The sequence below is a fragment of the Rhipicephalus sanguineus genome, chromosome 1 (genome assembly GCF_013339695.2).
Source record: "Rhipicephalus sanguineus isolate Rsan-2018 chromosome 1, BIME_Rsan_1.4, whole genome shotgun sequence".
Classification (NCBI taxonomy): domain Eukaryota; kingdom Metazoa; phylum Arthropoda; class Arachnida; order Ixodida; family Ixodidae; genus Rhipicephalus; species Rhipicephalus sanguineus.
The window spans coordinates 75,706,891-75,834,308 of record NC_051176.1 but is presented as its reverse complement, the minus strand read 5'-3'; the positions used below and the strand labels follow the sequence as shown (position 1 = coordinate 75,834,308).

At 46.0% G+C, this 127,418-nt stretch overlaps 2 protein-coding genes across 2 annotated transcripts in view; one reads left to right on the top strand and one right to left on the bottom strand.

The window, feature by feature from the left end:
* Positions 1-12,624, top strand: part of LOC125759838 (uncharacterized) — a gene marked incomplete at its 3' end in the record, with an annotated part of 37,639 nt that extends 25,015 nt beyond the window's left edge. The window contains exons 2-4 of the mRNA XM_049419252.1: positions 4,997-5,133; positions 8,814-9,053; positions 11,603-12,624. Of these exons, the coding sequence (XP_049275209.1) occupies positions 4,997-5,133; positions 8,814-9,053; positions 11,603-12,624 (1,399 nt within the window). The remainder of the gene's footprint in view (positions 1-4,996; positions 5,134-8,813; positions 9,054-11,602) is intronic.
* Positions 12,625-40,507: 27,883 nt separating this feature from the next.
* On the bottom strand, positions 40,508-121,434 carry LOC119393045 (adhesion G-protein coupled receptor G6). Its single transcript, XM_037659894.2, has 18 exons — positions 121,251-121,434; positions 117,170-117,427; positions 116,159-116,440; positions 107,977-108,163; positions 100,485-100,669; positions 99,322-99,432; positions 97,810-97,941; positions 97,217-97,359; positions 92,159-92,250; positions 83,802-84,234; positions 79,347-79,502; positions 78,696-78,820; positions 60,777-61,048; positions 53,367-53,436; positions 52,948-53,147; positions 46,170-46,294; positions 45,615-45,767; positions 40,508-41,028 (listed from the first exon to the last, which is right to left on the bottom strand). The coding sequence occupies exons 2-17, from the start codon at positions 117,234-117,236 to the stop codon at positions 45,624-45,626; spliced, it is 2,724 nt and encodes a 907-aa protein (XP_037515822.2). The 5' UTR covers positions 117,237-117,427; positions 121,251-121,434; the 3' UTR covers positions 40,508-41,028; positions 45,615-45,623.
* Positions 121,435-127,418: the final 5,984 nt, after the last annotated feature.

Genomic DNA, 127,418 nt, shown 5'->3' with positions numbered 1-127,418 from the left:
GGAAAAATTTTCATGTGAACTATTTTCATTTTGTGGCTTTTCAGATATATACATACATATACATATACATAAAAAACTCGTCGAGAGAGTCCATGTAATGTTTATCGCAATAACAATAATATATGGCATAATAGCATACATAAATGGTGCATCACATGGCGCATGGAGCTGAACATTAATAAATGTAAATCAATGCGCAATTCTCGTAATAACGCAACCTCCCCTACCTATGTCCTATGTAAGTGCTCCCTTATACGTTACTGTACTTAGATTTAGTTGCACGTTAAAGAACCCCAGGTGGTCGAAATTTCCGGAGCCCTCCACTACTGCGTCTCTCATAATTATATCGTGGTTTTGGGACGTTAGACCCCAGATATTATTATTCAATACGCTAGAAGCTACCGCTATCTAGGCGTTCACATTGCCAACGACCTTTCTTGGGAGCAGCATATAGGGTACCTAATATTAGGGGCGTGCGAATATTCCAGTTTCGAATTCGTGGGTCTTGCCGACCGAGCTCCGCGCTCACTCATCTTCGTGGCGTTCGCATGCTATATAGTGGACGGTAATATAGCCACACCGGAAGGCTTTCGCCTTCGCGTCGCCCTGGCGAATGTATAAGGGACCATGTGAAGCTTTACTTCTAGTTTGCGTCTAATTATTACCACTTCCGTTTTCTCGCACTTTACGATGAAGCGATGTATTGTTACGGGGTGAAGAATATATTTACACTACGTATACAATAACTTCAGCGGCTCACAAGGTGGTGCCCAGGTCGCAAATTCCAAAGACTTCTTCTTTTGCTGTCCTCTTCGTCGTCCTTTGCAGCCCGTTACGGTATTTATTGGCCACTAGAGCCCCGACCCGGTGCTAATTAGCAGGCACTCGAACGATGGTTTGAGACGCGTGACATGCGCACATGAGTACGAGGCTGAACGACAGTGGTCTCGCTATAGGGCGATTGCGTATGTGACGTCGGTCACTTGACGTAAGATACGGTCAGGGCCGGAATAGCGTTCAAGTAGCTTATTCAAAAGTCGGACGTGGCCTGAGAGGGTCCGTAGGAGAAGCAGGCTAAAATCACGATGGCGCGCGTTATACATGCACTCTCTGATTGTCCTGCGAGTCCGAAAGTCGTCGCCAGGAAATACGGCGCGCCCCCTGGCAGCTTCGCTGTGGCTTCCCGAGCGCACTCCGACGTGTAATTTACTCTGGTCGGCGGGGGTTTGCCGAAAGGTAACGTGGGCTTGCGGCCGAACAAAATAAAAAAATGGAGAGCCCAGCGGTATCGTGGCTATATAGGAATTGAAGGCAAAAATGACAAGTAGTAAATTAGTGTATACGTTTGCTAGGAGGAGGGCGCCATCGTGACAGCCGCTGAAGTTATTGCATATATAGTGTACATATATTCTTCCTCCCGTAACAATATGGTATGACCACCAAGCCTAATGCTGCAACTCTGTTCTCCCTGAGGGAGAAAACAGCGGCGCCACTCACGCGCGCACGAGGATTACTTGTGAGTAAGCGGAAAAGAAACAGTACTTCGTCGTTGTTCTGATTTCTAAGGTAATGTTAAACTTAACATCACAAATTGTGCTCACCTGCAGTGAATAGGTGCTGGGATATAGCAAAATGGTGTCTTGATGCGGTGTGTTGCTTTGTTCAAGCAACTGAACGTATACGATTTTAATTTGTACTTTTACAAATTATCGTGGAGTATTAAGAAATAGTATGTAGTATCTCTAGTCGAAATCAGTCTGACTGCGAAGGGCACAATAATTGAAGTTTTTTTTTTCATAGGCCTTCTTTCATTATTTTTATTCATGGCGTATTCTGTAATTTAAAAATGTTCAGATGACCAATTTACGGTCAATCCCCCAGATTGGCTATGTGCTACCTTGATGGAAGAACAAACAAACAAACAAACAAACAAACAAACAAACAAACAAACAAACAAACAAACAAACAAACAAACAAACAAACAAACAAACAAACAAACAAACAAACAAACAAAGAAACAAACAAACAAACAAACAAACAATATTTGTTCCATGTTGTGCGAGACGCCCTATCCGGTCAATAGTTATAACTTATTCAGCTGCTCCGGAAGACTCAACGGGCTCTGAGATCACTAGATTTAACCCAAGGCGCGATCGGCGGATTTTGGTCACCCAGCAATCTTCACCATTCTTCGTGCGACATTTTCTTGAAAAAGGAGCAACGCAGCAGGGATCTACCGGCCATCTTTTCCTCTGGTTCTCTGGGCGCCACAAGGGCCGCAGCAGGTCTCGCCACTTCTAGCGCAGCTGTCACCATAACGTCATGTCCAGATGCTCTCTTGAATCAGCAGTAGCCAGCGTATACTACTTCTACCACCACCACCACCACCACCACCACCACCACCACCACCACCACCACTACTACTACTACTACTACTACTACTACTACTACTTCTACTACTACTACTATTACTACTACTAATAATAATAACAATAATAATAATAATACTAATAATAATAATAAAACTCGTGGGGTTTTCCGTACCCAAACCACGATATGATTACGGGTGATGCCGTAGGGGGGAAGGTGTCTCCAGATTATTTTTGACCACACCTGTATCTCAACACAATATTACTGGCGTTCAAAAATATTATTTTTCTTTTTACCTGGTGATGTTTGGTAGACAACGTTCCGTACGCCATCGTGTTTTAAGTTGATTGCGCCGCTCTTCACGGATTGAACCGATGGAAGTTACTTATAATTATTACAGCTGTTAATCCTCGCGCTGATACGAGATCCTGATGTTAAGAGACAGCGGGTCATAGCTGCATAACTATTAGCTAACCAGCGTGAAGAAAGGGGAATGCCACCAAATTATACGAAATCGGTTATTTCTTTGTGTGGTTGGCAGACTCATTGTGGGCGAAGCGCAAAAAACGTAGACGGTAAAGAAGAGAACGACACAGGACAGGCGCTACTGTGGCACTATCGTGTAATGAAATACACTTGTTGGAAAAGGGGTAGGGATGCGCGTGGGGCAGCGAGGCTGTTTGCAAAGGGTCACGTGACCCTGGTGGTGCACGTTCCTCTCATATTCAGATAGTTGAATGTGTTGCTCGTTCTTTTGTTATCAGGCAGGGTATTGCCGTGGTTGCTGTGTTTGTTAGTTTTCTTGCGTGTAATTTCTTCGATTAAAAACCAGTTGAAGTAGCGCTTGTCCTGTGTCGTTCTCTTCTTTTCCGTCTACGTTTTTTGCGCTTCGCCCACAATGAATCCTCACCATCTAGGCCAATTTGCAGTTCTGTTGGCAGACTGTCTAAATATATGCAGGCCTACTTTCATTTTCCAATGTACAAGGTGCTCTTTAGCAAAGAGCAGCGTTCAGAAACGTGTGGATAAAATGGGAATAAATGTGGAGCAATAATGGGTAAGCCTCAAGGGTAAGAAAAAAAAAACGCCAAGCCTGCGCCGAACACGTAGCACAGTCACAGTGAAGGCTGGAACAGCGGCCTTTCTAGAGCTTGTTGTAAACTCTCTTCGGACAACTAATACAAGTACACTAGTAAGCTACCCACTACGCCACAAATCGTAATTTTTGTGAAGTAGAGAAGCACCCACTATACCATTATTCTTCATTCTGCAGAGAAGCGTGGTGTCCGCTACACATCTGTAAGGCATTAGCGTGCACTTTGTGCTGGGGCTGATAACGAAGAATTACGGCTGAGCCCTTTTTAATGAATTGGACCCATTAAACGACCAACTAGTTGCGCAATTCACATTGTATGACGACTGGTTGTTATTTTACTCTTCTACCACGCTATATTACATATGTTAACGCGATTCCTTGCCCGGAATGAAGCCTGTATACGGACACCGGCGCCGACGGACAACTACGGCGCCAAAATCGGCCCTTGTGATCTCATAACAGCTTTCGCTGTAATGAAAGTCGCAGTTTCGCCGCAAGGGCGAAGCAATGAGTGCGATAGCAACAAATTAGAATGCTGTACGAAGTAAGGCTAGCAGATAATTCCTTTAGGACCGGATCTCGCGTAATGTTACAAAACGCCGGTGCAAGGGAATACGGCCGCTCCAAAAAGAACAACGAAACACAGGCGCAATGCTAGACAGTGACAGGTACAGAAAAGGCTGATTAGATCCAGAGTAAAAAAAATACTATTTCCTTTCTTGAAAGCACCTCTCGTAATTCAAGCAGAGGTAGCTCGCGCAATGACACCGAAGAATACAGCGGTGCCATCTGTTTCTGTCCTTGCTCTCGGGTATCGCATTGGGTCACTGACATTTACAGATTTCTCAATGGGCTTGTCTGTATTTCAGTACAACGTTTCGCCACTGGTAACAATAAAAAACTCTGAATAGATCATTCTCGCTAGGTGAACATGTAAAATGCAGTATAAACATCCCGAAGTACGTAATTCACGCCCAGTAAACTCTTCCGTCGACCGCAAATGTAGCCTGACGCGTTACCTTTCCTTCGTAGATAGCCGTGCAATGAAAAATAAAATTGACGTAGCCCTCTTTAAATCCTTGGTATCTCTCAGGAATATCTGAGTTTTCACAACTTCTTTTGCACGCGTTTGTATTGCACCCCACTTCCCCGTCTTTTGTGTAGTGCCTTCGGGCCTTCCACGTGATAATCAATAAAGTTAAAATTATACCTGAATAGGTGCCATACTATAGCTGTAATCTGCAGTAAAAAATTGGAAACTACTGCCTCCGAGCAGCATATTCTGAGGTTAAGATGGTGAACTGCAGAAATATCATATTTCACAAGGAAATTGTTGCGAACTGTGTTCGATGTACCTGGTTAAGGAACACCAAGCGCGGCTGGTGTGTGTGCGGAATATCCGTCAAAAGGCAGGTAATATTTTTAGATCAGTGACCGCTCATCGGCCGGTCATTCATTTAGCGCGAAGTTCATCTAATCAATTTGACTTTGTCAGGTTGACTGTTTATCTGATTTTTCTTTCCCCCACAGCGCCCCTCCATTTCATCACGCTGGCCATCTGCAACGTTGCGGTGGCTGCGGGGCGCTGAAGAATCACACGCAGCACCACTACCCCGAACAGCGCCAGCGTCGCCAAGAGCCTAGCCTGGTGTTGCAGCAACTTCAACGTTGGCCCATCAGCAGCGCACGCGTGGTCGCACTGGCCATTCTGCCATCATAGAGTGTGCGCTCAGGGACACTGTCTATTATTTTAGCGTTCTTATTTTCCTTTTCTGGTTTTCGTGACTCTCCCCAACACGATTATTAACGATATCTTTTATGTGAAAGAAATACGTTTACGCGTTATTAAATCTCTCCTCAACACGATTCTTTACGATATCTTTTATGTGCAAGAAATATGTTTATGCGTTATTAAATAAGTTAGTAGTGTATTGTTGTACTCTATGTCGGAACCCAACAACTGTGCGGCCCGAGGTGATTGCAAGCTGTGCTGATGGGTCTCTGATACAGCATTTATGATTTCTTCAAAAGTGAGGTCAGCTATTCCATGCAATTTCTTCACTAGGTCGAAGCCATTTTGATGCAGCAGCCAGCCAATTACAGTGCCTTCAGAGGTTTTATCACACGCTGGTACGAGTAGCCGGAGTCGGCTACGTGATACGAGACGCCCAAGTCTGCGACCGGCGTTACACGAGACGCGCCGAGTGACGTCAGCAGGAGCGTTTGCAGCAAGCGAGCTCCAGCACTTGCGCGGCAGACTCGTTCTGGCTACCAACAGCAACGCACCTGCACGGCGTCGAGTTGCTACTGAATAAATGCTACACGTACCATCAGCCTATTGTTGGCCCGGCTAGTGAGGCAGGATCGATACCGTGTTCCGTTACGTATACGTCGAGCGAGTTGTGCCAGCGCATGTGGACCTGAAAAATGTTTCCACTCTCCAGAAGCACATCTGTGGCTCTTGTGGAAGTATTGGAAAGCTCCGCATTTATCCGCAGGGCTCGCGTCGGACGAGCGAAACTGTCAGCTGACAAGAAGACCGTGCTAATCGGACAAAGGTATCTCGGCGTGCTATTGTGCATGCTATTGTGGATAAATTCGACGTGAGTGAGTCGAGTGTGCACCGTGCACGTCGGCGTGTTCTTGACTTCCTAACTGCCTCAGTGCGAAAGAGATCAATTGGCCGAATAGCAACGACATCGCACGAAGCAAGCGTTCATTTCGCGCGCCAAGCCGGCCTTCCGGACGTCCCGTTGACGGCTGTCACAGTCGCATATCGCGACCATTAGAATCCGGAGAGAGATACTACAACCGAAAGAATCTTCGGCGCTGCACGACGGCACGAATTCAACGTAAGCAACATGAAAATTCCTCGCACGACAGTGAAATGTCTTACCTTCGGTCACATACAAGGGATTACCACCGTGCAGCCCAAGGCATCTGTTCTTCAAGAGAAGGCGCACTTCTGCCTGCACCTCGTTTAAAACTTCGTGGCGTTAGGACAGACGTTATACATAGTAAGGCCACAACTGAAATGCGCGTCCAACCACTGTGAAAGGCGCGAATCGAAAAAAATTGGCCGCGTACCTGCGTGCTTCGCTGCAAATGTCGTCTAAAGACGATAGAAGAGGCGCTGCGTGAGATATGGACGCCATCTGGCAATACGTCGGGAAACACGAGTGCTGTGTTGCGGGCTGGTAGTCCCGGCGCAGCGGCAGGCGAAGACCGGCGGTGACCAACGCGACCGGTGGGGACGCCGGCCAGCCCGAACACGCTGTTTGGCGCGATGCGCCGAAGGAGAAGAAACGTCCGCACTCAACGAGTACTCTCCACAAACTCTCTTACTTACACGTCGCCTGGGTAAAACAGGAATGCCAGAGCGGCGCCCCCTGTCATTCGTACAATGCAATACTGAACCGAAACCGAAACACAAAATGAGCTTGTGCAGAGGGCACGGAGGAAGACAAGTTTCAGCGCAGTCGCATTTTCAGCGCACCTTAAGAAACTAGGGTTGTAACATTGTAGGGCGAGTAGGGCCAGAAGGACCGTCACGACGAAAACCTGCCTCCTCAATCGTATTCGCCTGGAACGTTGGTGTGGCTTCGCGTTCCCTCCTCCGCTCCTGGCCTTTCCACAAAGCTACTGCCTAAGTACGAAGGCCCCTACCTCGTCCTACGTCAAGCATCCCCAGTTAACTATATGATTGAGCCTGTTCAATCATCTACGAACCGCCGCCGTCGCGGCCGCGAGACTGTTCACGTCGATCGACTGAAGCCGCATTATGACCCACCAGTTGTACCTGTTCCTTAGGTCGCCAGGATGGCTCCTTTTCCGCGGGGGAGTGATTTGTAACATGGTAGGGCGCAGACAAGAACGCCTGCGAAAGAAGAAGACGAAGACGGTTGTTGTTGGCGCTCGCGCTTGCTCGGCTTGGACCGCTGATCGCTTCAGCTGTGGCAATCTTTTAAGTCTCAACGTTAAACGCATACCATCAAGGTCTTTAAAATTGCGTATCTATGTATTTTCTGTTAAAGGAACACACCGTCTAATACTTACCTAGTGATGCTGCGCCTCAGATATGCGTAATGTTTGCTTTTTGATCAACAATGTACACAAGTATGAACCTAGTCAGCCGTTCACGATGGCTGGCCCTTGGGCAAGTGGTTCAACATTGGCCGAGTGGCTGAATCGAGGGACGTGCCGACAAACAGAAAGACAGACAGTGCGCTCTTGTTGACGTCCCTGCGTGTTCCACGTCAGGGACGTCTTCACCATCAAGCCATGACGCCTTCAACGTCATGGACACCTTCGAAGGCCCAAGCTTTCGACGTCGTTGTTCCTGCGGGAACTAGTCCGGAGACCGTCGTCGACGCGACGGCCTCAATAGTTGGTCTGCCAGAAGTACATTGTGTTCAGCATATGGGAGGCATGAACTTCCAAGTCACCGTCAAGAGCATGGCTTCCATGACTCTAATCGTCGACGCTGGCTACCTGACCATCGGTGGCGAGCGCATTCCTGTCGTTCCTGTTGGCCCGCAGGTAACTAACGTCGCCTGTTTATTCCTACCGTCCTTCGTCCCCAACGAAGTCCTCGTCCAGGCTTTGTCCCCATACGGCAAGGTGTTATCTGTAAACGCTGGCTTCATGAGCGCACGACGCGGAGTCCTCACAGGCACGCGTTTTGTTCGGATGGAAATGAGCACCACACATCCCGTCCCCAACTACCTTAGAGTTTCTGGCCATCGAGTCACGCTCGACTACCGTGGTCTGCAGCGTGTTTGCCGTCGGTGTGGCTCCAGTGGCCATTATCGTGCACAGTGCACAGCACCGTTCTGTGGTCGCTGTGGTGTCCATGGGCACGAAAGCGAAGGGTGCGACCGCCCCTGCCGACGTTGTGGAGATGGTCACCCCACTACCGTCTGTCCAGTGCGGCGTTCGTATTCGGATGCTGCTGCGGGGACCTTTTCGCCTCTACCGACCGTGTCACCTGCGGTAATGCCTGAGCGAGAAACCGGAGCTGCAGAAGAAATCAAGAATGCACCTTCGGAAGCTACGTTAAAAGGAAACGAAGAAGTGTACAGCTTGGCCAATCACGAGGCGCCATGACCGCCAGCCTCGCCGGCAAGAAAAGACACCATGGTTGACGTGGCGTCCATTCCAGACAAGCAAGACGTTTCACGTTTGGTTGCGTCTCCTGCCGAGAAGCAAGCGCATGGAGAGACCGACACGCCGGCCGCATCCTTAGCTGAATGTGCCGTAGTCTCCGACGCTTTGAAGTGTACGGACGCGAGCGTTTCGTCCAGCGCAGCGTTTGAACCGAATGAGCCAAACACATTGGTTCCTTCAGAAAGCCAGGCTCGCGACTTCCTTGAACAAGTTGCAAGACGCCATGGGAACTCTTTACTGACTCGCCTCGACAAGCAGCTAGCGGTCAAGGTCGTTGGTGGCGACAACATTGACTCTGCAGCCCTACCGTTACCTGAGTCGTCTGAAAGCAGCTTCAGCCTCGGAGTGGACAGTAGCATTGAGCTCTCGCCTAGCCTAGACGAATGTGATGTGGAGATGCTTGCCCCGCGAGAAGTTAAGCGTGCGCATACGAGTGGCACCAGCTCGGACGGTGCCCAGGATAGCCGCTCCGAGTCTCAGCAGCCGAAGAAACCTCGACCCTCTTCTAGAGGGCCGAAGTGTGTTGTGTAGCGTGAGCACTGCGTGTCCCCCGGACCCCGGGGTGCCGAATTGAAGAACACGACCAGGTCAGTAAGGTCACTCATTAGTATTTCAATATGGCTGATACCCTAAAAATAATTTCTTTAAACGTTCAAGGGTTCCGTAATCCTGTAAAACAAGCCGAGGTTATCAGCGTAGCTCACGCAGAACATTGTGATGTTCTGTGTTTACAAGAAACAAATTTTTTTACCATTGGCCACGTTCGTGCGTTCAAGCGCGCATTCAACCTGGACTGTTACTTTTCTTTCGCGACATCTCGCTTCAGTGGAGTTGGAATCATTATTTTTAACCGAACTCTTTTGCGAGATCACCACGTTTTCTATGATGGGCTAGGTCGCGTACTGGCTTTTGACTGCAACCTATCGTCATTCAGGCTACGCATTCTGTGTATTTATGGGCCAGCCCAAGCAGCCAAATCTAATGATTTTTTCCGTGACCTGGACGTGTATTTTCTCGACGGTCGGCATGTAATACTCACCGGAGATTTTAACTGTGTCTTAGATACGCGAGCTGATGTCCAGGGCCCGGGATGGGGTCGACCTGACTGGAACGCGCGAGAGCTGTGTCGCCTTGTCCAGCACTTCTCTTTGATAGATACGTACAGACTAGTACACGGATCCCAATATGCCTGGACTTGGCGGCGTGGCTCATCGTCAAGTAGGTTGGATCGCTTCTACGTGTCAAGTGCGCTAGCTTCTTACGTGTCGCGATCCGATGTGATACCATTACCGTCATCCCCTGTTTATGTCTCCGATCATCGACCAGTAGCGCTCGAGGCTTCCTTTCCTTTTACTTCGTCAGTGAGACCATGGCGCCTTGACATTCGCGTTTTGCATGACACGCGTTCGCGCTCCAGTTTATCTAGAGTCTTGCGCGCCTCCCTTTTTGGATACGGTCCGGACTCGTGGGACGCGCTCAAGGTACAGTGACGTCTACACTGCTCAGTTGAAGGGCGTGCTTTGAGACGGCGTATGTCGGAGGAACTAGCAGACACTGCCACAAAGCTACGCATTGCTCTTCGGGTCGACCGACTTACTCCTTTGATGCGCGCATGGCAGCGAGAGCTAAGGGGCCGTTTCCAACGCCTTATTGCAGCATCGTCGTTGTCAGCCGCTGCCTGGCGTTGCAGACGTAATCCATGTGCTCACCCCGAAGTACTGCGCTTTGCGAGAAGCTCGCTCCTCAGACAGTCAAATCCGCTGATTGCCCAAGCCGCCAGAGCCGTTCCCGTTGCGTTGCCACCTGCGCGTGATCGATCACATTTCTTAACTCATTTCGAGAACATGGCTCGAACGGCTATGTCAACGCATCATGGTACCGCTGAGACATTCACAATGCTTGGTGGTCTGCCTCAGGTTCCACCAGATGTAGCTGCACAACTTTGTGCAAGTCCATCAGCTGATGAGGTCAAAGAAGCATTGTCTTCTATGAAGCGTGGTTCGGCTCCTGGCCCGGACGGGTTGCCCGTTGAGTTTTATTTAACATTTTGGGATGACATTGGTTCCACTTTCACCTCTGTTATTTGCCGTTGCTTTAAGCACTTTGATTTCCCAGATAGCTTTCACGATGGCCGCATTGTGTTGATACCTAAACATGACCCATCTTCAGTTCGCCCGGAGGATTGGAGACCAATTACGCTTCTCAACGTTGATTACAAAACTTTTGCAGCAGTTGTCACTCGGCGCTTGAGAAGCCTGATGCCTTCCTTAATAGGACATCATCAGACGTGCTCGATCCCTGGACGAGAAATTCATAGTGTCTCCTTTGTTACGCGTGACATCATCGCGTATACGGTAGCGAGATCAGCACGTGGGCTCTTGGTTTCACTTGATCAAGAAAAGGCATTCGATCGCCTTGAACATAGCTACATATTTAGCGTTATGGAGGCGTTTGGCTTCTCGCAAAACTTTGTTGAGCTTCTCAGAAACGCATACAGAAACATACACAGCACGTTGTTTCTTGATGGTTATGAAAGTGCGCCATTTCCTGTTAGCCGCGGAGTTCGCCAAGGGTGTCCTCTATCTCCAGTACTTTTTGTGCTTAGTCTCGAACCGTTCCTGCGCTCACTACTTAACGATCCATACATTCGAGGCCTCCCACTACCTGGAAGTGATACTGTGAAGGTGACAGCTTTCGCCGATGACATCACATTGTATCTAAAGAACGAGGACAGCCTATCCCGTAGCCTACGGCTTTTCGATGAATATGGGAATATCTCCGGTGCTGCGTTAAATTTTTCAAAATGTCGATATTTGTTTATTGGTTCCCCAGACATCTGCCTAAGTCCCTTCTTCCGCCTTCAAAAAAGCGGCTGTCTACGTATTTTGGGGCTTGATTATACCTACCACGGCATATCATCCTCCGTGTGGGTTTCAGTACTCGAAGATGTAAAACGACGCGTCCGGGAAGCGCAAGAGTACGATTTACCGCTGTTGGAAAGACGGTACTTAGCACAGACAGTATTTTGCGGTCGTGCATGGTACATTTCTCATGTTGTGCAGCCCCCCTTGCGAATAACTAGGTCGTTGCAATCCCTTCTTGGCTCGTTTTTCTGGTCAGGTGGAACAGAGCTGGTTTGCCGCGCTGCGCTTGGGCAACCACGCAACAGAGGTGGATTCGCGTTCCCGTCTGTGTCTGTTCGCTGCCGGCTGCTTGCTCTGCGATTCTTGCTTCGGTTGCTAAACGGTGACCAGTGTCCAGCGCTTGATCTTGCCTGCTATTTCTTAGGCACAAAGTTACGCTATTTGTTACCGGGAGCAAGGCTTAACTCCGCGCCGCAAGCACTTAACGTGCCTGCATTTTACTCCACGGCAGTAGCATTTTATCGGCATGCACAGCAGGTTTGCCCTGATGTGGACATTCTAGAAAACCGGGTTGTAGATACAACGGCAGCCCTGCTGCTCCCTCTGGTTCCTCCAGCCCGTCTAGCACGTTCGAGTCGTGTCTCGTGGAGCGCGATAACGGCATCCTTTCTACCTGGTCATCTCCGTGACTTCATGTGGCGTCTGGGATGGAGAGTACTCCCAACACGAGACAGGCTGGAGAGGTGGGGCATGGTCCCATCTTCCATTTGTCCTAACTGTCCACTACAAGAGTCCAACCAGCATGTGCTGCAGCAGTGTGTAATTGCAAGGGTATTTTGGCGAGCCGTTAACACTGGTTTCCGTGGCCTAGGAGTTAATCGTTTCGTCACATCTGGCCGCTGCTCGCGTAGTCGCTTTGCACACCTTCTAATTGCTGCGGGGGCTTTTTGTTTGTGGCGTAACAGGTGTGAGGCTGTTGCAGCAGGTCACCGTCGCCGAACTCTGTTTCCGATTCTGGAACGGTTGTACTCCGAACTTATGTCCTTTTTGTCGGAGGAATTGTTCTTCCTTGGGGAAGAGGAATTCCTACGGCAATGGTCATGCCGTTTCCTGTCGGTGGTTGATGGGCGTGTGCGGCTGGATTTCCATCTAGCCTGGTTCTTGTAGCCAGGTCATCAAACAGAGCTTGATGAATGTATGTAATATGTATGTATTTATTATTTCTGTGTGTGCATGTTCCCGTATTCGCGTGGGTTCTTGTATATATACATTTCATGCTACCATTATTCAATCTGTACATTGCCAACACCATAACATCTGCTGTACATATGTGCTTGTATGTTCACGAACTCATGTATAGCATGTGAAAATAAGATTGTTGTAAGTGTCTGTTAGCCCACAGTAGCATGTGTTGAAGACGTCCTGTGGACTTGGACTTCTGTGTAGAAATGTTTCACGTATATAGACCTTACACACTTGTATATGTTACTGTCTTTGATTACGACACTATACCGAACTGTTAGTAGCGTGCTGTGATGAAATAAACTTTTTCTAAACGGACAGACAGAAAGACAGGCCAAAATTTCTGCGTTTAAGTTCCCCAAGAAAGACTATCGTCTTTAAAAACGCCAGGCCTGCGCGGAAAGCGCAGCACAGTCACAGCGAAAGCTGGAAGAGCGGCATCTCTAGAGCCCGTTATAAACTCTCTTGTGGCTACTGATACAAGTACACTAGCAACGTACCCACTACGCCACAAATCATAATTTTTGTGAAGTTGGGAAGCACCCACCACGAGATTATTCGTCGTTCTGCGGAGACGCGAGGCACGATCGTAAGGCATTATGTGCACTTTCTTGATGCGACGGCTGATGAGGATGAAGAATTATGGCTGAGCCTTTTGTAATGGGTTGGAAGCTTTAAAGGACCCAGTAGTTACATAATTCGCATTGTGTTACGCCCGGTTGTTATTTAACTAGCCAACCACGCTTTATAACATACGTTAACGTGAGAAACAGAGAGAGAGAGGGAATTAACTTTATTGAGACCCTGAGGAAATGGATCATGGCAGCCTGATTGCCTTCCTTGGCAACCAATAGAAGTGCCCTTTCGAGGAACACACTACGCCATAAATCATAATTTTTGTGAAGGAGAGAAGCAGCCCCTATGCAATTTTTCGTCATTCGGCGGAGAACCGTGGTACCCGCTAAACACTTGTAAGGCATTATGTGCATTTTGTTGATGCTGTGGCTGATGACGATGAAGAATTATGGCAGAGCCCTTTGTAATGGATTTGAAGCATTCAGCAGCCCACTCGTTGCGCAATTCGCATTGTATGACGCCTGGTTACAGAATTGGCGTTGTGTGATGCTTGTTTGTTATTTTACTCTTCTACCACGCTACATTACAAATGTTAATGTGGGTCTTTGGCGACATGAAGCCTGTATAGGGTCTTTTTGCAAAACACTTTCAAGCACTGGCATGGCTCTGAGGTAGAATACTGGGCTCTCACGCAGAGGGACCAGGTTCCACCCTGTAAGTCTTTTCTTATTTCGTTTTTTTTTTCTTATTTCGAGCGATAGTGGTTACGGACACCGGCGACGGCGGCGGACAACTGCGGCGCCGAAAACGGCTGTTGTTGTGATCTCATAACAGCTTTCGCTGTAAAAGACCTTCAAGCCGTGCGCGGAACTTCTGCTTCAAGAATTAACGACCAGATAACGCGACGACAAAACAAAAACAAAAAGGAAAAACAAACAAACAAACATGCAAAAGAGCGTGTCGTCTTCTCCATTCCTCAATGGTCTGCTCGTTGCCAGCGCAAAATCGTTCCGGCAAGAGAGCGAGTCCGCGGGCAGCCAGCGGGCTGCCGGATAAGGAAAAACGAACGCGCTTACGGCAGCATTCCGGCAGGTTGGCGAAGCTTCGGCGCTGCCCGAGAGCTGCTTGAGAAAAAATTCAGCAGATCCCACGCCTTGTGGGAATCTGTACAGTCTGCACAATTCAGTCCCAGCAAATGATGTGGCGAAACACCGATCATACTATGTTTAAAGTGAACGAAAAGATTTATGCGATATCAGGAGCGGACCAAGATGGCTCAATGTAACTATATTGCGGCGTACGCACCAGGGTCGCATGAGGTCCAGGAGCAGACACCCAACGGACCTTGTACATAGAGGCGACACAAAGACTATTTGTTTCGAATCCCTGCCAGAACGACGGCGTCCCTAATTGCGGTGGATGATGATGATGAAATAAACTTTTAATTTGCTGGAGGAGACAGGAAACTGTCATCCAGGTTTTGCAGATCATCCGCCAGCAGCAGCCGCTGTCTGTGAAAATATAGCAGCAAACATGGTCAGTGGGAACAGCCGTACGAGGCGATACCTTCAACGAATCAGGAAGCCACCCGACAGATGCCAAGTGTTGGACCTCTAAGCCTTCCAACTGCGGCGGGGTTAACATCGAGCCAAAAACACGTCTTGCAAGATGAACCGCTTTAATGGAACTAGAAAAAAAAGAAAAGAAGAGGGCGAGCCAGCGCTGCCACGTGAGCACGCGTCAGCTCGTGAGGAGCATCCATAATGATGATGTTTGGTCATCTGTACGAATGACGAAGACAAGGAAGTCACAACAGTCTCCCGCGCCGACAGATGACGTTAGTTGGCTTCCAACGGGTAAAGTAGCTGTACGGGCCGCTTCACAACAGAGCCGTCGGGCAAGCATAAAGAGCAGGTCCTGACAATGCTGTCGCGTCCGCTGATCAGTTCCTCTATGCGGGCCAAACTCCACAGTTGCCTTGAGCTTTCCGTTTTCGATGTCAATCCTTCCCCCGTACACGGGCCAGCACGTATCAGACATTGCAAGCCATGTCGGTCCAAACCACCACAACTGCGACTGCCTAAGTTTGAGTGCAGACAAGCCTCGAGTGAGCAAATCGGCGGGGTTTTCTTTTCCAGGACAATATCGCCATCTGGTATATTCAGTCAAATTTCTGATTTCTTGCGTCCGGTTCCGCACAAACTCCTTCCAGGTAACGGGATCCTTGTTAATCCAGCAAAGTGTAATCTGGGAATCGGACCAAAAAGTTGCTTCACCAATACCAAGGTCGCAATTCTTCTCGATGTAGGCGTACATTCGGGCTGCAAGCAATGCTGCCATCAATTCCAGCCTCGCTAGAGTGACCGTTTTTAACGGCGCAACTCTGGTCTTAGCCATCAGTAGCATAGTCCGGACGGTGCCACTGTAGTCGACCGTACGAAGGTAGGCTGCAGCCCCGTATGCCGACTCGCTTGCATCAGAAAAGATGTGGAGTGCTGCCTTTTGGTACGGGCCTTCTCCGCCGGCTGCTAGGAACCTTGGAATACTGAGGTCACTAAGCATGGTTACCTCCTTGCTCCAATTTAGCCAGACAGCAGACAATTTGGGTGGCAATGTCTCATCCCAGTCGAGGTTTTCCTTCCATAGATCTTGTAAGAAGATTTTCGCCCGTACTAAGAAAGGTGAAAGAAACCCCAAAGGGTCGTAGATCCTTGCAACAGCCTGAAGCACAAAGCGTTTTGTAATCCGATGCTCCTGTATGAACTGGAGGATATCCTGGGGCTTGAACGAAAAGGTATCCGTCTTCTTGTTCCAATGAAGTCCCAGTACTTTCAGAGGTCCAGAAGGTGAGCAAAGAGATTTTTCTTGTGAAGTGATTCCTTGTTCGAAGGCGGCAGATACTAGAGGATCGTTGCTGGCCCACTTGCGAATGTTCATGGAAGCTTGCCTGAAGATCTCAATAATTTCTTTGTGCATCTGGATAGCTTCTTCAGCTGTGTCGGCTCCAATCAGAAGATCGTCCATATATATGGAGCTTTGCAATCGTCGAGCTGTCACAGGATAGAGGGTTTCTACGGACCTGAAGTGGTGTTTCAAAGTAGCAGTCAGTAGGAAAGGACTTGAAGTAGCTCCGAAGGGCACTCTAGTCATTCTCCAAACTTCTATTTCCGGCATTGGACTGCCCACTTGTGGGGAAGTTTTGAACCACAAAAAGCGGAGCGCATCTCTGTCTGGTTCTCTCAGGCCAATCTGTAGGAACGCCTTCTCGACATCGGCATTCATCGCTACCTTGTAGCGTCGGAAACGAAGCAGTAGGGTCACTACGTCAGGATTTAGATTTGGGCCAGCTTCCAGGTTATCATTCAAGGACTTTGAACCAGATTCGTGAGAGGATGCGTCGAATACGATGCGTACCTTCGTAGTAGATCGGTCCTCTCGTATTACAGCTCGATGTGGCATATAATACAGGGGTCCAAGTGGATGCTCTTCTGTTTCCGGTACTCTTTCAGCAGATCCTTCATCGAGGTACAGTCTAATAGTCTCATCGTATCTTTTCAAGAGCTCGCTGTCCTTGTTAAGTTTCTTCATCAAACTATGCAGACGTTTGGTTGCAACTGCATAGTTATCTGCCAGGTCAACCCTTTCCTTCCACGGTAGCGCGACTTCGTACCGATTGTCTTTCTTCTTGATGTTGTTCTCGAAGTTTTCCAGCACTGAATCGGCGACCTTCGTTTCTTCGTGTTCGGCCTTGATCCCGATACTTTCAAGATCCCAAAACCGAGTCAGAAGTTTCGAGATGTCTTGCTCTGTCACCGTGGCTCGAAGGACTACGACACTGGCACTCTGTATTACGTTGGTTGTAGCAGACAACGGCCCGTGAACAGTCCATCCCAGTCTTGTCTCGACAGCTTTCAGCTTTTCGTGCACAGGCTTCACGGTACCAGTTACTAGATCCCAATAATAGTCTGAACCAATGAGGACCGCAATCTGTTTGTCTTCAACTCCTTGCAGAGAGAGAGCTTGCGTATCCAACTGCATCTTGTTCATTTCTCTCAAAACGTTTTCTTCTGGTACTGGAATGCATTCACTGCATATTGTGTCCACCACCAGCGCATCGATTGAAATCGGAATTTCCTCTTTCGCAGGGAGAATCGATACTCGCACCCTCTGCATGGTTTTCCGCGCGTTTTCACCACCGAACACGCCTACGGTCAACGTCTCCTCTTCTATTACTTCGCAGCCAAGTCTTTGGGAAGCTTTCGCCGTAATGAAGCTCCGCTGACTTCCGCCATCGAAAAGGACTCGGTAGCGACCAGATGTTTTGGTTCCTGATATGGTGGCCGTCAGAGTCTGCAGCATTACGACTGAGCTTGGCTGCTTGGAGATTAGATTGACCGATGCAGATAGCACCTTCTCCTTGTCGCTTCTGATCTCTTCCGATGCGCAAACGGATGTTGCGTGCCTTCTCGCACACTTTCCACATTTCAGCCGGCTTCTGCAATCTTTCGCCAAATGGCCCTGCTTTAGACAACGGAAGCATCTTCCGGCTTTGGTAAGCATCTCCTTTTTGAGCGAGAGGCTGATCTCCTTTTTATCACAAACTTCAGCAGAATGCTTTTCGGAACGGCAGAACAGGCACTTCTGCGGACTACTAGCTGAGCTTTGTAGAGCAGCTGTCGTGGAAACGTCTCGTGGATGGCTGGGCTTTAATCCTCCTTTCTCTGGTGTGCGACGACTTCTGTGTATCTCTTGTTCGGCCACAGCTTCCCGACAAGTCAGTTGAAGGTCGAAGAATTCCAAAAGCATTTGAAGCTCGTTATCTTCTGTATTCGAAGAAGCTGCAGCTGATGATGATGCCTTGCGCGCCTCGTGAAACCGAAGTACCATGTCAGTCGGGAGAACTCTTAACAGGATTTCTCGCAGCATGGTGCAATAAGTTGTCGAGTTCGTGCCGAGCGCCTTGAGGCTTCGAATATGAACCTGTACTTTGTCGTACAGTTTCCTCAGCTGATGGACGTCTGCTGATGATGACACCGGTTTGAGATCCAGCAAACCTTGTAGATGATCTTGAACGATGATCTGTTCATCTCCAAAACGTTTCTTTAAAATTTCAATGGCGTCTGCATAGCACTCTTCCGTAGCTTGCAATCCCGATATAGCTGAGGCGGCTGCTCCGGTCACCAGACTGCTCAAGTAGTTGAACTTGTCAGCTGTGCTCAGCTCGCTGTTGTCGTGAACTGCTGATGTAAACTGGGTCCAAAATCGCGGCCACTGTCTGCGGTTCCCGTCAAATTTTAGGAGTTCTAGCTGCGGAAGCTTGCTCTTGCTGGTAGGTAACGGGTGAACGTTAGTAGGGCGTGGGGTTGGAGGCGACAGACATTCATTCAGTTTGACGCGTAGGTTCGCTGTCAGGGTAACAACCTTGTCACGGTATTTTCCAGCGTCTAACGTCTCGCTGTCTAACAGGTCGTCTGGCGTCTCTTCAAAAATCGCCTCATCAACTTTCTCTATCTGTCCGTAAAAGGAGCTGATTCGATCGAGGAGTACACTTACAGTAGCTTTCGTGACCTCTCGATTCTCTCGCAAGTTGCCTTCCGCCTCGGCCAACAGGACATCGAGTTGAGACCGCAGGCTGTTGCGTCGTCTAAGCTGTCGTTCCATTCTGTCGCACGCAGTCGGGGAATCTCGCCGAGGTCGCAGGCGCCGCGTCTTCTTAGCTGTCGCGGCTCCGTGCGTCGATGATGTCAGCGGTGTCTAAAGGTCCCGGGTTTTCGGCACCATGTGTTGGACCTCTAAGCCTTCCAACTGCGGCGGGGTTAACATCGAGCCAAAAACACGTCTTGCAAGATGAACCGCTTTAATGGAACTAGAAAAAAAAGAAAAGAAGAGGGCGAGCCAGCGCTGCCACGTGAGCACGCGTCAGCTCGTGAGGAGCATCCATAATGATGATGTTTGGTCATCTGTACGAATGACGAAGACAAGGAAGTCACAACACCAAGTATCCTGACTCTTGAATTGCGGTGAAGAAGTGATACCGGCGTTACACGAGACCCGCCGAGTGACGTCGACGGGAGCATTTGCAGCAAGCGAGCTCCTGCACTTGCGCGGCTGTCTCGCGTTGTTTACCGACAGCAACTCAGCTGGACGGCGTCTATCTGCTACCCAATAAACGCTACGCGAATCTTACTAGCGTGTCTTGTTTACTGTGACCCGCGAACATCCCACAGATTAAGCCGATAGTCACTACCGCAGTTTGCTAGAGTATGTATTCTGGAAGACAATTTCGGGCTTCTATAGCATCGCTGCCAAGGTCACGCAAACTGCAGAAGACTATTCACAAAACGACCCACAACCGTTCGTAACTCCGTGACTAAATATTCTTGCCAACCTTCACGCTCACATTGGAAAAGGTAAATGACCAACTGTAAAAAGCACTTATGAAAGCATTGCACTTTGTGAAGGAAGATCACCAGTGAAGTAGAACCTCGTCTCCATGATTATCACCATGTAATGAGCGCGATGCGCAGGCAACGCCGTCATAACGGGGTATCCGTACTTCGCACGCTGCATTCAGGGCTCAACACGCTCAGTTCACAGATAAAGTAAGCGTGCTGCGCAGTTGACGTGTATGAATTGGTTGTGTGAGACCCGTACTGGTGAGCCTATCTGTGGTACGGAATACTACATAAGCGTAAAAGTTTCAGCGAAGGCTAGCTGCTCGTTGTTTTGCTATAGCTGGTGGCTGTAAACAAGAGTTTCTGATGATTGAGAGACTTCGACGTCTTCGAAGGTGTGCGCTTGTGTGTGTCTCGTGTGTCTGCCATGCAGTGGTAGCATACCCGCAATGTTCGTGCTTACGTACTGCTATTGCAAGCTATTGCAAAAGCAACCCTGTCAGCATAAAACATCGGGCAGATCCCACGCATTGTAGGAATAAATTTCATACGAAGCAGTCAGCTAGTAGCATCATAGGCCGGATTTTTCGCTTTCATACAGGCGTTACGAAGTGGCAATACTGATAGTTGGGCGAGTTGGTAGATCGACGTCTTCGTGTAAACTGAGTCTAGTTGTGCGCATATTGTGGGCTTACCAGGCACTCCATGTGCACTGGCGTGTAAAAGGTAGCTCGCAGTCCGACGTCACCTTGGCACTCACGCTTGAGTAGAGGGGTCAGTTTCGTCGCCACGATGTGCTCGCTGCAGTGCGATGGTGTTCATATCATAACTAGCGGTCGTATATTCGCGCAACTCTTGACTATAGCTTGAGGAATCATAGATATGTGATGTTTTTTTACATTGATACAAAAGCGGATAGCTGACACTGCCACCACTATTGGCGTTCTCCTGACATGACGTTTGCATAAAGTCTTTTTCGTAAGAAGTTAAGAGCACTGGCGTGGCTCTGTGGCAGAGTGCTTGCCTGCCATGCAGAATGCCCGGGTTTGATTCAGGCCAAGCCGTGATTTTATTCTTTTCATCCATCAGAATATTTCATACATCGACAACACCGCTGACGCAGGCACACCATTTACTGTGACACGGACTTCACATTGTCCCGTTAAGATTTCCAAAGTATGGTTTGATATAGGCAGTGAATCAGCTGTGGCGCATACCCGCACACCATGGGGTCGGTACGCGGTTATGTGGCGCACGTTACTGGTGGAAAGAATTTCATGACCCGCACGACAGAGAAGTCACGTTATTCATGTCATGACCAGCGAATCGTGTTCGCCATACATTCACTCCCTGCTATGTCAATTTTGGTACATACCAAGCGAAGAAGACGACCATGAGGGTGCCGAGACGAAGGCGTCTAGATAGATGGAAACGGTCAAAGTGTCTGAGTCGGCAAGAAATGCTTCGCATTTAAAATCAGGCAGATTCATAGCACGAAAGTCGTTGCAGCCATGTGAGGAGGACTAAGACGAAATAGACGGCTGTTAAAAAAAAGAGCCTTGATCCCATATGAAACCTGGGGTACGAAGAATGTTTGTGAGCACTCTATGCATTTTTGTGACACGTTATAAGTACATATTCTGGAAAAATGACCCGCAGGGGGGGTAGACACAACGGCGCAAACAAGGAGAAAGCTTAAAATTTGGTCGCCGTCCTACCTTTCACATGGCAGACTGCCCTAAAATCGAGGTGTTTCAACTTATAGGCAAGCTCTTTTCCAAGACCACAACGTAATATTCGCAACGATTAATAATTTTTATTAGTTCCAAGAAAGGTGATTTTAAACTTGTCAAACGAAACGGAAATCGCATAATAGAATGTTCATGTACGTGCAAAAATTGAAAAATCTCATAGTGCTTATCTTGGCTGTCGGCAGCACCAACACCCCAATAGAGTGCGACTTGGAGGGCGGCGGAGAAGACGAGGCCACAGTTCTCTCTTTCCCCAACAGGCGTAAGCAGGACCGCAGAATAGCCCCGAACGCCATCGAAGCAACTCTTATCGGCTTCAGCGAAGATCCCGATGGTGTGATGGTGAGCACAGCTCGCCGATCTTCGCAGCCACAATCCTTTGACCGCGTTCGCACGTGACACCTCCAAGCTCATTGTTCGATGACGTCGTCGTGGTCGCTGGAACGAATTCGCAATCGATGACCGTTATCTCGTGAATCCCATCGTCAGCACGAAGCCGAACCGCAAGATACACACGTGCAACCAGCTGTGGCTCCTGTAGGCGTCTTGTTGAAGGGTGATCTGCTAACAAGTGGCTGTGTCCAGGCTTGCGAAGGAGAACGGCTGCTTGCACCAGTAGTCCGCCCCGGAAATCGAGAAGGTACCGGCGTGCATTCTTTGCGCTCCTCACACGTGGTTGCTTAAAGCGTCGGGCGCGTTGACTGCACAGCATTGAGATGTGCCCTGAGTGAAGCAGTGGCAGGACAATGACCTTATATGCCGCAGCGTTTCTCGACATCACGCAGTCGAATTTTCACCGTGCAGCGATCTGTTCGTTCTCGTCGTCTTCTAGGTTCTTGCACCCGAAGCACGAGGGCCAATAGTGAAGACTGGGCTGTGAACAGCGAAAATGCCTAGACGTTTTATAAATTACCTTCCGATGATGTTATCCAACGTAATACTATTACGTCTGCTGCCGCAACATAATAACACATACTGATTTATATTACGCTCTTCACAAATTAGCCCTACAAAAATTGAAATAAAAAAAAAAACCCGCATTTCCCCGAAGGGGATTATGGGGAAGTGCGAAGCACGGGGTGATGCTATGAGGGGGCGCGCGCAACTAAACTGCAGATCCGAGCGAAGGAGACGGCAGCGAGAGAGCACGCGCCAGCCGACCCACGGAGGTCTGGCCGTTTTTAAGTGCAAAGCACTTTTACTGATGATGATGATCTGTCTTCCGAACTCGTTCCAAAGAACCCGCAACGCGTTCAACTTGTTGGCGGCGTTGCGCACGCCCGAGATGGGGCTCAGGTTGTTGTCGAACCACAGTCGATCGCACACCGCGCAGCTATATCCGAAGCTGCGGTCCAGGAAGTCTCGCTTGAAGCGCGCGTCCGGCCGATCGAATTCGAGGGCCCGCGCTCGCTCACGCATCGCGCGTCCCCGGGCCAGATCGGCTTCGGGGTGCTCGGCTCGCTTCGCACGCTTTCGTTCGGTGTCTCGCCGCCGGCCTTCATCACCACAGGCAATGCGCGGGGCGCGCGCAGCCACGGAGCGGAGGGCGGAGCGCGCGCAGTCACGTGGGGCGTGACGTCGCTGCGCCGTTGCTACAGACGCTCCTCGCCGCTCCTCGCGCCGTTGCTATGGGACGGCGGATTCAGGGTCGCTTATAAAGTGCATTCGCACTTAAAAAACATATTCCTTGTCTGTTTTGGATAAGTATAAAAAGTGATGCAGGATTTTGCTACATGCCACGAGATGCGAGCATTGTCATCGGAGCCGACAATGCTCGCAGTCATGGCCGAATGTGATGACTAAGAGCGGCATCGGGGTTCTAGCGCGCGGGGAGCTGATCGGAGCAAAGGAAGGAGAGGCAGACAATCCCCCAGAGTGGGTGTGAGCCATTTATAAAGGTCATCATCATCATCATCAATAGAACAGCTGGCCCTGGATCGGGCGTTGTCTCTGTCCTTGTTCCTGACACTTCATGTGTCAATGTATTGCATATCGTCGTGGTCGATATCGAAAGCTCCCATGTGCACACTCCGCGTGGGCCTACAATGCCCAGGATAGATTCTATTTCCTGGTGTGTGTGCTCAATGAAGAGTTGATATCTATGCTCAGTGCACGACATCACGTATTTTATAACTTTTTCCACGTCTGGGTACCGCGAGTGTGGTTGAGCGCTAGAGAATGCAGGTTTTATTGCACGTAGAGAGATCTGCACTATCCAGTAGTTTGTCAACACGTTTGCTGTAGTCGTTCGTTATTTTGGCTGTTCAGAAATCAGACTTTCCTCCTTGTGTAAAGTGAATTAACTGTTCGCACTCATTGTTACGAGTGTTGGAGTAAAGGACGCAAACAAAAAATAAAGATTACTACCACTCCAAGCTCCTCTTTTATCAATGCCCCCTCCATTGAAGATTAAGACATAGCCCCCTCGTCCCGTCCCCCGAAAATTTCGATTCCAGGGAGAACGCTTGGCAGTGCGCCATTCGTAAGCTATTGCAGTAAGCATTCCAGAAAGCGTCAAATCAGGGCAGATGCACAGTAGGAAAGCCCTTGAGAGAGAGAGAGAGAGAGAGTGATTCGTGAAAGAAATGAAAAGGGGCGCTATTTTCTGCCTCCCGTCGCGGGGGCACGGCTCAGCGCCCTTAGGAATGGGGAAGGGGAAGTAAAGATGATAGAAGAAAGGAAGATAGAAGGAGTGATTAGCGTGGCAAGTGTGTCTTGTCCACGAAGGCGGGAGCACGAAGCCAAAGGGCTCGTCTATAAGGTGGCGAGGTCCGCAGAAGCCGCAAACTCGAGGAAGGCTCGCAGGGCTTGCAGCTTTGAACGTGCAGGAAAGAGAAAGTCCTCCACCGTTGTGGCAGGGAGCCCGAGCAGGCGATAGCGGCGCACCATCAAGCGTCGTTCAGCGGCCAGGGCAGGGCAGGCGCAAATTATATGGTCCAAAGTTTCGTCGTCACCGCATCTGCGGCACGCAGGCGATGAGCAGCGACCCTTGGAAAACATGCGTGCCGCAGGCCAAGCACTGCCGGTCCGCAGGCGAAGCAGTAGCCGCCGCTCGCGTCTCTCCAGGCCGGTCTCTGGTAGGGGTGGCGGTGGTTTGCCGCTTGCCACGCGCGTGTCAGGGTGGGCCGCTGGAAGCAGCTGCCGCAGTCGTTGCCGGGAGTAGTCCGACAGGGCTATCGCCTTGGTGACTGGGGTGTCGCCGTGGTGTGCTGCCTTAGCGGCGGCGTCCCTTGCAGCAATGTCAGCAGGACTAAGAATATATGTGATGGTTGTTGAAAGAAGAGTCTTATCGGGTATTAGCCCTGGGTAATAAGAATGTAAGCATCCTATGCCCAATCGGGTCACATCATAAATACATATTCTGGACAAACATTACTCGCAGTGGGCGCGTACCCAAAGCGCAAACAGTAAGGTAGTCCAAAATTATGTAACCGTTCTTCCTTCCCCAAGTAAAACTGCCCTGAAGTCGAGATGTTTGAACTTACAGCCATTTCGAAGATCAAAACACAATATTCGCAATGAATAGTAGTTTTTATTAGCTCCAAGAAATATGACTTGAAACTTGTCGAAGAAAACAAATATGAAGTAATAAAATGTTCATGTAGCTGTAAAAATTCAAAAAGCTCGGCGTGCTCATGCTGCATGTAGGCAGCAACAACATCCCAGTGAAGGGGTACTTAAGAATAGACGGAGCACACGAGGACACAATTCGCCGTTTCTGCAACAGGCGCACGCAGTGTCGCAGAATGGGCCCCCACGCCATCAAAGCAGCTCGTCATCGGCTTCAGCGAAGGTCCCGAACGTGTGATGGAGAGCATAATTTGCCGATTTTCGCAGCCACAGTTCGCTGACCGCGTTCACACGCGACACCACCCAACACATTGTTTGGTGACGTCGTCGTGGTCGCTGGAACCAATTCGTAATGGACGACCGTCACCTCGTGAATCCCACCGTCAGCACGAAGCCGAACCGCAAGATGCACATGTGCAACCAGCTGTGGCTCCTGTAGGCGTCTCGTTGACGGGTGATCTGCTCCCGAGTGGCTGTGTCCAGGCTTGCGAAGGAGAACGGCTGCTTGCACCAGTGGTCCGCCCCTGAAGAGGCGAAGATACCGGCGTGCATTCATTGTGCTGCTAACCCGTAGTCGCGTAAAGCTTAGGGCGCGTTGACTGCGCAGCATTGAGCTGTGCTTGGAGTGAAGATGTGGCAGAACAATGACCCTAGATGCGGCAGCGTTTCTCGAAATCAGGCAATAGAATCTTCATCGTTTGTTTGTTTGTTTCCTGAAAAATATGGCACTTACCCACTCTGGGGGTTTGGCCAAGACTGCATGTCGTAACTTCGTTCTGATACCTTCAAGAATGCGTACTACTAAGAATAATTAAAAAAAAACTAAAGAAGGAAAGAAAGAAATAGAAAAAATGTAAAAAGAAATTAATGGAAATGACGTCTAATGTACTAAAAAACCTTCCAATTTTGAGCAGACCAGACAGCCGCATTGCTATGACCCGAGCAAATTAGAATTGATTTCAGTTTAGACTGTTAGATTTCAACATATTTTTATTTACTGTGAGGATATTTATTAAAGTAGAGATTAAAAGGGGATAGGTTTGCAGCTTGAATAAAATTACACACGGCATCGAACACATCCCTGCGGCGATGTCCCGAAACTGAGGCGCCGAAGCTTAGTACTATTTCTACAGATAAAGTTAAATATATTTTCGAAAATGAAATAAGTAGAAGTCGTTTTCTAAATAATGAATACCTGCGACATGACAAAAAATAATGTTCAATGGTTTCTATTTCTTGACAGAAATAACACAGAGGCAATATCGCCAAGCCAGCCCTGTGTAAATATAAGTTTAATGGGGGGACACGGCATCTAAATCTGGTTATCATAACTTCCGATCGTCGAGATTGACTCCACTGAGGTTTCCATGAAAATTTTAAATGCTGATAGTCCGTCGATTTCGTTATTGTTTCCATTGTATCTGTACAAATTGTAAATTTTCTATATCTGATCGCTGTTAGAATTTCCACTACTGGTAGTACAGACATTATTGGGCCATCCAGTGATGCTCGCGCTAAGCAATCGGCCATTTCATTTATTCTAATCCACATTGAAATGGCACCCACAACAATTTTAGGAACATTAGCTGTGGCGGTGCTAATGCGCGGAATGTCATGAGGGCTCGAGATTTATCTGAGGCTTTAATAGCGGTACATACCGAAAGAGAGAGTGGTATTATGATGGCTCTGATTTCATTCAAAGGGAGTTTACGAAACGCCGGAATAATAGCCACTAGCTCAGCTTCAAAAACTGGAGTAAAATCTGGGATCCTCGCAGAAAATGACCAGCCAAACGAATGGGAGGCAATTCCAACGCCTGCCCTTTCGTCATGCACTGACGCATCTGTGGCTATTATGTTATTTGTTGGTGCATGTACCAGGTAATCTTGTAACCTGTTATTTAAGAATCTGAGAGATTGGAATTTAAATTTTGGTGGGAAAATCTCATCATACTCTGTCCTTAGATTCTAATTTCAGCCACTAGTTCTATAACCTCTCCAATGTCCACATTTATACTTTCCAGTTTCTTTTGGACAAAAATTATCTGGGGATTGTGAAACCGTGGCCAGTGAGCAAGAAAGAAGGAGTTTGCGTGACTGATAAAGGCATATTCAGAACTTCTTGCCGGTAAGCAATAAAATTTTAAAAATGTTTCTATCGTTAAGATGCGGAATCGACAAAGCAATGTTGGCAGTCGCGCTTCCAGATAAATTAATTGTTGGCCACAAACCTGGAAAGTCCCAGACACATGCGCAGCGCTTCTCATTCCAAGAGAACCAGCGGCTTTGTTTTATAAACAGGGCCTCCCGAGAATAATATGCACCCAAATTCCAATATTGGTGATGGGAAACTTTGTGCGCAAAAACCAGACAATTCACAAGACGAGATAGACAGGATGGTTCTTGCGCACGAAGTTTCCCATCAGCTATGCACCATCTCGCCGAATTTCAAGTTTTGTTATTCCAATATTGTGCGCATGTATGTACATTTTGTACAACATTATCATGGGGTCCCTACATAACCCATATTTTCGATTACTTAGCCTGCGCAATAAGCCTGAAGCCCGTTGTGCTTGCCGCGATCTGTTCGTTCTCGTCATCTTCGAGATTTTCGCACCCGGAGCACGAGGGCCGATAGTGGAGAGTGAGCTGTGAACAGCGTAAATGCTTAGATGTTTTATAGATTACGTTGCGATGGTGTTATCTCACGTAATACAATTGCTTCTGCTGCCGCAACATAATAACAGAAGCTCTGATATATTACAGCGGAGCAGTTAAAGCCGAGCTCAAACGGGGAAATAGTATCCGCAGCCTAACAAAGGTGGGTTAGGAGGAGGGCAGATAGTTTAGCGTTACATAATCATGTATGGAGACTTTTGCCTTTTTTTCTGCGAAAAAGCCAAATGTAGAAACCGAAACTGGGCTAAATTTCATGGAAGCGTAAGTATCTAAGTATCTTTCACTTTTAAAACAATTGTAGTCAAAATGGGGCAATTCCTGAATCTAACGTGAAATCAAAAAGACAGTTTCGAATCCAAAATGAGCCAAATCATGTACTTGTTTGAATCAAACTGAGCCAGATCTATTAAACCAGCGCTGCGTCAACAATTCTGACCAAAACAAACCAACATGTCCACATCCATTCTGTTTCATTTGTGTCCTAGTAGCTTTGCTATCGTGTTTTAGTTCCAGAATTCGGTTTTCTTGGGCGAGTAGGTATTTACTGAAGGACACGATGTTGTAGGGCAATACTCGAATATAAAGAGTAAGAGGCCGACTTTGCTACTTTTTTCTGCCTCTTAGCGTTTCTTTTCGAGTTTTGCGCTACAATATCATGTCCTTCTTTCGCTCCGAGACGGTATATTTGAAATAGAAGACAACTGAAATTAAGATATCGAGCACCGATCTGTTCCTTGAAGAAGAAATGATACGAAACGGTGCGGCATAAAAGGAGCTAAAAAGAAGAAGAAGAGCTGAAGCATATTTGAAGCCCTTCAATACATTCTAAGAACAAGGAAACGCTGCCTACAGTTCAGAGTGGTGCGCCTTTTGCCAGGAAGGACCACTTGGTCTTCAAGTCTAGTCAGCGCCATTACGTCCATGCTACAATGGACGGCACCGACGGAAGCACAATGAAAGTGTTCATACTATCGCAGAATATTGTTGTATTGTTCATTCGCTGCGATTTAGACTTCTTTTACGAGCTAATTCAAGTCTAAATAAATGTTTCAATCATAAGAGCCAAATCCAAATTTTATTTTGAATACCGACGATAGTGCGCTATATAGATTATAGCCGCAATGGGAAGGGAAAGAGGGTGTGAGGGTCAGGAGGAGGAAATTATAGGAAGCGGTTGGAAAGGGTAATGAAGACGACGACGAGTGACGTTAGTATGTGGAGGAGGGGAGAGAGTAAATGTTTAGCATGTGTATAGTATGCAGCAAGGTGGGGGATGGGAGCTGAGAGTCAGGCGAAGTGATGTGAAGGTGAAGGGTTGGAAAGAAGGAGAGCGAGAGGGTACAACATAGCATAGACATGTATAGCATAGCAAGGCGGTGCGAAAGGGAGGTGAGAGTGAGGACAAGGAGGAGGGGAGAGGGTAAAGCATAGCATAGCGATTTACAGTATTGCATAGCAAGGGGTGGGAAAGGGAAGTGAGCTTGAGGAGGAATGATGTGAGGATGAGGAGGAGGGAAAGTGGGAAGGAATGCGCAGGATAGTATAGCGGTGGCGGTGGTAGAGGCAGGCGAGTTGGAGACCTGCGATTGGACAAGCGGAGAAGACGTTCCTTTAGCGCCAAACCATGCCCATCTTCGCCTAGCTTTACAGAACTTTGCATTTCACCTCTGAGGCTTCTCCTGAGCTCCGCTCTGTATTAGACTCAGATCGATCGATTGGGGTAAACTTGTGTGACTCTGAATTCGAGTGAGCCCGGTTGAGCAAATTTTTAGGAGTCTAAGAGAGAAATAAGCGAAAATTTTATTTTTTGAGTGAGTGTGAGTGAGCTCCGTTTATCTTGCCGACCAATTCGAACTGTTGTGTAGTTTCTCGACACGTTTTACGCAGTCGTTCTTCTTTAACCTTGTTCAAAAATCATACTTTCGTAATTTGCGTAAAGTGAAGTACCTATTCGAAATCTGTCACGAGCGTTGGAGTCAATAAGGCCACTAAAAAATTAGGCGTGGCTCACATATCGCAAACATCATTGAACAGCAGAGCGGCAGAGGCTTAGCAAACCATTGCAAAGTTAAGCAAGCAAAGATTTTTTTAGGTAAGCCACACCTACCTTTTAGCATCAAACTGTTAGTGTGCGACATTTCTTAGTGCTCGCCGTCGGACCGTGAATAGCCGGGTTAAATTGCCAGCATGCCAAGAAGATTAATTTTTTTCCTCGTTTCTTCCTTTCTTTATATTTCTTCCTTTCTGTCGCTGTTTCTTTTTTCTATGCTTCTATGTCTCTCTTTCTTTCTCTAGTTCTTCCTCTCTCTTTCTATCGACATCTTTCTCTCTCTCTTTGTTTCTCTATCTCTGCGTCTCTCTGTTTCTTTCTCACTTTCTAGCGCTCGCATTTTCTTTTTCTCTCGCCCATAGCAAGTACCACATAGAACCCAGACATCAGCGCAATCATATGCTTCCTCTAAATACACGTTGTCCAAGCGTGGGTGCATAGCGTATAGGTTATGACGCTAGCCTTCGAACCCTGGGTATTCGAGTTCGAATCCCACCACGCCAAGAAACTTTACTTTGAATTTTCTTTGTGTCTTTCTCTCTGTGTCTCTCTTTATCCTCTCCTTCCTCTTCTCCACTTCGCCGAACGGAGTTTTCTGCTAACGTTCGGCACTGCGAGAGATCAAGCTTAAACTGCTCCGTTGTTAATAATAAAGATGACTACCACTCCAGCTCTTATATTCTCAAAGCCCCCCCCCCTCCTGAAAATTAGAGGCCCCTCCCCAAATTCAAATTCCTGGGGTAACGACTGGCAGTGTGCCATTCGTAAGCTATTGCCGAAAGCCTCCCTAAGAGGATCAAATGAGGCAGATGCACAGCAGGAAATAGAGCACTGCACGGGCCCGGCCCAGCCCGCGGGCCGGGCCACCCGAAGCGTTTTCCGGCGGGCCCGGGCTGGGCTCGGGCCTGAAAGTGCGGTCCCGGGCCGGGCCCGGGCTTGAGGTTGCGGGCCGGGCCGGACTCGGGCCCGCTCATTAAAAGGCGTAAGTCGGGCCTTCGAGCACACGCGAATGTTATGCATTCCATGGTCTAAGGTATACTGTGCCAAGCTGAAGTGACACGTATATATATATATATATATATATATATATATATATATATATATATATATATATATATATATATATATATATATATAATAACAGCACTAACAATGGGCCAGATCACGGCTGTTCCCATGGGAGGCATAAAGATTTCGGTCTGTTATTCGAGGTTGACACATACGGTACATTTCATTTATATTCCTTGGTATTACGTGCCAAAACTACGATATGATTACGAGGCACGCCGTAGTGGCACCGGATCAATTTCGACCACCTGGAGTTCTCTAACGTGCACCTAAAGATGAGTATATACGCGGGTGTTCTTGCATTTCGCCCCCACCAAACTGCGGCCGCCGTGGCCGCGGGAATCGCACCCGCGTCCTAGGACTTAACAGCGAAACAGCTTAACCGCTGAGCTACCACCGTGGGCAAAGCAACATTTCGATGCATGTACAAACCGGATTTTCCGTCCGATCGCCCGCTGCAAAGCGCACGGCATCATTAATAATCATCAACAACTAATATCCTCTAGCGGGCCCGGGTCGGGCCTGGTCATGGACAAGCGCGCCCTGGATTAGTTTAGTAATGAACGCCAAGGCCCGGGCCGGGCCCGGGCTTGGAACGACGGGCCCGGGCTGGGCTCGGGCTTCATAAAGCGGGCCCGGGCCGGGCCCGGGCCGTAAAATCTGGCCCGTGCAGTGTTCTAGTAGGAAAGTCCTTTCAGTAGTGTTAGCAGGACTAAGAACATATATGAGTGTTGTTGAAACAAGAGTCTTGATCAGTTATTAACCCTAGGTAATAAGAATGTAAGCATCCTATGCCCTATTGAGCCACGTCATAAATACATATTCAGGAAAAAAATTACTCGCAGTGCACGCGTACCCAGATCGCAAGCAGTAAGGTAGTCCAAAATTATGTAACCGTTCTTCCTTTCCCAATAAAACTGCCCTAAAGTGGAGCTGTTTCAGCTTACAGCTCTTTTCCAAGATCAGAACACAGTCTTCGCAACGAATAGTACTTTTTATTAGTTCCAAAAATATGACTTGAAACTTGTCGAAGAAAATGAACATGCAATAATAAGATGTTCAATGTATGCAAAAATTCAAAAAGGTCGGCGTGTTCGTGCTGCGAAGCCGAACCGCAAAATACGCACGTGCAACCAGCTGTGGCTCCTGTAGGCATAGGCGTGCGCACAGGGGGGGGGGGGGGGGTCGGCGCAAAATCCGTCCATTACATTGACCCTTCTAGTCACCTAAGAGGGGGGGCGCAAATTCTGTGCCATACATTGCCTTAGTAGGGTGGGGGGGGGGGGCGCTGCGATGAACCTTCGCCCCCCTGATGGGGAACCCTGCGCACGCCTATGCCTGTAGGCGTCTTGTCGAAGGGTTTTCTGCTGCCGAGTGGCCATGTCCAGGTTTGCGAAAGAGAACGGCTGCTTGCACCAGTGGTTCAACCCGGAAGACGCAAATATACCGGAGTGCATTCATTGTGCTCGTGACCCTAGTTGCATACAGCGTCGGGGGCGTTGACTGCGCGGCATTACGCTGTGCCCGGAGTGAAACAGTGGCAGGTCAATGACCCTCGAAGCGGCAGTGTTTGTCGACATAAGGCTGTCGAATGTTCACCATGCAGTGATCTGCTCGTTCTGGTCGGCTTCCATATTCTCGCGCCCGGAGCACGAGAGCCGATAGCAGAAATTGAGGTGCGAACAGCGTATAGAGGTTTTTGTTAGATGCTATTGCGTCGGCTACTGCACATAATAACAAAGGCTCTGATTAATAATACGCGCATAACAATATAGCCCCACCTAAATTACGGTGGAGCAAACGTTGACATTGTGCGCTTCGGTTATGTATAGAAAGTAGTGATGCAGAACTATCGATGGTACTATCGATACTATCGATAGCTGACTCACTATCGTACTATCGATGGTAAAAGATACTATCGATAGCGCTATCGATAGTAAATACGATGGTACTATCGATGGTATAAAATCAACAGCGCGAACTCATTGCAGCATAAACTTGGTTCCCCGCGCGCGTGGTCCACAGGTGAGCCGTAGGAGCAAGCTGAAGGGCAAGGAAGTTGATGTGCTTTTGTTTTTAACCAAAGTGCTTTGCTGACAAATGATCATAAAGCCAAACTGTTCAGCTGTAGTCGAAAGGAAGCCGTTACATGTGGTGGAACTGCGCAGCTTCAAATTTACATTGCATTTTATGATTTCAAAATAAAAATAAAATGTGAAGAACTTAGTTTGTTAATTGTAAAGTGTAACTGGTTGCTTTTGAATATGAATTTATTGATTGACATATTCCGCCATTCTCACTGCGAAAACAATTTATTTCTCTCGCCAAAAATTGCTCATAAATTAAGCGAAGCTGATAGTTGGCTATGGCAAATATTTTGGCAATATGACCGGCCAGCAACAGCATCATCACTGCCGATAGTATTGTCACGTGGTTGTGACGGTGAAGAATGGTGAAGCTAGCCATTGTCAACCTTTATTCAAATATGAGCTTACACAAAAGTCGAGAAGGTTTTCATTTGTGTTATTGGATGTTTCAGATATTATTTTCTCTATGTTGGTTCTACGTTAACGTTTAAACATTGGCACGATGTCCACATGTAATGTTGATGGAACCTGATCATTTGATTGTTATTGCAACATTAAAAACGCGACGTTAAGGCAATGTAGAACCAGTTACATTAATAGAACATTACATTTCATTGTTTACCGTTGCGTGACTTGCGTCACATTAGTTGCATTTAGGCAACGCTGACTCAATGTTTTGCGTTACTTGGAGGCAAGAATGGAAAATACGGAGCTTTTTATTTGGGCGAACTCGTGCCCATAAAATTATTTAGAATGGTTTGTAACTGGGCTACTTGGTGATCTTGCATGTTGAGTGGCTCCAGCGAAGAATTAGACGCACGGACAATGGAAAGAAACAGTGTCAGCAGCGTCTTCGTGTTTCTTTCCTTGATCCGTGCCTCTAATTTTTCGCTGCAGCCACTCAACATGCATAAAATCAAAACTCTCTATACAAGCGATAGACACTGCGCACTGATAGCGGAGTGAACAGTCGTCAGCCTCGAGTAATCTGATCATCGGTGGAACGCGTCGTCTTTTATACATCAGTCATCGAACCTTCCAGATGGTCGCGCAGGCTCTCGAATAAACTTGACTATTCGGGTCCGGCCGTAGTCTTAATAGAATGATATCAAACAGTCGCGAAGCTTCTCAGACACTGCGGCGCAGTCTGCGTCAAACGTTGCTACTAACGGTCTTTGTGGGTGAAACACAAGTACATCAAAACAAAGCAACAACCACGCGTGGCGGCAATATCGCTAGTAATATTACCGATGGTACTACCGATTAGAGCTGTGCACGGGCCGTATTTCCGAGCCCGACACCGGCCCGGGCCCGCTGACTTTGTCGAAGGCCCGCCCGAGCCCGACGGCAAAGGGCTGCGAGCCCGCCCGGCCCGGCCCGACGTACGAAAACACAATCCCGGGCCCGGCCCGGCCCGGCCCGGCCCGGCTTTTTGAAGGTTCGCTGCGAAAACAAAACATCGTTTTCCGGTAATTTGGCATTTTATTGGGCCTATCAAATATGATCAAACGACACACGACGAACAGTCTCTATTACACAGATTACAAATTGTCGTGCAATAAGACCAAGCAGTCCAACGATTCCGGCTTCAACGAAGTGCGGCGCTTTTGTATTATGTAGCCCACCAAACTAAAGTTACATTCGCTGCTTGCGCTCGTCGCCGAAATTGCTAATATCTTTTTTGCCAGCCTGGCAAGCTTGGGAATTTTATTTGCACTGCATACCTGCAACAGCGCGGCACTTTTGCTATACAAGTAGACGGCCTCATGCCAGCAACAATGGAGTTCGCTCGCCAAAGCCGTCACGTGTATGGGGTATGCCCATGCAAGCGTCAGCTTGCACGAAGGCGATCTACGTCGGGTCGCTCGTCGCTGTCGCGTGCATTTTCACTCATATGGGATTTGGCCTTAAATCTAGCGCGAACAGTCGCGTGGCGCCGTCACTAACTCAGGTGGTGTTACTTCTCTGTTTGTCGGAGTGCAACAGAGGCAGTGCTTTACCTGCTCCCCTTTTGTTTAAAGTATCGAATGAAAAGGAAAAGTGGTAAAGGGCGGTCGCGGGAAAGGCGCTGTATGCGTGCTGGAAAACAATTCCCGGTCATTCTCTATATTTCGGGCTTGAGTCGGGCTTTGCGCCGGGCCCGAGCCCAGCCCGATAAAACTCCAAGTAGCCCGAGCCCGGCCCGGGCCCGAGGTGAAAATACGTCGGCCCGCCCGAGCCCGGCCCGCGGGCCGGGTCGGGCTCGGGCTTTCGGGCTACCCGGAGCCCGTGCACACCTCTACTACCGATTGCACTATCGATAGTTTGTCGATAGTAGTACTATCGATAGTTTGTTTACACTATCGATAGTTTCAAAAAAACTATCGATACTATCGATAGTCAATTTACCGATAGTTCTGCATCACTAATAGAAAGCCATGCTGGATTGTGTGATATGACGCCAGTATCCTTATCAGCAAATGTTGATCAGAACATGCCACCTGCCTGCTATTTTGAACTGCTTCCAATATGAATTAGGAGCTGTTCCTCTTCCTCCTTTGCTTTAACTATTTATCACCAAAGGGTTTTATGCCGGTGTCCACCAAAACTTCACAGACATGATTTCTGTCACGGCAGTGTGTCGGTAAAATACACACAAACAGATGACAAAGAAAAAGTTTCCTTGCTTTGGATGACCTGACCCACGACCTCTCGGTGCGAGATGAAAGGTGTCCGGCGCTCTACCCATTGCGCCACAGACGCACTGCACGAGGCGTTACAAACGCGCCCTATATCTCTCACAGTGATCTTCGCTGACGGGGTGGTGTCGCCGTCTAGAAGCGGTGAAGTGCTGCATGATGACACTAACGTGTGCCTACAGGACGCTTTTCTGTAGTTTCAACGCAATGGAAGCTTTCAATGCATTATTGTAGGAAACTACGATCGGTGCAGTGCGCCGTACGGATGATTCGGCTTGGTGACGAAGCAGTACGTGCTTTTGCCTTTGGCGTCGTGTTAGCGTGACGACTTGTCGACAGAGTAGTGCAGCTTCCACATGCACCAACAGCATCTCTCCGCCGCCTACTGCTTCGAGTGCGGTAGCAGCGGCTAAGAGAACTGCTGCAAAAAGCGGCATGGAAAGGCAATGAAGTCGACGGGTGAATGTCGCGCACTGAGTGACTTGGTGCAGCGAGAGAGACGCCAGCGGTGAAGGCCTTCCTACCTTCACGGCTCAAGCTACGAGCTCAACCAATCGCGTTGCTGAAGCGCTGTGTGAAGTGCTGTGTGGTAACCTACGCACAGGCGCAGGTTACCCCATTTCCGGGGAGCGCATCCCTCGGCATTTGTGTTAGATGACGACGCTTTAAATCAGTGCATATCGAGTACCAGTGTTCCCTACGTGCGTGTTGATGCCATGTTTACGCGGGATTCACCCAATGCTGTGTCCGGGTGTATGTTTACTACTTCAGAAACCACAAGGTTCTTGTCAAGATCATGGACGTTAGTCGTCGGGATGGAGATGTGCCACTATGTGTCGAAGTGGGTGCATCCGCGTACAAAGGTGCTAGAGCTGACAAACACCAATAGATGACGATGTCGTCCAGATAAGAAACGGAGGCTTTCTGTCTGAAGCCACGTGGTACCGTATCTATCATTCGCTGGAATCTGGCTGGAGCGTTGCATAGTTCGAAAGGTGTCATATTAAACTCGAAGTGTTCATCTGGCGTGGAAAATGCAGTCTTCTGTTCATAAGGCTCATGCATCGGTACCTGCAAATAGCCAGAACGAAAATAGGTGCTTGGAAGTATTCGGCGCGTTGTAAATTGCCAAGAGCAATGTCAATACGAGGCATAGTACACACGTCCTTACAAGTAATTTTGTTCAGCGCCCTATAATCAACGCAAAATCGCACATAACCGTCGTCCTAACTATCACAACCGAAGAACAGTAGCTAGCTGAAGGTCTTATAAAGTTACGTGCGAGCATGTCAATGACTAGTTCCTCTATAACCTTGCGTGCAGACGACGATACGCGGTAAGGGCGGCGGCGAATGACGCGAGATCCGTCTTTTCGATGCAATGAGACTCGGATGAGTGGCCATTGTTGTTTGAACTAAGCTATCCGAACAAACGTTCAAACGAATTTGGTGTTTAGTTAGAATGGTCAGCAAAGCATCAGTCTGGGTTGGATTCAGATCCATATTCAGCTTGTCTCGGCACATAACAAAGAGCGCCCCTTGCGGCTGTAGCGCGTTTTCGATGAAACGATCGAGTTTTTCTCGAATAATTAAGCGTACAGGGTGAATCTTGAAAAACGTATACCACAGAGCGCTTCTGGGAACCTAAACACACGAGAAGACTGCAGCGATCATGTAGTGGTAAGCTTCAATTTTGTTCCAAGAGCAGGTAAAGATCCTACTATGGGAGACCATGGAAAGGACGGAAAGTTTGGCCTGTCTGTCGAGATAAAAACGGCCACTGGGATAAAACAAAAGAAGTTATCTTAATGGTTAGTAATTCGCATGCAGTCATTACACTCAGCTTTCCACCGAGGCCATTCTCAACTTGCCTGGCGTGACCTTGTTCCCCCACGGGTTTTTTTTTTAAACACGGTCCTGCAATTCAATTGCATTTGATATATTGATAAGCCCTTGTGTGTCGTGAATGAGACGTCGGCAACCGTGGCCGAGCGGGTTAAACGCACACGCTCAGCGCGTGGTGTCATCGCGCCATTTTCGGTTCGAATCCTTGCGCAGGCGCTTGATTTTTTCATTTATTTGTTCAACCGCTGGTGACTTAGTTCCAAACCATTCAACAGGAGGTCGCCGCCGAAACGTACACACAAGTTTAGCTTTTGTTTTCTCTCTTTAAACTTGTACTATCTTTTTTTTTTTGGCTTCGCATTCCGTGTATAATTGTTTGTTTAAAGCCTCCACACGTACCACGGTGTTCAGGCCTGCATTTATAATTTATGTTTTGTCCTTGTAAACATACTAAGGAGAAAAACGCGTCATTAATTGATCTACATAAACAAGGATATTTTGTTTTACTGTATACGCAGTTTGAGTTTGAAACTTATTTCTCGATCAGTGCTGATGAATTCGACAACGTACAGCGAACGAACAAAGTTTAGACAAGCCACTGTGAAGGAGGCATAGTAATGTAATAACAAAAATATACATTTTCGAAGTTGCTTTTTATTTTAATGCTAACACAAGGGTCTTTCATAACCTTTGAATGCACACCCATTGCTCTCATTCGTGTACTTCGCTTCACTGAATTTCTTCCGCCATCTTGATCTAGTCCGGGTGTTAAAAAGTAGTATTCAACAAAACCTATTATTTTCTTCGTTATCTGAATCGTCTGTTATTCATCTGTTGTCATAGTTTTTTGTTGTATGGGAACCGAAAAATGCCAGCATGCTTTCTTTTTTTTTAATATCATAAAATGCTGTGCGCTGCATCGAGTAGCTCCGTGTGATATGACGTATGTGTATTAAAGCCTCCGGGAATTCCAGGGACTGAGCCTGCCAGTTCCAAATAATGGTCCGGCAATCCGATAGCTTTCGGCACGCACTCGCAGCCAACCAAACGTACCGCAGTAGCACGTCTATTTAAACATGTATCAAAATAAAAAGTAAAACAAACCTAATGCAAGACTTAGGGTGCTGAGAGCGGCACTCGCACTGGCTTTGTTGTTAAACTTGTGATTAACTTCAAGCCATCTTCTTTTTCTTCTCAGTTGATGTACTGATTCTTGCCCTCCACCCCCCGCAATCTCTCTGCACCTAACGTGGTTTTGCACTGCCTCCAGGCTAGGAAGCATTGCAAGCTGTCTGCACCTCACCTTGTTTGACACTGCCTCCGAAATCGGCGCGCCTTTGACCATGCGATGATTTCTTATGATGACATCATCACGTGACGTCAGCTTATGTGACGTCATAATGGCGTCGCACGATGGAGAGCACGAACTGCTGCATTACTGCTTGTACACAAGGCAGGCAGGAGTCATTACAAATATTTTGGTATTAAGAATACCATACAGTATGACACATGATGACACAATGCCTTGGAGGTGTTCAGGGTTGCCAATGGTGGCTACTTTTCGCCAAATTGGCGAATTTGAGAGGCCCGTGGCTACCTAAAATTATAAATGGCGACATGGCGAATTTTTGGCGATTTTCGGCTTAGGTCTCCACGGAGTTGTGCATCCTAAGCTCGGTGTATTCCCAACGAATGAGCGGCAACATTCTCTGTATTTTTTCTTGGTTTTAGAGCCACGAGTAGAATGTGCACATTACGCGTCGTTCGGTATGTCCGTCCTGTAACTCGTGTGTACCTCCTCAATTCATCTAGATGCAGGAGGTACTAGAACGTCCCACAGCGACGTCCTAGCAAAATGTAAGTCAGCGGACTGCCTTGCAAACCGCGAGGGGGCAGTGTTTATAAGTTTATGGCTTTCGGTGCTTTAAGCTTCTCTAAAGTTTCGCTTCTGAAAGGGCTAGACGACGGGTTGGCCGCGTGTTCCGACCATTTGTTTCGCCAAAGCACCAACTGTTCTGAATAGCTTAGCGACTTATTCACTGTTGCAGTACCCCCAATTCAGCTCGTAAATACTGTTTTGGAACAGCGAAGAGAGGCGGATACGCGGCTATTTGTGAAATAAAAAAAATTATTGAGGCATTTTCCACTGCCCTCGGTGAGCGTGTGCAATGAAAACAATTGCTATATAACATTTTACATTGTCTACCTGTTCACTAATAACGCATCGAATTGATGCGTGTAGATATAAGTGACTATAAGAAAGGGTCGCGGTGGCGTCCGGTGTCATATTAGTTCCCACTGAAAAGGTGTAAGACTCACTAATGATCGGTTGCTGTAAGAAGTCTGTCGTGTTACCTTCAATAAACCTTTTAGCCCTTTTAATTCATATAAGGGTATGTAAAGCTGCCTCCAAACAACGCTTTCACGGTTTTCGCCCAAGCTTTAGCACAATTTTACCTTTGAAACAAGCGAACAGGGACGGAAGGATATCATGAGCGTTTCGTTCATTCACCCTTGCGTCACGCCGCGCATCTTGCGGCTAGTCGGAGAAGCAGCACCGTGCACTCCCATGATGAAGCGGGCGGTACGATTGGTATTGAGAAACGTCAATATAAATGAAGGGTCTTGGATGGTACTGTATTCTACGGGGCTATACGTGAGTGGAAATTTTTGTTACTAGGTATGCCGCACATATCTAGAATGGCGACTTTTTTGGCGAAATTCGTAAAAAAATGGCGACTTTTGGCGACTTTTTGGTCGTCGTTTGGCGACATTTACTCGAAAGTCAGTGGCAACCCTGGAGGTGTTGCCTGTTGATACGCAGCTCACCGCTAAGGCAGCACTTGGTGTCTGGATCCTGTAGTTTGGCAGCTCGCAAACCCAGCAAGCCAAGGGCCCTGGTTTCGTGAGTGGCGGCGGTAGGATTCCGGAAAAGGTAGTCGGCATTTTAGTGCCAAGAGCTACTGCGCTAGACTAAAGAGAAATCACAGTCATGGAGCGTAACAGTCGACAAGGCAAACTTATAGCGTTTTTAATCTTTCTTTACTAAAACCATCAAAGGCATTGTCAATCACAACGGTGGTGGTCTTGCATTAGAGATATGGTCGAAACATTGCCGCGCCCACACCAACGCCAAGCACTCGTGTTCTGAGGTGTAATATTTGCTTTCGGGCTCGCTCAGTCATCGCCTTGCACACGCAGCTAGACTCTGCTCATCCTTTGAGCTAAGTTGGCGGTGCTAAAATTCAATATATTATTTTTCAGGACTTATATAACTTATGCTATAAAATATCAGCCTTTCTTCAGCCATCTCACAACAAAGATAAATAGCACAGCATCACATATGGTTTAAAGCCTGAGACGGCCGTTCTAAGAGGTGATAAAGGCCAGCTGATGCAGGAGAAGGAACGAATGCTGCTGGGCCTACAGTGCAGGGTGTGGTCGTGGTGAGTTGGAATGAGCAGGGAGTCATGGTAACGTCAATGAATAATGATGCATCCGTGGTATCGCAGCCGCAATCTTGAGGTGATCCGCCGTCCTGTGGATAGCAGACTCTGGCTCGAGCGTCACTAATGAATCTTCACAAAAGAAGCCTGCAGGAAATCAACAAAACAAGCAATGCCATGCTACGATCAGTCAATTTTTTAGCGTTTTTTAATACGTTTTTAACGTTTTTATAATAACGTTTTTAATAAAAAAATTAATACTTCCTGCATAATAATTTACACATTGCAGAGTAACATGAAATAAAAGTGAAGTCCATCGGGAAGTGCCAGATCTTTATGAAATGCACGCATTATCAAGTCATGAAAAGATTAGTTGTTTTTTCCTTGCATGGGATATTCACAATCCTTGCACTTAGTTTACTGCTTTACAAGAAACAATAATCTATATTAGTCAAAACGAACATGCTAAAAATTTTTCTTTTCTTTAGGCAACACATTCGAACCTCTTTCCACAAATTCGTACTCTCCATCGAATGCCAGGTAAGTACAAACCGGGATCAATAAATTTTTAAAACAGACGTTTATTTGTTTATTCTTGAGCTATGTTTCACCTTATCAGCAAGAATGATTGTTTCTGCGCACTAATGCCATCATTCAGCACACCATTTGGTCCCAAGTCAGGGTGTCTACAAAGCCGACATTTCAAAATTTGCTAAGTTTTCTAAGCTTTCCCTCAGCCCTTTTCTGAAATACCGTGAGTGAAACAGAACGAAGACGGACTGACACCATGTCGCCCGATGATGTCACTATCTAGCATGCATGTTAAAAAACAAAAATGATGTAATCCCATTTCAACCTCTTTATAACAAAGTCAGCAAAATCGGCAATTTCTATTGTTATATTGAAACTTCGTTAAACTGAAACTCGACCTTTTAAGGAAGATATAAACGCCAAAGGATTCATTTTCACAGTGAAAATGCCGCAAGATGGCTCAACGAATACAGCAGTCTGAAAAAACTGATTTTTTTTTGCAGCAAGATGACAAGATGGCTAAAGTAAGGTTTACGTTCATTTTGAAAATTTGGTTGAAGCGCACCCAAAAGCACAGACTAGAAGAGGCAGACCGGACAGCGCTTACTTTCCAGAATGCTGCTGGGCCTACAATGCAGGGTGTGCAGTAAGCGCTGTCCTGTCTGCTTCTTCTAGTCTGTGTTTTTCGGTGCGCTTCAACCAGATGATTTTTACTTGAGAAAAAAAAACAATCATTTGTTAAACCTGAGATCCGGCGACCACGATTTGATGTCGCACCGGCAAGCGTTCTTCCCAGCACCGATGCGTCACGCGTAAATACAGAAGAAATGAAAGTTTAATGCACTGTATATTGTCATCTATTCTGCTACCGTGGCTTGTCATCAAAACCTCAGGTGTTATCCAGAGTAGTGCGACTCCAATGCTATCATGTTATCCGCCTGAAGCATTCGCTCTCCACTCGGTCTGACGAACGCACAACATCAAGGATCGTCGCAAGCTAGAAAAAAAACAACAGTTTCACCGCGAGAGCGAAGCAATGAATGCGATAGCAGCAAATTAGAATGTTATCTGAACAACGGCTAGCAGCTCACTCTTTTAGGAAACGCGACCGCTGTAGCAAGCGAAGTGACCTGTCTATGGCTTCAATAACGGAAACTTTACAATCAGAGCACAACGCGTACAAATGTATGAACGGCCTGCTGACCCCTCTGAAGACACAGCGTGCGCGACCGCGGGTGACCACACTCGGTGGTACAAAGCACGCATTCCTTGCCGCACTCACGCAACCCCCCCTCCCCTTTCGTCTCCCATCTCCATGCATATTTTGCACGGAGGAGACGGCTGGTACGTGTCATCCCTGCTTGAGCCCCATTCGTCGGTAATCTCGCACGCTTTAACTCGGACGTAGAACGTGAATCATTTGCCTGGAGTGTCGCATCCATATAGTTGCTCTTGCAAAGCAACAACAAAACAGCTGCGGTCTAAGGTCCCATGAAAGCACGGTGACCACCTGAATTACGGCATATTTGTTTATGGTGGCCACGTTTTTTGTTTTGCGACATCGCGCCCCGTAATGATCAAGCGCGACTTGGGCTGGTGTCGTGAATTTTTGCGGCCGCTGTTCATTGGTTTAACAGAAGTCTTGTAATTCGGCTTGATGATGATGATGATGCAAACTTTATTTGGGTCCTTTGTCGCAAAATATTCACATAATGAGCTAGGCGCGGTGCGGCTCGTAACTGCGCGCAGCTTAAAAAAATACTGGTCGACAGTTTAAAACTTGTTGCAGCGATGTCCTCACCGACACAAAAAAGGAAAAAAAAAAAGAACAGAAAGAAAAAAAAAACTTTCACTGGCGGTAAATGCGCCTGTTAGTTACGATTACTCTTGCCTGGATATTTATTGTATTCTTCACAGAATCCATAACAGCATCTTTGCAGCTCAGGATAACAGTGTGTGAGCTCTCGTATATACGCCAACAAGCGGCGGCGACAATTTTTTCACGCTGATCGGGATGGCTTGCAAGATACCATCCATATCGGCGACATCCACTTCCACAACGATCGCTTGCAACAGGGGCGTGGCCACGGAGGTGGGGGTGGGGGGTGCTCAACCATACTTTTATCTTCGCGCGTACGGTTGTATGTGTACGTGTATATATACAGATGCAAACTTGAAAAATATCAAAATATTTTAAGCCCCCCTCACCCACCCTTCTGGCTAAGCCAATGGCTTGCACGATAACTGCGAGCTTGTTCCATCTGTACTCGGGGACAACTCTCTGCGGCAGTGGAGCGAAAGATACGGAGGGGCGGGGGGAGGGGCGGAGCTAACTGTGCTGTGTTACTGCGACATAGTTCCCAATAAAGTGGTTTCGGTTTCAGTTTCGGCGTGACAGATACGCATTTGCTACAGCTCATTTTTTCGCATGTGCTCCATGGCTGAGTGCGTCGAACCCCGATGACTGGGCATGCAGCCATATTGACGACTCTGTCCCTCCGCTTCACTTGCTTCTAACCAGGGTGCCATTGAGAATCTCCGCCTTGAGTGGTGCAACAGCAGGCTCGCTTACGCCGGTAAGCTGGCTAACCGAACGAAATGCGGAAACGACGGAGAGTCCCGGTTGCGTCAGTCCCACTAGGGCGTACACGTTGCAGACCACTTGCTTCGTTCGTTTTAACAGCTTATGTTTCTCAAGCTTGTTGAAAATGCTATGCGGCGATTGAAGTGACCAGCTACCGGAGGAAAACGGCGCCGCCGACAAGGAGGCTATGTTTTTTTTTCTTTTTTCTGAAGGGAACTTATGTGACGTCATTGAAGAACGCCGCAAAAAAAAAAAAAAAAAAAAAAAAACTTGAAAAAAAAAATAACGCTGTTTCGCATCATCTGGCTAATAATTTTGGGGCATTACCAATTTGAATGGAGCGAGCAAATAAGAACTGTATTTTTTAAATGCTTAGGCTACACACAACAAATTATTTTTTTGTGGAACTATTCCAGCTGCACAGCGAAACTATCGAAAGGACGTGTTTCGGCTCTGATAGCCTTCACTGCCTTGCCACAGAAAGTTGTCCCCCAGTTAAGTGCTAGCGCCTGTACGACTAATGCGTGTTACTTGACACGCAGCGACAACAAAGACCACCCCCCCCCCCCCCCCCCCCCCCCACCCCACCCCATCTGGCGCTAACGCACCGCACGCGCGGCGCAAGATATGGAACTTTACTGCGGAGTGGAAGTGCACCAGTCGGATGATCTCCCACTCCGCCACTTCGAAGGCGAGGAGGGCATCGAGGCGCATCCTTTCACCGCAGTTGCAGCGCCGGCCGCGCAGTTTCAAAATTGCATTCACAAAATCTCATGAAGCTTTCCCGCGACTTTCGTTCTTTTTTAATAAAGTTGCAGTGGATTTTGCCTGATAAGCGAGCACGAATTCCCTGAGCTTTCCATGAGTATTTCCAGACTATCCAAAATGCCTGGGAATTCCGCGTTTTCCCGCTTGGTAGACAGCTTGCAAATTATTGGGTTGGAACCTTACTGAACACGTGCCTGGGCATTGCTATATTTTGCTGTTTAATTAGATAAATTGTTGTGTAATAAACATTTGGTCATTTTTACGCTATTAAAAATGTGATCTGAAAATTTCACAAATTTCTCAAATGAATTTCAATGATACACTTGTTAGGGTTTGACGCCCCCAAAACCACGATGATTGAGGGGTGCTGTAGTGGAGAGCTCCAGAAATTTCGACCACCTGGGGTTATTTAACGTGCACCTAAATCTAAGAGGACGGACGTCTAGCATTATCGCCTCCACTGAAAATGCGGCCACCACAGTCGGGATCGGATCCCGCGACCTTCGGTTCAGCAGTCGAGCACCATAACGACTAGACCACCACGGCGGGTAAATGAATTTGAATGAGATAAGTTTCCTATTTTAGAGGTTTCCTTAGATTCTATGTTATATTTTATTCTTGCAATGTAGCTTCACTCCCAATATTATCAATATATAAACTGCGATATCATCTGTACAATTCAATGTTTTCACGTGATAAGGCTGTCACATACTAAAGCGTAAATAAGATATTACAACTTCTTTTCCCTTCATACTTTGAAATTTGCGTGCTCATGTGGCCAGTTTTTATCACATTTATTGCATTCAAGTAGAAGAGATCAATAGATGACGAGCCAGAGTATGTGCTTTACCGAAGAGTGTCACGTAGATGAAGTCTTGAGTGCTGATGAGGAAAGCGTAATCTTCGATGAACTATTGTCGAAACTCCTTTTCCTTCTGGCATAGCAGACAGGATAGAGAACATGGCCCACCCAGAACTCCCTTGCAGTTTTTTCATAGGCAATCTGCAAGAGAAAGACGCGTACGAAGATTGGAGTGCTACTAAAGGCACCGCCTCGATAACGTTCGCAACCTTAAGTCCTGCTTGAGTAATTTTCGATTTCCTCGGAACTACCACAGTTGCATTCAAAAGAGGCGCAGAAACAGGACAAAACATAGTACATCAATTAAATATAGCCATTGTGTTTAGGCGTCACCACGATCATGAGGGTAAAGAAGATAGCACAGTTGTATTTTGTACTGCTGCATAAAATCAAAAATTTTTCTTCAGTGTGTGACGATTTTCCACTTCCAAATAATTTCCTTCCTAGCAAATTATCAGAAGGGCTGGGGTTAAAGCATTATCGTGAGGGCATGGGTAGCTTTATGGAAAACGTATACAATAAATGTTGGCAGCATTGACTCACATGAAATATGAATATCACGAGACCCTGCAGAGAGCTGCTTACGACGAACAGATACTCGAAAAGACGACCCCACTCCTTTGATACTGCTTCTATGAGACTCAGGTATGCAAAAATCCATGTCAGTCCTGTGAGAAAGAGAAGAGGCGTAAATGTGAGACAAATCAGGCGAAATGGCACCACTTTGTGAAAGTGGTTACAGCGTAAAAAAACTTTGGCACATGTGAGTATGTAGGGCTATCGTAAATGTGCTATCGAACGTGTTTCACAAGTGGCAAATGAGGACCTTTTCTTCCCATAACATAATTTCCCTTATTTTTGAATCTCAATGCACGACAAATGGGACACCCTTTGCAGAACCATTTACTTACGGGATGATGAGGTCACCATCCCTAGCAAGGGCTCGAAGCAACAGATAGGTTGTAATAGGTCTTTATAGGCTATACACAAGCAATCTGATCATCTAAGAACACACAGACCCTAAGTTTGGTGCTGCAACTTTTAAAACGCTCTCTACATATGATGTACGTTAAATGTTGTAATAAAGCCATGTGTACTTGTACATTGCTTTCGAAGAGAGATCCGCCACACTAGAAAGGTATTACACAAATACTTCGAGAAGGACAAAGGTAACACAAGTCTTGTTGATGTAACTCTGCTGCACACATGGTCAATTGAAGACAAGGCGAAGTCACGGTATGTACCAATTGGCAGCAACAGTCGCACAATTGGATCCATCCAGAAGGGAAGGGATAATTGGTGTTGTTAACATCCATGCAATAGAAAAATAAGATAAATATTAGGGGAGCGCAGATTGAAGCATGTCACCAATGTTCTTCACATTTTAAGGAAAACAAAATGGGTTTCCTCATGCAAAGAGGTAAGCGGGAGCTTTTGGACAGACTGAACTACAGCAATACACACTGTACACTGATAGCAGCGAACAGAGTGTCTGCCGTCGATAAACTGACCTGCGGCAAGGCGTGTCGGCATTTATACATGCGGCATCGAACATTCGAGCCTTATCGCTGGTGGCCGCGTTAGTTCCAGAATGAACTCAACTGTTCGCGTTTGCGCGCTCAAGCCTATAAAAAGATTTTTAAATAACCTGGAAGGTTCTCAGCCATTCGGGCGCGGCTTGCGAAAGACAGCGATTACACGTGCAACGGACCAGTTACATAAAAGTAGCAAAAGAGCCCCGCGACGGTGTTCTAGTGGTTATGGCGCGCGACTGCTGACACGAAGGTCGCGGGATCGAATCCCGACCGCGGCGGCTGCATTTTCGGTGGAGGCGAAAATGTTTGAGGCCCATGTACTTAGATTTAGGTGCACGTTGAAGAATCCAGGTGGTCGAAATTTCCGGAGCCCTCCACTACGGCGTCTCTCATAATCATATCGTGGTTTTGGGACGTTAAGCCCTAGATATTATTACTAAACATAGCAAAAGAAGCGCGTGCGGCAATACCAACGGCTAATGTGCGCAGCGCATTGGCAAAACTAATGGCGGTACGTGCTGTGCTTCAAGATGAGAGGAGGTCCTAGTTGCACATGTGCGGACTTGTCTATTATGCGTATTTACATAAGCAAAGCTGAGTACGTTTTCCGCGTCATAGTACACGCAAACTGCGCTTGCAAACAGTGAACACACTGTTTGCAGAAGTCACCAACCGCCATTAGTGGGGCTAACCGCATCGCAGAAAGGCTGGCTTTGCAATTGTGAAAAGGGTCTATTGCGCGCTAAAACGAAGCACCTCACGGCATCCACAGCAATTCGGTTTCAACCCGTCCAACCCATAATTTTTATTAATAGGTAGAAAAATAATTTTCTAATGCTTTTTGCATTATTACCACCTAAAGAGCACGACATTAATGTATTCTGAGCACCCCATTTGTATACAGTCAAACTCCAATATATAAAACTCGTAAAAAAAAAGGAATTCGGTATATCACATAATTCAACCTATTAATGAGAACCAACAGACAATCAAGCCAAGGAAAGTGTACGGGACGTTATTTGTATTAATTGCGAGATAAATGCTAAGAAATTAAAGTGGACGAAAAGACAACTTACCGCGGAGAGGAACCCAACCTGCAACCTTCAAATAACGCGTCCAATGCTCTACCAATTGAGCTACGGCGGCTGTTGTCCTCCCGTACACTTTTTGGGGTATGTCTGTGCATTTAAGCCTGGGAGTGTTAATCAGCACCGCTCGTAGCCATGACGACGAGTGTGGAACACACTTTTTAATCCAGCTGGCGTAACACTCCCAGGTTTAAATGTACAGACATACGCAAAAAAGTGTACGCGAGGACAACAGCTGCCGCAGCTCAATTGGTAGAGCATCTGATTGCCCTTCTGTCGTAATTACGGTTCTTTCGATAATTCAATGTAAAGTTTTTTTTTAAATGTACCCTATTTTCCGTGCGCAAGTTTACTTCGCGGCAATGCTTGACAATAATGCAAGAAAGGCGGCTTCATGGCAATAAGCAAATTTGTTTTTTTATTTTTACTTTTTGTTTTTCCGAGGTTTCTAGTTAGGGGTGTGAGTCGTATGCGGGGACGGACAATACGGTATCGATGTAAACAGCACCTGAACATCTTCATACATAGCAGTGTATACTTCTCATGAGCCGGAAATTTAGTCTGCCTTGGCGTTGACCCTGTCCTTCAACATTGTACTCGGCGTGCTTTTTAGGATGCTGCACACAGCGGGAACCTCACACTTCTTTGCTCCACGTTTGACTTTATTGATTACGTCAAGCTTTGCGGAGAACGGCACGTTCTTCTGTTTGACGGCAGCCATCGTGTTACGAGAGGGAGCGGAAAGTCATGGAAAAGCGAACAGCGACCGTGCCAACGGACCGACGAGCGCGACGGACGAAACTAAAACGGAAACGAAAAACATTTCGTTCCGACACCCTGCTTAAAAGGCATCTTCTCTCCGACATTCGTCGAAAAAACTCAAAGGGTCTCTGATGGATTAGACTGAAATTAGAAAGGCGATCGCCATTTTCTTTTTCTTCAGTCGATGGGCCTGTCCTGCCCCACCCCCCTGCGAAAGCTTTTTGCACCTAACGTGGCCTTGCCCCACCTCCAGGATCGGAGGCGTTGCAAGCTTTCTGCACTTCACCAAGTTTTGCACGGCATCCGTGATCGGCCCACCGATCACGGAGGCAGTGCAAAGCAAGGATGTCATGTGATGACGTCATCACGTGATGATATATTGCAGCACTCATATTGACTCCACCGACGCGGGACGCGGACGGTCAATTTTCGCGTTTGATGAGGTATTTAAGGCTTTCGCCTTAAAAATTATACCGAACCTATAGAGTTCACGTTATCAAAACTTGTAGATTTCGCGTTCTACAAGATATATCACTCAGGTAAATTTCCTGTTTGTGACACCATTTTTCTCGTTTTTACCGAAAATTTGGAGCCGGCGAGGACGTACAAGAAAAGCACAGACTTCGGTGTAAAGCGCGAACGGCGGATCGGAGCCAACGGCCTTGAACAGGCGAGCTTCGTCGGAGAGCGCGACGCACGCGTCTTTTCTTCTCCGCAAGCGGGCTGTCGCGACAGAGGACGGTCAGTGCTGTGCCCGATTCCGTGACTTTATTATGACGCTCGAGCGAGCGCAGTTTCGCCTCCTCAAGAGTCCTTACACCGTCATAGAAACTATGCCATACAAACACTAATGCACCATGAGTGCACCAAAATGTTGTTAAACAGCCAGCGTCGAAATCCGCAGGCAACGAGTGAATTCGACCAGGCAGACAAGCGGCTTGCAGCATTTCTTGATTGCTGTGCTCAGTGCATGCAGCCACTGCGGTTTCACAAATATCAAGGTGCAAGATATGATGACTCATCTTAACGCCGCTCCTGCACGAATCTCTCGCTGATCAGACACTCCAAGTGCAGATACTACGTGCGATGGCTTCGTTAAAACCAAATGCAGTTTCAATTCCCTTCGCTGAATCAAAAAGTTGCGCGTTTACGAGGGCAAAACGACACTGCTTCACATTCGTTCTGACCACTTGTTGGATGCTAAAGCACTAGGCTTGTGCGAATAGTACATTTTAGGTTCGAAGCGAATTCGTAGGGAATAGGGATTTGGTCGAATAATTTCGAATCAAATTCGAATAATACATATGACGTATTGTAAAAAAATGAGCACATTTGTCATGACCCAACTAACCTGCACAATATTTTTTTCAAAAATTGAAACAAGGCATGTGCAAATGTCCCTCTTTTTGGCTCAAAGGGAAGTGAAAGCAACTTTGAGTAGTAGAAGTATTTGACTTTCGGTAGAATGCAAGTGATAACCTGTAAAATACGTTACGTTATAAAATTTACTTTACTTAGAACATATAAGCCAGTATAATGAGCTTTTAAACGTGAAGAACGATGAATCGATGTGAGGGTAATTTGTTCATTTAACCTTGAAGTGGAGCTTCGCGGCAATGCGGATTTTTTTTGGAAAGGTGCATTCACGGTATATCAGGCGTTCACTGCAGTGAAACCATCTTTACAGTAGCTTACATGCGGTTTATATATGCTGATTCCTTCATTTCAAATCATTTAAATTCGTTTCCAAGCAAATTCGAATACTGTAATATTCGTTCGAATATTCGAACTTCTCCGTTATTCTCACAAGCCTATAAAACACCCTCCACGTTACACCTTGGTTCACAGGACGCAGTTTGAGAACACATTGTCTAGAGGCCCGAATCCTCAGCAGGTAGACAAACGCGTACCAAAATTCAGAAAAAAAGGAACTTTGTCCTTCACTTTTCAACTAATAACGAAACAATTTCTGCTCGCAGAATTTCAAAATGAGCATAACCAGAACAAACTTGCTTAGTATTCACTCTTCCGAAATGATTTTACGACTTACAGTAAAAAAAGAATTAGGGGTCTGTGAATATCCCAAATTTCAGATATGAGTACAATATTGTGCTTTTCGAAGCATATTTGATTAGAAAAAAGCATATTCGGTTTTCCCGACCATGGCCGAATATGCGAGTGAAGAGACGAATATTGGAACATATTTGAATATTCGATCAAGGAATGCATTGTGAGTGCTACACATACTTATTTTTATAGTGAGGCATCGCTAATGTGAACCCCTTCTAAACCTAGTGCAGTGAAAGCATAATTGCCATGAATCACCAATTGAGACTCCATAGAGGTTAATGTCATTGCTGTCGTAGTGGCTTGTCCAACACCCGATATGAGTAACGCTTAGCGCGAACAATGATCGCGATTTGTTGCATAAACGTTAACTGCGCCCCTGAACTTGCGGCGTGGCCAACGCCACAGTGTCCCGCACGAGGCCTTCCGTCTATTCGGAACCTGCAGAAAAGGCCTATCAGCGACTCCGACTTCGGCGCCGGAGGCTGCGACGGTGCGTTACGGATAAGCACCGCAAAGCTCGAAAAGCGTGATGACGGCCGTATCACGATAAAAATCTTAAGCCGCCTGCTTGGCAGCATGTGCGGTACAGCTCTGCTGTAAGCTTACTGCACACCTTTAATAAACCTGAATTCAAATACCCCGTGCCACCATTCGCTGCCGCCTCCTTTCTTGTGCGGGACAGTAAAACGTGCGTCGCTAGCACATAGGAAAGTACCCCGCCATTGCCGCCGCGTTCACCCAACAAGATACTCACTGCACCTGTGGCATCTGTGCACGGAAAGAAGAGCAATCGGTACGAAGAACATTGAAACGGCAAGCGCATGCGCATGGCAGTGAAGGCGTGAACAAGCAACGCGCTGCACACAGTTAGAGGATCCGCTCCACGCAGTAGTAGGCACAGCATTTGAACGGCACTGGCGTTCGCTCGTAGCAGATCGCTGAACATTGCACGCAACACACGCATGGGTATAAGCGATAAGAGTCATTCGTCCTCGCAGCTGTCACTTCGGTGCTTTGTGTGCTCCTTGTCGCAGTTTTGGAATGTTGTTCGGACTTTGGCATCGCCACTGCGCACTACCGCGTGGACATGTTAGCACATGTTAGAGAAAAGAAGAGGCCTTGTAGTGGGTACTTCTGATTAATATTTATAGCGGCATCGCGTTTATTTCTTTAGTGCCAGCGCACATGAGTAGGTGCCATTTAGGACTTCGCGGTTACTGCATACTACCGTTCAGTGCATAGTTGTGCTGCATTCCCAGCAACTGGCGATGTTTCCTGTAATCATTCAAATATACACACGAAGCACGCATTAACTTTATGCTCCGTTTTCAGCCTTATCTCTTGCATGCCCGTGCAACCGGAACCATTTTTTCCCCCCAACCTTCATTCTACGGCTCTATTCTACAACATATATTATACATTAGCGTTCTATAAGCACATACAATAAAAGAACCATGAGGAACGTTACCTAAACGATATTTAAATGCTTTGAAAATGAAAAGGCGATATGCGAGAGTAACATCGCATCTTGCCACCTCATTTCTTAGCGAATGAGTCTTCTTTACCACTTTCAGATGTGGCGTTACGGCAATTACAGTGTGCTTGCCTTGCGCACATGTCAAGCAGTTAATCTTTATGTATGGTAATTTTCAGTGAGTGCATTACCAAAAATATTGTTTAATAACTTGCGGTTTCATTCATTTATTTCAAAATACAATAATAGCTATTGTTACTTCATGTTTTACAACATTTTAACGATACACACATATTCGATATTCGAAGTGAGTTTTTTTTTGCCTAATTCATATTCTAAAATTTCAATATTTGCGCAAACCCCCCCAAAAAGTCATAGAGTGTGATACCAACCTAGGAGGAAGACGATGCAAATGGTGGCCCGGAGCTGTGCCTTGGCCAGCGCCACTTGGCTCTGAGTGCTGCGCAGCCCTTTTTGGCGGCGGCAGTAGATGCTAAACACGATCACACAGAACACTATAACGTTGGCCACCAAGATCGCCCCCACAGGCAGCAGGAAGCTGTAGAACAGGACCTCGCCGTCAAGCCAGCACCTGCTCATGGTGGCCCATGCATGGAGAAAGGCCCAAGGTAAGCATATAATTCGAGCACCAAGCTAGCTGTCACCTTTGTAGTTTTAATTAGGATACCTAATTTCTTAAGCATTAAAATCACAAATCAGAAAAAGCCAGGGTAAGGAGGCGTTTGAAATGCGCCCCTCTCAATGCGTTTACATAAATCAGAGGAACTTCTTTATTGACCCCGATACTTACAAGTCTTTCCGTTTGTAGTAGTGCATCGGGTTCACTATGAGGACGCATAGTATTACCAGCATTGGAGCACCTAAAAAAAAAGAAAATGGGGGAAAATATGACTTGGGGTGTTTCAGCATATGTGGCATCTAACATAACAGAGTGTACATTTTTTTTCACCAAATGCTATACACCTATGTAGCGACCAAAGTAACCACAACATAGTCATTTTTAATGCACTCTGTTTAACAAAGCAATGTGGCAGGCTCCAGACTCAGCTGCAGTTACACAATAAGAAATGGATAATGATTCGCAGCTTTGCCCAGTTCCTTGCAGTATAAAATTTGGGGATCATTTTGTATAAATGCAAAATGATTGGAAATCAAAATTTTTCCATGCCCAAGCTAGAGGGACAAGCCACCATATTTGACAAACGTCATACATATGATCCCTTCCATAAAAAAAACTAGAACTTTGTTTTAATTGTCCTTGCGTAATAAAAATGGATAAGCTGATGAACATGCAGGATAGGTGCTCATTCTGAGAAATAAAGCTTATTGCATTCATTGTCATAAAGACAATTGCACCTGCTTCAACACTGCAGCATACCCTCGCTTTTGTGGAACCAAGATTTGAACTACATAATGACATTAGTTTTTACATAATATGTGACTGTAAGAAGCGAAAAGTTCAGTTTTCAGCTTGGTTGTCACATGTTTTGTTTAATGATGCAGTTTGTAGTGCAACTTACTTTTCTACATTAAAACATTAAGTTACATTTCAGCTATCATTAGCTTAATTCAGTTTCACTGCCGTCTATTTCCTACACCTTTTTTTTGCCTTGGCATCAGTCATACTGAATGATGAAGTAGGCTGCACATAAATTGATCAACTTTGTCAAGCTGTTTCTATAGGCATGTAGTGTGTTCAGAACAGGAAGAGCATTACTTTTCCTGTCACCTTAGGATGCTTTCGGTGAACCACCAGTACATACATAGAAATTTATTCTTGCTGGACAAGCTTCAGAAGTATGAAAAATATATAATGAGCACGAAGTAAATAATAATGTCCATGGTACACTATAATAATAGTGTCCATGGTAAATAATAATGTCCAGAAGGTAAAAGGCCTCTAAACAACCTTCAATATTTGTTAACATTTCAAGTAACAAGCGCACCGAGTTCACAATGCCGTCATAATCAAAAGTGCCAAACACGGCGCTACGTGCCGTGGGTGTGCCACAAAAAAAAGTCACAGTTTCGCCGCAAGGGCGAAGCAATGAATGCGATAGCAAGAAACTAATGCTGTACGAAGTGAGGTTCGCCAATGGATACTCTCAGTTTGAACAGCGCTCCTGTTGCAAAGGCGGCCAAAGCAGCGAAGGAAACGAGTGCTTCAAGTGTCGAGCTGTGACACTTGATAGTTCGCGCTCATCTTCTGTTTGTTCGTTTAGCGGCGTCCCTTGAGCTCGAGTGACTTTCGTACGCTCCGTAACATGAGCGCGGACATCACGGTGAAAGCGTGAAACATCCCTCTTCCCCTCAGCACGAGAAAACCGCGCGAGCAGACAGCGGAAGGGCAAGGTTCTCTCTGCGCAAATATAAGAAGAATCGAGCGAGCTCACCGACGACTTTTAAATCCGCCCGTCGCGCTCCTAGCGTCATCTCGCTGGTAATGAAGAAACGCTTATAAGCGCCTAGCGTCCGTCCAGCGGTAGAGTCCGTCCAGCGGTAAAGGGTGTGTAAATAACGCTCGCCGTTAGCTACGTAGAGGGTCTGCGTTTCGTGGCGTAGTGGTTAGCGCCACTCGCTGAGGAGCAAGACGTCCCTGGTTCGATTCCGCGCTTCGGAAGCATTTTTATGAATTATTTTTCTTTGGGGCTTTTATATATATATATATATACATACTTATACATATACGGTGCATGACGGCGGCGACGGCGACGGCAAAGTTCAGCCGAGTCGGTCCATATAATTGCTATCGCAATAAAAAGAAAACAATCCAGTGCTCATCTCCGGGCCTTTGCGGTATACCCATGGCTTGGAGTGACGTCTGCTGCTGATGACATCACAAGAATCTGTCTGCTAGCAGGTATACACGCTCTCTGTTCTTCCTCCTCGCACGGCGAGGAGTGCTCCAGAGAGGAGGAGAGACGAGCCAACAAACGGAGCAAAGCGAAGGAAACAGCGAAACAATTGAGGGCCTTTGTTTGATCATCCAATGCGCGTAACTCCGCTTTACGGCAGCAATTCGAAAAAAAATTGTCGTGGCTGTGCGTTCGTTGTAGACTCGTGAACAGAGCAACACCACAACTAAACTTTGACCTCTAGGTGGTCTAGGGGCCCTTAAGACCTGAAATGGGTTCTGAACCACTTTTCTAAGTAATCATCGAATAACATCAGTATCGGAGCTTATTGCCTCACGAATTTATTGTCGCAAACATTTTTCGAATTCAGCAAGAACGAGCGGAGTTACAGGGATTTGTCGCGCGATTTGCGCGCTTCCTCTCTTCCCTCGCCCCTAAGAGCGCGATGGAAGCTACACAAGGAGGGATGGCACGGGGGGAAAATGTTACGTCAGTGCACGTCATGACCGTGAGCGCACATAATGAAACGCGATCGCTCTGTACCGTCGTGATTTCCGTGTACGGGTGTGGCTATACTGTGTAATGTTAGCAGACTTTGGTCCTTGGTGCCGGAACGTGGCAGCACCCCGCAGCAAGAAGCGCATCCAAACGCCGCTCTTAATTTGTGTCGGCTATTGGCCAATATACACGAGAGTTCGACGGAATACCGTCTGGTCAGGTAAATGCATTGTTGAAAGACAGGTCGCTGACCAATGCCAAAACAAAACAAAATGACGTTTGAGGATACCTACGGTTTCCTTGTTTACAATGGAATCAAATGAAATTCAAGTTTCCATTGTGAACAAGGGATCCGTGCGGATCCCGAAACTTCATTGTGTTTTGTTTTGACATTGGTCAGCGACCTGTTTTTCAACTATTGGCCAATAACAAGCTGCTTGTTCATCGACGTCAAACTGCAGGTGCCGGCAGCTCCAATATGAATGAGCGCAGGCCTCTGTATGAAAAGAGGCTCCTGAGAAAATTCATGCTCGGCTTCTAAACTTTCCTAGCCGAGTTATTACTAGCAGTGTCTGCTTTACACAGGATGTATTTTCTCATGAAGCCCGATGGGTGGTTTACGATCCCTTTGAGTTCCTGAATGACATTACTTTGGCCCGAGCTGACACAGACAAAAATATTAGTCGCATTTGACCCGGTGGTGTCGCTAACGAGGACTTCTGAAGTGAGCAAATTTAGGGTGATAATAAAGAATTAACATGCAATTTAAGAACTCTAATCTGCATTCAATGCTAATAAAACGTAAACATGAGTGTACTAATGTACTATGTGCTTGAATTTGTTGCTGTGTTTCAGAACATTGCAACTGACAATAGCGACATGGCGCCTGTCATGTCAAAGCCGTTGCCATTATGAATCGAATTCGATAAAGTGCAACTAGAATATAATAGGAGATTTGTTAAAATTAATGTATAAAATAATACCTAAATGATAGACGTTATCTCAATAGTTTACTGCACTGAGCAAGCTTTGGCGTCGACAGCAAGCATTTCTCAGTCGAATGAATTCGGGCGAATGCATCCGGTGACGAATGGCATTAAGGCGAATGCCGATTGATGTGCCTGTGTTGCAGGCGTACAAGACAGAACGAAATATGCAGACAAGACTATGTAATATCACAATGAAAGATTAGATTAGATGAAAGAGTAAGACAGAAGTTAAAAAATACGCCAGATTCCACACATTCTGGAAATCACTTTCATGGGCAGCAGTCATTGAGTAGGAGCCTATGCCGTGTTTTTTCCTTTGTGCAAACTGAGTTGTTGTCCACATATCGTGGGCTTGCCAGGCACAACAACTACACTGGCGTGTAAAGGGTGGCTCATAGTCCGACGTAACGTCGACACTCACATTAGGGCAGAGTGCGTCAGATTTATCGCCACTAAGTGCACGATACGGGGCTCTAATGTGCATATCATAAGCAGCTGTTGTCGGTGTATTCGAGCAATGCTTGACTATAGCTTGCGGAGTCACAGTTGTACATGTAATGTTTATTACATTCTTATACAAGCGGATAGCCAACACTGCAACCGCAATTGGCATTGTCTCAACGCGATGCCTATATAGGGTCGTTTACGAAGCGGCTTGAGTCACTGGTGTGACTCTGTGGTGGAACATTTGAAGGCCACGCAGAATGCCCGGATTCGATTCCGGCTCAAGCCGCGATTTTAATTATTACAGCGAAGCTGTACACCTCTCGTTGGTCTGAAAATGTCGTGACGTCAGCAGCAAAGTTCTATAGCGCGTATGTGCCACAGAAATTGGGCAAATCCCACTACACACCCCAGACGCTCGCGTGTTCCTCTGCTAGCCGATGCACGCGCTCTTGGCGTTTTCGCCTCGGACGCTGAGGAAGGGCATTCGGAGAGGTGGATAGACGAAGCCGACGAACCCGGCGAAGCGAAGGAAAGAGAGAAACGAGCAAACGCGTGTAACTCCGCTAGCGTTCGCTGTAGATTCGTGCACAACTGCAACTCCACAACAAAATTTCGATCACTGGGTCCTTTAGAGGCCCTTTAACAATTGAAGGCAAACGGCATACATTTCTTTGAAATCAGGCATACAACAGCTCAGTATTCGTTTCAATAAAGAAAACCACAAAAACAGGCGCCTGTGAACAATGGGAACACCCTCCCACGCGTTCCCGGTAAAGATTAGGTTGCAGATGCTTCGCACTTCTCACGAGGGCTTCGAATGACGTAAAACGGCCTTTCCTTTCCCCTGCGCGTGTTTCGCGCTTTCATATATAAAAGAGAGACCGGTCTAGCAACTCATTCTGTTCATTTTAAGACTGCCATGGGTAGACCACGGAAATTAAAAACATTAGAAGAGCAACGTGAATACAATGCTCGACGAAAGGAACAAATTCGTCTTGCTGAAAATTGTCGCGGGACCAATCACGGTCTACCACAGCGACCACAAAGTGATTATCAATGCGATTACTCTAAACTAATAAAACATACCCCGCCCATCAGTATGTGTGGTGTTTGATACAACTTCGCTGGACATTCACGTTCACAGGGCGGGTGGAGGTCAATTTTTTGATTCCATCGGGATTTTGCACCCATTGACAACGCCACCGACGCCGGCACCCCATTTTCCGCTACACGAGCCCCTTCACGTTATCGAGTTAAGATTTCAAAACTCCGGGTTGATATGGACTATGAGTCACCTGGCGTGCATACCCGCTTACCACCGGCAGCAACATGCGGGTATGTGCCACACGTGACTGGTGGAAAGGGTTGCGCGACGTACTTGACACAGAAGTGGCGTTATTGTTGTCATGATCCGCGAAATGTGCTCGTCATACACTCATGTTCTCCTCTGCCAATTTCGGTATCTACCATGTTAAGGAGACGAACACGAGAGCGTTAATACGTAGGCAGCTAGATAGATAGATAGATAGATAGATAGATAGATAGATAGATAGATAGATAGATAGATAGATAGATAGATAGATAGATAGATAGATAGATAGATAGATAGATAGATAGATAGATAGATAGATAGATAGATAGATAGATAGACATGGTCAAAGTGCATTTGGTTTGCCAAGAAATAGCTACCACAACAGGCAAGACAAAATACCGTAAACGAACATTTACAAATGATGTACAGATACATTTCGAGCACCTCTTATCTGCACTGGCAGCAGTCATTACGACTATAGGCCTTTTAATTGTAGGTGCCGCCACTTTAAGATCACACGATCATCTATCATCGGCAGCTCTACCTGCCTGTGGGAGAGCGCTGTGGGCTGCACAGCGCTATCTCATATACAGGACGTGTTGTTGGCAAGGGATCGCATCTTTTTTCATGTTCCTGAGAGACCTAAAGAATGTTTCTCTATTAGCAAAAAGCTGAGATTGTCACCAAGCTGTGAGCTTCCGTATGATCACAATATCAAGTGGCCACTGGCCTCAAGCCACTGCCCCAGCTCTGCCAATGATGCAAATGGTGGACAAGTGAAATTTGAATGGTGCCTATAAATAGCGAAGCGTGTTTACTCAAATGTATAACGCGCACTTTTTTTTTCAACGAAGCATGACGGAAAATTGCCTGCACGTCCCAATCGAGTATGAAACAGAGAACATGTTTACAGTGTTGGCAACAGCCCTTCGTCGCAGGGGTTAGATGCAGTGTCATCACCATCATAAAAGGTGACGGAGTACATTTCGTTGTGGGTTTACGTAGGTTAATTTTGAGCCCGATTGTGAGCTATGTGTATCGTGTCTATCCGCAATGGAGTGCCAATGTGATGCACTGCTTTGACTACGAATGCTCACGTAGAAAGGAAAGTTATTTTACATGCTGAAAATTGCTGTATCTCGTCATTTTTGCCTGGTCAAGGCCTGCGTTAGTGAGTAAAGTAAACAGCAGGAGGATAGTTTCGGCTGGATGTCGACCAAGAGAACAACTTTCTATGGGCCAAAAATGCAAATATACCTGCACCTTGAAGACAAGATTGCAGACTATCTTCAGCAATTCCGTTAGACAAACCTTGTGAAGGAAATGAGCATTGAATTGGCATGCAATCAAGGAATGTACAGAAGTGACTTAAAGGTTAGAGGAACTAAATCATGGTAGAAAAAAAATTTCCCATTCTAGGAAACCAAACTCCGCCTGTCTCTTTTTTTTTTCAGTTGTCAACGTAGGGGCCTGCCACAGCTTTATTTAAAAATCTTTTGACATTAAATTCATGTGCATCTTTATATTGAACAAGGAAGAATTGGATGTAAGTTACATTTTATGGTTTGTTACATTCTAGTAAACACAGTACGTGCTACTTGTCATTGTTGTATGTCTTAGATTGATATAGACCAAGGGTACTATGTGATGACTGTTGTATTCAGTTTCAATATTGCTTTGTGTTCTCTCTCCGAAGGGGGGAATCTGTTCTTTGTTATAAATGTATTGTTCAAGTTGAATAAACTTGTCTTTTGTGCGTCGGGATGGCTGGAGTTGGACTCCCTTCTTAGCTACTACAGTGACATCAAGTGGTTTCTCCAAGTGCTGTGCGAGTGCACTTCGCTGTTTAGGTAGCTAGTGGAGCTCTGAGGAATCAAGTTTTGGCCCTCTCATACCTTTGCGGTATGATTTCTTAAGCATTCATTGTGCAATAAGTTACTGTTCCTAATGCTTTCATATAGTAAGTATTGAACATATTGATCTGAGCATGTTGTGGTGCTATAGTGTAACAGGAAGTTCATTGCATCCACTTAATCAGTAACTCATATATGGCACAGCACAAAGGGTACCATAACCCTCGACCTTTTACAAACACTGACCCCATGCTCCGAAGGCGGCCTTGAGCACGAGGTTAGGCACATATGCTCCCAGAACACGGACGAATCGAAGGTACTGCAGCAGGGCCTCGACGAAAGTCCATGCGAACGACACGAGCAAGAAGTAGTGGAGTGCGGCACCCACGCACGTGCAGGACACCAGGCTGGCACTGTGCTTGGGAACCTTGGCCATCGCCACGAACGAGACAAGGGCTCCGACAAGCGCAAGGCAGAGGTTGAACAGGATCTGGTGGCCCGTACCTTTGCGCCACTTTCTGTGCATCGTCAAAACAAAGCAGGGTTGGTGTGAATCAGAATCTTTGTGCAGTTAATTGGGCCGTGAACTTGGGCAAGTGTATAGAAGAATAATATATCAGGTTGAGATTAGGCTAAACAAGGTGACTGCTTAGAAAGGAATTGTGGTAAAGCTAGGTATATCTGGCAAGAAAATAATTCTGCCAGAAGTTGTCCCATCATGAAGGTGACTTTAGGCAAGCATACACTAGTAGGTCTGTGGAGTGCATGAAAAATCAAAAGAGCGTTTTAGTATAAATGGTATTGCGCCATATGCGAAGGTGTTTGTGTAATAATAACGTATTGGATGATGGCATCGACATCTTCTGACACTAGGCCTGGTCCTGATTATAGCGTTCGTTTTCGCGATTGTTCTTGACAAAAAACAGTCTTAAAGGGCAATGCCCATTCTGGATTACACCGTGTACAAAAAATCACGCCATATCCACGAACTGAATGATGATTGAGGAGCTGGCTCGGAGATAATCGGGTAAACCGTGATCTGCGTGCAATTGCTCTGCTGTCATATAAAGAATTCACGCGTTGTTATAGTAGCGATTGTGGTCAGGTTGTTGTCGAACCACAAGCGGTCGCAGACCTTGCAGCTGTGGCCGAATGTGTGCTCGAGAAATCGCGCTTGAAGCGCGCGTCGGCGCCACCAACTTCAGGTAGCGACCGCTTTCGGCGCTTGGCCGCCGCATCCCGCGCCCGTACCTCTTCGAGGTTCTCTTGCCGCCGCTTCCGCGCTGCTTCGGCTTCGCGGGCTTGTATCTCGGGGTCCGCACGACGCTGACGTGTCTCTGCGGCCTCGCGAGCTCTCACGGCAGGGTCTTGGCGGTGAGCCCGCACTGCTGCTGCCTTGCGAGCCCTCCGCTCCGCCACCTTGTCTTCTTCGTTCATGTTATTAGTATCGAAGCGCACTGCCAGAGTGGAGCGAGCGCCGCATGCTACAGTTGGCTATGCTATCTGTGGTTTTGCCTGCGTTAATGGCATCATCAAGGCGCTCAAAGAACAAGAGGAAGAATACTTCTCTTTCGCGCGAGCGTGCGCATGCTACAGTTGGCTATGCTATCTGTGGTTTTGCCTGCGTTAATGGCATCATCAAGGCGCTCAAAGAACAAGAGGAAGAATACTTCTCATTCGCGCGAGCGTGCGCATGCTAGAGTTGGCTATGCTATATGTGGTTTTGCCTGCGTTAATATCATCATCAAGGCGGTCCAAGAACAAGAGGAAGAAGATTTCTCTTTCGCGCGAGCTGCGCCTGTAGCAGTCGCCTCTGGAACTAAGGTTACGCTTACGGCGCGTCAGCTTGAAGGGACTGTCTACTGTCCTTCATCGCTTTTCTGTTTTGTACCGCAATAGAAAGCGTGTACCGTCTGATGTGTCCAACCTTGCAGCGGTTTTTCTGGAAATTGAGTAGAAATTTTTAAAACAGAATTTTTCGATCTGCGCTCGGTCTTCTTCCACTGGCGTGAAGCATGCCCACAACACTGCTTGGTCGACGCGATGACGATTGTAGTGCCGGTAAAAATTAAAACCGAAAGCACATGTGATTTCTGTAGGATAACTTTATTTTAGCTGAACACTAATGTAATGAACATAAGAGTCGTTCTCAGCGCGCTAGCGGTTAAATGAAGCCTTATTATACGATTACAGAACACTTGTTTTGCTGTAATCGCAGTCTATGCGTTTATTTTAGCACTGCTGCCGCAATTCAAGCCAAGTCGATTCATGAAAAAAAGACAATAAGTGCGCTCCTTCCCAGCGCAGCACATGTGAGACATCCTAACAACATACAGCGGCACAGTACGACCAGCGCGGAGAGCCGCTTAGCGTAGTGCATGAGTTGAAGCAGACGAAACAGAAGACGGCGCCGCAAGCAGCGCCACCAGGCACCTTTTTGGATGCGTGAGAAGAAAAAAGCAAAAAATTACTCTCTGACGTAACCGAAAGCTGCCTGAGGCGCGTAAAATACAATTTCAAGCTAAAGATGTTTGTTTTAAGCAAAATGAGTCTACCTGCGAGGATTTCTTGTGCTACCAGTAGATTCCACATCTCTGTTTGGTGACGCTAGCAGTCATTCTTTCACGATTTTCAACATCAAATTAAAAATATAATTCCTTTTTTATGGGGCAGAAGAATGCTCGTTGCCGCCGATGTGACGAACGATGTTCTCATTTTCACCACAATCAGAAAATGTTTTTTCCGAGCGGTAGACAGTCCCTTTAAGAACCTGGCGAGCCAGCTCCTTAGATGCCTCGATGCCTTAGATGCCTCATCAAACACGAAACGTGGCCATGGGCGTCAACGCGAATGATGCAAAAAATGATCATGGTATAACGACGTCACCTCTTGACGTCATCGTGACGTCAGAGGTCGCCAGAATTGGCCACGTCATCATGATGTCACAGTGATGCCACTGTGACATCATAATGTGACGTCAAATGATGACATCATACCATAACAGCGTCACTTGGTCAGAGGTGGGCCGATCCCGGAAGCACGTGAGGTGCAGAAAGCTAGCAATACCTCCCTTCATGGAGGCAGTGCAAAACCACGCTAGGTGCAGAAATCTTTCGAGGGCGGGAGGATCAATACAATACTTCGCTCCAGCCAAGCGCTTCCACTTGAATTATCGTAAAATGTATACATGCTTATTTCGTCTTTACCCTTTCGGTAGTTACTCAGAGCCGGTTTTCTTTGCTTCGCTGCTATTCAATAAATCTTTTCCGCCTGTACACTCTCAGAACTAAGAGAGTGCAGGGCACTCTCTTTGGGAGAGTATATTCTTGTCCCATATTTAACTCTCTTTTCCAGAGTAAATCACCTCTTCTTGAGGCAGAGTATAGTAATGCCCCCTGAGAGGGTTATAGTACTCCACCTCAACAGAGTAACTCAACTCTTGCCGCAGTAGAGTAGCCGGACCCCTCCGAGAGGAGTAGTAGTACACCTCGAGAAAGAAATAGCAGAACCCGGGCGAAATAGGGCCTTAAAATTGCATTTGAGAATTTATTCATGCGTAGATCGTAATGATGACATAATAACGAACACTGCGACAAAAAAAAAAAAAGACGTGAGAAAAAAAAAAAAACACGCGCAAGTGAGGATCGAACCAGCGACCCTCAAATTGTGAGTCCGACGCGCTACCACAACGCCACACTCGTTTTTTTTTTTTTTTTTTTTTTGCTTTATTGCCTGCTTCCAGACATAAACCACATCACAAACACATAGAATAAATAACATCAAATGTTGTCCGTCCTACTGGACAGACATCAATTTTAAAATTCCTTGAGCACTGTCAAGGGTTCCACTCTCGATAACCACTCAGGTACAATCTCCTGCGTTTTCTGCAATTCAACAAATTTCGACATACACTCACGAAAGTACATTCTTGCGGGCCTTGCATCTGGATCGCGGTGAAATCCTGCCATACGCGCCCGCCATAGACAGTGGAGGCCGGTTAACATTATTAAGTCTAACGGCAATCCATTCTCATTATCTATTGGGAGAAACCTGATACCGTATTGATCTAACGGGAATTCCTTCTTGATTGTCCTCTGTAGTACATCCCAAAAGTACACGCCCTCCCAGCAATGTAAGAAAACATGGTCAATAGTTTCTGGCTTATTACAGATAAGGCAGTCTGAGCCCCAAGGTAAGAAAAAACCACGCTCCTCAAGGAATACCTTGACATGCAATGTGCCTGTGTGAAGCTTAAAGAAGAAGGACTTCGTGGAAGGCGCCACTTGCATTCTTTTAACCCTTTTTAGCACGTCCTGCCCTTGGCCTCGACTGTGCATGGCTCTGTACAGAGGGACGGGTAAAATTGCATCACACACATCTTTGTACAGCTTTTTACGTGACACTGAGAACAGATACTCGGTAGATCCGGAGGCTGTGTTCTTTTTGTTCGAAAACTGCCTGGTCTCGTTGTGAAAAATGTATTTTCATGTCCTTCAGGCCGATTTGTATTGTGCGACATTGCTTATAGTGACAGCGAATGGCGCGTTCTTTGCGTCTATGCTCCGACTACCGTGCAGGAACGCTCCGAATTTTTTTCTAAGTTTCGGCAGTACATGTCCAATGAGAAGAAGATCATATTGGTAGGGGATTTTAATTGTGTATTGAAGGAAGGAGATAGATCAAGCAGTCGCAAGTTTAAAGACAAAAGCAGTGATGTCTTGACGCAAGTGCTTGTGGATTATGAGTTGGTGGATATTGCAGAGTGTCTGGAAAGTTCCCGCACAGTTAAGTACACCCACTTCCAGGGTGCAAGCAACGCCCGTTTAGACCGACTTTACATATCAGTAGACATAATAGCACAATGTAGAAGCTATTGCGTTGTGCCGGTTGCCTTTTCAGATCATTGCCTCGTAAAGTGCCAGATAGGTTCAAAGAAAGAAAGCAATAGCTTTACGTGGGAACAGTGGAAAATGAATTCTAATCTCTTACTTGACGAGGCCTTCAATGTAGCTGTGATGAATGAAATTACGGAAGTTAGGGCAGCTCATTGGAAAAACATAGGAAATGAGTGGGAACTTTTAAAGCAACGGATCAAAATGAAAGCAATTGAGAGATCTAGTATCATTTCCTTTGAATCGAAAAAGAAGGAGAAAGAGCTAAAATTGATGCTAGAGAAGCTGACAGCACTGGAATGTGAGAAACCTGGGGTATATGTCGAGGATTTGCGTAATATCAAGCAAAAACTTGAGATTTATGATGAAGAACGATACCGAGGCGCACTAGTACGAGCGAGAGCAATGGAAATTACCTTAGATGAGAATCCAACGAAACGTGCACTTGGACTCGAAAAAAGTCACGCGAGGCGGAACCATATAGAAGTTATTAAAGTGGATGGCGTAGAGATGGCAGACAATGACAGCATCGGACAGGCTTTTTCTAAACACTACGAGGCACTTTTCGCGACTAGACCCGTTGACGTGGAGGTATTTAAAGAGGCGTTCCTTAGTAGAATGCCGCAGTTGTCCGAAGACACCAAAGCAGCATTAGAACTACCTATATCGCAAATAGAAGTAGAAAAGGCCATAGATAAGCTCAATCCTGGTAAATCGCCAGGGCCTGACGGCCTCAGTGCCGTGTTTTACAAGGCATTTAAATGTGAATTATCCGGACTGTTAACAGATGTCTTCAACGAGTCATACAAACTGAACGGTCTGCCTCGGTCCTTTAGTGAGGCACATACTATTTTGATGCCAAAGACCGAAGAGACAGAGAAGTTAAAACTAGTTTCATCATATAGGCCCATATCATTAACTAACTGCGATTACAAAATTTTGATGAAAGTACTAGCGCGGCGACTCCAGGGTGTCATCAAACAATTAGTTGGGCCTCACCAAACATGTGGCATCAAGGGACGTTCCATTGTGACTAATATACACAAATTGCGATGTGTGCTTGAGTGTTGCGACGCCAGTCAAGGCGGTGTAGCGATTCTGCAACTCGATCTCGAAAAGGCGTTTGACTGCGTTTCTCATGTTCTGTTACTTGCCATACTAGACCACGTAAATGTCGGTTCCATACTCAGAGATGGGGTAGCTTTGGCATACCGCAACTGCACGACACGTTTAGTGGTTAACAAGTCATTGGGTCCCCCCATTAATATAAAGCGATCCGTCCGTCAGGGCTGTCCGCTTAGCCCTCTACTGTTCAGCATCTACATAGAATCCCTGTGCTTGGCAATAAGTGAAAACAGCAGCATTCACGGCTTTAGGTTGCAGGCATCAGAAGTCAAAATTCTGGCATACGCGGACGATGTCGCAGTTTGTTGCACCGACAAAGAAAGTGTTGCAACGCCACACTCGGAGACGAAGAACATGTCCGTTTTCTTTCATGTTGTCACTGATTGCACTGACCATATCGGTGATCTGTCTTCATTTTCTTGTTTAGAAACGCCGATTTGAGTATCTCCGTACATGCGACAACCAAACACAAGATCGTTCATTTGTTTGTTTTGTGCTTCCCGGTATCAGAACGTCAATCCGGCCCGTTTTTTAGCAAACAAGATTAGCGCAACCGAGGGTATGTGCGGCATTCGCATTGACCAGCTAAGCGGTTAGTCATTTCTGTGTAGAAAACGCTGTACTTCTGAACTGCACATTGAACACTTCAGTTTTCGTCACGCCCTTGGACATATTTTCGGTCATTAGTGTTCACGTTCCGCGACTACAGCCGTAATAGCGCACTCTAGCCGTACGGACCATTTAGCTTAGGGCAGTGTACTCCGTGCGCGACGTTCGAGCGAAAAACATGGATACTGAAATACGAAGAACTTAAAAACCTTTCGAATGTAGTTTCGATCGTCGACCGACTCGATGAGGTGATATTCGCTTATTTAACTGCACAAATCCAAAGGTAAAAACGCGGATATTAGGCTTTATTCCAGTGTCTTCCTGTACACTGAAAAGCACTGGGAGGCGCTGGATTCCAGTGCATTCCAGTACACTGAAAAGCACTGGGAGGCGCTGGAAACGCTGCTTTTTTTTGTTAATTGTATCCAGCCCCACGACGAATGCAGTGCTCTCTACTGTATATGCGTGTGCTTAATAATGAGTGGTCATCGCTCGCGGTATGCCGGCACATCTACATATACTATATATATGAGGAGCAGGAGTATAACTGCGTTCTACTCTGTCATGCCAGAAGAGTATACAGGCATTCCACTCTCTCAGATGGAGGTAGAGTATAAGCACATTTCACTCTCTCCTTTCGTACAGAGTGAACGTGCATTTCACTCTATGCGATGCTTTGCGAGAGTAAGAGAACGCTCTGAAGAGTAACTCGGCTTTCTTACTCTTGCGATACGCTTACCAGTTTTTAGAGTGTATATGACGATTCGCTTAATGTTATATGTTACTATGTCGCTTACACTACAAGCCATATACTTGCTGATGAGTCTCTTATTTATTTTTTGTTGAACTGTGAGTGAACGCTCTTCACTTACAAATATAGGAGCGCTTTCTCTTTCCATCTGCTGCCTTTCATGTTATTTAGTCTATCTTCGAAACTAATTTTCAAACCGCTGAAGTCGCTGCCGACTTCAGCGCCACCCCACGTCTCCATGTCGTAGAGTAAAGTATAGTCTGTATTTTATTATTGTTACATCGCGCTATTTGTAGGCGTAGGGTTAAATGTAGGGTAATAAAAAAAGTTGTGTAGGGTAAAGTAGGGTAATTTTGACCGCGACGTAGGGTATTTTCCAAAAATTGGCTGGCAACACGGCTGGGCATTCGTCGTCGCTAGATAACATGCAATTAAAATATTGAAGTATTAGTCCGTCACACTTATCACATATTGGCTGTTCTTTCTTTCTGCGAGAGTTGTGTGCGTAGGGTGCGTGTCCTTGATTTAAAGCCTGGCTAATACTTCCGTCATGTTCTTGGAACCATGTTTTCCATTCGCCAGGCAGATTTATGTGAGACATACGCAGAGTTTCCACTTGGGCTTATTGGTACAACACAGTGAAGGGGACAGCGCAGATAACGACCAGGAGGCGAGAAAGGCACAAGTTAGACATTTTGTTGAAAGTCAGCGCGCTGCCTTATGCGTAACTTGCGCCTTTCTTTGTCCTCGTCGTTATCTGTGCTGTTTCCTTCCCTAAGACGTACGCAGATCATTTCTTCTCCTTCGAATCAATTTTCAGGGTCAGCGGTAAATGCGTATGAGTTGAAGCTCAACCACCATTTTCGAGACGTTTGGCAATGCGCACTTATCTGCCTTTTTGAAGCCAACAGAAACGAATGAATTGAACGACCCTGATTATTCTTCGGAAATGTAAAATGTTTCCCAACTTGTATATCTGCTTTTCCTCCTCACTCTGTTTAATTCAGTGGCTGTGTTCGAAGATAGGCGAATTGTGTGATATGAGTAGTCTCTCTTAAACGTATTGACTCAGTTGCTCCCACATTCGTTTTGGTGTGGCGGAAACGTTCACAGAGATGATATATTTTTGCTACGACACTTTTTCAGCTTGTCTCCACATATGCATTGTTTTTGCTTTTTTCTGTTTTAACATAATTAAATGATCATAGGTTCGGCTTTTGCGAAAGGTGTCCAAGGCCTCGTTGTGCAGTTTTTCCGCGTTTGTACACTCATTTATTGTCCCAATCATTTTAGTTCCGATGATGAAATCATAAGTGCAGTGAACATCTTAATAATTCAATTGACGTTTATTTCTCTCAATTCCATCCATCTTTGCCTTTTTGGGGAAAAGAGGCCAGTCAGCAAGCTTTAGTTTCGCGTGCCATGCTTTCCCGGTTAATAAACGTACATGCATGTAGATATCGAAACATTGACTCAGGGCAAATGATCGCTGCCTTGCACATTATTGAGAACGTTCCAATTAAATTAATAAAAGCAGATGGTGAGGAAAACAAAAACAACAAGAGAAGGGAGCTGGAATTATGTGCACACGGCGAAAAATACGTGGGAATGCTAGCGCCTGCCCGTGCCGACCCAAAGAAGGCAATATGAGGCAGCAAAAAAAATCATTATGTTGCCCTCTTTGACCAGTTCCGTCAAAGCCTCGCAGATAACAGTGACAATTAAAATCTCCTGCTAGAATAAATGTCTCGGATAGCTTTTCTGTGACAGTGACATTGTTGCGCTGCCGGCGGCCGCACCCCGTCATCAACCTCTGCTCTCCACTCGCCAGATCGCCAGTAAATCATTGCAACGGGAAAAGTACCGCGTTTGTTTCATCTTCGGCGCCACGCGCTTTACTATTCAGCGGGCAAAACGTGCTTTGCGATTCAAAGCGGAAAATGAAGACGCCAAGCGCCGGGCTGTGTGGCTGCACGGAATACGGCGGAAAATTTTCGTTCCCACTATGATACCAGCCTTTGTGAGGTAAGCGTTTCGCTGAGTACTCAAAAAAGTTTCTACGTCACCCCTAAACTAGTGCAGCGTGTTTCGCGCGGTTGCCAGAGAAGGTTCATTCACAATAAAGGCTCATTCACACCTGAGACTAGCAGCGGTTTGCGCGACAATTTCCGACCGGCGACCAAAAAGCTACTGAAGGCGACCTATGTTCGCGCCAGCGTGCTGTTGACGAGAGCGACTGATTCCCGTCGTCACGCAGAATACACGTCTCCTCGCATATGGCTCGTATTGCCATTACCCGCTAAAGTAAGCTGACGTCCTGTTCCTGCGCATGTGGACGGTACAGAGGTGTGCGACTGCAGTCGCGCACCTCTTCAGCGCCGTCTTCAATTTTTTCTACTTCAACTCATGCGCTATGCCATGCGCGCTGGTCGTACTGTGCCGCTGTATTGTGGTTAGGATGTCTCACATGTGCTGCGCTGTGAAGGCGCGCATATATTCTCTTTCTGATGAATCGACTTGGCTTGGATTGCGTCAGCAGTGCTAAAATAAACGCATAGACTGCGATTACAGCAAAACAAGTGTTCTGTAAACGTATAAAAAGGCTTCATTTAACCGCTAGGGCGCTGAAAACGACTGTTACATTCATTACAATAGCCATCAGCGAAAATAGAGTAACTCTATCACAATCACATCTGCTTTCGGTTTTAATTTTTACCGGCACTACAATCGTCATCATGTCCACCAACCAGTGTTGTGGGCATGTTTCACGCCAATGGAAGAAGACCGAATGCAGATCGAAAAATTCTGTTTTAAAAATTTCTACTCACTTTCCAGAGAAACCGCTGCAAGGTTGGACACTTCAGACGGTACGCTTTCTATTGCGGTACAAAACAGAAAAACGCGATGAAGGACGGTAGACAGTCCCTTTAACATAAATGCCGACAGCGGAGCGCGCAAGTGCCGCGCAGTTCGCATTTCTTTCATCGCGTTAGTACCCTTGCGCGCGTGCGTAGACAAGTGAAAACTGCCGCTATTTCTTTACTAATCAGAGAACAACGGTATGCGGGGCTGCAATATCGCACGCAATATTTGGCCCGCCGCAGCCTCGGCCGCGCTGGACCAAATATGGCGGAGGGCCTGACGGTCGCGGTACTTTTCCCATTCCAGTAATTTCGCTCACCAGCAAGGGACAGTGCCACCTCACGGTGCATAGAATCCGGTTCCTCAGCCACCGCTGGCAAAGGCGCGCGTTCACGACATTAGCTAAACCTTTCTGGGAACTATACTGTTTCTGACTGCAGCGATGCTGAGATAAGAGTTGCCAGGTCGAAAAGAGAAAAATAGCCAGAAGGCCTAAAAAAAACACACACACAACGCTAAACTCACAACTAAATTTAGTTCTGAAAGAAAAGCATATATATACATAAGAATTAGTCACCAAATTTCTGCACATGTGTGCAAAACAACATGCATCATGCCTTGTCTAGCAGGTAGTCGTACTCTTAATCTAGTAGACCGATTGATGGATGATATATACAACCTTTGCTGAATCTTATCAAAAATGCTTCGGCTATTTTACGCGTACGCTGATCAACATGTCTATATATTGTAATGGTTTTCTAAAGGTAGGGCACACAACCACGTGATCTGCAATGGGCTGCCAAATGAGACGTGACAGCAGCACCCGAAAGAGTCAACTCATGCTCTCGTAGGCGTATGCTTAGGTGACGCCCCGTTTGGCCCACGATTTGCAGCCGCATGAGAGTGGAATGACGTAGAACACGCTAGCAGCGTAAGGTACATATTTGTGCACATGACTGGAAACACGCTTGTTGCCTTTCCCTGGCTTCCGACACAACGCTCTATCTACCAAAGCGCACACCTTGACCACATTATTATGCGTTGAAAACAGCACGTTTACACCATACAGCGATTCAACGGTTTTTAACCATGCGCAGTTCTGTGTAGGTATGAAATGTCAGCATGCGATTTTAACAGCGAAGCTGTCTAAGCTAGACGTAATTTGTGTGTGCGGCCTATGAGGAAACGATCATCATCAAACTATCATCATCATTTCTCTGAAGATACCGTGAAACACTTAATTGCCAAGTAGATGACTTTTAAGGGCTTGTTCTTCTTTGTTAGACACATATAAATGAGAACTAACACAGAATAATGCCAAGGAATGTATAGGGGATGTTATTTTTAGTAATTAGGATATAAATGTGAAGAAAGTAAAGTGGACGAAAAGAAAACTTGCCTCCGGCAAGGACCGAGCGAGGGTCTCGTTCTGGCAGACTTGATGCCTTCAGGTAGTATGCAAGGGATTATTGGTCAGCTGCCAGCTCGTAAAAAATATCACGAGCTACGTGACGCCAACAGGCAGAAAAAGAGTGTTCCAGACTCGCCGCCATGGCTGCGATCGGCGCTAACACTCCTAGCTTTAAATGCATATATATACCCATAAAGTGGATGGGAGGATGACCGCCGCCGTAGCTCAATGGTAAAGCATCGGACGCGTTATTCGAAGATCGCAGGTTCGGTCCCTGCCGGCGGCAAGTTATCTTTTCGTTCACTTTACTTTTTTCACATTTATATCCTTATTACTACAAATAACTTCCCCTATGCTTTCCTTGGCATTATTGTCTGTTAGTTCTCATTAACTTCGAAGTGTCTTTTTCAGATACAGTTTCCCTTAGTGGCATTCCAACCTTGTGCGTCTTTGCTGAAAAGAAAACAGACAGTTCTTGCTTATTTGCCTTCTTCACACTCGTCGCTAAGCACTCCAGATTAAGCGTTAGTAACAAGGAACGGACTTGTTCGCCCACTTTTTTACGTCAACACGCTTGACGCTTTTCTCCAAAGCAGCGGCTACCTTGTCACTTTACATTGAGCCGTCCATAGTTACAAAATAATCTTACTTGCCGGCAACCAAATCACGAAACATTGCTTCACAAAGACGACTAGCTTTTTCAGCTTGGCTTTTTTTTTATGCGATGCATGGTCTGTCCTGGCAACGGTGTTCATGCAGTCCGAGACGGACCTGGAACGGTGATCCTCATTGACAATACACCTCGCCCTCACCACCTTCCGAAATAGGTTCAAAGAAGGCTCAAAGCAAAACATGGGCCCAAGGGCCAGCACACGCTTATTATCCTGTGGAAGTGGCGTTTGGCATAGGTTGCGTACCAGTGCTTGGAATATAGAATGGGTCTACTTTTTACTTTAAAGCTGCTCAAAAACGATGAGCTGCAGTTCCTCGATATCAGACTAGCTTTCATCAAGGATCATGTTTGTTGGCAATACGAACCAATATCGATAAAGCCTATCCTAAATTATAAATCAGGCCACTCGAAAATTGTCGAGAGGCATCGCGTCAACTGTGCTGGGTGCCGCTCTTCACAAGTCATGCAAACACCTTACGACGCGTGCATTTGATACGAAGCTTGCTCGTCTTGCAAATTCTGACTTTCCGAGTGACGTGTTCAGCTCCGTCTCAGAAAAACTGGTAACTAAAGCTAAGAACATTGATCGCTGTGACCCCAATGCCCCGGAGATTAGCAAGAAAAAAGGCATGCAGTCATTCTATACCTACGCAGAGGACGTTGGTTCACGGTATGGTGTAAACGTGCTGTTTTCAGCTCATAATAAAGTGGGCAAGGTGTGCGCTTTCGTAAATAGAGCGTTGTATCGGAAGCTAGAGAAAGGCAACGAGTGTGTCTCCACTCATGTGCACAAATATGTACCTTGCGCTGCTGGCGTGGTTTACGTCATTTCACTCTCACGCGGCTACGAATCGTTGGCCAAACGGGTTGCTGCCTAAACGTACTCCTGCGAGAGCATGAGTTGACTCTTTCGGGTGCTGGCCTCACGTCTCATCTGGCAGCCCATTGCAGATCATGTGGTTGTGTGCCCTACCTTCAGAAAACCATTATAAAGTACAGTCATGTTGATCAGCGCACGCGTGAAATAGCCGAAGCCTTTTTTATAAGATTGAGCAAAAGTTGTATAAGTCATCCATCAATCGCTCGGCCAGATGAAGAGTACGATTATCTGTTAGACAAGGCATGATTCATGTTGTTTTGCGCACATGTGCAGAAAGTTGGTGACTCATTGTTATCTACATATTTTTATTTTGTTTCAAAACTAAATTGATTTGTGAGTTCAGCGCTGTGTCCTTTTCTTCTTCCTGTCAGTGTTCTCACCTTTTTGCGCAGTAAGTTATTCCACGATGAGCATCCACCAAGAAGCCCAAATCGCGACTATGATTTAGTAGCTAACTTGAATCAATGACAGTAAAAGTAGCCGAAAGTAGCCACGCGTGTGTAAACAACTGCGACGTTTTTATTTAAACGGCTAAATGCAAGAGCATGTTGACAAAATGCAAATAAGTCAGCATGAACACTGGAAGACCAGAACTGAGTTTAAAACATGAATTGTTGATGTTACGAATAATTTCTTGCTGGCTGAAAAAGTGTTTTGCGCTGATACAAAAATGACACTCTCTCCGAACGTCTTGCGTGACTTTTCTTGATAGGAATAGAACAGCCTTTTGGAGGCAATAAAATTGAGTACAGCATGACTGCTCAAAATCACACTTGCTGGGATTGAAGCGTTAATCGTTATCGCTTTCGCGGTCATTCATTGCATGATGACAAAGTTCGAGCAGTTATTCCTGTCGCAGTTCGCACCTAATCAAAAGAATTGAATGAAGCATTTTGTCGGAGATACGATTTTTAATGCGGATGAATACAGAGCGCCCTGGATGCGGAGCACTTTCGTTTGTCCTGTTTATTTTCAATTACGCCTTAAAGTCGCGTCAACAACAGGCTGTCTGCAAACTGAGGCGCAGTGTAACAGTTTTTCCCGATTACACGCGATGTACCTAAAAGCCTTTGGGTTTTTGTAATGCAAATGGCAAAATAAATTTCGGGAGCTGAAAACATGCCTTTTGGGGACATGTTTTGACACCGCATACTCGAATGCTAGGGTCTGCGACGTCACCAGCTATTGAATAATTGGGTCAAATCGACGGAACAGAAATGTAACCAAAAGTAGCCAAGTAGCCAAGACGTTTCTTCTGCCGCCATTGGCTTAAAAAGGTAGCCAAATTGGTGCAAAGTAGCCAAACCTTGCAATCTCTTTCCATGCAGCAGCGCCCCTAGCGCGCCGATGCCGCTACGGGCACTGCTGCAGGGGGCGCCGCACAGTACAGCCGCCACCGTCGCTGATTACCCGAAGGAAGCCTAGCGCACGTCAACGCGGCATCATTTTTTCATCGTTCACGTGGTTTTTATTGTACACATTTCATAGATTCTTGTACTGTGAGGGTAGTGCCCTATTAAACGAAGAAGAAAACTGAACGCTACTTTCTGTTCCTGGTTGCAACTCTGGGTACAGGTCGTCGACGGAAAAAGCGTCTTTGTTCCGAGCACCGGCGTGCAGAGAGCTGTTTGAGAAGTGGGCTCGTGCGATACCGAGAGCTGACACAGATGCTGAAGCTGAGTAAGTGATGCCCACCTTGTTGGTTGCATCGCGGGCTCTGTGGCAAGGAAGTGGATTCTTTGTGAACTATAAATTGTGAACCGTGCAAAGCAGCTTGCCTCATCACCAAAGAAAATGTTACCCCAAATCTGCCGGCGGGTGCCTCCTTGCAGAGTGACCTTGGTGGACTCCTTTATCCATCAGGTGCGCTGTACGACTTGGTTCAGTGGCTTGAGAACAAGTTGACACATTTTTTTAGCATAGCTGGCCTCCACACACAGTCTTACATACTGGGGCGAAAGATTGGGCAAACGTCACAAGTCGGCTGCAGTGAGCATGCCATTACGTGAACGCGATCTGTTGTAAGCTTTTATTGCTTAACTCAGGTGCTGTTCTTTTTTAAAGGAGTCAGCCAAATGGAGTCAGAAAAGAAAGCCAAGTGGGCTAAGCCCTGTGTTCTGTAGATGACTTTTTTTGCACAATTCAAGTTGACGTGCTTCATGGAGGAATGTGTTTGCTTTAAAAGTAATATTTTTTCAACACGAAAGTGTTTTATGCCAGGGTCCACCAAGACTTCAGTGACGTATTTCCGTCACGGAAATGACGTCGAAAAAATGTACACGATCAGATGGCAAAGATAAAAAGTTCCGTCATCAGGCAGCAAACCCGCGACCGCTCGGTCCGCAACAACAGATGCCGGGCGCGCTATCCGCTGCGCCACGGTCACAGACGCTAGAGGCTTTACAAACGCGCCTTTTATATTTACCACTCTCCCGGTCGGCGGGGTGACGTTGCCCTCTGGGAGCGGCAAAGTAAAGTAATTCATCATTAGTGTGGCTTCCGCGATTAGTACCTGCAACGCGTTACACGTCCGTCCCATTCGGCGCGTTTTCCATAGAAGTGCAATTTTGTCAATGCCTTAACACACCGCGAGGTGGCGACCTTAACGCAAGCGTCGTAAAAGCGACGGCCTCGCTCATGGCATCACGCTAATCAAACCAAAAATAGCTCTGCGACGCGCGCCTGCCTCACCTGGCTGTAACACCGCGTTCCCCGCCTACGCGTTCGCCCCTACAAAAATTGCGGCCGGGCTACCTGGGCGGCACGACGTGCTTTGCGTTTCCCTCTAGTGCGGCCGTGGTGTTTAATCACATTTTAACATGCCGCAGGATGGCGACCAAGTTCTGCGTCCCATATGCGACGCTCTTCTGGCTATCGCAGCTCGTTCTCTGATTACGCTTTCACCGCTAACTACTACAGCTACCACAAGGGTTTGTTTAATCATTGAACATGGACTTTAGTCGTCGGCATGGAGATGTACCACCAAGCATCAAAGTGGGTGCATCCACGTTAAACGGTGCTATAGCTGCCATACATCAATATACATTGTGTAAACTCTCTTATATCAATGTACAGTAAACATTCAGTTACTTCTATAAGGGCACGTTTTACTTTCGTGTTATTCCGATTCCTATGATGGAGGGATCAACCATGTTTTTTTCTTTCTGCCGACAAAACGCACACATGACATTTTGATCAGCAACCAGTGAATAGAAATGGGTCCAAGCACGAGAGCAGGCAAGTTTTTAAAAGTGTAATAAGCACTAAAATGACTTGAATAAGTTGCAGTGATACATAATTGCAATTGGTAAAACGGCAGGACATAGGCGAAAAAAAACTCGGTGCTTAAAAGTGGCGTTCGCGAAATGCCGCGAGCGATTCACCCTGGCGCGCGCAGTGCTTCTCCGTATGCAGCCTGCTGCCGTCAAAATGCACACGAATACTATTTTTCAAGGGAGGTGAGGAAGCCCTTAAAGTATACGCTTTATTAGTGCACTCGCTGAGGAAAAAAATTTACACCATCTCCCGCTAAAGGGGACCATGAGGCGATGCGAAGCCGGAGCACTTGCACGATCGCGTTCCGTTGGCGTTCGCTGGGCATGCTACCGACCTCGCGTCCTGGAACGCGAAGAGAAACACTACGCGCGTCGTGTCTTCCCTCTAGCCTGGCCGTTAATTCTGACAGGGCGTGCGGGGAACGTCGACAGGCGCGCGAGGGAGAGGCAGCGTAGGACAGGAGAGAGAGGGGGAGGGGACGCGCATGCGCTGGCCCTCATTGCGGCACTGCGCAGGAGAGAATTTCGGTATGTCGAGCCCGCATTTCAGAGGAGCCAACCGAGGCAAGCGCTGGACTGAACGCGCGCAGCGCTCTGCTATTTGAAGGAGAGGAGACTAGAGGAGGAGAGTAGCGTATGCGCCGTGAGAGCAGAAGCGAGAACGAGGGGAGAAGCGCAAGCAGGTGCTGGTAGAGAAGTGGAGAGAGTAACGCGCAGCTGTTGGAGAGAGGGAAGGAGGAGAGTCGCGCATGCGTAATGTAAGTGCGGACAGCGCTGCGTGCGGATTACCACGCCGCCTTACATACCCCCGGGCAAGAGATACCTGTCATCTAAAAGACGATTAACGCTGCAAAGTATTGCACGCAAGAAATGGCGCGAGCCATGTTCGTCGGACTCAAGGAGGGCTGCGCTGTACGTCGTCTGCTCAATGCCACGCTCCCGTGCGTACAGCGCCCCCTGCGGCATCGGTGCAACTTGGGGACTGGTTTCCGCGGCGCCTTTTCCCACCTCCCCATTCCAACTACCCTACCCGATCAGTGATGGTCATGTCAACGTCGCGGCTAAGCAACCTTGTACTGTGCTTTGCAGATGCCTTGATGAACTTGGTCGGGCACAAGAAGTAAGACAAGTTTACCGACTATTGTCATGTGAAATAAAGTGCGGTAACTTGTAAAACAAGCTGTCAGCTTAATATTTTGCATACTGTGAGAGAATCGGCAAGTTTACGCTTGTTTCACTTTCAGAAAACCGTTGTGTGACTAGCATTGGAATAGTATAAGCCTTAAATGTGCATATTTTTTATTTCGAATTATCAATATATCGAACTATTTAGCGATCCTTTTCGAGTTGGATATAACCTGGATCGACCGTAACATACACTACAGTACAAATGTAAAGAACCTTTCCAGAAAAACTCGCCCCCAAGTACATTGAAAACAGGCACGATTACTTTATTACTATTTCTAACATGAAATAGCATTAGCAGAAGCAGTTGTACTATTGCGGCAGTTCCCGACAACGGCTGTATAGGCATTGAAAAGCGTGAATGTGTGTGGCGAATATAGCCTGCAACTATAACAATGATAAAGAAACCCTCACCAGGCCCCATGGGAAATTTTAGCTACACACTGAATGTCTAAACACCTTAGACATCTCACAGCAATATTTGAATTGATAAGGTACTTACCTGAACAAAATGTATGTGAGAATGACCATGAACAATCCCAAGGCGGACACAGTTATTCCGATTAAGGTGAAGTAGCTGAGAATAGCATCATGCAAATTTCTTCCGCTCTTGCTTTTGTTATATTTCTGCAAAAAGCACAACTCTCACTAGTTTTGCTTATAAAAGATAACTACAGCTGCAAATGTACAGCATTTTTTAACAGCCTGTGAGTATTTTCATGTTCAAATGACTCCCAACAGGATTGCCAATAAATGACAATTTAATATTATTAGAAATATTAGAAATATACTTTCGTTTACCACAAAGAAAATCATGCAGCTTCTAGGTATGGGCTTTTTTGGGCCATATATTTTAATGGAGCTCCTAGTTATGATCAATACTTTTGTATTATCAATGTTTTGTTGTCCATACATCAATAGCATGCTAGTGTTGCATTACACGTTACTTTGGGTTTAAATATCTGTACTTCAACACACCTGTGGGTCTATAAGTTCATTGTGGTACCATATAATGATATGCAATTAATCTATTAGGGTGCGTGCGACATCAGCATTTCTCATTATAGTGGTATTATTGCAAAGTTGATTGGTAGCATGTGATATACTTTGTGGTACTTGAACGCAGCACTGGAATATTGTTGTTACTACTCACGAATATCACGGCGAAACTAGTCAAGTGGGTGCAATTGCAGAGGTGGTACTCATGCACCTTGCCGAGGTACTCGCATCCATCACCAGACCATGAACCAAGTCGCTCATTTTGATTGATATCCCAGAATGCGCACTCAATTTCATCGGGAACTATGTCCTGAAAAAGAGAAATTCAACTGTAACGTCTCCGTTAGCAGTGATTCCTTGAAGCCTGAAATGGAAGTGATGATTTCATTCGTATAACTAAACAGTTTTGCTAAGAGTTGCAGTCAGGCTCGACGGTTGTCATGCAATTAGGCCAGCTGCAGTATCCCCCGTGTGCATGCATTATGCTCAAAAGCTCAACGTGCTTTAAGAGTGGCCGTGTACCAATAGGACTTACAAAGTGAGACTTCGCATATGTAAACTTGCTGATTGCTGTCTCAAACATGTGTATACCGTAGAACCCCACTAATACTCTCCTGACTTACACATTATCCCCTGTATAATGTTTCTGCCATCTGATCCCAGCAACGAATCTACAGACACCTATATATTGGAATCTCATTGCAAACATCATTCCCGCAGCGTCCCTGGCTGTCAAGCTGCAAACTGGCGCTGCGCTGCACATCTTGTCTAACAAAGATAAACAGCCCTTACGAGTCATCCCTTTCCTTCATTCATAGCGAGGGTCTCGTCCTGGCAGACTTGATGCCTTCAGGTAGTATGCGAGGGGTTATTGGTCAGCTCCCAGTTCGTAAAAAGATCACGTGCTACGTGACGCCAACAGGCAGAAAAATCAGTGTTCCGCACTCCACGCCACGGCAGCGACTGGCGCTGACTAACACTCCGAGGCTTAAATGCACATATATACCCCATAAAGTGGACGGGAGGATGACCGCCGCCGTAGCTCAGTGGTAGAGCATCAGACGCGTTATTTGAATGTCGCAGGTTCGGTCCCTACCAGCGGCAAGTTATCTTTTCGTCCACTTTTCTTTCTTCACATTTATATTCTAAATAATACATATAACACCCCCTACACTTTCCTTGGCGTTATCTGTTAGTTCTCATTATATTGTGTCTAACAAAGAAAAACGAGCCCTTAAGAGTCATCCTTTTCCTACATCTTGAGGAGGTACGTCATGAGTTCGGCGACGTAGACTGCCACAATGACATCCAAATGCCTAAAAAGAGTGTGGCTCTGGCAGAGGAGTGAAAGAAACGCCAGGCTTCCATCAATGACTTTTTTAAGCCTTAAACTGATGAATAAACTTTTCGGAGATAAAGCAGTCTGCAATGCATCTGTTAATTATTTTACAGAACCTTTTTCCCAATTCTTAACCAGACGTTCACGTCATACGTTTCCCGGCGACTGCACTTTCTTTTTGTGTTAACCTGAGAAACTCATTAGATGGTCTTTACTGTACTCCACATAATTATTCACTAAAGTTGAGTGTAATTCCTCACTGATTCCATATTCGGTGCGTGCACTTGTCCACAAACTTTTACAACCCTATCACTGCGGTAATTCTGAATGCGTTTAAGTGTAGCGAAAGTGTTTAGTAAAGAAAGTAATTTCGCTCGCTTGCACAAAGAGCTTAACCACAGAATACCAGTATAGCCGTTGCTGTTCATCTTTGCGTGTGCAGCGGACACACAAAATAAGTGTGAAGAAATTGGATAAGCTGGTTTCCTGAGAGATAGTTACAATTCGTAGTACAAATAGGGCAGCTTCGCACTAGTGGTGCTAAGCCTGAAGGAAGCGCGATGCTGGGCAGATTTCTTTGTTTCGCTTCGGTTTTCTCTTTCTTCCTTCCTTTCTTTCTTTTTCTCTGCTCCAGTTTGTCTTTTTTCTGTCTTTATTTCTAGTTATTTCTGTTTTTATTCCTATTTTTTTCTACTTCATTCTCTCTCTTGCTATTTCTCGCTTGCTTCCTCTTTTTTTTCTATTTTTACACGTAGTTTTGCCTGCGTTACGCCAAGTGACGATAGCATACGACAGACCAAGCTCCTAAAGTGTTCCGCACATGATATCATCATCGAGGCTCTGGAAGAAGAAGTTGAAGAAGACTTCTTGGCGCGAGCGCACGCTGAGTATGCTACAGATCGCTATGCTATACGTTTTGCCTGCGTTACGCCAGGCGATGACACGACACGACAGCCCGGTCCCCTAAAGTGACTTTTATTGAATACTTCACTGTTGCATGCATTAATGCTGATGAACTTATTTTGTAGTTGCACAATGCGCGTATCAGCAAAGGCTTCGTCCCTCAAGAAAACCAATTATTCTGGCTTGGGAACATGCTCTATTACATGCCTTATATCAACACAAATTAAGTGACGCTGTTCCAGACTTCGTAGACAATTTTTTTTACTCGGCAGTCAAGTTTCATTGTAAGAGCGACAATTTGTCTGCAGACCTGAGAAGCCACTTATTTACACAACATCAGAAAGCTCTAAAGCATTGGGAGAAGCCGCGCGTATAAGTGCTGAAAAATGAAAAGGACATCAGTTTACCTACACTGTGGGTGTTTCTGAATATGAGCGTTTGTTGTCAATCTTATCTGACAGGCTGAAAAACACATCAGACATTGGAATTTCTCGTCTGCATTCTGCAGGAAAAATGTCTCAATTCCATTCTTACAATTTATGTACGTTAGGATTTTTATTTCATAAAAAATGATTACTGCAATGCAGAAATGAAGTAACCGAGGCGTTGTTTCTCTTAATACATCCAGAGTAACCCTTCTCTACCACAACAGCCCTTAAACTAAGAAGCCGGCAGCCCACTGCTCACCGACGTCGAGACAAAAGTACCATCTTATTTATGTGAGGTGATTTCCTTGCGTTGTCCCAATAAAAAAAAGCCAAATATCATAGGAGGAAGTTTTCGTTGGTTACTGAAGAAATAACTCATTTTCGGAATCAAACATTTTGTTTGGTAAATTCAGATTTGTGCAAGCGCGAGAGGCATTGGTCTTGCGTTTGAATTCCGGATGAGAACAGATCTTTTGTCAAATGGGAAGCTTTCGTTCTTTCTGAGGCATCCATATGCATTTCTTGAAGCTAAAGGCTACAAATGGGTAGATAACGAGTTTCCCTCGAAAATATGCCGTTTATAGAACACTTGTTTCGCATAGCAGTGCTTTGTGGACGTGCACGTCCATTCACGGCAGAATGCTGAAGTTTACATGATGTATTTTAGTGAAATACGGGAGCAGAAATGAACAAATAAGAAGCTTCATACTCTATCTGCGCACTAAAATGCAAGCACCTACAGTATAAAAAAACTGAATTTGAAAGACGACACTTCCGAAAATGTGCGCAGAATGTTTCTATGTATTTACACTAAAAACGGTAAAGTTCTTTGCCTGGCTCGAAATATTCGTCCTGTAGTGCGAATTCCGAAAAAGGTTACTCGTCGAAAAGAACAAAGGTTTTGTCTTCTAACGAAGCATTTTTCGTAGTATTGCTCTCAAAATGGAGCCAACTTGGTTGTTACAGAATTTTGGTCATAGTGAAGATGCCTCGACATTGAGGTAAAACCAGTTGTATCACCAATGTGATAACGATCTTGCTATCATTGGAGCTCTAGCAGTGTATTTTTTTCCTTCTTTGAGACATTTTCTTATATTTTTATTTTTTGAAACCTCCAGATACAAAACGTTTGCGCTTGTTTTTATATTTACACCTTCGCTGTCAGTAGTACTCAATCTTTCTTTATTTAACCACATCATTGTACTCCTCGTGCATGTGTACAGCGTTGTTTTTATCATTAATAATTTTTTAGAGATTACCCATAGCATACAGCACTTTCTTAGGGAGCAAGATTTCACTCTCAAGCAAATATTTACGTGAGAAATCAAAATAAAGATTTTGATAACAAAAAGTATTTCACTAAATAAATTTTTTAAGGATTACCTCATGGCATGTGCTGCAATATTTGAATTGTAGCCAGTAGCTTTAAAAGTATTGTCCAGTTGGAAGAAGTGCCGAGGATGGCACCAGTTTCGAGACATACGTGCTCCAAAAAATTTTCATCGTAATTCATTGCTGTTAGAGTAATTTGTGGGCTAAATATATAAAATACGTTTTTTTAGTGCGTTTGGGCAGAAGTTTGACAGCCCTTGTCTGAAAAGTCCTTATCTAGAACAAGTGCTGCTTTTAGAAATTTGTAGCGAGATGAAAACTTTGAAAAATCCCTGGCCTCTCTTCGTGCGTTACAATATCTCCACGAGATCAATTAGCTGTAAATTTGACAAGTGAAGGTTTCATAATTAGTGAATTAGGCATGCTGACCTGTGTGAGTAATGTCTGTCTTTTGAGGTGATATTGAACTTTAAAAAAACGTTTCATTAACAATGCAGCAAAACAGAAGGCACAATAATCTTCGCATATTTCATGCTGGATGATTTTTGCCAGAGCACATTTCTTGCCTTCTAGGATGCAGAATCAGTAGCATCACAAAAACACTTACACATGTCTGTCGAAAGTAGAAGCTGAATCTGGCGTCGTTGCTTGTCATGTTCGCGGTGCCATCATCAAAGCTGTATTTCACTTGCAGTACGGAGGTGCACACTTCGTAAGTGGAGGCGGCATTTTTTTCATTTTCTTCGCCCTCAAGTTCGGTGTCATTTCTGGGCATCCCATGGAACAGTGCACTGGTGTGCATCAGGCTAATCGCCAGGCGTGGTACGGAAGCATTGGGTTCGGAGAGCATGAAAGCCGCATCAGTGCCCCTAGGGAGGCTTTGCGGGTCACTGAAGTTATATCTCTGATTGTTTCGCAGGTGAATGGCGATGCCCCGAGTGGCTTCCGCACTGTCCACCTTGCCCATAGCCACAGAGCTGCCGAAGATAACCGTGGATATGGACAGCGCTGCAGAGGCTTCCTCTATGGCGGTGAGGATTCTGCAATAAGCAACAGGTGAGCAAGAAGGAACAGATAACAACACTTTCTATTATTTTCGTGTACGAAATTGAGCTTATGTGAATAGTACACTAATGCTTCACATCAGCCTCACGAAAGTAGAAGCTCTTCGATTAGTCGACACTTCATTTTAGGACGTTATTCCTTCTTTTATGTGTTCACCTTGTCAAAAGAATAATCATTCAAATAGGCTTGCGTAAACATCTCCTATATGGGTGTGCTTAACAACATTTCACGCATCGTATGTACGGATTTACAGAGTCATGTTCGAGAATGACATAACGTAGTGATTTTCATGCAACGTGAGTGTGGCATAATTTTCTTTCGAGGCTATGTATATGCATGCCATTAACGCTTATTCATATGAATCCGGTTCACAAAAATAAGCGGTAGCTGTAGGCCAGCCTCTATAATTCTTTCCTCTTCTCTTTCTTTTCACTTTTCATGCTACACACTATCAGAGTCACCGATATCTATTGATGCTCTCCCTAAACGGAACTTATGTGGCTTTCAAATGTGCTAAAAGTTCAACGTCATCTTTAGCCACAACCTAAAGCTTCCTCGCAAGGAATCTTAGTACAGGAGGTCCCGCTATTAGGTCCCTATAGATGCTGTGCAGGATATAATACTAACAGAAGAGACATAAGCGAGTTTTACGTTGTACTGCGAAACACAGGAAACGCGAGGATTTAAAATTCGCGCTGCGTGCTCCACAATGTGTATGCACAGAAGTTAAAAAATGTAGCCCCAGTACTTACGTACTTGTGCTATTTTCATAATAGTATAGCGTTCAACGCCAATGCACGCAAGAACTTCCATACGCAGTGCAGTATGGCGGCGCCCCTCGAAGTGACAGCCATCCGCTTCCGCTGTATCAAGTTGTCAGCTTGTTCCAATAAGCTCATTCATTATCCACTATTAGTCGTATTTACCTTACATTTGAGCAATCATGCTTCGCCATCCGTCTACTGGTGACAAACGTTGGAGGACGCTTGAGCTTCCCTTCAATAGTGGAACGCGACAGTGTAATCGGGCCCCGTTTGCATCGCCTTCTCAGTCGGTAGCCTCGATTCGCTTCTGGGTGGACACCTCAACTATGGCGCAAGGAATGGAACGTCTGTGCGAGTAACATTGGCCGTTTCAAACTATCACAGAATGCCTACTGAGAGTACATTTACGGGGTGCCCACTACGTCATAATTCTTCCTGTTGCAAATCAGCGAAGTACCCACCACACGTGCGTAAGGCAACACGCGAACCTATGCAGCTGCTCACTTTTGCTGAGGATCATGATTAAACATGTCTGAGTACTTTGTAAAGGGTGGGTCTTTAAACCCCTCACTCGTTGTGCAAATTACAAGTCTTGACGCCTGGCGGGATTCTACGCTTCTGCCACGCAACATTACATGCGTTAAGGCGACTCGTCGCATTACATGACATTCGCACAGGGTTTTGTTTCGGAAGCTCTCCCAAGCAATTACGTGGCTTTGTGGTTGAACCCCTGCTTGCCACGCAGAAGGCCGGGGTTCGATATCCACTGGAACCGAAGTTTTCTTATAATTTATTTATTTGCATCCATCTCAATTTTACGCTCATGGACAATGCTTATTTTTTGCTCACAACCAACGACGCCGACACCAACACCGGAATGTCTGTGAAACGTGCTCTTTAACGCTGTCACGTTAAAATAGCCCCATTTTTGAGATACACTCGTGACAGCTGTAGCCGCGTAAAAATGGTGTCACTGCCGTTTCAAAAGGCCCGTTCACATGTTGGCCAAGATGTGTCACGTATTCTGCGGCAAAGCAAAGTGAAATGCGATTTTATGTATTTGACTTGTCCATACCTAATCAATTTAGATCAAGATGGTGCTGCATGTGGTTACATTAGTGCTATCGTATTACTTGCTTCCGCCAAACTAAAAGACAAGTTTGTGCCAGGTAGGGCACCCGTCTTAGCGTCAGCATTGAGACTCATATTAGTCTTCACATATGCGCTTTACGCTATACTGAAACTTTCTATAACTATACCAATCCGCCTGTAGATTAGCATAATTCAACCAATTGAAGTGATTAGCAGAACAGGAACATATCCCTTCCACTCACACCATAGTGCAGAGTAAAATTTACAATAAAATAATTGCATTATTCAACATTTTTACTATTTACATAATGAAGCATGCTCAATTTGAAAAACAGATGCTGATGAGCAGCAAAGGCTTCTCTTTCTAGTGTTGCAAAGCTAAGAGCTTGGATTGTCCTGATCACTTTTAACAAAATTGTGCAATGAAATACAGTGCCGGTTTCAACTTCATAGCTTCCCGGATGGTTCATTAAAACTTTTAGACACTATCTGCGATACCAATGCCCTTTTAGCAGATTTTGATAATTGGTGTGTAGAAACTTAGCTAGTCTATAAACTTTCGAGTGGCGCTCCTCGACTAGGCATGAATGCTTTGCAAGCCCCACAATACTTACACATATTTTTTTTTCTCAGATGCTTTCATATAAACCGTTTTCACGGAGGGGAGGAGCGTAGCCTCGAACCGGTGCATTTTCACCACTCTCTCTCTCTACCGCGTGTCCCACTGTCCGGCCACTGTCGCTGGTGTGCGCGGATTCCCGCGTTTTGCATTGCGTGGCGCGTGAGAGGTTAGTGTGTTTCCTTTTTTTGCGATAGCAATTATATGGACACACTCGGCTGGTTTTTGCCGTCGGCGTCGCTGTCCTGACTCGTATATATATATATATATATATATATATATATATATATATATAAAAGCCACAAAGAAAAATCAGAAATGCGTTCCGACGCGCGGAATTGAACGGGCGACCTCTCGCTCCTAAGCAGCGCGCGGCGTTAGACGGCTAGGCCACGAAGAGCACCGGCTTTCAGCATGCTAACAGTGAGCTATATATATATACCATTTACTTCAGCGTGCTTTCTTGCTCACGAGCGACATGGCGCGAAGTGCGCGAGGGGCGCGCTTTAAAGGTCGTCGCCCCGCTCGCAGTGATGCACTCACGCCTTCGCGCACTTCGACCTACAAGGCATGCTCGCGCGCTTTTCTCGTGAAGTGGGGGTGGGGGTGGGGGGAGGGTCTGTTTGTATGTCTCGTGCTTCCACCGCGATGTCCGCGCTGAAGTTACAGAGCGTACGAAGGTCCCTTCGCTCGCTGCTGCGGCCGCGTTTGTGAAACGAGCCCGTTGTTCAAACAGAAATAAGTAACAACTGTGGCAGTTGTTAGTTCGCGCTCGTCCTGTGTATGCCTGTGTGTTCGTTTCATGCGTGCTTTATGTTTGAGCAGTGCGCTTTAAGTGTCGAGCTGTGACAGGTAATAGTTCGCGCTCGTCCTGTGTGTGTTCTTTTCGTGCGTCCTTTGCGCTTGAGCGACGCGCTGGGAATTTGGAGCTGCTTTCCGTTCTTCGCGTTACATTCCAATTTATTCATTGCTTCGCCGTTGCGACGAAACTGTGACTTTTTTTCGACGTGCTAAAGCAATTGCGCTGCCGAAAATCGAAATGTTGGACGATAACAGGTTGACACGTCACCACTGCGCTGTGTTTGGCTGCGACAACAGCTATCGGAAGCGTAAAAGACTGGCAGCCGAGGCATGCGATGTGCACTATGCTTTTAAATGACCTCGCTTCTCTTATTCCGCACGCCTTCTCTAACAAACAGTATATTATATGTGGTGTCTGCACTTATGGCCATCTCGTCAAGTCATCACACCAGCTTGTGATTGTGCTTGTCTGCTGGTACACTTTATCATCTGCAACAAAGAGAACCAATGTCAAAGCTGACGATTAATACACAAAATGTTTGGACAAGAGTTGATCTCTCAACATCTCTGATTCCTATGCTACAGTACATGATTTACAATGCCTGCGGCTAGAAAATGTTCCGTCTTAGTGCGTGCAATTCCGAAATTATTGAATTGGCACTTTCCAATCGACATGACAGAAAGGCCCGCATGACATATATGCTCTCTGGCGCAGATAAGAGCCTCTAATGTTTCGTCGAGAGCACGTCCTTTCTTGACTTGTCAATCTGGTGACGATAACTGGGGTAGCGTTATGACAAGCGTACGTTCTTTTCTTTTTCTTTTTTTCCGCGCGGCAACCTGGGTGTCGTGAATAATCGACCCACGTTCGTTAAAGCCAGTTGGTTACCTGAACATGTGCGGTCGTCATCATGCTTTTCGAATACTCGCCAAAAAACAAACTGAATATAATGTTACCGAAAACTGGCGCCATTTCGGCGTATCGCTAGTGGCGGCTGCTCGCGCCGAAGCAAACTTACGCCATGCCGTGCTTCCAGATGTGCAACAGGCTTATTTTAATTTTATCATCGTGTTGTTCCTACACCGAATTTTGGGCTCACCCGTCGTACATCTGTTTCTTATCCTGCGCAACAGTCAGAGGCCAGAAGCTTTTAACTACGACGACAACACGAATCAACACAGGCATCAGAGTTTGTGCACCCTTCGTTCCAGGAACTTTGTATTGCAACGTGTTAAGCGGAACCAAATGGCCTGCTAGGGATTGGAGTTACGTTGAACTTGAGAAATCATGGCAAAGAAACGCTAGAGTCACCTTAAAGGCCAACTCCGGCGATTTTTTGGCCATGTCAAAGTAATGGTGCTTTTATGTTCCTGAGACGCTCCTGTTACGGGCCCGATAGCAGAAATACGCGGCAAATTGGAGAATAATTTTAAATAAGCAAAAAAGCGCAACACCGAAACCGAAACCCAACCGAATGTACTGTCTACGTATGACGTAGACGTTGTTACGAACGAACCGGAAGTCGTGCAAGGCATGCCGGTCACGCCGGCGCGGAGTATGAAAACTGTGACAGCCGGGACGACCAGCGAAGCGCCGGCCAAACCAACGCTGTCTGTCGCCTTGTGCACAGCAGACGCTCGCTGTAGCGGCCTAAGCGCCGAATTTAGCGGTGCCCCCGGCTGCGTCACTTCCGCCACCTTGCCAACACTGACGTCACAGACGCAATGTTGCCAACAATTGTGGGAAGTCAGGAGGGCGTTTGCAGACAATCTTTAAAATTCATTTGCAAACAATCAGCGCATGTCTCAAGCCTGTAATTTGGCATAAATGACGGAAACGTGCAAAGGAACGTACCCAGCGAATTTCGCTGAGATCCATCGACCTCGAAAAATCGCCGGAGTTGGCCTTTAAACACTAATGCGTGCACCTAGCGTGCAGCCGGACAATGGCCTACGTGTTCGCTCGTCTCCACTTACGTTTTACCGATTACATCGAGAGTTGTCCTAAAAGTTAATGCTGTTTTATAGTGCATATTCAAAGAACCCCACAAGGCCAGCTATAACAAAACATACAAAGCAATTACCAGTTTACACGTGCTGCTTAAGAACTGCATTGGCATTCTACTCATCGTCGGCGCTGCTGCGGGAACGTCTCGTGGGCCGCCGCTGCTTGCTGTTTCAGCAATTTCGAAGCTGACAGCTTAGCGATTACTTACTACCGCATTTACACTCGCGAAACGTTGCTTTGTTTTGCCCGTGCACCGCGAAGAACCGCAATACCTTGTGAAATGAGCGTATACGCTGCATACACCGCCATCATCTTAGTCGAAATCAAGAAGAAATGGGCATGGGCAGGGCATATAGTGCGTAGGCAAGATAACCGCTGGTCATTGAGAGCAACAACTAGATTCAAAGAGAAGGCAAACGGGCGAGGGGGAGACAGAAAGTTAGGTGGGTAGATGAGATGAAGAAGTTTGCGGGTATAATGTGGTCGCAGCAAGCACAGGACCAGGTTGATTGACGGAACTTGGGAGAGGCCGTTGCGCTGTAGTGGGCGCGGTCAGACTGATGATGATGATGGTGATCAGTTCTGCAGAGAGATCCCGAAATCCGCTAATTTCTCTCGTTGCGCTAACTTACTGATGGCCTTCTTCTATACCAGTTTCTTTCATGGCCGCCCCATGTCTAGGCTTAGATCTTACCATCCTACTTGAGATCTTACCATCCTATGGTCACTGCATTTCACCTTCCCGAGGACTTCCACATCCTGCATGATGCCAGGTTGTGCGCACAGTATGAAGTATATTTAATTTTTAGTCTCTGCATTTGGGCTCCTCCACATCTATTTCCCGTTGTCCTATTTTCGGTAGAAGGTATTCATAATTCATAAACTGTTGCCTAAATGAAGCACATAGTCATTTGTTTCATCAGCCTTCTTGTTGCTTTGCAGTGATGTGCTCACGCTACACGAGTCTACTGTATTAATTTGACAAGATTGATCACCCAAGGAGAGTTTCCTTAAACCTAACAAAATTACCTATAATACTTTGCACTTCAATGTTTCAATTAAATGAATTGACAACCGATTTTTATTATACCCATTTTCTTTAGCGCTGCAGGAAGCTTACTGGTCAGTGTCTCTAATTGTGGAATGGTAGCGCGGAAAATGCCGTGAAAGAATTTTTAACAAAGAAGCTGTTTAAGCTAGCCGTAATTTGGGCGGCCTACGGGCATGTGCCGTGCGGCCTACGCGAAAAGTCTTGCCATTATAAACGGGTATGTGCGACAGAAATTGGGTAAATCCCACAACTAATCACTGGTCCACTAAAAATGAAGAAGAAAACTTCGTCATCAAACGGGAATATGCAACTGTGCGGCCTATCAGAAAACTATCATCATCATAAACTGGTATGTGCCACTGAAATTGGCTAAATCCCATTGCTCATATGAAGAAGGCAACAGTTAGCCAAAGAAATGGCTGCTAAGCGACGGCGGCGCGCCGAAAACTCCGATTATGTACAACGAGAGAATACTAGAGAACGGGATACGCAACGGTGGCTGCGAGAAGACCACGAAGTAATGGAAGGCCTACGCCAACGACGACGTGCCCGTAGATCAATGAGAGGTGCGTACACTTGGTTTCAGCGCGAGGTTCCCTCTCTGGAGTTTGGACGTCCCTGTCGTGTCTGTGACTGTCAGTGGTTTAACTCGAACGTCTCTGCGCTGAGAATCAACGTAGAAACAGCCTAGCATCACCTAGCTAAAGCCTAGCAACGACCTAGAAGCAATCTAGAAACAACCTGTACCGCCTATAGCTAAAGCCTAGAAACAACGTAGAAGCAGCCAGATTAGTCTTCATAATCGTCCAGTTCTGCTGTTTCAAGCCTTGCGCGGCTTAGTGCAAGCTTCGCCCATTTTTTTATCAGGATTTTTATATCTGCAGCTGCAGCTCCGCAAAAGTTGTATATGCAACATATGCGGCAAACATTGACAAGTGCGCATTATAGCGTTTATATTCTGGCAAATAAATCAGGCCTTATCAATCCAGTCTGTGCTGCCGCGGCTCGTGTTTGCGCTGCATCATGTCAAACAAGTGTGCACAGCGCGCATGCGTCTCAGCTCAACAATGGCTTTCGGTTCCATTAGTTTCCGCCGAGGCAATACCGCTTCTCAGCGTCACATCCTTTACCTGGTACTAAGCACAGAGAAAAGAGGGAATGCCCAGTAATGTATGAAATGTAGTTTTATGCAGAAATCGTGGTGTACCTAAACAACAGCCGAAGAGGAACAACAATCCGAACAATCCTTTGACGCAGTACCAAGGCTTGTTCACCAGGTAGCGCGACGTACCAGTTTCTACGACTTTTAAACGCAATTAAAAAAAAGGGCAAATTGTATTGAAACCACGAAAAGAATGTTGAATTCCAGCACCATAATTCACGGTCTTTCCCTTCCTACTGAGACATAGGCACAGAATTTGACCGTTTGTCAGTCCCTTTAAGGAAATACAGCCAGAATGTTTTCATGAAAAATTCGGCTGTGACTGTAGAGCATGATATCTGAGACGTGCGCAACCACTTCGTGACCTGGTTTTCTTAAAGCTGCGCTACTGATGCCACGTACCTACTTGTGGAGTTGCCAGAACGAGACTGCTGGAGTGCCTGGCTATCAACCTTTATCACATGGTCGATTGTTGATGCAATGGCCTTTGCGGTCTGAAAAAAAAAAAAAAAAACGAGACACTGAGCTGTAATACTAAAAATTAAGAAAAAATGAAAGGAAAAAAGATATTTAGTTCCGAGCATCAAAAAAGTTAAGCAGTATTTGTCTTCAAAGCTTTCTATAAATGCAGCCTAAACACATTTCGCTCAAGATGCTGGTTTTCAGGTACTTCGCCCCACATGACAGGCCCAACTGTTTAAATATTCAAACAAATAAACATAAAAACTCTCGACTTAAAGTCAGTTGGACACCAGTATGTTCTCTGCTCTTATTTCAAAATAAGGTAAATCTTACAACCACTTAAGGGTGTTAAGGGTGATTCCTTAAGTTTCCTGCCTGACATCTAGAACTCAGAGCGATTTTAAAATGGCCTTTTAGGCAGATAGTGCCATCTATTTGGGGCGTGTGCGTGAGTTTCAACTCGGTGCTTGTGTTTACATGAACTGCGTTGCGCAATAAATGAGAAGTGAGGCAGTTTTCATGATGGTATCCGTCTGCTTCACAATAACGCTCCAGTTCACACGACAAGTATTGAATAGGCTGCAGCGAAGGACTATGACTTCGAGAAGATCAATCACACACCCTATAGACCAGGCTTGGCACCCAGTGACTACTACCTCTTTTCAAAGCTTCAGAAAGATTTCCAAAGCGTAAAATTGCTGCTGATGATGAAATGAAGAATGCATTCCGCGGACATTTTGAAGACAGAAGTTCTGACAATTTTTGAAGGGTAAACAAACGTTAGTTCAGAGGTGTGAAAAATGCGTTGAAGTGAAGGAAGATTATAACTCAGTGACTCAGTTGTTGCTGTTCTATCGCAATTAAAAGTTAGTCAGGCCCGAACTTTTGGATTTATCCGTAGGTGCAATAATAACTGAGCACACAGACAATCTATTAGAAGCAGTCGGATAACCTGGAACCCTCATGTCCTTCACTTTTCTGGCATCCTGCGTGTAGTTCGGCTAAGCTGGGCTGCCAGAAAAGAAAATCGAAATAGTGGAATCAGCTTCCACAGAAGATTGTTGACTGTCGCACTGAAATCTCGTTCAGAGACATACTGTTACGCTCATAGTTACTTGTTACTTATTTTACTTAGTTACTTGTTTCATAGTTATCCGTTTATGTAAGCATATGTTACCCTGTGTATTCCCCCCTGCAATAACGATTTCGGGCGCTGCAGGTACATTTAAATAAATAAATAAATAACATTAAAAACTTTGTTAATGAGTGCACACTCCCAACAATGCATATACCGGGTGTCCCAGCTATATTTAGCCAAGGGTTAAAAAATACAATATTAGAGGCAGGCGAGTGAAATCAGTTGCAAATTGCTGACAGCCACCTTGCGCGCTACATACAATTTTTTGTTTTGTAATTAACTAATTTGTTAATTAGGACGATTTAACTAATTTGCTAAATATTGACTTTAGGCAAGAAATCCTGCTTGCAAAGTTCGAGAGCGTCCTCAAAAACCTCAATTGCATTATTTGCGATAAAGAAAGTCTCACGTATACCATTTTTTCCAAGCTGTAAAGAAAGCCCGCGAAATACAAAAAGAACCACGTGACTAGCGCGCTCGCGCGCCGCTAGAATGCTGCCCTCAGCCGAGGTTTGAGCGAACGAAATCACCTGCGGCCGGGACTCGCCGGCTCCGTTGCAGCGGTAGGCCTATAAGTGGGCGGTGGTTTCTTGGCCCGTTGCCAGCCAGCTGCGCGCGTGACGGTGCAAGTTGTAGCGAGCGCGGGCGAAGAAACCACCTTTAACTTATCGGCCTACCGCTGCAACGGAGACGCCGAGTCGCGGCCGCAGCTGATTTCGTTCGCTCAAACCACGGCTGAGGGCAGCATCCTCGCGGCGCGCGAGCGCGCTAGTCACGTGGTTCTTTTTGTATTTCGCGGGCTTTCTTTGCAGCTTGGAAAAAATGGTATACGTGAGACTTTCTTTATCGCAAATGATGCGATTGGGGTTTCTGAAGACGCTCTCGAACTTTGCAAGCAGCATTTCTTGCCTAAAGTCAATATTTAGCAATTTAGTTAAATCGTACTAATTAACAAATTAGTTAATTACAAAACAAAAAATTGTCTGTAGTGCGCAAGGTGGCTGTCAGCAATTTGCAAGTCATTTCACTCGCCTGCCTCTAATATTGTATTTTTTAACCCTTGGCTAAAGATAGCTGGGACACCCTGTATATATATATATATATATATATATATATATATATATATATATATATATATATATATATATATATATATATATATATATATATATATATATAACAGTATTCTGGGGAATTAAGAGACAATCTACAGCAACTTACGCCATGAGGGAACTTGCAGCCTACAGCTCTGCGCCGTCTGTATGAAGCAACAGATTGCAAAGTATTTGATTGTTTTGCACAAGCAGTGAAAGTTTCTAGAACATAATGGGCACATGCTGTCGTTCCTACAGAATTCTATGTAGCATCCATAGCATTCACAAGTAGATGCCCTTTATATCTCTCTCATCACAATCACAGTAAAACCTCCGTGATATGATCATGGCTCACACGAATTTCAGGGTGTTACAAATTTTTCTGCGGTCCCGGCCAAGGGCCATTAGCCTGTAATGTGCTAGAGCATTGTTGTCGCGAAGCGATTTTCACCCCACAAAGTTTGATACGAACGGACGCTACTGCGCAGGTACGAACAGGTGATGCCCTTGCTGCCGCGGAAGACATGGTAATCACGCATGCCCTAGTGGGGGCATGCGCGCCACACCATGTCCTCCAAGATGGTGCGCGCGAGTCTTTAACCCTTTCGGCCCTGGCGTCGTCAATTGACGACACCGCGCAAAAGTTCCCCTAGCACCTCGTAAATTAAATCAAAACTGCTCATTCTTGGGGAAATACTTCTTCAATGATCCCCACTACGATTGACACCAAAGTTGCGACATATTTGTGGAGCTGGGAGCCACAAAGAAGAAGAAGCTTGACCGAAGTCATGGGTGACGCCGAGGCGGGTAAGCTGAGGCGGCTAAGCGCCGTTTTCGGGACGTCGTACAGAAGCTGTATCAAGGAGTATCATGCTGAAAAATGAGACGTGGTTCACATTTTGTGTACTCTAGTGAGCAGCAGAAATAAAAAAGCAATTTTCCTAATTTCACAACCCCTGAGCCCTGATGACCTAATTTGATTCCATGCTAATTAATCCATAAATACTTGCACCACTGGCTCAATTTTTCGTTTTTGGTCTTCTGAGGTCCTAACTATTAGGAAAACACGCACAAAAAGTGTCTCCGGCCAAAATAAAAAATCCAGGGCTGAAAGGGTTAATGTCCTAATGTGCCTTCCGTGTGCCTTTGCTTTTAGATTATAGATGGCAATAGCATCGCGCCTGTTATTTTTTTTTTTTCCTCGACCGAATCCTTTGGGCATGTTGTAATCCGATGTAGAAAAAGTGCTACCTATATAGTATTAAACTTGCATCCATAGCAATGGCTGCCATTTTTATGCTGCGATACAAATATCTTGCGCACTACCGCATGACATTATGATTTTTTACCATCTTTTACATGTATTAAAATAATGTTAAATATTTAGAATACCCAATGCCTGCATTCTGGCGAACATGAACCGCACACTTAACTAAAAACTATAGAAATTTGTGCTATAAAGGAGCAGGTCACAATTTAGTACATCTCCAACACCTGGCATAATGTGTGCAAGAGAGAGTGATAGACAGAAATGTAATGCGGAAAGGCAGGGAGGTTAACCAGAAAATAAATATTCGGTTTGCTACCATGCACTGTGGAAGGGGTAATGGGAGGCAGGAAAGTAAGGAAAATAAGAATGAGAGAGGGAGGGAGGTATGTAGAAGAACACACATACACAGGAGTGTCACAATCGCTCAACGAGCCGGGTCGCTCGCAGAAACATCAGCAGCGCCTTCGTCCCTTTCTGGCATAAAGCTCGAACTTTCTGGCATTCCGAGACTGACAGCTGAGAAAGCAGCTGGCCGTCGAGGCGTAAAAACACTGCTGAGAGGGACTGCCTATGGAGGAGGCTGTACTGAGGGCAATGATATACGATATTTTCGATGGTTTCATCACTGTCGCAATGAGCACACGCAGAACTGTATGCCATTCCGATGCGGCAAGCAAAGATATTCGTAAATGACACTCCAAGCCACATGCGATAGAGCACGGTCGATTCGGATGGGAGTAGCACAGATGGAATATTGAGTCGTAGGCCGGGATCCAGGTGGTGAAGGCGGCTGTGGAGTAAACCATGCGTGTTCCACACACATCATGCGACATCATGCGCGAGTACTAATCTTTGCTGCTGCGTTACTTCTTGACAGTAGAATAGGTTCCATCACGCCATTTTCTTGAGCATTCTTAGTCGCATCATCCGCATGCTCGCTACCGATGACGCCACAGTGGCCTGGTAGCCACTGAAAAGTAACATTATGCCTTTTGTCTATTAGTTGGTGGTGCAGTTGCCAAATGTGCGCAAGGAGGCCCAGAAATATGGTGCAAGAAATTAAACGTATTTCTTTGAAAAAAACAATAGTACATTTTCCCAGAGTGCAGGTTAGCAATTGTACCTCTGGTTGATGAGAGTCAAGTTTCAAAAGTGTATGTTTAAGACGGTTGAACCGGTGTCTTGCAGAGGGATCATCATTGTCACGCTGAAGACTACTTCGGGAGCTATTTGAGGAGACTATTTCATCACATTGTGCAGCACCTATTTTTATTCATAGCAATGATGTGATTTCCTTTCTCAATTATGTATAAAAATGGATACAGACTGAGACAGTAGGGGCCAGGATCATCCATTGAGTTTTCCGGACTGTAGCATATCGGTCACATTGTGTCACCATAAAGATGACGGCGCGGTGAAACAGCTACAGTGTATGGTACACGTATTAGAAAGAGAAATGTCCGTTCTGCTGGGTACACAGAACAGCAGTCGCCTACCTGGACTTCGATAGTGCCAGCGGAGACGATGTTCTCCAGGGTCGTGGCCACGTACAGAACGTCCTGGGCACCTAGGTTTTCGCTGTGAGCTGTGAGCTCATTGAGGCGTTCAGCAGTGGGAACCATGGTCAGATTGGTGACCTCTTCCTGGTTTTGGCATGGGTAGACATTACAGGATTTTAAAGTCAAATTACTCCTCATTTGCCACTGTCGACACAAGGAGCATTCTGCAGGCGTTGCAGCTGGCAAAGACGAATACGAACAATAAATCATGAAAATTTACAATCAGTCAATCTTTAGTGACCACACATACCACAGGTTCATGGAGAGAAGCTTTACACATTACATAAAATGCTGCATCTAGTATATATTCATGAAGATATGGTTACTAGTTAAGTATTGTGCTCCTTAGGCTACGGAATACTTTGTATATGAAACTGAAACCACTGTTTAAACACAGGAAAAGAAGCTTAAGTGGCAAGTGAATTGGCTTTTTAAGAGTTCTTTTGTATGTTGATGAAACATTTCACAGAATTATTGAATAAATAAACATTTGGTCCAAGGACTATAGAGTAGTGAAGTGATACCACAACTTGCCACAGAAAGGTTCCGGAGTTCTAAGGTTGTGTGAGGCGCAGGACGCTCGCACATTCCTTGGACATCCCCCCAGTGGGCACCTGTTGTGAAGTTGCCTTCACAGCGCCGTACTACGGGTTGACCATCTCCTATGAAAACATATGGAAGCGAATTTTCATACGCACTCTTTCAGAGATTATGACTTGATAAGTAAATTGCATTTATTTTAAGGCCCTCGCACATTCAAGACAGTGTCCCGCATCAATTTCTCGCAGCCTTGTGACAATAATAGATAGCGGGGACAAAAAATGTCCGCATTACCGGTAGGCACCATGAGCGGAAAGAAACGTCGTGCTACACAATATGGCAATGAGTGCAAAGTGATGCCATAGCACCCATTCTACTACTGTGGGTTGTCATCAAAACATTGGGTGTTGCCTTGAGTGGTGTGTTGCGAATATGTTCATTAAATCGAATCATTTGGTCCCCACTCAGTCCGGTGAAGGCACACAGATAACCGTTGCACATCACAAAAGTAATAGAGATTTAGTCTCGAATCTCATAAGAAAAAACACCAATAACCTGAATTACAGCATCCCTCCATGGTGACCAAGCTTGCTGTCATCATATATAAACTGTCAATCACCTCTGGCGCATACCCATATACCACGGCCCGTGGTATACGGGTATGTGCCACACGTGTCTGGAGGAAAGGGTTTGACGATGTACACGACAGGATTTTCACGGTAATCATGTCATGGACCGACAGTCAAACTCTTTTACCCTCCTTTACCAGATTGGGTCTACACTGAGTTAGGAGGCGATCACGAGAGCACCCAGACGTTGGCAGCTAGCTAGCTAGCTAGATAGATAGATAGATAGATAGATAGATAGATAGATAGATAGATAGATAGATAGATAGATAGATAGATAGATAGATAGATAGATAGATAGATAGATAGATAGATAGATAGATAGATAGATAGATAGATAGATAGAAACGCTCCAAGTGCCTTGGGTTCGCTAAAAAATGCCTCGCATTTAAAACGCTGTGCAACCTGATCATTTGACCACTGGAAGCAGTAGAATTTCAATTTATTGCCTCGGCCTTTCACTGTGAAAGCAGTGAAGTTCGTTATGTCGGAAATTCTGATAAACATGCTTTTTGCTATTGAGGCAGACATTTTTCGTGTTTTATGGGAAGGGAGATTTCAAAGGCTGAATACTATTCTATAACATGAATTTCATTGCATTGAAGTTTCTTGTATTGACGTTCAGCATATCCCGCTCGAAAATCAGCTAATGCGCGACCACTGCTCTGTACAACAAGCGCAGAACAGCTTGATACCACCGCAGAAAACGCAACGGGAGTTTTAAATGATTTCATGCGTCTTGACCAACGCTCAGAAACATTTCTCAACCTTCACCACAAAGTCCCTAGACATTGTGCACTGCGTTTTTGTAGACCCACACAGCGTCACATTTTTTTTGTAAAATGTCTGAGAATATGAATTGCAATACTAGCTCACCCTGAATGCATGGCTCATGTGGAATGGCTACATCTCCAATTGGAGTTGCTGGCCACGTCAGAATCGTTTCCTCACCGGTGTCATACATGGTAGTGTCCTCAAAGCACATCTCTGTGAGAAGACAGAGACAGATTGAAAGACGCCTTGATGCAGCTGTCATCAATGTTTGTATACAAAGGCAATGTCGAATACCAAAGCATTGAAAAACAGCACTGACTTTAGAAAATAAATGACAAGTGTTTATGAAAAGTATCATCATTCCATTCTCACGTGTCTCAAACCATTTGTAAGACGTTTGATAGTCTAAAAAAACAATACGTCTAGCCACAAGGCGTTGTTCATTATTTAGCTCTATTTCTTGAAAGTAATCCAGCATCTCCCATAACCATAGCGTGGTTATTAGATATGATATTATTATTATTATTACATTATTATTATTACTATTATTATATTGAAAGTAATCCCATTTAATCGGCTGCATAGAAAAGAGTAATAAAATAAAAATAGACACAAGCTGCTACGTGTAATCATTTACTTTTTTGCATTTATTATAGAGCATTGGTGGACCTCTTGTGAAGTAGTACCTGTTTTCTATTCATGAAGCTAAGGAACCATGGCAAAGATAATAAATCTCTACGAATGCCATTTTTTCACTTTTTCAGGAGTCAGAGCAGTGGTAAGAAATGTGCGTTGCTTATGCTATTAATGAAATTTAGTCAACTGTGAAGAGTGCGAAAAGACTGGCACAGAAACGAGAAGAAAGAATCACTTTCTCATGCCAGCTCGAGTGTTACCCTACACAAGTTCAGATTTTAAAGTTGGTTGCCACCTGCAGATTTTCAAGGTGTGTTGGGCTTCGGAAAATCATGAACTTTCATGTAAATAACAGGTCTTGTTTAGATCACACCACTTTGTTATGATTAACTTGAGAAATATAAGCAAAAATTTATATTTATATTTTTAACTAACTCCTGTAAACGAGAGGATAAATGATGAAAAAAATCTGTTTACTCTCAACAGTATAACGCCCGGTATTGCTAAAATATTGACCAGTGCTGTGAATAAATGAGGCTAAGGACTATGAAATATGGAGTTATAAAGCAAGCTTACATATTTGATCACATCGCTAACTCAATGACCTGTTCTAAGTTGCGGGGTCTGACCTGTGCTCTTGATGCTCAATGCTGCGGCAAGGACTGGCGGAGAAGTGATCAGCCGGAAAGCCGTGTCCATTACAGTAAATCTCAGAAATTCAATGATGCGCATTTCTTGGTCCTGACTTGTCATCCTAGGCAGCCGTTGCAGTCGTCTGGAGAACATGAGAAACCTCACGACGTCGTCAGCACCTCTGGCAAACACAAACAGAATAGGATAAAATGAGTCAGATTTAATTTCACGTAATCAGGCCCAATGCATCCTCCTGTTCACAGTATACACTTTATGGTTGTAGTGTAACCTTAGCAATTCGAGAGAGGGAGAGATAATAGAAACGGAAGGAGCAGATTTGCAACCCTGTAGAGTGGCTTTAAAGGGACTGTTAACGGATAGAAAGAAAAGTGTACACGGCAGCAAGAATGTCCATTTTGCCTTCAGTGATGCGCGCAGCCATGATTCACGTATCTTTCTCAGTGAGCATGTTCTTCCAGTTATGTTGTGATGAGTGAGCACTGAAAATATTGTACCTGAGCAGTGCTGTTTGTAGCTGAGCAGTCCAATGAGAAGCGAGTAAGCCCTTAAGCTTATATCTGCATTTTACACATACGAAGCTTCTTCTATCTTCACTTGCTGACATTCATGTATTTTGCAAGTTGAAGAAAAAAAGGAAAACCTACCATGTGTAATCTTGCAATGGCTGCACTCATGTAAAAGCTGCACTTAGTACTGTAAAAAATCACCACCAAAACATGTTTAAGATTACCTGTGTACAGTCGCACCCTTTATTTTATTGAAGGTTGGCACTGCCGCCTGTTGTGTGGTTGGGGAATCTGAAGCTTTATATTAAATTGTGATATTTGGCAAAGTTAGGTAGCTGTGCTGAATTTTCAGCCCCCGCAAGTAGCAGAAGCATAGCATCATAGATTTAAATGCTGTCTCCAAGACGCTGCCATAGCTGGTCTCTGAGGGCATCCCAGTTTATTACGGCAGTGCCAGCCGGTACAGCACCGCGGCGATGGCCAAGAGTAGCCAGTGTTACGACCATCCCGTGTGCTCCTCTCGTTGATAAAAATGTGTGAAAATGGTGCTCCCAAGAAGACGTACATCGCAAAACACGCATACAGAGTTTCACTTCCTGAGGATAGGAGGGCTCGCTCTAGAAGATAAAAGACTCGCTTCTCCAGTACGTAACAGAGATGCGGAGCTACAATTACGCTGTTGGAACGAAGATGCTGTACACGAAAGTGGCCGGCATAGCACAAAACAACTAAATTCTGTCTGCGGCACTCAAAGTCAACAATTAATGGATCCGGGACTTCACAGAGTGAAGCAATCTGTCTCTCTCCCATTGCAAAACTATGGGCCAGCGTCTGCCAAGTGAGTATGGAGAAAAGCTGCTCCTGTTATAAAAATTCATTATCGAGAGGTGCAAAGTGGACAACTACCTGTTCTCTCAGATTCAAAATGCTGATAATACCCCGGTTTGGTTTATCGCACCCGATAATATGATAGTAGAGGTGAAGGAAAAGAAGAGCGTCCGTGTTCTCACAATGGGGGCCGAAAGGCAGCGATGCATGAGGAGAACGATGAATAATATTACAACTGCGTAAAATACCAAAATTCTTGTTTATTATCTCAGCCCAAGCAAGTACTGGAGGGTAATAAAATTATGTGCCAAAGGAAACATTTAAGAAAAAAGTCATCTTCGTGTAATGGCTGCGTGCCCGGTTTCACCCCAAATTTTTGGGAAAAAATGACAGACTGTTTGACCCCGCCAAGCAATGTAGTATAGTGCGAAACCACAAGCTAGAATTATCAACAGTTCAATTCCACCAAGGTCATTCTAAGGTCAAATTTCGGGCGGGCTATGGCATGTCCTAAACATGGCTAATGTATTGTACAGTTGAACCCCTCAATAACAAAATTTTGGCGGTAACAAAAAAATCTGGCGTCCCCAGAAAGCGTCCATAGAGTTCAATGCATTTGCTCCCTCTCCCCAGCGAAGAGATTTTAAAAAGCACTCCCGCAATAACGAAAGCTTCAGGTAGTAATCCGCAACATTTTTGTCAACCTGGTTGGGAAAGCAGAAGTTTGAAAATCGCCGCACAGATCATTCGACAAGTCGGGCACATACGTTGCCGCCAACAAGCATCGGTGCGACCATTGCTGTTTACATTCGGTCGGATGATGATGACAGCAACAAGACTTCTTGTTTTTGCTGATCAAATTTTTTCGCTGACACCTCTGTTGGCAACTACGTCGCCACATGACGTTTCAAGTGACGACACCCACGAAAGAAACGTCATGCCAACATGCATTCTGTAGACTGCCTAACAAGCTGCCGCGCGTCTCTCCGTGTGCACACCGAGATTAGCGCACTTTGCTTACATGCTGTGTTGTTTGGCCTTTCGGAAAGATGCCGCCTCCAAATCAACCGCGTATGTTTTTGACGCCTCAGGAGAACTCTAGGATCATCGCCGAAGCTGGGAAAAGCAGAGGAAAAGCGGATATTGCAGAGGAGTTTGGTATCCCGTGCAGCTAGCTGTCTACAATTCTCAAATCGAAAGACAGAGAGCATATGCGCCCGGCTGGTTAGCTAATTCGCCTGGCGGTATATCTAGATATTTAAGTAAGCACATGCTATGACCAAGCTAATTAAGCCAGGTCATGGTAAGACCGAGATAATTAGGCCACATCTTACCAAGACCATGCTAATGAAGCCGTGTAAAGCTAAGACTGAACTAACGAAGACCATGCAATTTAACACGACGCTAATTAGGATCGTGCTAATTAGGACTATGATAATTAGCTCTACAACAAATAAGATTTTGCTAATTAAAGCTCTGTTCATTTATGTCGTGTTGATTAAAACATTACCAATCACGACAGAAACATTCAATAAAATTTTAATTAAGACATAGCTAACTAATACCATCAGAATTAAGACCGCACTGACACGGTCTTCACTCCGAAGCAGACCGAGCAGACTGAGTACGCGAGCCACGAAAAAAGCTGGAAGAAGCTAGGTGACCACAAGCTCCTCTGACGGCTCCAGCCTTGCACAAGTAGTGCAAGCTGACCAAATTACTTTATAGGTAAAGAAACTACTGCTTAGCGTCCACCGCATGAAACACTTGACAGTCACACAGGCACCATGACATCCCGAGTTGAACTGGGGCCTTCTCAGAATCATTGAGCTTGTACCCGAGTTCACGCGCAAATCAATTTCATTGACAGACTCCCGCGGCAAAGATCGGGTCCGCCCACCGCACGTGCTCTTGCCGAGGTGCAGTGCTCACGCCGAAACGCCAGTGAGCGGAACGATTCATCTATGAGCTTAATCGCACGGACTACAAACACACGCACGAAACACTAAATGTTATATCATCAGGTGACTACAATGTCTCGCATTCAATTTCACCGTGCTAACGACGTACCACTCAGTAATGAAGCAAACGCCCCTGATGGCATTTGCGGCAAGAAATGTTACTCTTTACTTGTTTGTGGAGAGATTATTTCTACTGACTTGTTACTGCAGAAAAATCTTCAGACGCGTTATGTAAGTAGCAGCAACTTGTTTATTTATTTATTTGTAATATTCGATAGCAGAGAACCGAGTTGCACGAGAGTGCTGTTTGTGCGCCCTTGTTGCCTTCGAGAGTGGAAAATTACATGCTGCAGGTAGAACGAAAGAACTTGTCCGAAGGAGGACAAACACCCACGAACACGCCTGTGGGAGGCGCGATGTTCAATTAGCAAAAAGATAGCGCGGCAATCACGCTGACGTCGCTGCACTGTTGAAATGTTTACTGAGTAGCAGCGCACGCGGTGTTCGGTTGAAAACCACCGCAAATGCCGCCCATGCGTTTGTGACGCCATGCTCGTTCTTCAAGCCGTTTTTATCAACGCTGCTATTGTGCGCTCCGCACTGTCTTCCTGACATGACCGCCGTAGTGCGAGCTCGGAGCAAACTTGTGTTCCTGAGAAGCTCGGGTCATCCTGCATAGCACCCCAGCTCTAGTTCAATGTGCAGGCAGAACGTGATACCATAAACAAATGATGAGGGGGCGATGTAACGCAGGCCTTGTGTTTTGTCCACCTGGTGTGCTCCGTCTGTGTAATTTCGAAAGATCGCGAACTACACGTAGTTGTTTTGGAGGCGTACTCACACGCCGTATTGAGTAGACACATCGAATGCGAGTTAATTGGGGCTTCAGTGGCACCTACGCCTCTGTTCTGTGTCATCTGCTTCACTGCTACCTTGCACTCACACGCTTGGTACAAACGCTGTCACTGTCACTGTCAGCAGGGAGGGTACAGAGGAACTGTGAGCCAAGCTCGCGCCTTTCCTGCACTTTCTGAAACAAACAGTATGGTTCAGAGGACACCAGTACTGCACTGCTGAAACGAATGGCATGGTGCAATGCCTTGTAAATTGGTTCAGGTGGTGCAGGCGAGTTGAACAGAATAAATACATGCCAGATCCCCATTCGATTCTCTTGCGTAGTCTAGTCAATTATTCTTACAGTGTAACGAGATACATTTTAGCAATTTTGTGCCAAATACAACATACTATACGACAGCACTGCCGAGTAGTGTGGCGACACTGCGGAGCCATTATTAAGCGAGAAATTAAAATTTCTATATTGTGTTCATTGCAAATATCTTACGGTTCTTCAGCAAGTGTGTGACAGCTGTTGGTTGGAAAAAAAAATTCGGCAGATCCCACGTACCGTGGGAGTCGATGTTTTGCAAAGCATGCGGCGGGTAGGTTACTGTGGCGTAGCTTTTTTTACTGAGCGACACGTTACAAAATGACGCTAAAGATTTGTATATATTTTATACGCACACATATATATGTTGAAGAGCTGCATATGCGTTATATAAGCAGTTGTTTACGGTTGGGTAACGCTGCCAATGACAACGTGGGTATTACCAACACCAGAAGCGGTAAGCTGATATGTAGTGCTTATACATCTCCCGAGAACGCACGCACGTTTCACGAACCCGTGTGCATGTGTGCAAGAAGTTCTTGACAGTTCTTAAACAAGGGCATCATCACCGTGATCAGTGAGCACCAGCAGCTCGTCATGACTTCTTGTAGGATCCGGTTGTGATCGTGGTGAATAGGGGTCCATATGTATTGAAGTATGTGGTATAGTAGAGCTGTTGGAATTCGTGCATGCCTCGGTCATTTCGTCGACAAATTGTATGTCGACAGAGCCGGCGACATGTCGGAACCTGAAGCCAGGCATATGCCGTCGAGGATGGTAGGGCTGGATAGTGCTACGTAGAGCAACATCAGTGGATGGTGTCTGTCCTATTCGTAGACTACCGCGGCCTATGTGGCCTACATAGCCTAGTCTACAAATGGCTGTCAATCAATCTGACATCATCCTCGGTCAGCATGAGGCCATCGCCCAGCCTCTTAGGAAATGAAAAGGACACGTTCTCGTTCTGGTGGACGAAGTGCACTTTACGATGCGGTGATGTGGATATCATATGTACCTTTCGTTATTGTATTCTTCCAGGGTCGAGCAATGCTTCAATATAGCTTGCTGCATCATAGGAATACAAACGTAATGTTTATTAGACTGCTATAAAATCGGAGCCAACACTGGAACTACAGACATCAATCTGATATGACGCCCGTATCATAGGAGTACACATCGTAGGAGTATCATGTAGTGTTTATTGCTTTCTTGTAAAATTAGATAGCCAGCACCACAACCACAATTGACGTTGCACCGATAATACGCCTACGTAGGCTGTTTTTCCAAACCAATATGTAGGCCTGGCGTGGCTCAGTGGTAGAATACCTGATTGCCACGCAGAACGCTTGGGTTCGATTCCTGCTAGAATCCTAATTTTAATTGTTTCCATTCGTTGAGTCAACGCTGCCGATTTTGGCTTTACTTAACTCTCTAGCATTTAAGTTACCAATGTCTGTTCTCGCCGTTCCTGGGTAGACATAAACTGTCAATCACCTGTGGCGCATACCCGTGCACCGGGGCCCGTGGTAAACGGGTATGTGCCACACGTGTCTAGTGGAAAGGGTTTGACGACGTAGGCGGCATGATTTTCACGTTATTTATGGCATGACCCGGCAGTCATATTCGTCAAATCCTCTTACCATCCCATGCAAATTTTGGTCTACACCAAGTTAAGGATGCGACCATGAGAGCACCCTGACGTAGGCGGCTAGATAGATAGATAGATAGATACGTAGATAGAAACGCTCAAAGTGCCAGAGATTCGCTAAGAAATGCTTCGCATTTAATAAATAGCACATGGTATCTGAAGGCTCACAGAAGCAAATAAGAGCGTAAACACGACACGAAGGAGAGAAAACACGATGACAGGCACTCTCAGCAGTCAGTGCCCATCCTTGTGTTTCTTGTTTGTCTCGTGTCTACGCTGTTAATTCATTTTTTGAGACATGTACCAGCTAGCCCGCCTTGTGCCGCTTATTTAAAGGCACAAGTGGCACGCTTCTAATCTGTGTTTCGGTGCTTCTCACTAGAAGAAAAACAAACATCATTATCGCGAGTGTAAATCTGTACTGTTGTGGACTCCCTGTTAGGTGAAGCAGAACACAGGCTAAGGGATAATATGTGGAAACGATCGAGTGTTGATCACTCATAAATGAACAACTACCATGGCAGTCGCATAAGACGTATGAAGAATGATAGAACATGATGAAGATGGTGCAATTGCATAGCAGCAAACTTAAGAAAATGCCATGTCAGTACGAGGGTGATGCTATCCCCTTCAGCGGAGGTGTGTACAACTGCGGAGGCGCGTCGTGCACCACGTTTTTCCTCAAAGGGCTTGAAACGCTGTGTGCATATTTGTACAGGCTTCCTGAGTGGCGGTCATTAAATTTCATTGGGCTGCGTATTGCTGCAGAGGATCACTTTGCTGGAGACACTACCATGCTCGACGACCGTTTGACATGGAGCGTTCTAGGACCAACGTCAGGAGTATTATTTTCTTTTTTGCTCAAAACAAATACAACCAAAAAACAAACTGGGCATTCATTTTGAGCCTAACATTTCATTCTTTTCATGCAGGAATAAAACCTGACCGATTGCAGAAAAACTCGTTATTGAATTGCATGCTAATTATGATTAATTATTGAAACTTGCAGAAACAACATATCTCATTTTATTTGTTGGGATCTTATACTGAGTGCGTTGGAATTATGTTGCGTGAACCTGACGCATTTTCAGATGGTTCATCATAATTCCTGCCTGAAGGTGCTGTATCACCGTAGACATTTATGTAGAGCTCAGTTATGGGACTTTATTTTTTTCAAAATCTGTGAACGCTGTTAATCCGATCATAGGGTGTGGGCTTTTTCCAATTTTCCAATGTCATTACTGCAGCATTTTCAGTGCAGTCCAAAGGTGCCGCTAGTTTTGTCAGTAAAATATTTTACGACACCCGCGTGTGCGAACTTGTTGGCTGTAACAATACATCGTAGCGTTCAGTACTCACGTGTCTTGGAGAACGTCCACAACTTGCAGTTCATACATTTCGTAGCCTTCCACCGTCGTGTTGCGAATGGCATATAAGACCGCTCTTCGAAAATCGGAAGCAAACAGAAGTGCCACGTTAGAAGAGAATTCGTAAAGTTCTGGATGCCGTCCGTGTAGGGGCATGGTACAGGCGTATGTCTTGACACCTGAAACAAGGTGCAGCCACACTTTACATCCGCCTTCCTAAGCACATAGCAGTTTTCTGTGAAAGCGGTGGCTACTTCTTGTATTTTGGACATTTGTACTATTCAGTGGCAGGCACCCTACTCTAACGACTCGTTCATCTCTCTCAGAAAAGTTAGATATCTTTTACAGGTAGTACAGGTAAGTGAAATCATATTCGATAACAGCTTTTTTTACATTAATATGCAAGCTAATCTCCTCGTGTACTACACCGTGCGAAGCATCAAAGAAATGTGAGAAGTTGACGCTTCTCAGCAGCATGGGACAAAATCTATTCAGCTTGTGGTATCATGTTTACCATTACTGCTTTCCTTAAACAAATGTATATGTCCTTAGCTCACAAAAACGCCTAATTACACAGTTCCTGTATGTACAGTCTATGATGCAAGGCAGCCTTGCAAAGGTAGCGTCTGTAGTAGGAAGCAATTGGGACGAAGGCATTTCATTCCGTTACAACGCCACCTAGGTATCTTTTGCTTAAATGACCCTATTGCAAAACCCAGCGCCACTGGGTACCAGCGTCCAGTGCCATGCCTGATTATGGGCCCAGCGTCGCGCTGGATACTGGGCCGCTGGAGTGGCGTTTTACTGGGAGGCGCTGGGTACTCAAGTGCAAAACGGCTGTAGAGCGTAAAAACGGCGGTGCTTACGTGCCCTACATAAATATATTACTAAAGAAAGTCATATAGAAAGCATTAGTGCAATAAAAAAGCCGTATGATAAAAAAAAAAACTCCACCACCAGGATTCGAACCCGCCACCTCTCAATCCCCAAGCGAGTACTCTACCACTGCGCCACGCTGAAACACGTCAACATCGCTGTAAAAGGGCTAGTCAATACAGTAAGACAGCGTTTCGTTTCATATTTCCGTGTCGCGTATACAAGGAAGACGCGATCTTCCTTTCCAAATCACGCTTGCTTCTTTATTAGACACAAACAAAGGGTGGCCGGAAACGAATGAAATGCCCAAAATGGGAAGAGCGCTAGGTTTCTTTAAGAATTCCCGTTTTAACTCCGAAAAATATCAAATGGATCGCGGACCAACGTACAGTATGACGACTGTTACTGCCGATTTTTAACAGCCGTTTCTCGCCCTTGCTAATGATGAACATGCACAGAAGCTTTATGATGACTCGTTCTATAAACACGCGCCTGCATGAATTCATACTATTTCTCGCGCGAGCGACGATATCACTGCGGGCGGGCGTGTCTGTATTCTGACTCGCAGTTCTATCGATAACTACAACTATAAAACCGCTACGCAAAAACAAATACAATTAGTTGAAAAAAGATGCCAGTGTGTTAGTTCACTAACGCGTACCAGCTGACACGTATGTGTTCTGTCGTATGAGTCAGAGAAGTACCGGCGAGTGCGGCCGGCTGCTTTCGGTGAGCCTGCGTCCGTTGGTGAAAGCGCGTCGCATCGATGGTCATCGCTCCTTGTGCGGACACCGTACACAAGAAAAAATGGTTAATTTAGGTTAACGGATGTCTAGACTATACTTTACAGTAAATCTTACACGTTGGAATTGCGTGTACTTAAACGAAGAAGCGCCGGTGGCATGTAGACGGACTCGGCCGGTACGCTAGGCCTAAGACTCGCTGGGAGCCGCACTGGGTTGGACCCATCTCGGCGCAAATGAGTTGCGATGGTTGAAGCTTCTGCATTTTAGCCTCGAAACCTTTTTAACTGTTACCTAACGTATTGCTGAAGTAAGTGGAAGTGCGAGAATTGCCCGAGATGCGTTTCCGGTGTGGCGATATCGAACGACGGCTGTTTTTCTGGCCTCCGTTCGGAGGGGTCGCGAAGCCAGAGCTCATATACATCTTGCCAACTGCACGGCGATGTAACAATTTGCTCTGTTTGTTCAGACCAATGCCTCCAGACTTATAAACATTAAAATATGAAGTCATTACCGCAACACATCACGAATGCAAAACTGATATATATGAGCGGCATGCACGAAATGTGTATTCACTGCTGCTACGTGCTCCGCAAAAATTAACGACTTCATTGGGACTGCATAAATAAAAAAAAAGCGTGGTAGAAAGCAATATTATTAGTGTTGGGTGCTTTGGGTTATTAACATATTTTGCTGCACATTCGACAGGGAAACGATAAAAGTGACCGTGATTTCACATATATCATATCACGTACGTTATGAAAATAGTGCGCATCTCCTCGTCTTGATCTGCAAAGCTAGAATTTGTGACACATATGTTTGGGACCCGTTAGGATAGCATCTATCGGTACCATCGAATCAGACATTCGATATTCAACGATACCAAAGCATTACCAAAGCGCTCGGCACTGGCAACGATACCAAAGCGCTCGGCACTGGCAGAACAGTGCGGGCTCCAGTATGTGCCAGCGCACGCCAGTGAGAATTCCAGCGTCTCCAGCGCTTCCCAGTGAGCGCCAGCGTCACAGCGGCAAAGCCAGTGGCTCTACCAGTGAAACCCAGCGCTTTCACAGTGCTTTCACCGACGTCCCAGTGAATTCGAGCGTATACCAGTGTTCCCAGTGCGGTCCAGCGCCAAAAAACGTACTGGTATCACGCTGGGGGTACTGGAAGGGCGCTGGTTTTTGCAATAGGGGAACCATGCAAATAGACACAAAGGTAACTTTTGTTGAAATGAATCATGCAAAAGGAGCAGCGGATTCAGAAACAAGCAGTGTGGAACCTGGGCTGTATATTTCATGGCACAATTTATACACACTTTCCGATGTTTAATTTCTCAGTCACTTTCTTCATCAATGTATTTGCTGCTGAATAGAATAAGAAGAATAGAATCGTAGAATAGAATAGGTGCTCCCTAGTTTAATGTGAAGAGCTGTCATCACAGACAATGTCCTCAAATTGCTGAGCCCAATTCTAACTGTTGGCTCCAGCGACTTTCCTTATTTGATTGCTTAATAACCCTGGCTAAACTCCAGCTTCCTGTGCAAAGCTGTCTTCTACAGCGCGGTACAGGCCGACAGCGATTTTCATGTGAAACCTAGCTAGGTGAAAGCTGGAGGCTAATAGCTTTGCGGTAAAAGCGATGCTCCGGCGTCGTTGTTCAGAAATTCTTCGACGTTGCGAAAAGCTTGCGTGTGCATTCGATTACAGGTGCTCATCAAACCTGCAAAGTCCGTGAGAAGTCAAGTGCGCACTCCGCGTTCCTAACCACACAAGTAATGATGACGGAGCAACATATGTTTCGAAACCATCGTCACGGTAAACGTGAGGCCCTGTGCAGCAACAATGGCGTTACTCGCTAGGGGCCTATTACTACGGCCAATCCGACAGGTAGGCACAGTACGTATACTTGGAGTGCCGTTCAGTTCATACGTTTTGTGTAGCGCGCGTCGTTGACGCATGGTAACGGAGCCGAAATATAAGCGCTCACACCGCGGAAAATAACGAGGTAGCGAGCATTTCGCACTTTCCATGGTTTAGGCAAGCATTTTTGCCTGATATCCACTTCAGTGCAGTTCATGACTTCATCAAGTGAAACTGGGATGGGCTGTACGTGCGAATGTGCTAGCTGTTTGTATGTTTACAAACGGGTCGATCCTCCTCCGGGCGACAACTTCAATAGATCAGCGCGCCACCTATAATTTATGGGCATTCCGAATAATGTGACATGAGTGAAAGAAGTGGGGCGTAGTGCTCTATGTAGTGCGACCAGCAGGAAGATCTCAGCATCAATAGTCGTGCCTCGGAAGAACAGGCTGACCTTCGGCACATCGCCGACAATAGGCCTACCACCTCAATTTCGACCTCTTCAGAATGCTAGAGAACAATGGCAAGTATGACAACGGCAACCCATGCTCAACAGACCACCTCTTCACCTGCTCAATCGATTTTCAACACCGTGCAAACCCCAAAGTCTTTGCATGGTGACGCTTTCAACGACGTCCAAAACCAACTGGACCTTTAAATCAAGTCACCGGTGTCAATAAATGGGGTGCGTCAGTAGCTCTGGTATGTCTACTTCATCCTCGACAACTATAGGCACACACTTGGTCTGAAATACATGAATCTACCCTGGCAACCTGGCAAGTTTTCCGCTGAGCTGTGCAATGCTTATGGAAGTTCCGACAGAAAAGAGGAAGCGAAGTGTCTCCTCAATATCCAGAATCAGAGACCAAATGAGAATGTCGCCATGTTTGCTGAGAACACGTACTGGGTGTTCTGGTGAGCTGACCGCACAATGACATATGGGAAGAAGGTATGCTTGCTGATGTGGGGTGTGAAATAGCAGTTGCTTGCAGAATTCGTGTGTAAGCAACCAGATACCGTAGTAAAATATCTCCAAGATGCCACATCAATGGAGTGAATGCTAAGGCAGAGATATTTTCAGTACGAATGCTCAAGCAATCTTACACCTCTGTCATCGTCAGTGGCAACACGCAACGTCGCGGCCATCAGGGAACTTACGGAACTCATGCGGAGTATTTTACGTAAGGAACTGCAAAAATTTAATGCAGTGTGAACTCAGATCCATGTGGCTACTCTAAATGTTGTCGACAGAAATGTGAGGCAGCTGGTGCAACTGTTGGTGGCACCCGATATCAAGGCACCTCTTCTAACGCATCCAAAAGGTTACGCACTCCTGTGCCGGAATTCGGCTATGCGTCCTGTCCATCCATCAGACGGTGCAGTACTACTTGGGCCTGCCACATTACGGGGACACACAACTAAATGTGCAGCAATCCAGTGCGTCGCATACTACAAACAATCAGCCACCAGCCAGGTTCCCTACACCACGAGTGCATGTACCGACAGAGGGACCAGGAAGAGCCATCTGTTGGTACACAAATTCAATGTGTGCGAATGACTACTACCGGTAACAACAATGGTCATCCAATTTTCAGATCTGGAGAGGATCGAAGAATGGTTCGAATAAAAGAACAGTCCAAAATAGATGTGAGCCAAACACAAGCTTTATCCTGCTAGGCTGGACTGAAGAAATCTGACATTTGCTTGCATCTGTGCAGATGTCATTTTTTGTGATAAATGCTTGACAACAATGTCAGTGCACTGAAAACATCTTCCGTTGTCGGTTGCTAGCAGCCACATGTATCGTCGTCACAGAATGGCTTGCTGGCTGCCCAAATGCCTGATACAGAATCTCTTCACCCATCATCACTAGTCAATGTCTTTATCGATGGTGGCAAACTCGGGGAAAACACAGCAGTGGGTGGGTTCATTCCAATGGTGTGCATGTTGGACGCCATTGTCAACGGTATTGTCAATGTCGGCAGCAATGCCATTTGTGTTGGTGACTTTTGCGGAGTCATAAAAACCGGCATACCTGAAACAACAAGCAACTGTTAACGGCTAGATGGCCTTCCAGGCACTTTCGAGAATGTTGACTGCTGAGAAGATGTTTACACAGAAGGCTTTGTTACTGTTGAAAGCACAAGAGCGTACCGCCAAGAACAGATGGGTTCAGTAGTGAAGCTTCAGGTTTTGAATGACTGGTTCACTGGTGGAGCACACTTACGCTTGGTGGCAAAAACTCAAGCTGAATTGCTTGAAGGTTGCATACGGTGGCTCTAGTTTCGCAGTTATCAGTGCAGAGTGTTAGTCGTCATTTCAGGCACTCAGTCATCTAGTCCAGACGGCGGAGGTAATCTTAGAACTAGCTTTATGTAATTAGAGCCTTAGTACTGCTGTAGTAACACACAGAGAGGCTCTTTGCGCCTAAGCAACATGTTTTATTACTTCATTTGCCTATCACTGAGAAAGGCCGCTTCTCAGTGCCAGTCACTTTTGATATAACGGTGAACCGTGGCAATTAGCCTATTCTTGCAGTGCTCCTTCCAGTGCAGGCCTCGCCGAAAAACAATATGGACCATCTGGTAGCATTTTGACAAAAAGCTTGCCCTACTGCAATCTAAAATGTCCACAGGAGTATGTTACGTATTAGAGATTTGCTCATCCGGTAACCTGTGACCATGGACTAATTGACGGCCCCACTTTCCCCATAGTTTCTTGAATCAAGCTCCATGCCTTTTCTTAAAGCCACGCAGCCATTCATCGGTGAACTTGAAGTCCTTAATACCATTCTTTAATGACAGCATATCGACATTTTGCTTGAGGCTGCTGCCTGAAAAAGACACGTTCTTGCTAGACTTTTTTTCAAGAACTTCTGCAGTGCCTCTTCTAGCTTTGGGTGTTGTCCTTGTGGCTATTTTTTGTGCTTCTGCAGAGCAACAAGTTAAAAAGGGACGACATTCTTTTTTTATGCATTCATACAATGTCAGCTTCTGAGGCAGCTCTCTTTTGCAACATCACCTTGTGTGTGCATTGAACTATTAGCTTGATATGGGCAACAATCTTCGGTAATGTCACTTTTGAATATTTTAGTGGAGAAGAGTGAAGCGGTGGGGCCGCAGTGTCGAAAGAATGTCGGCTGTGCGCATGCTCGATTGGTTGAGAGGCAAGAATATAAGACTGCAACACACTGGTAAAAGTGCGACGGCATCGGCAGCGAATGTACCAATAATAACGGGCTGAGTTAAAATGTGCGTGCTGCAACTCAGCCACCCTACCGTAATTGCCATAGCGAAGCAAAATTGATGATGACAGTACTGAATGTCAGCATCATCTGACACTCATTTGCTAAACTATGCTTTCCTCTGAACAGCCTCCGCAGTTCCGCACACAATCTCGGAGGCGACGTCTTGTGCTCAGCCAAGCCAATCCATGCCGAATCCAGAGCATCTCGTCGCATAATTAAATAATGGTCTCATTTGGTGAGCCGCCGCGCTGCTTGGTCATGCAAATTTAGTCCGAAATATATAACTTTTATTGCGATAGCAATTATATGGACAGTCTCGGCTGGAAAATGTCCGTCCCCGTCGCCGTCATTCACCGTATATGTATAAGTATGTATATATATATAATATTTTCCGACGCGCGGAATCGAACGGGTGACCTCTCGCTTTGCAGCCCGCCGCGTTAGACGTTAGGCCACGACAGCACAGTCTTTCAGCCTGCTAACGGCGAGCTATTTATATACACCATGTACTTTAGCATGCTTTCTTAGTCGTGTGGAACACTCTTTCTGCCTGATAGCCTCACGTACCGCGTGATCTATTTACGAGCTGCCAGCTGACCAATAATCTCTCGCATATTACCTGAAGGCATGAAGTCTGCCAGAACGAGACCCTTGCTATGAATGTACGAAAGCAGGGTTGTTTAAGGACTTGCCAGCTCGCCAAAGGTTCGCCAGCAGGTAGAAAAAGAGTGTTACACACTCGCCGTCATGGCTACGAGCGGCGCTGATTAAGACTGCCAGGTTTAAATGCACAGATATACCCGACGAAATGGATGGGAGAATGACCACCGCCGTAGCTCAATTGGTAGAGCATCGGTCGCGTTATTCGAAGGTTGCAGGTTCGTTCCCTGCCGGCGGCAAGTAATCTTTTCCTCCACGTTAATTTCTTCACATTTATATTTCAGTTACTACAGATAACATCGCCTGTACTTTCCTTTGCTTGACTGTCTGTTAGTTTTCATTAATATTGCGGCTAACAAACAAATACGAACTCTTGAAGTTACCATTCTTTCGTTCAAGATTATGACATCCTCTGAATGCATATCTTGTAAGACGTTTTATAAATATTTATTTTATACTCGAGGGAACGTTATCACATTTTAAAAAAAATCTTAGAGGAACATTAAAATAAATGATATTAACAACTTTTGAATGTTCAAACTGAACATAAAAGTAACGTTGTTATAATGTATTGGTGATACTTGGGTAATAGTGTGCAGCCATGCTAGAGAGATACATGCAAACAGCACTTGCCAAAAACAGACGCGAGTTGGAGCTTTGCAGCAATTGTTGCGTCTTGTGCCTTATGGCACAAGTCGCAACATAGCAATTGCTGTAAAGCTCCAAAAAACATGGATGTGCTTCTGCAGAGATTGCTGGGCCCAGCAACTCTTGTTGCTCACCTGGAAAGCGGACGAGTGTTTTCGTCGACTCCACAGGTACAAAGTTAGGCACACTTATGCCTTCGCACCAGTAATAACCCTGCAAGTAGGGGTTCACTGGTGCAGCCCTCTCAATCACCAGCCTGGTGTCATGGCCATCGGCTGTCCTGGCCCGGTCACCATGTACTGCGATGCCATCCTTGTACCAGAGCACGCTGCCGGGAATGATTTCAGCTGAGACGCGGCACGTGAGCACTACGCGCTGACCGCTGTCTCTGCGGTCAACACGCAGCCATGGTGCACCTGCGAAATGGGAGAATATTTTATTAAAGCCGCCCACAATCGTATTCTTATGATGCTTTGTTCAGTTATCAAGCGTTGAGTATTCTGAAGCAGAAAAGTCTTGCGGTCATTTTCAAAGCTGGGTCCACCAGATGATATCATATACATACACACACGACACAAATTACTAACAACAGTTAGAAGGTTTAAGACTGCTGTAGAATGCTGAAGATTGCTGTAGAGTGCTACCGTATGACCTTATGAATGCAACGACAACCTACAAGCACTGTCATCTATGTAGCACCAAATTTGCTGAATTTACACAGAAGTTCAATAAGCAATACTGTTTTTAAAAATCGTGCAGGCGAAGCAGACTTGAATTGAACAGCGCCGACCACTGATGCACTCGATGCAAAGCAGCGCGATCACACAGGCCATTCGGTACGGCAGGCGATCAATTAGAGGTACAGAGGGGGTGGCAAGAAAAGTGAGTTGAGCATGGCAGATAATTAAGTCATCTGATGAAGTTGGGAAGTTAGTTACAATCAGAGAGAATCGGCTGGTGCAAGACCTCAGTAAATGAATATCACTGAGGGTAGCCATTGTCGTGCAGTGGACATAAAAGTGCAGTGTGCGTAAGCGTTTGACCAAATGTCATCGTCATGATGACACTTGGTCAAACGCTTATGAGTACTGCGAAGCACACGAATTAAAGCAAAAGAGTCGCTGTCAGAAAGCCAGATAGCAGACCTGTTCTCAGGGGAGCTTGGCATATAGAGGGAAGCCTCCGTCTTGGATCCTCGAGAGAGTATCGCATCGCCAGACCCCGCTGAACGGAATATCGATCGACGAAGAGCGTGCCTGCGCTGTGCCTGTAGGACGTCCGGGGGTGCCAGGCAAAGTCTCGCAACGGCTCACGGGTCGTTGCGGGTGGTTTCGGCTCCCACTGGTAGACACCATCCGACGACCTTTGCAGTCCAATCCAGAAGCGGTCGAACGCGCGCGGAACTGCCGAGAGGTGAGAAATATCAAGAATGTATCCTTTGCATACCTGCCAACCTCACAACATTAAAATTCGGGAGACCGCAGCGGCGGGGCGGGGGGGGGGGGGGTGTTCTTTTTGCGTAGCGGAAATTACTGAGACTGGAGACTGACATCAGAAAGGAATAAGGATGTTTGTTTTGAGCTGCTTGAACCAAACTTCTTTACTTGTGAAAGCACCTTTTGGCAATCTTTTTCCGTTGAAGCTATACCTTTTCCCTCGCCTTCTTTCGGTACGGTGGCGAGGGCTTCTCACGGCCAGCCGGCCAGCCTTCGCCCAGATACGTCAGAATGTACTGAGCGGTTCTCTACGATATGGTTACAATAAAATAGAAGTGTGGTGGCGAGTGCTCTTCCGCAGCACCGCCACAGCAGGAAAGGCTGACGTACGCGCATGATTTAAGAAAAAACAGAGAGAAAAAAACCCCGCCTCTGCTGTGGTGGCCACTTTTCGGGAGATTCGAGATGTCATTCGTACAATCGGGAGATTAGGTAAAAATTCGGGGGTCTTCCGGACAATTCGGGAGAGTTGGCAGGTATGCCTTTGTTGAATTCTCATTAAAAGATAAGTAATCGTGACTCGTAATATGATTATTTCACTTTGTCTTATATATGTCGGGTGTTGATGTTGTTGGAGCATACACAATTTTTGTTGCAAAACTGAAAAACAATTGTTGCACTGGACACAAAGAATCAAACGTTATTTGCACAATAAATGGACATTAATATCGCACAAATTAAGAAAATGTCACTCATAAACTCTGAACAATTCTTTACTTCACAGCACTAATTGAACATTAGTAAAGGGGTGGGCGAATATTGAAATTTTCAAATTCGCATTAGACGGAAGATTGTCTTCAAATATCGAATATAATAACTCTGCATCGTTAAAAGTTGCAAAACCAGAAGCAACAATAGCTTTCAATACTCTCTTAAATAAATAATGGAACTGCTTGTCATTATTTGCAGCACATTCAAGTTAATTTTCGTAATTCACTCAAGCAATTATCATGTAAAAAAAAATTAAAGGGGCTCCTTTTTCCAAGTAATAATTGAATGACCTCATTGTCGAAGTTTTTTTCTTCGCGAACCTACTTCCGCAAAATTCTTTAGAATCAGTCAAGCACGAGCGGAGTTACAGAGGTTTTTCGTATGCTTCAAGCGCTTTCGCTTTCCTTTCGTTCCAGCGAGCACGATTAGTGGTACACAGGTGGGTGGCGAGATGCTATGACAAGGGGCTACGTCTCTACACCAGTGCGTGCTATGACCTGCAGCGCTTTCTTTTTTTGTTCTCTTTGAACGCATGGCTCACTATTAGTGCGATCGCGAGCGCACGAGCAGAGCGCTCCCCGCCGCGGCGGCCACCTTAACTATACAGCTCTCGATGCTCAAGTCGGCCAATGACCATGTTCATGTGCTTTTGGGTATGTGGCACAGTTGATTTTGTCTTTAAGGCAGCATTTCTCGAGAGAAGATTGAGCGATTTCTAGCTGACTTTAAACTTTTATGGTAAATTCCACGTAGCGTGTTGCCGCATATTTTGCCCATCTGTTCGCAAGCGCGTTGAATACGAATCTGCATCATTTTCCGACCATGTTCAAAACGTGTTGCAGGGCCTCTTTGATTTATTCAAAATCGGAGCACTTGGTACGTCAGTGACGATTGTCGTTCTTACCGTTAACTTTTTCTTGCGTCACGTCTTGTGCTTAAAAAGACAAGCCGTTCCAAACTGATTGCAAGCCCTTCCACCTCACCCCCTGCAGTGCCGTCTGGCGCTGTGGCTACTAAATAAATAAATAAACAAACAAACAAATAAATAAATGACACATCTAAAAGTGCAAAAGACCCTCTGCCTTGGAATTAAAGTAGCAGGATGGAATAATGTGCGTGCACATAGCCTTCTCTTTTTGCGATCATTTAAATATTGTTCTCGTAACGTTCTTGGTGATCCTCTTATTGTATCTCTTTATAGAACACAGACGTACAAGCTATGCTGTATATTAGAGCTGCGGAATAAAGCTTAGAGGAAGAGAAACCACTCCTGTTCTATGGGCGTGCGGGAGATAAAGCTGAAATGGAGCATGGAGCACGCCACGCGTATTTCTCGATGGTTGCAGTAAAACAACAATTTCCTGGAACGCAGCATGATTACGTACTGAAAGATACTTTGCCGTAACTGCTAAGTACAAACTTACGCCTCCTCACGTGTGCCGCTGCGAAAGAATCAAACCCGTTGCCATTGTCAATGTTGGGAGAAAGTACCGACTATGAGGCCTTTTCTTTACTGTAATTTTGTTAAAGCGCGAGATAATTGTCAGCTCCCTCGCACGACCGTACGAGTGCAGCGATCCGCTATAAGCGAAAACTGGCGACGTTTAAACGCGGTCCCTGGTGCTGCTTGGAGCTGATCCTCTGGTTGCGTGCAGCCCGTTGCCTGCTTCAATAGTAGTAAAATTAAAGACGACGCTTTATAGAAAACCAACAGACAGCCAGCAAATCTCGATTACACTAGTCATCACCCTCGACACTGCAAACAAGGGATATTTGTAGGACAGGCGAGGCGTATAAGAAGGATCTGTAGCGACGACAGTGACTACGTTCACCACTTAACCAACCTAAAGGAAACATTAGTTGAAAGAAATTACCCGCAAGATGCTCTAAACAAGGTCTACAACGAAGCATGTCAACTAGATAGATAAGAAATCATCACTAGCTCAAAGGGCCCCCGTAGCACAGCCCACACAGCCGCCAGCATTTATAACCAAATACGCAAATGCGCTTCAAAACATAAATAATATCCTCCGTAAGTATTACCGAATACTGGCCAGCAACGAGCGCCTTAGAAAAGCGTTTCCCGGAGAACCAAAGGTTGTGTATCGCCGAAGTCGGAATTTAAAGACATGTTAGTGCATGCAGAAGTAAACCCTACTTCTACAGCCCACATAACACTTTGTTTTCGTCCAAGATGTAAGACTTGTAAACGCCTTCAAGATGACGTTATAGTTAAAAGCACCAGAAGTGATTACTGTTGTGTCAGTGCGCGTGCGTCAGTGCGTGTGTGTGAGGGCAGCGCGGTGCTGGTGAAAGTGCGCGCGTGTGTGACTGGACAGGCGTCATCACTATCGCGATTATTGCCCTTATAAAAGACAGCCGACTTATCTTCACAGTGACTCTTTCTTTCTACCTGTTTCTGTTAATAAACCCTTGCTACCGTGCAAGCTTAGGTGTAGCGCCATATCTTCAGAGGTCACAACAATTACGTCCATCATATAAAATCTAGTTTTACGTGCACTAGTTCAAGCGTTATCTACACGATCGAATCTTCATATTGTCAAAAACGGTACATTGGCGAAACGGGACAACCTGTTAATGTTAGATTAAACGGGCATCGCACGGCAACGGCGAAGAAGTTACCCAAAGCAGTGGCACCGCATTTTAATGTAGCAGGTCACAACTTCGAAGATCTCAAACTTTACATACTTCAGTCAAACTTCCGCTCCCCAAGAGACAGAAAATATACAGAGTCGTACCCTATTCACAAGTTCAATACACTCTAGCCAGCAGGCATTAACGTTTCTAAGGGGACTCTTGAATATTCGGAATGGTACATACACAACGAAAACCAATGAGAGTTAAGCCCTTCTAGGAATTTCGAACGTACTATTGTTAAAATTAAAAAAAAGGACACGTCTGGCCATTGCTAGTCAACGCGTTTCTGTAATACTTCCTTATATAAACACAATTTCTGCACTGTGCACACAAAAAAGGGGTACATGTGAGGTATACTTACCATTGCTTGGAGCGAGCAGTAGTGCGAGAGTGTAGGACAATGAAGAGTTATCAATGACGGCCAAGCTCCCGTTACGGAGACGACAGTTCTCAGCAGCTCGTTTGTAATTCAACGGTGACAAATTCAGCCACAAGCAGGTGTTCCTGCTCGACAAGTCCAGCCACCCTCCTCTTGGACAAGGATTCAGTTCTCGAAAGAAAAACAAAAAAATGCATTCAGATACTCAGCGTAAAAAGTATCAGTACTCAATGATAGACATTCAATCTCCCACATATTGTGAATCAACATTTATAAATTCCACAAACTTATACAGAATGTCGTATTCTTTACTGCCTAGACTATAAGTTGGTTATCAACTATGCCTTGTACTAATAATTTTCGAGAGAGCAAAGTAACAACTTTCAACAGTTGTACAGCATTGTTAAAGCTGCCATCATCACTTTAAATGTGCCCCGCAACACCTTTCTAAGTAATCGTAGAATAACCGCACTACTGGACCAGGCTAGCTCACAAATCTCCTGCCGTAAAGTTTTATAGTTAGTCGAGCATAAGCGGAATTACAGGTTGTTTATCGCAGGATCCGAGTACTTTCGCTCCTCTTTAATGCTGAAGAGCACGCTGAAACCTACGCAGGGAGAGGGTGACGGCAAAGGGGAGAAGAAGCTTCATCAGCAAGCGCACGTGATGGCCTTGAGAATTTTTTATTCTATTTTTCTCTTAATGTTTTGGCCCCAACTTCTAGCTGAGACGAGCACAGCGCCCGCGCCCCATGATGGGTGTGGCATGTTTTCAAGACTCTAGTGCACTATTAGGAAATACATAAGCGACACAGCAGAAGAAGCATCGCACAACTGCAATACCTAAGTCTAAACGAGCTACAAGAGTACCTTGCACACACCGGCTTTGTCCTGCATAGTAACCAAATCAAAATCCTGTGTAGTAAATGCAAATGACGCATAGTGAAGCACTTTTAATTAGCTAAATAGAAGCTATGTCTGGCAAGGCGCCCAGCTCACAAGGCACGTATAAGAAATCTAGCATGCACTGAAAAGCACGCCGGTGTGGCTTTGAAGATGACACGCAATATTAAGTATTGTCGTAGCGGGCTCCGTACGAGACAAGTGGCCAATTCTGACACATGATGCTTGAAAAAAGTCAGCCAGTAGCATTCAGAGTGCCACCTCGAGTGAGCATAGGAGAAAACAAACATTAAGCAGATGACCGTCAATCAAGTCTGCTAGCGCGAAGAGGAGGTACGTGTGTTCTTAAAGGTATATATACATTCATACATTTTATTCAAGAAACTCAATATGTGCAAAGGAAGTATTATTGAGCATGTTTTCGCAGTAATAAAATTAGCCAACGGCTGTGTCAATCCCACCTAATGTGCGGTCAGCCCATTCTGCAGAATAGTTTCGCGTTGACAAAGCAAGCAATTTTTGTATGTATTTTACGTTAAAGTACGAGTTCCCTACTGCATGCAGTGCCAGAATGTTTGGCTCGCATACTTGCACAAGCTTTCACTGCTGGTCGACAGCATTTTCTGACCATCTTCAGAAATGTTGCAGGGCCCCTTTACTTCTCTTTCATTGCTGTCGGTTTACAAGTACCACATGCATGGCTGCTCTGGTGGTGCCAAGTCGAAATGTGAGATGTCAGGAGGCAAGAGAGACTATCGGTCTCGATGCACAAACAGCAAGCTGATGGCTTTGGCATGAAGTGCAACACAGTTTTTTGTACAAGACTATTTGTGTACAAGACCGCATCTGCAGTTTTGTGTACAAGACCGCATCTGGACTCGACTCGACAGATTGCAAGGCGGGCGCTTGGGGACTACGTCAAGCCATAACGCCAAAGATAACGCCAAGCAATTCATTACGCTTGGCGTTATCGTCTCAAGCTCCTGCCACCGTGCGAGACGGTGCGATTACGAGTGGCGGCGAACATACCGCCGCATCAAGTTAAAGGCCTCAACATGCTATCGGTAAAACCTCTATCCAAAGTGCATTTTTGAGGGGTCACGCCAATTTAGAGCAACCTGGTCTCCTCAGAAAGGCCGCGCGGTATGTTGCAAAAGAGGGCGCGTGGACCCATTCCTTCGCATATCTTCGCTGCACGAAAAGCCTGCCGCGCGGCAGCTTTGGAGGCTCGCGTTCTGCCGCTAGCGGCGCGCCGTGCGCGTTCTTCCGCTAGTGTGTTTCAGCTATAAGACTGAACGCAAACAGATCAACGCGGGTGTGCGACGTATAACGCGATAGCTGCGAGCGGGCTGTAGGTCTCGAGCTGTTTCTTTCGGTAGTGTGTACTAGAACAGGAAATGCTCGGAACGAGCTTCGAAAAGCAATGACAAAACAGAGTCAATCCGTTTGTGGCGCTGCGTTCGGTAGTCTGCAATGATTCGTCGTTGAAGAGTTGCGCGCGGCTCCGCCGAAGTGGTGCTGGTGTAGAATACCCGCTTCTCGCTCAAAAGGCCCGGGTTCGAATCGCAGCTGTAGGTGGCGTGTTTTAGGGGCGTAGCTCCTCTTAGTCGAACCTTGTCCCATGTCAGGCGTAACCGGCAGTATCTCCCGAACAGTATAATAGATGGCGCTGTCTCATAGAAGTAAGTACAAACTGCAGTTGACTGATGATATTCTAGATGGCGCTGTACACAATCTGTGTTGGTCCAATAGAAGTGTGTGCAATAGTGCGCTTGTGTGAATCGCCACTAGATGGCGGTGGAAGTGCCGCTACTGGAAGTGCCCCATAAATAATGGGGGAAAAATAAGGTCATTCTGCCTTAAGAGGCAGAGAGATGGACCGTGAATTTATATTTTTGGTATAATAACATAGATTTAATCAATGTAGATAAGGTATTAGGCCAACATGAAACAAGGAAGCTTTTTTTTTTTTTTTTTTTTTTTTTTTTTTTCTTCGAGCCTGGTGGCAGACATGTCACCGCCCCGTTTTAAAGGGGACGCTCATAGCATCCATCCTTCCATCCATCCTTTCCGATCGGCTGCTGCGCGGGCTGTGCCTGGGTGCGCGGGGAACGAGTGCCTCTTTCAGTCTCCTGGATTGTCGCCGTACGTGTCGGATCGTTGGTGGGGCATGGACGAAGCGGAGCGGCGGGCGCGGAGGGCCGCGGCGGCTCGTGCTCGTCGCCTGGATCCCGCGGTGCGAGCCCGAGAAGCGGCGGCGAAGCGAGCGCGGCGCCTGGCAGACCTTGATGGTGCTCGTGCGCGGGAAGCGGCGCCAGCGGTCTCACATTCAAGGAGCCGACGCGCGGTGCGAGTGGGAATTTCTCGCTCATTCCTTTAGCACAGTTGCGACGTGCGTGATCGACTTTGGTTCGATAATAACCTCACCGCGGTGTTTCACACTCTTTATATGATGTACTGGGCGAATTTCACGGAAGAGTTTCACGGTTTACCGAAGATTACCTCTGGAGCTTCGCCCGACTCATAATCATTCACCCCGTGGATATGCTGTGATTTTTTTTTATTCTTAGTGTCACTTGTTATATCTGTATTGGTTTTCGTTTGTTTCTTCAAAGCTAGCTTCAGTTGCTACGTGTTGCTTCAAAAAGTAACGCGAAATTTGAAGTAAAATAGAAGAAATTTGGCAGTGAGCGTAGTTATTTGAAGCGCCCCCGGCCAGGCTTCAACAAAAACGTGAAGTATGGCCTCCGAGGTTTTTGCGAATACGAGACTCGAAACAGGATTTCACATTTTACGTTACTTTTTTGTAGGAATACGCAGCAACAGAAGCTACTTTTAAGAAATAAAGGAATACCAATACAGCTATGAAAGGTGACACTAAGAATAAAAACCCATCGTCTACAACTGCGATTCGAACCCGGGCCTTCTGAGTGGGAAGCGGGCATTCTACCCCTGCATCACTTTGGCGGAGCCGCGCGCGACTCCTAAACGACGACACATTGCTGACTACCGATCGCAGCGCCACAAGCGGTTTGACCCTGTTTGAGCATCACTTTCTCTATTCGCAATGCCCACGAACTATAGGTGGCGCGCCGTGCTTTTCAAGATGGCGCCAGGAGGAGGGTCAACCCGTTCGTTAGCATAGGAACAGATAGGACGTGCGGACGTACGGACCGTGCCACTTTCACCGGATGAAGTCACGAGCTGCGCTGAAATGGATATGAGACTAAAATACTTTCCCAAACCATGGAAAGTGCTAAGTACTCGCCACCTAATTATTTGCTGCGAACTGAAAGGTTATATTTCAGCTCCGTTATCGTGCATAACGATGCTTTGCGAAATCCTGTGCGTGCTATATACATAAACATGCATGAACTAGAATTGACGTATGAGCTGAACGGCACTCCGAGGTAGTACGTACCGAGCCTGCCTGACGGATTTGCCGCAGTAGTAGGCCGCCAGCGAGTAGCGTCATCGCTGCTGCGCGTGATGATGGCTTGCAAAAATAAAAGTGTTCTGTGATAATACCCCGTCGTCATTACTTGCGCAGTCGGAAACGCGGAGTTACGTCTTCAACGGAACACAAGCATTTAACTGCCATTCAGTAGCGCTTGTGTCACAGCCATGCTGAGACTCTAGCCGTGTGTACTTCACTCGCATGTTGCAGGTTCGATCAGAACGATCGAAACATGAATATCGAAAAGAACGCACACGTATGCTTTTCGCAACGTCGAAGAAGTTCGCCGAGAGGCGTGGATTGTGGCCGTGACTGCACGTTCCATCGCTCTAACCATTTCGCTTCGCTGGTCGAGCTCGAGCGTGTTGGCGGCATGCGGCGCTCCATAATATGCACAATAATTGTGATACATGCAATGCACAAGAGGAACAATGCTTTTATTTTGATCTCGCTCAAGGATATTATACATTAAATACAATCAAAGTGACTTACGAGCGTGAAAGAACATTAGCGCTCGAGGGGACGTGAAGTGCAACTCGCTCCTCGTGAGTTAGCAGCTGGTGGTTCATCGTCGCTGTCACTCTCGGTGCTTTCACAGTCTTCTACGTCCAGTGAAAAATCCTCGTCGTCAAGATGGTTTCTTTCAACATCACTGCTGAAAGCAATCTGAAGAATTTCCTCCGCCGAACGACTTCGACCACTCCGCGTCACCACGTTTACAATTAGAGAGACGTCTGGGCGCGGAGAACGTTTTGCTCTCAGACCGGTCAACAAGCAAATCGCTTGCAGTGTGCTGCCACCTATCAACAAACGTACAAAAACAAGCGGCGCAGCGGTGGCTATGAAACCCAACACACTGCCGAAGGACGGCGTGGATGGAAAGCGTTCGCTCCATGAAAGGCGTCGAGCAGACGCGTCCTCGAATGATTGAAACGTCGCTCGCACGATTCGTAACAGCGCTTTGCTGACAAAGGATAGAGGCCCTACTTTAATGTATCGCCAACTTGAGATCGCTCAGTTATACATGAGGCTGAGCACATCGCGAGCCCGCGCGACCTCCCTCCCGCGTATAGTGTTATGGGACTCATGCACTACAAGAAACACTGACCAATTATATATGCAAGTAAAACAGGGTGAGCTTCAACTGAATATGTCAGACGATAACATTTAACTTACCTACGTGGCTGCAGAAAGCCTCGCGAATCTGATAGTATGCGTACACTGTGGGCTAGCATTGAAAGCGCGAGTTGCCACGTATTTTCACGAAAACTTCGCGTCTCGCAAGAACGAATCAGATTTCTCGTGTCACGGAGGGCCCGGTTTATTCACTGATGCAGGGAACATGCAAAGTCGCAGTGTTCCTTTCTTGCCAACGCGTTAACACTGAGGCTAGCACAGCCGAACAAGGGAGCGACTGCATAGTGCCGCCATTTTGTCGTCTACTAACCCTCCTCGAGAGGACGCTCCTGAATTCCGCTCGGTGGCGCGACAGTCTATGGGCATTGCGAATATTGGTGCTGCTGCCGTTCCAAGCACTCCCCTGTTCTGGTACACTCTACTTTCGGGGACAATATCACTTTCGCGAGATTGCGCATCGTGTTGCACCGCGATTGTTACATGCACTGCGCAGCGTTAAGCTTCTTAAGCCATTTGCGGCGCGGCAGTTTTGTTCACGGACGGCGCGAGTCGCGCATGACCTTGCCAATGTACGTGATCGTATCCTAAATGCATATGCTCGAGAATATGACTTCAGCCCTTCGGCAAATCTAGCCTCATATTTCCAAGCGGCAA

Bases quoted from the DNA above. Each gene is read 5' to 3' on its own strand.
- LOC119393045 (XM_037659894.2), bottom strand. From the start codon at position 117,236: ATGCGATACTCTCTCGAGGATCCAAGACGGAGGCTTCCCTCTATATGC. The intron at 108,164-116,158 runs GTGAGCAACAAG...ACCTTGTTTCAG, and splicing joins AACACTCGTCCGCTTTCCAG to GTGTCAAGACATACGCCTGT. The intron at 97,942-99,321 runs GTGAGCTAGTAT...ATGTTTTCATAG, and splicing joins ACATGAGCCATGCATTCAGG to GAGATGGTCAACCCGTAGTA.